This window comes from Cyanistes caeruleus, chromosome 3, assembly GCF_971803275.1.
Source record: "Cyanistes caeruleus chromosome 3, bCyaCae1.hap1.1, whole genome shotgun sequence".
Taxonomy (NCBI): domain Eukaryota; kingdom Metazoa; phylum Chordata; class Aves; order Passeriformes; family Paridae; genus Cyanistes; species Cyanistes caeruleus.
This window is the reverse complement of record NC_141703.1, coordinates 3,765,460-3,887,355: the sequence shown is the minus strand read 5'-3', so window position 1 is coordinate 3,887,355 and position 121,896 is coordinate 3,765,460. Positions and strand designations below refer to the sequence as shown.

At 44.0% G+C, this 121,896-nt stretch overlaps 2 protein-coding genes and 1 long non-coding RNA gene across 13 annotated transcripts in view; 1 reads left to right on the top strand and 2 right to left on the bottom strand.

The window, feature by feature from the left end:
- Positions 1-22,163: 22,163 nt before the first annotated feature.
- PCP4 (Purkinje cell protein 4) lies at positions 22,164-69,715 on the bottom strand. The gene is made up of 3 exons (XM_023926670.2): positions 69,579-69,715; positions 51,406-51,457; positions 22,164-22,966 (listed from the first exon to the last, which is right to left on the bottom strand). Exons 1-3 carry the CDS (start codon positions 69,585-69,587, stop codon positions 22,839-22,841), a joined length of 189 nt encoding a protein of 62 aa, XP_023782438.2. The 5' UTR covers positions 69,588-69,715; the 3' UTR covers positions 22,164-22,838.
- An 18,549-nt stretch (positions 69,716-88,264) lies between these two features.
- On the bottom strand, positions 88,265-116,636 carry IGSF5 (immunoglobulin superfamily member 5). 11 transcript variants are annotated; one of them, XM_086883986.1, is made up of 12 exons: positions 116,404-116,636; positions 115,955-116,261; positions 113,840-113,963; positions 110,645-110,750; positions 109,808-109,982; positions 108,194-108,514; positions 107,192-107,500; positions 102,442-102,570; positions 101,926-101,950; positions 98,463-98,575; positions 97,205-97,272; positions 88,265-89,295 (listed from the first exon to the last, which is right to left on the bottom strand). In XM_086883986.1, exons 5-12 carry the CDS (start codon positions 109,818-109,820, stop codon positions 89,227-89,229), a joined length of 1,047 nt encoding a protein of 348 aa, XP_086740112.1. In that variant the 5' UTR covers positions 109,821-109,982; positions 110,645-110,750; positions 113,840-113,963; positions 115,955-116,261; positions 116,404-116,636; the 3' UTR covers positions 88,265-89,226. The 11 variants fall into 11 exon arrangements, with proteins under 11 accessions (XP_086740112.1, XP_086740114.1, XP_086740113.1 ...); XM_086883988.1 differs by having other exon boundaries at positions 115,955-116,196; positions 116,404-116,516; XM_086883987.1 differs by having other exon boundaries at positions 115,955-116,196; positions 116,333-116,413.
- Positions 116,637-119,397: 2,761 nt separating this feature from the next.
- LOC147653885 (uncharacterized) overlaps positions 119,398-121,896 on the top strand; it is a 2,922-nt gene continuing 423 nt past the window's right edge. The window contains exons 1-2 of the long non-coding RNA XR_015285365.1: positions 119,398-120,228; positions 120,606-121,896. The exon at positions 120,606-121,896 is cut by the window's right edge and continues 423 nt beyond it. This is a non-coding gene — a long non-coding RNA (uncharacterized LOC147653885). The remainder of the gene's footprint in view (positions 120,229-120,605) is intronic.

The following is a 121,896-nucleotide window of genomic DNA, read 5'->3' as shown; positions in this document are numbered from 1 at the left end:
AGAGGAGAGGAGAGGAGAGGAGAGGAGAGGAGAGGAGAGGAGAGGAGAGGAGAGGAGAGGAGAGGAGAGGAGAGGAGAGGAGAGGAGAGGAGAGGAGAGAGGAGGATATTTCTCAGGACTGTTCTTGTCTCTCTGGCTGACAGTGACGTGCTCTTGGCCAGCCCTGTTTGACTGTTAAATCCATTTACCTTGGCTTTTCACATACAGAATGCTCCAAGTATTTTCCAGCTATGACCATAATGTGAGGTTCCAAAAGCCAGGTGGGATTTTGTCCTCCATGTGCAGGCATTTGCTGCTTCATCTCACCGTGACCCCGTGCAGAGAAGCTCAGGAATCTTTGTGGAACGCTTGGACAGCGTCCGTGAAATGAAATTAGAATCAGGAAATCTCCAAGCACACAATGAATAATTTTATGTTCATTTCAGCCTCTCAAAAGTGAATTCTGAATAAAATACAGGTAGTAGAAAAGAAAAATGTCCCTTTTCCTGTGAATAGGGCTGGGGGAGGGGGGACAGAGGGTGGTGGAGTCAAAACCTGTGTCATAACACATTTCATCATGGAAGAGCAAGAACCATTAATACTGCAGGGGGATCTAATTCTGGCCTTTCTCCACTTCAGATGGCTGCCTTTGCAACCCAGTTATTTTTGATGTGCTTTATAGTGTGCAGAAACTTTCTGATGGGTTCCTAACCAATGACCTTGCCTGAAAAGATCATTGATGGTATTTTAATGACTTTCAGATAACTTTTATAGAGCTGAGGTTTTCAACCAGCAGGGTAGGCTTGGGTCTATACCTAAATATATTCTGTCTGAAGAAGTGTCAATTTTAAAAAAGCAGTGAAGGATGCCAATTACATCTCAACATTCCCCAGAGTGCTGGAAAATATCAATACATATATACATTTGTTAAAAAAAAAAGTCAGAACAAAACAGCAACAAAGTATGTTACACTGGAGGAAAACTTGCAAGCTTGACTTATTTATAAAAATGGAAATATTTTCCGTACTTTTAGGAAAAGGTTGCTATTTATCCTTCTTTATTTTTGTTATGGTATTTACTACATGATTCCTACAGACATTATTTGCCTTATGGAGGTAATTTTTTATGCTGTCTGAATATATTCAGAACATTCAGTATATGAACACAGCCAGAATATCTTGTGAACTTATTCAGGATATATTCAGTAGGCTTTTACTGCACGACACCTTTATTCCAGTACTCTTCATTATCAAAATAACATTTTCACGTGCACAGAAAACATCCCAGGGTTTTCAGAAATTGGTCACATCAGAAGATTTCAGGTATAACTTAACTCTTCAAACAGCTGAGCCATCGCCTTAGAAGAAGATTTAAAGGACAAAGACAGAAATTTCTTTGACACATGCAGCCCAAATGCCTTCCAGAGGCAGAGACAAATCTGTATTTATGATGGCTTTCCAGCATTAAATGTCCTGCTGGGGTGGTGCAGTTGGCTGGCAGGGCAGGGCTGGGCTGGGGTGGGCTTTTCCTGCTCCAGGGATGCTGGATGGGCCAGTGGTGCCATCCTGCACTGGCTGCTCCCTGCTGGGGATGTTCCAGATGCCAGCACAGGGCTGGGGGCTGCGGTGGGGAACTCACTGAAGTCATGGAAATGCTGCTGCAGGCTGCTACAGCCACTTCCCTCAGGATTTTTATTTTTTTTTTTTCTTTTTCTTTAAATGCAAAAACATTTTAAAGGTTACCATCTCTGTGACATTTCCATGTCTCTGCTCTTGCTGCTGGTGGTGCAGCTGACAAATTGAAGCCAAAGTGTAATTTGAGTAACTGTTCTCTGCAGTTCCCTGTTTTCTTAGCTCCCTCTGAGAGCTGGGCCCTGTTCCTGGGGCTGCTCACAAGTGCTACAGAATGCTGAATGCTGAATTGGACCCCTCACAGCCCAGAGAGCAGCTGGAAAACAGCAAAAAGCAGCTCCTAAGAGAAGAGCAAATAAAAATCAGGGTGTTAGGCACAGCTTTTAAACCCATGTGATCACATGAGAGAATATCCAACGAGGCTGTTCCATGTTTTATGAAACCTTTAATAATTGTCATTACACTTTCAGGGGGCCTGTTCACAGCTGTTTTATCTCAAATTTAGCCTTCAAAGAAGCCATAATTTCTGCAAGAAAGCCTTCCCTAAACAGCTGCTGCAGAGAGAGGTCCCTGCCTTCCTTCCCTGTGTCCCATAAAACAGGAGCTCAGGCTGCAGGCCACTTCCCCAGCTGGTAAAACTGAGCACTTCTTGTCCAGCTGAGGACAATTTATTGATTTACACTACTAATAAAACCAGTCTCCTCCTTTTATTTTATTTTTTTTTCAGTGGGATCTGCCCACAAGTACGGAAATATTTTTGTATCTCTGTACAACACATACTCTTTTAAGTTACAGGCACCCTATGTGTGCACACACATTTAAATTTATGTGAGCTTGTAATATAAACAGCAAGTCTTCGGTTCAAATATTCAGATATTAGATAATGTATAACTTTATGCATAAACCTCTTTGAGGTAAAGTGTATGGGGAATATTTTTTGTTAGACCAAAGTCTGGATAAACCAGAGAGGTTTCAAGGCAGGTGAGATTTTTCAGGTCATTTTCAGGGCTCATGTACCCCCAAACTTGTCTTTCTTTTTTTTTTTTTTATGTTAGATAAGCTAAAAATAATTGTATTTGTACTCCCCAAGCCTTGTTTCACCTCATAGCCTTAACTCAGTTTATCCAGGGCTGAGCACAAATTGGTGTTTTCTACTGGACCTGAGACCTGAAACAGCCCCCATTTCCTCTCTTTTTTACTTTTCTGCGGTGTGTTTGGGTGGTTTGTCCTCTCACGACCCCAAAAGCTGCAATGCACAGCACAGCTCCTCTGTCTGGGGCCTGAGATCTGCTAATTTCTGTGGTGACTGAGGAGAGCAGGGTTAATTAAATCTGTCCATCAGGAGGTGAAAACTTCCCTTTTTTTGTTGCCAATGGGAAGATACACGAGTAATTGCCTGTTCCTCATCTCCTGTATTTGGGCTGCTGGCACAGAGCAGGGAGGAATTGTCCTCTGGGGCTCAGAGAGAGAAGGGGAGAAAAGGTGGGGAATTTTGGAATAACATCTGGGAACATCCTGGGAGGAATTCAACAGTTCTGCAAGATGAAGCTGAGAAGCTGAAGCCTTTTTTCCTTCTCTAAGAGCTGGCTAAAAGTAAACCAGATTCTGCTGCAATGAATTATTAAAGGAGTTCATTTAACATCATTGTGATTTGGCTGAAGTACAGACAGGGCCAAGTGGTTTCCCAAATCTTATTGGCTTCCCTAAGTGTCCTATTAGAGGACAAAAATGTGAGCTTGTCAGCAAAAATATCTGCTGGACAAAACAACACAGAGTAAAATGTTCTTTGGAGAAAGAAAATTGAATTGGAGCTCCTGGTGAACAAACAAACAAACAAAAATTTTTAAAATGGCAATTTCTTATTTTTAAGTGGCTTGATGAATAAAAATGTGCTCTGACAGTTGTGTCATACATCAGATTTGCCCTCTTCTTCCCTGGTCATTATTTCAATGAGTCTTATTTCACCATCTGACCCAAGATGTGCACGGCAGAATTCAGAGGAGCATTGAATGGTTTGGGTTGGGAGGGACCATAAAGATCTCCCAGTTCCACCCCCTGCCATGAGCAGGGACACCTTCCACTGGACCAGATTGCTTAGAGTCCCATCCAACCTGGCCTCCAAGGTTTCCAGGGATGGGGCATCCACCACCTCTCTGGGCATCCTGTCCCTGTGCCTCCTCCTCATAAAGAATTTCTTCTTTCTGTCTAATCTAAATCCACCCTGAGTTTGAAACGCTCACCCCTTGTCCATTTGCAACAGCTGAAATGCTGCTCTGATCCTTCTCAGTTCTCACAGCAGAATTTTTACTTTCTCCAGTTGTTCCTTCCTTGCAGTTCAATTTCTCACAGCCCTATTAGCTTTGTCAGCAGGGCTTTTAACTTCTGGCTTTTGCAACCACCAGTCCCAGATCACTGAGCAAAACCAGGGTATGCCCAAAACCTGTGAAGTTCAGTCTCCAAGGCAAAGCTCCTGTTAATTTAGGATGGCCAGAACTCCTTGGAATGGATCTCACATAAAAATGTGTGGGTAACTCACACTCCTAAGTGATTTAATAAATGGATAATGAGGCAGAAAGGCTTTAGGGCTCTTCTTTTCTCTCATTCCCTTTTTTTGTTCTTTAGTATATGACAGAAAATAATAACTATCTCTAAAACAATTAATTATAATGAAAAAAAAAACCTGTAAATACACATTACCAACTGAACTGTTTAATAAAGAAAATTTAAATACACAATCCCTGAAGACATTTCCAATATGTTTTGCATTGCTGCTACTACCAGGAAATAAGTAAAATATGCAGAGAACCACACTCAGTTTGTATTTGACTAAAGATTTAAAGAGCTCTGTCAAAAACTATTACCACAGACATTTGTTGAATTTTTGTTTCCTTCTGATTTCCAGTGGGACAGTCCAAATAATGTCTGTGGGAAACTGTCGCCTCTCTAACATGAATTGTTGTCTCCAGCCAGTCTAATCATGGAAAAGGCTCTGGATCTGTAGAAATCATGATGCTTTCTCCCAGCTGAGTGAGAACAGCTGCTGGAATTCTCCATTTTCATCTCTTTTCTTCCTCATTTTTCTTCATATTTTATTAGCATTTTGTACAGCACTGAGCAGTGGGATCTGTGGTGAGGGGTCTGTCCCTGTGCCCTGCTCAGGTGAGACCCCACCTGCAGAGCTGCCCCAGCCCTGGGCCCAGCCCAGGGAGCAGCTGGAGCTGCTGGAGAGAGCCCAGAGGAGGCTCCAGGATGAGCAGAGGGATGGAGCAGCTCTGCTGGCAGCAAAGGCTGGCCCAGCTGCCATTGTTCAGCCTGGCCAGGAGAAGCTTTGGGCTGAGCTCAGGGTGACCTTGCAGGGCCTGAAGGAGCCCCAGGAAAGCTGGAGAGAGACAATTGCCAAGGGCTGCAGGGCCAGGAGCCAGGGAATGGCTGCCAGGGGCAGAGGGCAGGGCTGGATCTTGGGATCTTGGGCAGGAATTGTTCCCTGGCAGGGTGGGCAGGGGCTGGGATGGAATTGCCAGAGCAGCTGGGGCTGCCCCTGGATCCCTGGCAGTGCCCAAGGCCAGGCTGGACATTGGGAGCAGCTGGGACAGTGGGAGGTGTCCCTGCCATGGCTGGGATGGAACAAGACCATCTTTAAGGTCCCTTCCAACCCAAACCATTCCATGATTCCATTCTCTTATGTTCCTTTCTAAAGCAGGATGGGCAGGCAGGATTTTTGGCATCCATAGGCAGGAAGATCCTTGTGCAGCACCACAGCTGTACATGGGATGATGGACACACTAAACCTTGCAAAGGTAGAAAAAAATTTATGATGCTTCTAATTTCCCTACTGATCCTGGTAGTTCCCTCAATCTCGTTAAGAATCCTTGTAAATTGGTTTCCTAAAGCATTTTGCAGCTAATGGGAGTCCTTGGTTATCACATGATTATTTCCTAAATGGAATAATAAAAAAAAAAATGCACATTAACATGAATATTCAAATGAAACTGCTAATCATTAAAGACCCATTTGTTCTACAAATAGAGCTGCAGTGACTTTTTGAATAAATTCCTCGAGAAAAGCAGTTTCCTATAGATGTGAGAGGCCAGAAATTATTTACTTACAGAAAAGGGGGAGGTATCTGTTGTTTTGAAAGAGAGCAACTAAATGGACCTAGGAGATTAATCTGTTTTTCTGCCTAGATTTTCATAATTGCTGGTTTTTGCCATTTTCAACAGGATAATCAAGTCCCTAGGTGAACTTGAATAAAATTCTGTGTTCTTTTGAGTTTGATGGACTGGTTATTTTTAGTCAGGTTTAGACGCTAGAAGCAAATTCAGGCTTTTTTAGAGTTTGCACAGATCCTTAAGGATTTTTATAACACTTCAGAAGCACAGGGAAAAGCATTCTACTGCACTTATGATGCTTTCAAAGTATTTTAAAATGCTTTCATGAAAAACTTGAGAAATTCCTGCCAAGAAACAAGAAAGATGCAGGAAAGACGGAGAGGGATTATTTACAAGGGATGGAGTGACAGGAATGACTTCAGACTGAAAGAGAGTTGGGTTAGGTGGGATATTGGTAAAAAAAATTGTTCCCTGTGAGGGTGGTGAGGCCCTGGCACAAAAAACTTGTGGCTGCCCCATCCCTGGAAGTGTCCAGGGCCAGGTTGGACAGGGCTTGGAACACCCTGGGGTAGTGGAAGCTGTCCCTGCCCACAGAATTGGATGATATTTAAGGTCTTTTCCAACCCAAGCCATTCCATGATTCCATACATCTGTATACACATATATGAGTATTTATATTCACATGTCCGTGTGTCCTGTAATACAAAAACCACTGTTAAAACAAGAAATAAGAAGAGGGGAGCCCAGGTCAGCGTCCTCAGACCAATTCAAAGCATTTTGGTCTGCAAAAATGATACATTTGGGTTGTACCCTTGCATATCCAACAGTGTTTGTGTGCAGCCGAAGGCTCTGGGCATTTGTAAAGCACAGCTCTCAGCTAATAAACATTGCACAGACCCCTGGCACACCCTGCAAATTCTCCTTCACATTTCCTCCTTCTTTTCCCCCTGATTGTGCTGAGGAAGTTTACACATGGATGCTGAAGCACTGAAACACGAGGTTTGCTCTTTCCTTCACCAAGGCAGGCTGGAAGTGTGCGCTCTCCTCTTTAGATGATGGCTTTTAAGGCTTGGAAAATGGCTATTGCAACCTCAGTGCACAACTGATGCACAGATGCAGAGCCTTGGAAAACATTTGCATTGACTATCATGATGCTTTCCTAATTAGATGCCTCTGAATACAGATCTATTTCCAGCATGGTTTTTACGTCGAGCTGCACAACAAATTCAGTTCAACTGGCAGTTTAGCTTATCCAAATGCCATCCACGGGAGATGGCTGAAATAAATTAAAGAGGCAGTAATGTGCTCGTAGCGTTAACATTAGCATCTCGTGGCCTTTAGCTAGCTCAGGCAATAAACAAGGCCGGGTTGTGAGAAGTTTCCTGTTTATGTGGACAGAAGGGTGGCTGAGGGCTGAGGGCCGCTTCTCACCAGGCCCTGCCGTCACTCCCCTCTCCTGGCAGGGCTCCCCAGAGCCTTCAGCACGCTCAGAGAGGGTCTCAGCCTCCAAGAGAGGGTTAAAGGTGGCAAATCAGTGGGTCCATGGGGATTTTGTGAGGTTTCAGGAGCTGGTGTAAGGTGCTGCAGCTGGATTGGGGCAACACCCAGCATCAGCGCGGGCTGGGGAGGACAAAATCAAAAATCAAAATCAAAGCAGCCCTGCCAGGAAGGACTTGGAGGTGCTGGGGGGTTAGAGGCCGCTCATGTCCCAGCCCAGAAAGCCCCATGTCCTGGGCTCATCCCAGTGTAACCAGCAAGTGAAGGGGGGATTGTGTTCCCGAGCCCCCTGAGGTGAGACCCCACCTGCAGAGCTGCCCCAGCCCTGGGACCAGCCCAGGGAGCAGCTGGAGCTGCTGGAGAGAGCCCAGAGGAGGCTCCAGGATGAGCAGAGGGATGGAGCAGCTCTGCTGGCAGCAAAGGCTGGCCCAGCTGCCATTGTTCAGCCTGGCCAGGAGAAGCTTTGGGCTGAGCTCAGGGTGGCCTTGCAGGGCCTGAAGGAGCCCCAGGAAAGCTGGAGAGAGACAATTGCCAAGGGCTGCAGGGCCAGGAGCCAGGGAATGGCTGCCAGGGGCAGAGGGCAGGGCTGGATCTTGGCATCTTGGGCAGGAATTGTTCCCTGGCAGGGTGGGCAGGGGCTGGGATGGAATTGCCAGAGCAGCTGGGGCTGCCCCTGGATCCCTGGCAGTGCCCAAGGCCAGGCTGGACATTGGGAGCTCCTGGGACAGTGGGAGGTGGCCCTGCCATGGCTGGGATGGAACAAGACCATCTTTAAGGTCCCTTCCAACCCAAACCATTCCATGATTCCCTCATTCCATAAAACAGAACAAAGGAAGGCAAAACGGGGTGTGGATGTCAAAGGAACCTTGCTAACAAGCTGATGGAAGGAGCAGCTGAACAGCTGGGAATGCAGCAGGTCCCCTCCCTGGGTGCTGCCTGCAGTGATGGAGCTTTGCTGACAGAAACCAGCCAGTGTGGATTGCAATTAAGGGATTTTCCTTCTGCTTGTCCTTCAGCAAACAGCTCGTGTGAAACAGCGGCTGCAAGGAGGGCGAGACAACCTCTGTCAGGATTTTTGGTGAAATTCAGAAGAGGCATCTATGTTTTCTCCTGTCACCCTACTCCTTCCACAGCTGATGGAAGGAAAAATTGCTTTTAAGTACCTGGAGATGCAGACATAAATTACAGCTGAATTAGGATTTTAATCACTGCCTTGGGCTGGTTTCCTGGAGTCTCAAACAGGCAGGGACATATGTGGCAGAAGAACACTTGCTAGATAGAAAGTTGTTTTTCTGGAAATCACCTGACATAAACATGATTTTGCTCAGTAAATAATGTCATGACTTTATCAATATGTGCCACGGAAAGGAAGGGACAGTGCAGAGCTGGCAGAAGGCAGAAAAGGGATGGAGGAACTCTTCTGGCAGGACAAAACGGTGCCAAAAGCTGAGCAGGGATGGGAATTGGATGAGGTGAGAAGGAGAAAAGGATAAAATCTCACCTTTATCAAAGTCCAAACTGTGTGGAATTGCTGTATCAAATGTGTGGAATTTTATATCAAATTGCCACTTTTTCTTTTTCCTCCCTGAGAAACATGGATTACCACAAGTATTTGAACTAAAGAGGTACTACAGCAAAGGAAAAGCTAAAAACTGAGTTATTAACATAGGTGAACCCTATGCTTCCCCAGGAATCGTGTACTGGAGCTGCAGACTGGGATAAAGAAGGAGAGCTGTTTTCTGCCGTGCTTGAAGCAGATTTCCTGCCCCAGGTTTAACTTCAGGTGAACAGGAATGAAGTTTGGCTCAGGCAGAAGGGAGCAGGGGCCAGGGGTGGTGGGTTTATGGCCCCTGGGGTCCCTGCCCTGCTGCTGAGCCTGGGGCTGGTGGGGCACTGGAACAGCCAGAGAGGAGCAGGGACCTGGGATGAGCCAGAGAGTGATGTGAGAGCTTCCCCCACCTCCCTCAAATCGTGGGATGGGTTGGGCTGGAAGGACCTTAAAGCTCACCCAGTGCCAGCCCTGCCATGGCAGGGACACCTCCCACTGTCCCAGGAGCTCCCAATGTCCAGCCTGGCCTTGGGCACTGCCAGGGATCCAGGGGCAGCCCCAGCTGCTCTGGGCACCCTGTGCCAGGGCCTGCCCACTCTTACAGAGAATTTCTTCCTAATATCCCATTAAACCTGCCCTCTTTCAGTCTAAAGCAATTTCCCTTCGTTCTGCCACTAAATGTCCTTGCAAAATGTTTCTCTCCACCTCCCAAATGTCTGAGCTGGCCACCACATGCTGCTTTGTTTCCCCCAAAATGAGGTCATTGCTTGAGATCAAATTCTAGGATGCTATCACAAAAATTTTACATATTGCCACCAAAGAATCGTCAGTATTTCCATTAATTTATATAAATATGCCTTCAGGCACCATGAAGACTGCAACTCCAAAGAGCAAACATTTTAATCATGTTCCAGAAGATTGCAGTTTGCTCAAGCACCTGCCAGCTTTATCCTGGCAGGCCAGGCTAGGATTGCTCTGGCATTTTACTGTGGCTTGCTGTTTGATGATCAATTTATCCCATAATTTTTTATTTTTATTTTTTTTCAGGCAATAAATACTCGCTGTATGTGGCAAAGCATCTGGAGCCACTTGTTAGTCCAGCACACAAGGGATGCAGAGCAGTCAGCACAACCACATTCTAATTTTGAAGCTAGAACTTATTTATTTATGTCAGCTGGTCAAGCTACATCCTTTCCTGTGCTGTGACTGTAAAAGTAACTTTGATCATTGCAATAACATTTAACATTATAATAAAATAACATTTGATCATGGCTTTTAGAAGCAGAAATGGCCCATCAGTGAGGCAAGCAGCAGCTCCAGAAAGGAGAAGGGGCTGTGCAGTTCCTGCAAATGGAGAGGTTTGCAAGGCAGGGCAGAGAGCAGCCCTGAGATTCAGCTCCAGCTAAAGCCACTGACAGCTCTTGGCTGCCCTGGAGGGGCTGATTGCCAGCCTGCAGAGCTTGGGAGAACAATCTAAAATCCACTTTGGTTGCCTGGAAATGTGGGAATGCAGCAGGCAACACCAGAGCTGTACCATCAAAAATACAGCAGGTGCTGTCCAGCTTTGATCTCATCTTTTCATTAGACAGCGACAAAAGGCTGTTTTCCAAGAATTTGCACACCCTAAAAAAAAAAAAAGAACCTTGGTAAGAAGTGCATTCCTTGCTGAGGAAGGTAACAAAGACTTGTTGAGGAGAGTGGAGCTTGGGTTGGTGTGGTCACTGCTGACTCGAGTTAAAACCACATCAAAACGTTCCCAGAGTTTGGTGCACAATTATTTCAGAGGGGAACAGGTTTGCAGAAATATTTCCAAGACTGAAGTTTGCAAACACAAACACTGTGGCACCATAAAACTGTCCTGGTGTGGCCTCATGTGCTGATGTGCAGCTGGCAGCACTAAAGTCAACTTTTGAAGAGATGCCTGAGCCTTCAAATGGAACAGGGAATTACTGAGTGCTTGTTTAGCTCAGGAACAGCAACCACGCTCTCTCCAAGACAGGAGTTGAACTTTTAAAGAAGACAGGACAGGAGGTTTCTGTCACGTTTCCCTCCCTGCCAGCAGATTGCTCCTGTCAGCCTTGACAAGGTGGAAACTTTGAGGCACAGAGGGCTCAGGAGGGCACAGAGAAAATGGGAATGTTCTGCAAATTACTCTTTAACGTTAATTTATATTTGCTAAGTTGTGACTCTTAAGCATCTTAAAGACAGTGAAGATGCAGATGGGCAAATGCAGTTTTTTTAATACTAAAAATTATGATAATCTTATAATTAGAACAATCTCATCTTGTACGTGCTGAGGTTTGACACAGAGCGTTAGCTGAAGGTTAAATTACAACAAAGTACAGCTGAAAAGTTCAGAAGAGTAAAACTTCTCCCAAAAAAAAATGCATACACTTCTTTAATTCACTGCCACACATTTGTTCTCCAGGAGCTGGATTCACATTTTGATTTCTGGGAGGGAAAGTTTCATTCCCAGTTCGAAGTAGTTTTTGAAGGAAGGAAAAAAGGTCACTTTGAAATCTGTTGACGTCTGCAAACGGGGGAAAACTCCTGATTGATTTATGTTTGTTTGTACCATGTGTGATGGGAACTGAAATATTAAGTAAAGGGTGTGGGGAGGGCATCAGGAATCCTGTATTAGAGAAGGTCAGGTTCTATTTTCAAACGTCTTAATTTTTTCAGGACTCCGGCTTTCTCTCACATTTAATAGTTATGGCATTTGCTGTGTAAATTCCTAACTCAAATATATCAGCAGAAAGATGACCTTGCCAGATTGCAGAAATATGCTAAATATTAAATCCCTTAAGGCTTAGGCTTCGCTCACACATGCAAAGAAGTTTCAAGAAATGATTATGAAATACAAATACGCATCACAGCTTCACTGAACTTACATAATATCTCAGACAAGAAAGTTAAGTTTTGATAACTGACTTTTAGATGCCACTGCCACGGGAAAATTCAGGAAAAAAAGATCATCTTGGGATGCTAAGGGAAACATACTCCACACTATTTTTCATCCAAGAAAGGCAGAAGCTCTCTTAGTTTCCCTAAAACTTGACCTGAATCAAAAAACCAAATCAAAATGCTTTTATCTCTCAGAATTCTTTAAATGTCCATGTGTTTGTGCCCACACAGGCAATATCTGGAGCTAAACACAACAATTGGATGCCCTGGCCAAAAACTCACCTCATACCTTCATATCTCAGAGCTGGCATCGTCTTTAATTGATTGATTGTCCAGAAAAAAAGAGCTGAAAATAACCTGTGCTTTGAGTGCCAGTTCAGTTAATGAGCTTAACTAGATAATCCTGCCAGGTCTGAAGTTAAATACCACAGCTAAGGAAAGGTATTACCCCTGTTTTCCTCCTCACTCTGACTTCACCAAGTGCACAGTTCCAAGATAAAAGACAAGGGGCACAGCCCAGTGTCCAGAAAAATAATCCCAACTACTTCAATTTTGTACAGGAAGAACAAAGATTTTTCCATCAACACCTCAACAAAGTTTTAAAAGTCAGCTTCTCATTTTTTAATAGGAGAAACTACCTGACTCTTGAAACAAGTAAGCAAAAAATAAAAATAAATAAATAGAAAAACCCACAAACAATGGGGAAAAAAAGAGAGAAAAAGAACTTTTAACCCCAGAGACTGCAATGTGCTCCTTATTTTAGCAATGCAGCTCTTACCAAGGTAAGCTAGCAGAGGTGCAGTGAGCTTTTCTAAAACTTCAGCTGCATCCAGACTCTCTCATGTTGCACTAAGAGGGAGAATAACAGAGTTATTCTGCTGAACAGGCTATTTAGAAAGAAATCTCTCTTAGATCAATTAACTTGGTTGACTGTACGTAGGCGAGAAACAGATTTCTCTGAAATATCTGGCCTTAGTTAATCAGAGGAGTGATCAGGCTGTGTCAGTGTCAGGCTGTGGCAATGAGCTCTTTTTCTTTCTTTTAGAGGAAGAAGGATCCTGTAAAAATTGTCAGTTTCTCAATTATGATTCCCAACTAATTTTTCACTGCAGAGTGAAAATCCCTAAATTGCCGTGAAGTCATAAATACCCTGGGTTATATAATCCAGCCTCACATCCTCATTAAAAGTGATGTCTTCAGCATCATTTACTAATTCCTCATTTTTTTTCCCCAACTTTGGTGAAAACTGCCTTGCAAGGATTGCACCTCCAACACCTGTCACTGAGGGATTTTTTGTTTGTCCTTTACTGTGACTTTCCAGTCTATTAACTCTTTACCTCTGGTATCACATGAGCATTTCTAACACAAACCCTGCTGCAGTGAATGTGGATGCTCGATATAAATCAGGAAGGAGCAGTGAATTGGATCTGGAAATGGGATAAACTCCTCTCCACCTCACCAAACTGAGGTGATTTTGCTGCAGAAGGCTGGACACTTCCAAGGGTTGGAAAAATCTCAGATTAAATCCTGAGAAGTGCCTATATAGTGGGTCAGCTTGGTTTTCTGTCAAAAAAGGGGAATTTCAGCACCAGGAAAAGGTCCTGTTCCTCCAGAGTTCCTCCAAACTCTCTCTGCAGGCAGTTCCTGCACAGCAGATAAGAGATGCTGATATGCAACCAGACAGAATTTGTTTGGCTTTGTTTCTGATTCCACAGACAAATCAAAAAACAATCAGATGTCACTGCAGCTATATTTACAGATGGATGGCTAATAAGTGGAAGCTGGTGCAAATTAAGTCAGATTTATTTCACTCTAGGTGAGAGCTTGTTAATAACAGTGAAAGGCACGAGGAAGAGAGGCTCTGCTAAATCTCCCTGCTTGGCAGAAGCCTCATCCATCACTTGCTGCAGTTGGATATGGCACATTTACACAGACTGTGAAAGATTTGCAAAAGCACCCAGGGGATTAAAGTGCACGAGTGCCAATGGCTTTAAATGGTACTTGCTTTTGCAAATTTCATCCCCTGAGACTTTAGTAAACTCAATAATGCACAAAAATACAGTCTGAAGTGCAATCCAGCTTTACATAAGCTGGGCAAGTCTTGCTTTTGTTTTAATTTGGCTGGTATTTTAAGGGGAAAACAAAAATGATTGGGTTTTTTGTTATTTTTTGGGGTTTTTTTAAGAAATTAGACTGGAAATTAGATTTTTAAACAATACTAAACTCCTAGGCACACAAATACAAAAGTTTCTAACAGCCAACAGACCTGATGGCTTTTTTCAGTGTGAATCAACAGGTTTTATGTCAGAGAAGAGGCAGGCAAAAGGAATTAAGTGGCTTTGACTAATCATCTCACCTAAAGAATATCGCTGCTGACAGAGCACAGGAAAAGGGAGTTACAGGAGGGAACAGAATAGCCTAAAGCACACAAACAAAAGTAACCTTTTAAAGTTGATTTGCATCAGAGGCTGTGGACCATTGTCTAAAAATACTAATGTTGACTCCAGCAACCTAATCGAGCCTTATGTGGTGTATCAGGAGAAAGCTTTTCAGCTGGGAATGCTTTGGCAGGAAAATTGAGAGTGAAATTCGGTTGCTAGGACAAAGAACAAGCAAGCCAAGTGCGTGCCTGCTCATGCCATGAGAGCTAAGGCATGCTCTGAAAGCCTGGAAGAGCTGAGAAACCAAACTTTCTGTGTACATGAGTCCTCCTTGGCCGTGTGGTTTTATATTCCTGAGCTGCAAGACATTTTTCAGTGGCGTTTTGCAAGTCCCAGATCCATCACCTGCATATTGTCAGCTCTTTCCAAGGCAGAGAGGGAGAAGGACACTCCAGAAGTGGCAAGGAGGGGATGTCTTCAAGGTTTCCTGATGAATGATCCCTTTGGATGAAGCAGAGGATCCACACACACAGAGGGTGACCTGTTTTGTATCAATATATTACAATGTCACTCAGGTCTGGCTGGGTGGGAAGATGACAAAGCTCACCAAAGCAGCCCAAGGGCTGTCCCCCTGTGCCTGCAGAGTCACAGAATCCCAGAATCAGCAAGGCTGGAAACGTTTCCAAGATTGAGTCCAACCTGTGACCCATCCCCACCCTGTAACCTGCCCTGAGTGCCACATCCTTGGACACCTCCAGGGATGGGGACTCCACTGCCACCCTGCACATCTGTCTCAATGTTTAACAGTCCCTTCAGTTGGAAGACCTGAATTTCAGAGGAAATTCCTCCTGATGCCCAGCCTGAACCTCCCCTGGCACATCCTGAAGCCCTCTGCCCTCCCCAGCAAGGGAGGCTGAGCTGCAGCTCTCGCTCGGCGTGATAAATTCTGAGGTGATAACTTCCAGGAGCAGGGAAGCAGCTCTAGGAGCTGTATCTCACCTTTATGGAGCACATCCTCCCTCGTGCTGCAGCCCTGCAGCGAGGTGGCACCTGAGGAAAATCAAAATCAAGGGCAGGAGCAAGGTTTATGTCATGCTGGTGCACCCAGGGAAGCAGCTGTGCACGCAAGCCCGAGCTCTGACTGCACTAGCACTGAAGGAAATGCTGTGCAGATGAAAAAGGGATGTTTATTATTTGGGGGTTTGTTTCCTCAAAGGAGAATAATCTGTTTCTGTGCAGGCAAAAAAAAAAAAATTTAAAAAAAAGAAAAAGAAAAAGTCATAGAGAGAATTTCCCCTCCTCGCTGGATACTTTCAGGATTTCCTTTATTCTTTTTACTTTTACTTTCTGCTTTGTTGCTAGTCCTTGAAGCTTTGGCAGCTCTAAACTAAAAATACTATTGAAAATTAGTCCTATTGACTACAAAGCATGCAGGATTACAATTTCAATGTGCAGAACAGAATCAAGATAATGGACTTTTAATTCAGATGACAGGCACTAAGTCATGTACATCTGTGAGAATGAAGCAATAGCAGGTAGCTCTCTGGTGCCAAGAAAACTTGTATTAATGGAAAGTGCTTCTATGAAAGGACCATTAACTTCTTCTGTATAAAAGTATGAAGAATATGATGTGTAATCCAAGCTTTCCCCTTGTGGGCATCCACACAGCAGTTCTGAAAAAGAGCAGAAATAGAGGAGCTAATCATCCATCTTTTTGCTATGCAGCAGATGTCAATAAACTGGAGTTTGTGTTCCATTCCACTAAAATCCCAATGTCCCAGGCAATAACCTGTCTTTCAATAAAGCCAGGGCTAATGTCCATTGAGATGTGAGCTAATGCTGAGTGGAAAATGACTTCTCTGTTTACCTACATCCAAATTGCATTTTATTCATTTTCGTTTACCAGATAAAACCAATTGATTGCCTCAGCTTATCCTTTGTAAAGAAAAGGCCTTTGTGAACAGGGGAACATTGATGGCACAACAATTCCAGCGGAATAAAATTGCTTTCCCCGCGAACAATGATTTTAATGTCTCCACAGATGATGTCTCCCCATCCACTTTTTAAGCCCTGGATGCAGGAGGTGGTTTGGGTGCTCTCCAGAGGCACCATATGTCAGGGGGAAGTCTAGAGGGCAAACTACAGGCTGACTGATCAAACACTGAGGCTTTTATTTTTAACTCTGCCAGAATTTGCACTGCACAGCTGTGATCCTCAGCTGCCTGTCAGCTGCCTTGCATAACCTGGGCACGCTGTGATACCTCAGCCCTGCTGCCCAGGTATCCCTGAAGACAGCACCACGTGGCCTGGTTTTACATAACTCCAGGGGAAATTTGGGAAGTTAAGTCTGGAATCCACCCCACCAAGCACGAGAGTGAGTGGGACACAATCACCTCCCATCCCTGCCACCCTTCCCTCTCCTCCCTCCCTTCCTGCCAGCGCTCTCTGCCCACACCCTGTGCCTCCCCTCGAAGTGCTGTTATTACACCTGTCCCCTTCACCTTCCCCAAAACCCTTTTCACTGCAGGAATCCCCTTCCCTGCTCCCAGGCTCTGCTGCCATCTCCCACTGCTCCATCCTCTACCCTTTGGGAGGGTGGTGGCTCCATTAGAGCTCAAGGCTTTAATGCTGATGCCTATTTTGGCCTTTTTTGCTGGTGTTTTGGCAATGAGATTTGCCTGTTCTCAGAATTTATCACCACTAGGGCAGGTACGTGCCCCCATCAGGCCCTAAAAGGCTCCACCTCAAGGTTTGCAGGACTGGTCTGAGTTTTGTCAAAACACCTGATAAATGAGAGACTTGACACAAACCTCAGAGTGCCTGAAGGGCTCTGCTACATCCCCACGAGATCTTAACTCAGACTGGACACTGCAATGGGATGGAAATTGGGATGTGCCCAGAAATGTCCCTGGTGCCAGAGGGGACAATTTGCTGCCACTACAGCTGGTTTTGGTCCCAGCAGGAGGAGGGTGACAGCCCTGCCCATGCCACACAGAGAAAAGGGTCAGCGTGGCTGGTGTGTGTGGTCTGAACTAAACGTGTTTTGGAGAGATCATGGCTTGGCTTGGAAGGGATCTTAAAGATCGTGTAATTCCAGCCCAGCCATGGCAGGGACACCTCCCACTGTCCCAGGCTGCTCCAAACCCATCCAGCCTTGCCTTGGCCACTGCCAGGGACCCAGGGGCAGCCAGAGCCTGCCCAGGGAACAATTTTTTCCTAATATCCAATCCAAAGCTGCTGTCTTTCACTTTGAAGCCATTCCCCCTTGTCCTGTCACCAGCTGTTCTTGTGATGCCTGTCCTCTGGAAACCTGACAATTTTCCCCTTGCTGTAGTAATTATTGTTTCTGTTATTAATCATTGCCATCATCTTCTGCAGGTTTTTTTCGTTCTTTTTTCAATAATTCACTCTATTAGGTACAGGCTTGGCTCCCAACAAGAAATTACAACAGCTCAAGGCGTAGAGGGATATAATTTTGCCAAGATCTGCAAACCAAGCACAGAAAGTCACTGTACTTTGTGTACTTGATGAGGCCAACAGATCATGTGCTCACACCCCCTCCCTTTGTCACATTAGTCCTCAAGATTTCTGCAGGAATATTCTTGCTGGAAACTACCACTGAATGTGAATAATAGTATCAGTTTGGCCTTTGTGGAAAGATCATTAAATCACAACACACTGAGAAGGGACAAGAGTCCTCAGGCTCATTTCAGAAGCTATTTTTAGCCTTGGATATGAAGACTTTTCTTATCAAATAATTAGTCATCAGCAGTAAAGGCAAGTTAACTTTTCAGAATAAAATAGGAAGTCATTGAAACCTTTTCTGAGTTTCCAAAAAAAGGTTGATTTAGAGATCACTGAAGCCTCTGCACCTGACTGTAATTATTTAGTAACAGAAAATGGGAAAGCACAGAAAAAAAAAGAATTGAAACTATTACAATCCCTGCCTTATTTGAAGGAAAAAGTGCTGCAGATAAAGACATTTACCCAGATTTCTGTGTTGTATTGTAGAGGTGCAGGGGGATCATAAATTTTTTTTAAAAAAAGATGTTTTACAGCCAGAGTAGTCTTTTGCAGGAAAAAAAAAAAAAAAAGTGAAATCCTGAGCAGCCATAGAGATCACAGAGCAGCTCCATATTCTTGGGAAATGATGTTCTGACTACAAAATAACGCTGTCACAAAATAAAAAAAAAAAAAGAATGCCAAAAGCTGTGTAAATTTGTGGTGAGGGGCTCGTCACTTGTAAAATAGTGGAGATAATGATGCTGCTGTGCCTGGCACTGGGTACATTTCATCTGGATGGCTGCATTCCATCCCAGGCACACAGATAAATTGGCAGAGTTCAAGGGAGAGTAACAAAAAAAGAATGAAAAGGGTTGAAAAGGAGACCTACAAGATAAGATTAGGGAAACTGGGTATAGCTGGACTGGAACAAATTAATCTAAATGGCAGGAGGGAGGATTTAGGTTTTAAGTATGAACCAACCTTTATAGCTTTAAGAAAAGTTCAGCCATGGAACAAGCTGCCAAGGAAGGTTTTAGCCTTACCATCACTAGAGATACTAAAAGGCAGGAGACCATCTGTCAGGGAGAGTTTAGGGATTTAAAAAAAAAAAAAACAGAAAAAAAAAATGCACTGCCTTAATTTAAGAATTGAGCTAAATAACCCATTCGTGACTAGACTTTAAGGGATTAGAAATGGCACAGCTTCTCTTTTGAGGGGAAGCTCCTGGATCTTTCCACTCTGAAGATTTTCTTGATCATATAAACCAATACAAGGGATTTCTGCTGTTTTCAGATTGAGAAGGATATTTGCATTTAAATGCTTCCAGGAGATAGATGTCTAAATATTAACTTCATCATATTGATAGTACACTCTGCTTTTTTCCCATCAGGCTTTGAGCACTTATCTAGGGCTAATATTGAATAAAGAATTACAGAACCATGGAATATCCTGAGTGGGAAGGGACCCACAGGGATCATCAAAGTCCAACTCCTGGCCCTGCACAGACATCCCAAAATCCCACCCTGTACCTGAGAGCGTTTTCCAAACACTCCTGGAGTTCTGGCAGCCTTGGGGATGTGATCACTACCCTGAGGAGCCCATATAACAAATTATCACCTTACTTCTTCTTCTCTGGGACCCTTTTCTCCCCAACCTCAGCTCCTCTAAGAGGCACTCAAGGCAGTCCTGTTGAAACTTCTGGAAAACCCAGGTGCCCCTGGGTTACCATTTCCCTCCTGTCATCTCCCCCAGCAGCAGGTTTGGGAAGCACAGCTGCCGTGGGGCCGGTGGTGATGTATCATGGCTGTGTTATATCATATTGTTTCTCTCTCAAGGCTCCTAGTGAAGCTGCTCTTGGGAAATCTCTGAATTCTGCTAAGTGACATTTTCCATCTAAGTAACATTTCTAAAACAAGTTGTTAATTTTCCCAGGAGCTGAGGCCAGTGGGAGCAATGGTTTGAACAAGGCAGGTGTTGTGCACCTGAGCTCCTCCACAGGCCATGGGTGAACCTCGTGCAGCCCTGGTGATTTATTTGCATTAATTTGTTAATTACTTAAGAGGGTCAGTTCAGATGGGATATTGGGCAGGAATTCCTCCCTGGCAGGGTGGGCAGGCCTTGACACAGAGTGCCCAGAGCAGCTGGGGCTGCCCCTGGATCCCTGGCAGTGCCCAAGGCCAGGTTGCACACTGGGGCTTGGAGCTCCTGGGACAGTGGATGTTCCCTTCCTATAGAAGAGAAGGTTAGAAAGAGATGATTTTTAAGAACCCATCCAACCCAACCCATTCCATGGCTCAATTCTATGATCCTGTGATTTTGCCAGGTTGCTCCAAACTCTGAGTTGTGGGAGCCTCTGCTCTGGGCATTAATCCAAGACTCATTTCTACTTTCTGTGAAACCTCCACTTCCCCACTTCCCCCACAGGTCTGGCTGTGGTTTACTTTTCTGTCTTTAACTTGATAGACTCCACATTCTTTGCTGTTTTCCTTGTGTGGGCACTCCTGTGCTTTTTGATGGCTTTTGGTTCCTCCTTTTGTTCTCCTCTGTGTTTACTTCCACAGGTTATTTTACAGCCCAGGCAACGATGTGAACTAAGGATTTCAAAGGCTCAGGCAATTGTTCTGATCACTCAGCTGTAGGTTTTTCTCCTCTGGGATAATCTGGCAGCAATTTGGAGCAGAGGCAGCATGGATGTGTCCAGGGAGGGTGTGGGTGTTGGTGGCAGGAGCCAGAACCCATTTCCTGCAAAATCTACTGCTCTGAATATTCTTCCATGTTACCTATGGGAACTTCATCAGCACAGATATCCCCCTAATTTAAATCTTTCTTTCCATTATTCACAGTTAGGCAGAGCTCAGTGAGTGTCTGGAAAAGGCTCACATTATCCCTGGAATATTTAATTGTCTTTCACCCATCCTGGTTTAATCCAACTCCTTTTCTCATCTCAGCCAAACCCAGATAGGTCTTTGAAAAGAGAGAGTTAGTGGTAAGAAAAGAAATTAACAGCTGTCACCTTGGATGTGGGCAAAGGATGAGTGAAGATCACGACTCAGGAGCAAGAAAGCTCTTGAAAGAGCATGAACTGAACCTGTGTGCAAACACATTTACATAAAAAGGAAATTGTCTGTTGGGGCAACTGCAATTATTCCAAATTTCATGCCAGATCACTGTTTCCTCGTTGTGTTTCACTGTACATTAGGGCTGTGTCTGTAAGATGCACTCTGAACTGCATGTTGAAGCAAAGCCCTGCTGCTGAAAGAGCTGTAATTCATTTACTAGCAGCCCCTGTTGCTGGGCTTCAATAATGCAATCGTTTTCTGTGTGTCCCAACCATATGATTATTCCTGTTGTGTAGGAAATTTAAGTCCAAGGAATGTCAGATCAAATATAAAAGCCTAGTGCTTACCCATAGTTTTTATTCAATTAAGTAGCCATTACAGAGCTCATGCTGTTTCAAATGACATAATGCAGAACACAAATGCAGTCTTTTATTACAAATGTATGTTCATCTAAACAAAATGGCACCAAAACAATCCAAAGCCATTACAATTTTTAGATTATTATGCTTAGGCTATTATTATATGGTGAGCAGTCGCTGTGAAAGACAAGTGGGGGAACTGGGGCCTCCACGAGCCACACTTCGAGCACAGCAGCGCTGTTATTTGAGATTTGTGAAGTTCTTAAATGCAGAGGAACAGTGCTGATAAAAAAAATAATGAAAGCACTGAGCTAGAGCTTGGAGGACGCTGGCTTTGCAGGTGATGAGTGGGAAAGTCATGCCTAGGACCTGACACAGACAGAAGTGGCACAGGCAGGATCTGGGCAGCTTTAGGTGTTTTGTTTCTAGAACAAAATGAGTTCTAGAACACTCTGTGATTTCCCAGCCAGTCTCAAACACCTCACCAATGTCTGCAGATGCTTTCTTCACTGCCCACAGGATTTCTCCTGCTCAGCATCCCTGAGGGCTCCCCGTAACCAGCACGGAGTCTGAGCTCTTGGCACCACCACTAAAATGATGCCCAGCATCACAAGTGCCTTAACCTGCAGGTGGTTTTTCCTTTTTCCTTGTAATTCCACAGCTCTGCACCTCTCCAGCAGTGCTGCCTGATGGGCTCCTGTGGGAAGGGCATGAGATCCCTCCTTTCCCTCTATTCCTGCCTCCTGCTCTGCCTTTCTGTTTAAAGGTGACTAATGATGCATTTGTCCCTTGCCTGGTGATCAAACACTCCTGTGGAAGGTGGGAGAGGAAGAAAAGAATCCCCCTGGGCAGAGCTGGGAATGCCACCTGGCTCTGTCCCCCCTGGAGGAGTGAAAGGCTGGCAAGGCTGTCACCACTCACTCCCCAATTTCAGACACGTCGCAGCTGCTTTTTGTTGATCCAAAGCTGGGCTAGCAGAGTGATAAAGGGGCTCAAAGCTGAACACACAACAGTGCAAATGGACACAGGAAACCTGTTATTTACTCCTTAAATACTGAAAACAATAAGGAAATGGAGATGGCACAGAAACTCTTGTTGCTTATGTAGACTGAAAAACAGCATCAAGAAATTAGAGTTTAGACGGTCAGTTTCTATTTTTACGGACAAAAATCAATCCCAAACTTCCAAAGGTATTTTGTGTCTGGTTTATTATTTTCTTTCCATAACAGTCAATGAGGTCCAAGATCTCTGAATGTTATCATGCAAAGAGGAAGGACAGGCACAATTTCCCCACTCAAACCACTTTATTGACACACTTTCAAGACAAAAATTAACTGCTCCCTGCTTCCTACACCCCTCATGCCAGCTTCTGTCTGCAACTTTCTTTTTGTTGTTGTTTTTACGTTCAGCTCATTACGAGTCATTTTATTTTCACATTTTGCTGGCAGCTGGAATTCTCCAAATGAGGGAAGCAGGGCTGGGATGCATCTATCTGATCCCTCAGCAAAAATCCCTGCGACATACGGTGCTGTTACGACTCTGAGCTTTAGGTGGAGAGGGAAACAGGCATCTGGGCTGGGTTCATTTGTAACGCTGCACTTGCTGGATTAATATGGAAAGACAGATGAAGGCAGACACTTTAATTACTTCACCCTAACTTTTTATTACAACATCAAGTAAAATGGTGAGTTACAGAGGGTAATGGGTGTGAAACATCTGGGATGAAGTCGCACACAAGCTCATGGGTTGTTATCTGCCAATGGGGTTTTAAATATTGATAATTTCTGTACATGCATCTTTGTGTTATTTCTGATCTTCTGGATAAATCATCTCAGGATTACTTTGTTTTGAGCTGTGAGGTAGCTACTAGGACTGGGACCCCGCTTTTTTCTTCTGGAATTTTCTGAACTGGGACTGTATTGCCACGGCCGCCCGCTCTGTCTCTGGCGCGTCCATGTCTATGTCAAACTCCTCCTGGACCTTCTTTTGCCCATCTGCTCAAAGGAAACAGAACAAAAACATCAACAGGTGTTTCAGACAGGGATAATCACTAAACAGCACAGGTGGAAAATTCTGCTTCTTTCTCTTTCTTCACTCATCCAGCATCTGGGCAAGTCCCCCCCAGCCCAGGGAGCCAACGGTGAGGGACACAGGGACTCTTCTGTACCACCTGGCAGGGAGAACTTAAAAGTCTTTTCCAACCTAAATTATTCTATGTTTACTCAATAAAAAAAGGACAGATTAAAATACTTTGAAGTAGAGGCATTAAGACCCTATTCTTATCACACTTCCAACACGAGAGGAAGAGATAATACTTCCTAAGGCTAATTTCCATCCTTTCCACTCATTTCCTGCCTCATCCCTTCCAACACACACAGCTCTTTCCCTTTGAATCATTTATGTCCAATCTCTCCACCACTGAGCTGCTTCCCTCACTTCTCTCCAGGCTCTGCTCTTGTCTTTCATCCTCGATCCTTGGCTCTTTGCCTTCCTTTATTCCCAGGCCTCAGCTTTCCCTTCAGCTGCATTTGGCCTCCACATGGACAACCCAGCTGACTCTGCTGAATTTTCCTTCACCCACCTACAAGTTAAAAGTGCAGCCCTGAGAAACTTCCTGCCCTGGTTGCAAAGATAACCCTAAAGTGTCTGGAGTGAGTCAGTGGGAGCACTAACCTCGTCACAGCAGCGAGTTTTTCACCACAGACTTGGTTGTTAAACTCATTTATGTCACTGCTGTGTGAACGTCACGCCAGGAGCCTGCAGGGAGCTCTACTTGGGGGAATTCACCCATTTTGAAGCACTTTGCTTTTAACTCTTGCCATTAATACCTCCAGGATGCTCATCCCCAAGTACCGTAAATGCAAATAAAGGCAACGCTTTCCAAGTATTATTAAAATGAAATTTATCCCCCATTGTCTCTGTCCTGCACAAAAAACAGGGATGCCATTCCATGATTTTTAGCATGAGTCCTGCAGTATTTCTTGCCTTTACTTCTCATTCTTACTCAGAACTCAGTTTTTGTGTCCACTTTAAACTGAGAAAATATTTGAAGGGAAGGTTATGCAATATTCCATATTGATTTTATTTTAACTACAACAACCAAATAAATGCAGCTATGCTAACCTAAGAGAAATGTTCGCTTAGTATTTTATTAGCAAACATTATTATTTAGTAAATATATTAGTAAATTATTGTTTAGTAAACAATGAGAGATGAAGAGAGATGAAAATGGAAGAAGGAAGAGAAAATCTGGATGAAAAGAACAGCTTGAGAGCTCACCAAGTTTTATTTTACAGGCTAATGAAAAGCTAAGCTATCAAAACAACGATTTTTGTGGAAGAAAATCAATCCATTAACTTTATGTCATTAAATCACAGAACCACGTCATTAAATCCAAGAATCTGCATGGTTTGTGTAACTATTGGAGCAATACAACCACCCTAATTACAGAAATACAATTACAGTTTATCTTCCGTGGGGAAAGGGACGTGAAGGTCACAAGTGACACAGCCAAGGGAAAACTGGAACTGATTTTCATTTGGTATTTATGGGTTAAAGGCTACCTAACAGTAAAAGTGGAGTCTATCCATAGATTTTAGCCTTTCAGTGTATTAATTACTGTCCTTTGGAAATGCCAGTTGGGAAAACCAGATGGGTGGATGAGTAGACACAATTGGGTTTGTATCTCTTGATGAAATCTGGTTTGTACAGCTCATTTCCTATTAGAGCCAAGTTTTAGCACTATCTTAACTTGCAACAGTGACTCAGCAATCTCGTGTTAAGACCTAAGAAAATGCAGCATTTAGTGTAATTTGTCTCTAGAATTTCCAGGACACTTAAATCTTTGATTGATGTGTATCCTCATCACTGCCTTAAAAATCAACTGTAACACAATAATTTACAATGTCTTAAGGTTTGACTTCCTTTTATTTTTTTCTGACCTGCTGTTGTTGACATCAAAACCAAAATTCCATATGCACTCTTCCTATATTTCTATTTTCCTATCACCACTGAGAAATGGTAGGACGAGAAATTTTCAGCCACAACTTAGACTTGTGATTAAGAAATTAGAAGTATTCAAAAGGGCCAAGATATTTATATGAATAATGAAAAAATTAATAATTGGCTGTAGGGATATATAATATAGTATTAGGGATATAGTAGGGAAATATAATGTGCGTAATACACATTATAAAGCAACATATGCATTATCTATATACAATGTAATCGACATACCTGTAAAAATTACCTTCTCCCTATGCTCATATTTCACTTTTTTATACATGTATGGTCCATCCACATTTGCATACACAGAGAATATATTAATAAATATATATTTGCACATACATAGAGAGTTTAAGTCCTCTGTTAAATCTGAAAAGACATGGATTGGGTATTTCCCAAATTTTGGGAGTGGATTTTCTTGGAGTTCTCCCCAAACCATTTTCTATTGATACCTGTCACAACACAGATACTTTAACAGATGGACTGTCTGGAGAGAAAATTCAGTGGGGTGCCAGCTGGGGTTTTGTCTAAGGGAATAAAATTTTAGCTTTTACCTTGAGCTGCTTTCCTAAAAGCAGCCTTGTGATTTTGCACACCCTGCAAATGACATGGTTTTAGTGGTTAGGAGCAGGAGTTCCAACTCCCTCGTGACAGGGGAGCTGGAACCAGGTGATCTTTAAGGTCCCTTCCAACCACACCATTCTATGATTCTACAAATTAAGAATTAACCAATTAATTAAAATGAAAACCCAGCCTGGGCTCAGGACCGGCACAGACTAGAAATCACCTCACTGCACTGATAAAAAGACTAAAAGCCTTTTTGCATCCTTCCTGCTCCATATCCACCCATGCCACGCTAACTTCTACCTGTCAGTAGCTGTTCACATATCTCAAGCGTGCAGGCTGTTGGATTTGAGTCCTCAAATCATTAAATTTCTGCACAGAGATGAAAGCAAGCCCGTAGAAACGCTCCTCTTTCATGCACCATCTCCCACTCCTGGTTCTCCTTTCACAAGGGATAATTATCTTGGAAATTGTGTGAAAACCCAGGAAATTCTCTCTCTCAGCAGGCCACAGCACAAGAAAGCACTGGCACAGGTTTTACTCTTGGACTTGATTTTTTCATTCCTACTGGTGAGGGCCAAGCATTCTGATAACAAACCATCTTCTTCCAAGCTACCTTTATGTGGCAATAAAGGTGGATCAGGATTCCCTCCCCACCCTCTTCCACACAAAACCTTCTGTTGGTATCTTCACTTTCTAAATTACATGATGATTCTTTCCACATGGATATCTGAGGATCACTGAGCTATACCCACCCCCATGAGAAAACCAGGGAAAACAAAACTGCTGTCAGCAGACTTAAACTCAGGAGCTTCTTGTGATTCTATGGGATTCAGAGATGGTTGATAAGCCCTGGCCTGCATTTTCTGCTTTTTGTGGGGGGATCTGCTTTCACCATAATAAATAAATGCCCCTAAACCCTCCCACTAAACACTGCTATTTCAAGGCTTTCCCTGAAAGATTTTCCCTGAAAGATTGCTAGACTCTCCTGAACACAGCCTGACAAACCAGGGCAGTCAGTGCATGTCCCTGCCAACAGGGGAGGTGAACAATCCCACGCCAGCACTTGCCGGCTACAACAAAAGATTGTTACCCAATGAATTTTCCAAAATCACGTGTTTAACCACGGACTGGCTCTGCTGCCAGCTGAGGCACATCTGCTCAGTGGTGGGACAAACTCCTTGGAACACAACATCAACTGCTTGCTGCCAAGGGGCAGCCCACACCCCAGCACTGCCACACTGCAGGGCTGAAGTCAGAGAACATTTCTAGGGTGCAGGTTTTCCCTCACCACAGGCAGCACTCATCCCAGCAGGAGAGCCTGAAGCAGCAACTAATGAGCTGCTTTCCAAGTCTCCCATCATCTTGTGCTGCTGCAACTGAAAAAAGATCTATGTATTCCCTTTCCAGATGAAACACTCAGCATTAGAATGCTGTCTCCATGATCTGCTACAGCGCCTCGTGATCCATGGCAAACACTGGATGGATAATGAAGCTGAAGGAAAACAATAAAATCTTACACATAAATCTACCCATCAAACTCTGAAGAAATATGGTGCAAATGTAATTATTCACAAGTTTGCCTCCAGCTATTTCTTTCATTTACTTTTCAACTATGAAGTAAAATGAATTCTGACAACGCTGGGAATAAGAAACATTGCTTATTCCATATGGGCTGAAAGTCTAAAGCAGTCTTGTGTGACATCTGAACACAGCCTAAACAGACCAGTCCTGCCCAAAACTGCTCAGGGAAGGGAAGAGATTGCTGGGGTGGAAAAGGGGACTCAGTCTTTAGTCTCAGAAATTCCCATCTTCCAGATGAAACAGAAATTGCTCGTCACATTCTGGAAAAACCATTCAGCATGAAAAATCACACGGGCTGAAGCCTCAGACTGGCATTTCACATCTCAGGTGCCATCCTCTGCCCCTGCTCACCCTGCTCACATCTAACAGGAGTTATGGGACCAGACCAAAGATGAAATACACTCATAAAAATACAGCGTTTGGGAAAGAAGATTCAATGGAGTGTGGGACAGAATCACAGTGCCCCGAAACAGGCCAGAAGCGCTATTTTGCCTCAGGCAGGATCATTACCTCCCACTGCTCCAAAGATTTTTCAAGCTGTGACAATCTTTATCCCAAGCTATTACACCAGCCTGTCCAATGAGGCAGAAAAGCCCCTAATTAAAGAGGACCAAAATGGGCAGGAATCACATGGATGTTGACATCCATGTGGAGCATTATCTTTATGCGATGGGAAGAGTCATTTTATCGGCCCAGACTCCACAGAGAAACCAGACAGCTGGAGAAAACATATGGATGCTCAGAGGTGTGGAGGCCACACCTCTCACACACACTCCTCACAAGCAATAGTTTCAAAAGCCAAGAGCTGATGTTGGCCATTCTTTCCTCTCTGTAACTCCTTGAAGGTAAGGAAGTAAGAGTCTCATTTTTAGGGGAGTTACAGAATCATGGAATGGCCTGGGTTGGAAGGGACCTTGGAGATCCTCCAGTGCCACCCCTGCCATGAGCAGGGACACCTTCCACTGCTCCAGGCTGCTCCAAGTCCCGATGTCCAACCTGGCCTTGGACACTTCCAGGGATGGGGCATCCAAAAAATTTCGGGGCAAGCTGTTAGAGTTCCTTACTAAGCGCACAGTAAAGGATTTCCTCTGATATCTGACCTAAACCTACTCTGTGTCAGTTGGAAGCCATTCCCTCTTGTACTTTGAAATTGTCTCCCTCTTCCCAGCTCCTTCAGGCCCTGCAAGGCCACCCTGAGCTCAGCCCAAAGCTTCTCCTGGCCAGGCTGAACAATGGCAGCTGTGCCAGCCTTTGCTGCCAGCAGAGCTGCTCCATCCCTCTGCTCATCCTGGAGCCTCCTCTGGGCTCTCTCCAGCAGCTCCAGCTGCTCCCTGGGCTGGTCCCAGGGCTGGGGGCAGCAGAACTCCCCCACCCTCCTGCCAGGGACTTGTGCAGAGCCACAAGGGCCCCCTGAGCCTCCTTTGCTCCAGGCTCAGCCCCTTTCCCAGCTCCCTCAGCCCCTCCTGGGGCTCCAGCCCCTTCCCAGCTCCGTTCCCTGCCCTGGACACACTCCAGCCCCTCCAGGGCTCTCCTGCACCAGCCACAACTGGAGCCAGCCCTGGAGGGGCCTCTCAGAGCCAGCACAGAGGGACAATCCCTGCCCTGCTCCTGCTGGACACACAATTCCTCACCCAGCCCAGGGGCCACCGGCTATATTGGCCACAAATACTCAGCTTTTTCATTAATAAGCACAGAATTTTTCTCTAATTCAATGAGGAACAACAATAATTTTCCTTCCTGCTCATTAGAAGTTCTGCAGGGTGAGATGCTCGTTTTGTGACAAGGACTCTATCCCTGAAGCTGTTCTTGTTTCGTCACTCCAAAAGGAACCCAGACATTCCAGGGCCACCTTCCCGAGTCCAGGGCTCCTTCTTCTTTTTGTCAGAACAGAGGCACTCGATGGTGGGGAAATATAGCTTTACACAAGGGGTTTTTGTCTTCGGGTTTTTAAAGGTGGAAGATGCTGGGGAAATGGGAAATCCACAAGAGAACCATCACTGAAATTGAAAAGCAACCCCTGGAGCTCAGCAGTCTCCTGAGACTTCAAAAGCTCCATGTGGAAAAAATAAAGGTTATCATTAATGATAAGACTAAATGTAACAGCTATTTTTATCTTAACTACACCAACTGGCCCCAGAATATCACTCAAAGCAAGCCAGAAATAATTAATATCATTTGATTCAGCTGTAAATTACAATTTGGTATAAAGAACATGACCTTATTAGGCAACCAGAATCTTTTATTTTTCAAATTGACCTTTACTTTCAGAATATGGTGTTGCTATCTTGAACTCGAAAAATTAGTTTTGCTGCAGAAAATAATGGTTGTTCTTCTATAATTTTAAAAATGTTATTTCAGCATGAGGCTTTTGAAATGTCTGATTAATCTTTTTTTTTTTTTCCTAGTTGTAATAATGATCGAGAACAGGAATATTATTTCTGACATAAGATAAATGAAGTAGCACAAAAAATATGTACATTGGGGTAACATAATGGAACAGAAAAGAATAGCAATAAAATTCAGTTTACAAAACCAGCATTCTCAAGTAGACTGTAGCCAACTACAGATGAATTGATTTTGCTCAACAATTAATATAGAAACAAATATTGTTTTTCCTTAAATGCTAATATTAGTTAAGCAATCATTCCTCATCTTCAAAGTAATTAATGGATCACTGCCAACCTTTTAAAATGGTTTACAAACTCATAACTGATGCATAGGTAGGTACATAATTCATGGGAGGCATGCTGGGAATGAAACCAGAGGCCCTAATTCACATTCCCACATGGAGATCAAACTTTCTGGAAGTTTAACTGGGAACCCAGCAAACAAAACCAGCCATCTCAGCTCTATAATCTCATCTCTCACCAGCTAAAGCTGTCTGAGGGGTGCTGAACTGGCAAATTCAGTGGCAGCCTCTGGGAGCTGAAAGGAAATGGTGCTGGGGATCAACTGCTGGCACTGCCAGAGAATCACAGAATTCCCCGAGTTGGGAAGGACCCACAAGGAGCATCGAGCCCAGCTCCTGTCAGGTCCCTGTGTCCCTGCAGAACGATGCCCACCAGTGAGGATAACACACCCAGCCCCAACTCAGCCTCTCCTCCAGGTCAGGATGCCAAAATCCTCCTCACAAATTCAGCCCAGAGCTGTGGGAGTCTCGTTCTGCAGCTCCCCACGATGCCCAAGGCCCCAGCCAAGTTTCAAATGGGAACTGTTACAACACAGTTTTCATTTCCTCTGCCATTTCCAGTTCTCATTTCCCCAGTTAAACGCTGTGCCTTTAACCAGCTTTGCTGTGGAGGGAGCTGCATTTCAGCAGTGCATGAAGCAAGCTGCCCTCCTGACTCGCTCCTCGACTGCTTGATTAATATATGATCATTTATTTCCCTATTATGGTAGCATCCAGGCTCTCCCAGCCTGAGCTGGGAGCCCTAATGTGGTTACAAATGCAGAACAATAAATTCTTTCCCCTCCGCCACCCCTCAGTGCTCTGACCTTTGCAGAAGTGTCTTCAGCAATAACGTTTAAAATAACAACAGGAGAACTTCCTCAGGGCTACCTCGACACCAGCACATTATCCAAGGCCCCAACACAGCTCAGGCATCATCCTAAATATCTGAGGGCATGGCTGGGATTGTTCCAGCCAGACTCTGCCCATGGACTGTGGTGGCAGAGTGTGGGACCCCTGGGTTGGTGAAGGACAGTCTAGCCCTTTTGATTCAAGCCATGCTGCACCACTTTGCATCAAAACCATATAAAAGGCTCTAAACCCATCTTGTTTCCTAAGAGAGATGTTGCCCCCAGCACTTCCAAACACTTTTGTACTCCAGACTGCAAAAGAGCTGCTTCAAAATGAGTTGGCACTCGCTGTTAATTGTGGGGTGACTGACGGTACCTGAGAGCACTCGCCAGGAAAACCCAGAACAGGATTTCATCTTCCAGCACAGCACTGTCTCCCTGGGCTTTGCTTTCCAGGGATGCTCCCTCACCCCACCACCCCCCTGAAGAGCAGCTGGGGAAGAAGCTGGGAGAAGTGGCAGCGATCACAACATGCCACACAGGAATGGCACGAAAGGGGGATCAAATCCGTGCCTGCCAAAGTGACAGGAGCTGGCGAAGGTGGCACAGGTTACAGAGCAAAACCTGTCAGTCACAGAAAGGAGAGGAATCAATCAAAAGCACCGTGATACAGAGTCAGAAGATGGGTTTTTTCCACACACAAAGAAAAGAGAGACTTTGACCTGCTCATCTTCAAAGTGGAAAATAAGAAATAAAGGCATTTTCTTGGAGTCACTGGATACCAGCATATCTGTTAGCAACTAATGAGAGGCTATTTTAAGTTTACAGGGTAATTTTAATAAAAACTACTTTATGAGCACTTGGAAAGTCACACTGAGAAAACACTCTCCTCTTATAAAATCCATCACAGGTTTTAATTACAAATCACTTAATCCCACACTCAGAGGTGCACAGTGTAAGGTACAGGAACTGAGCTCTGCCATTCAATATCACATTCTCAGGCAAAGGAGATACTGCAGAGGAATTGTTCCCTGTGAGGATTGGGCAGGCCCTGGCAAAGGCTGCCCCTGGAAATGTCCAAGACCAGACTGGACAGGGCTTGGAGCCACCTGCATAGTGGATGTTCCCTTCCTATGGAATGAGATGATTTTTAAGAACCCTTCTGATCCAAACCATTCTATGATTCTATTTCAGTATTTTCTAAGCCTTGTAAATATGATCAGTAAGAAGCACTCACTTTACTGCACAGATTAAGTGCAGAAACAAACAACTTTAATAATGGCCAAATAGTGCAGCTTTTATTTGCACAAACGTGGGCATTGCTCCATGCTGGGCATGGCTCCATGATAATTAATTTAGCACAATCACACCACAAAAAAAGCCACTGCTTTAATATATGTAGCATGTTTTTTTAACATCTTGCACTATCTGCCAGTTTGGGGATGCTTGTGAGGTTAAAAAATGCCCAAGAAAGTATCTGGAGTCCTTTAGTGACAGCAAAGAACTGTCAGAGGCTGGGATGAACAAACTTGCTCTAAGACATTCCTTTAGGAGAGTGTTTGGCAAAAAAAAGTTTGTCACCCCTCCATGAATCCAAACTCAGCCCTTCAGGAGAACCCCAGAAATGTGATGGATATAAAATCCAGGCTTCTGGAGCAGCTCCAAGGTACTTCAGCCTGAGCAAAGACCAGGAAACTCTGATGGACATTGATTTACCATGAGACTTGGCCTGCCAGTGGGTCTCACATGCTCCTGCATCATTTGGCTTTGTTACTTCTGCTCCAGCATCCACAAGTTCAGCCAGAGTGCTGGATAGATTCAGTCTGACCAGAAATTTTACTGAATGTTCCAAAGAATGAAATTTTCTCACAAAAGGCACAGAATTTTAATATCTTTCACTCCTGAAAGAAGTCACTCAGCTGTAGTTTTCCACCGTAAAGCAAAGAAATCCTGTTGCAGGAGGGTTGGTTCTAGGAAATTTCCACTGTTTTCTTTTGCTTGGGCTGTTACCCGAACAGAATCATTAATTTGAGTTTACCATGTCTCCGCTGAACGCAAAAAGCCACATTCTCTGTTTATTTCCCCTGCAGGCTGGCTTGCTTAACTTTCTTAGGAAGAGAGGAGGGGCTCCTCAGGAGAATGTAGGGTAACACTGAAACAGCAGCATGGGGGAGATAAATTAAGATCCAGTGGCAATGTGGCTCTGAAAGATGATGAGAAGGAATTAAATGCTGGAGGGTACTGTCAGTGTGTTCCAGGCTGTCTTGCCCAAGAGCCACTTGGAAAGCCGTGTTACATGTTCTGCAGAAGCTCATTAAGCCAAATATTTCAAAACCAGATTCTAGGTAAAAGCTCTGGCCAATTCCTAAGGGGAAAAATATCCTTAATCTAACTTAGAATCATAGAATCATTTAGGTTGGAGAAGATCTTTGAGATCATCAAGTCCAGCTGTAAAGAAAGCCAAACTTGAAGGTGTTTAGAAATACACCAGTGGAGAAAAGCAAGGATTCCAAGGGTGCAATTCCAGTATTTTTTGGACAGCATGAATCTCATCCTTGAATCCTCTTGCCATAGTGGTTAGCTCTCTATTAGCTGTAAAGGCAGTTCAGGGGGACTGGTTCAGGTGTAGGTATTGTTCTTTAAATGAGTTACATTGCCTGAGCCTGAGTGGTGCCTGAACTACACACTGTAGAATTTCAGATGAACACACTTACCTGCTATTTCATGAGAAATCCTTTCTCACCAAATGAATTATTTAGCCCTTATGAAAAGTACTACACTGAAATTGCAGCAGCTAAGAAATCTTGTTTGCTGCAGGAAGGAGAAGAATAAAATAAAATAAAGGTAGGCACACCTTCTCACACAACTCCATCTGTGTGCTCTGCTCCCATGGGATGGAGGAGAGAACAGCTCACCTTCAATAGAGGGTCAGAATGAACATTTGTTCCCTCTGCTGAGATGGCCAGGGAAGCTGCCAGTCGTGGAGCTGATCTGGATCCTCTCACGCTCCCTCAGGAGCTGACTGAACAGTGTGCATACACTTTTCTTTTTATAGAAGTATCATTGAACAGACAAAAAAAAAACAAAACTGTATCAGCACCTCTCGCTCTCCTTTCAGTTTATTTCAGAGATAGTGAATTTTTATGTACACTGTGTGCCTTTATGTGTACATCAGTAAGACTCCTTCTCTACCTCTAATAAGGGATTACAGCTAACACCACGACAAGCAATATCAAATGCTTCATGTGAACAAGCAGCCAAATGACAGCTTCTGTGAGAACTGTAATTGAATTCACCAGCTACAGCAAACACCAAACCTCTGCTCTGCTACTTAGCTAAGAATGAGCCAGGTGGTGGCTGCTGCCATCCTGGAGGGTGGAGGTGCTCCAAGGAACCTTGCTGCTCCCAGCACGTGGCACAGGCAGCCAAAACAGCGCTGAGAATGCAGGAGAAATAAAATGTGGGCATCAGATGTGCTGGGTGGCCATCTGTAGAAGATAAGAACACTTTAAAAGGTATTGCCATCATTCCCATGGCTGATTCAAGCCAAGGAACACTGACATGAGACTGGGATCTGCATGCAGAGCTCAGAAAAACACAGTGACCACCTCCTAGTGCAGCTCCCCGACATGGTGCACGCTGCAGAGAATTTGGATTTCACAGCACAATTACACTCACACATTCCTTACATGGCAAAGCACACAAGTTCATCATTCCTTAATGGAAGAAATACAGCCTCACCACACATCCTTGCCTTTTTTTCTTTCCCCTCCCCTATTGTGGAAGCTGATGCTGAGGTGGACACGACTGCTGGCTCTGAGGCAGAACTGGAACACAGCTCTGCTCTTCCACTAATTTCCTGTCCCACAGTGATAGGACACATTATTGTCACATAGGACAGTTTACTGTTTAGCATAGGAAGTAAAAAATGGCAGTGAACAGGTCCTATAAAAGAGGGGGGAATGAATCCAGAAGGGCAAGGTGTCCTTCTGAGCAGCCTTTTCACTACCTAAAGGCGGTTACTGTACTGGGAGGCTAAAGCCTGGAATTCTAACAAGCCAGTACCAAAGCTCTGTGGAATTTCTTATCCCTGCCCTTAGCTTCTGTATTTATTGAGTGAGGACCAATGGTTGCAGGCTAATGTAATTTTCCAAGCCTTTCCAAAGCAGCGAAGATAATGAGCAAGGTTGGGCTCCAAAACCACTAGATGGTATTTCAAATCTTGCTTCTGCTTTTTTTTTTTTTTTTCCCCATCTCATAAAAAAACAGAATTCCCAACCTTCTAGGTCCTAGGCACTGACTCAGCAACATCCTCTTTTTAACTGGATGCTATTTCAGATAAAGGGTGGAGGGGTTGTTCTCCCCTAAGAGTGCAGTTCTGAGTTCTGACAAGCATCTGACAAGCTTCTGACTAAAGTGAGGATCATTAAGGCTGCCTTGCAGTGGGCTTATTCTCAGGTGTGTAGCAAGGAGGAGTATCCACCTTTTTATAGCCTGTGTATTGATTAATCACACCCACACACCTTTTTATTTTATATATCTTTTAATGTGCATAAAAGCAAGCATGTTTTTCCAATGAAGCGCTTGTGGAAGGAGAAAGCAGGTCCATATTCCGAGTTCTCTATCTACATCAGGAGGTTATGGAGCAGGGAAGTGAAAATGGTCTCATTATCCTGACAGATGGTGCACTTAACAAACCCACACAGAACGCTGAGGACACAAAGGAAGGTTGTACGTGCTGCAAGTGTGGTGCATTTCTGAGCTGCCAGAGAAGTGGTGTGTGAGGTACCACACTGGCCCTCCAGCCTTGCTGCTCTCCAATCCCCAGAGCTGGAACAAATCGCTTTTGGCATTCCCTGCCTCCCTCTCCAGAAGGGACTGTGCCCCTTTTTAATCCTCCCATCCTGCAACATCTCAAAGGAAGCTCAGAAAGTTTCCTCTGTAACATCAGTTTTCTTTTTCAGTCCAAAAACCATGTTAAGGCAAAACAAAACAAAAAGCAAGCTTTCTTAATATGAGCTGCCTAGAAGAAAAGGAGGGTTCTTATTCATCTCATCTTGGTTTTCACCTCACTAAGTTTTCACCTGGTGCCTTTTAACAACGGCTATTTAAAATCAGTTTTATCAGGAGGGGTGGCCATTGATTTAGCTAAGTGCTGCAATTGCAATTAGAAAGTTATTAAACCCTGTGCCAGATAGACTAATTGACATGAAAATCTAACTCAGGCTGGGGGATAAAGGTTTCTCCTGCTTCAGCATTACGTTTATTGCACACATAAAGCTATCTTAAAAGAACATTCAGGTTGCAAAGATGAACACAAGAAAGTTAATAAATGACAAAATGAATTGATACCATTAGGCAAAATTAACTGAACCACTGCGTGGACAACTTTAATTTTTGACATTGAAACTTTCACGGTCTTAGGAGCACAGTGTTTCCAAGATTTAAAGCAAAAAAAAAGTATTTTGATGCAACATATGGACCCCCACATGCCTCCTCCTCAGCACAGCTGCTTGGAACTGTTAAATCCAACACCAATTTTAATGGTGTAACTGGTAAGGGTGGGAGGCTGCTGTCCTGTTCCTGAATCAGCAGGAAAGGGAATGAACTTGACTATTTTTTTGGGTGGGATTCATAAAGCTGACAGGAAAGGAACAATGAGAAAATTCTGATGCCTTCAGATGTGGTGGCTGCTCCTCTTCCACCTCCTCCATCCCAGCTCAGGGCCACCCCAGCTCTCCCCCAGCCCCGATGGTCACCACAGTCCCCAGCAGACCTCAGCAATGCTGTGTCTTTATTCAGCTCCTCCTGCTCCCCAAAACTGCACCAGAACATTCCCTAACCTCAAAATTCCAGCCCCTTCCCACACCAGGAGACCCCTGCTCACCCCTCCAGTTCTCACATTCCAGGCCATATTCCTCCCTCCCAGTCCTGGTTTCCATCCCAAAAGCATCAAATCCTGCCTCATCCTCTGTGGCTGCAGCTTCCTGATGAGACCTACCAAACTCCTTTGTCATTCCATCCTTCCTGCTCCCTGCTCCAGCTTCAGGGACCCTCTGAGTCCAAGAAAGGAGGCACATTTTCTCCTAATCAATTGTGATGTTTTGGGAGCACAGAAAGGGCACGACCCTACCCTTGGCTTCAGCTTCTGACCAAAGCATTGCTGAATGTAGCAGCAATTAAGGAAAATTATGTTTTCCTTAAGCCTTTCAAAGACAGTGTTGGTTTAATTGCTTTAGTGTTTACTATTTGGCTCAGTGATGTTTTTATGGCAAAAAAAAAAATAATTAACTGCTTCACTGAACTCACACAAATGTAAGACTTGTCCTTCTAAACATTTATAACTTGGCCTCTGTAACAGATAGAAAAGTCACATCCCAGATGACAAATCTTACATTTCTGCTCAAAATGACAAAAGCTCAAAGCAGTCAGACAAAAGGCCACCAGAAATTGTTTTTAATTTCTTGATGTGCTAACATTTTGCTCAAGCCTCATTTTTGGAAACTACTGAAATGACTTTGCTGAACCCTTCCAAAGTAATTCTGCTTGAGGCAAGCAATCAAAATGACAAATTTCAGCCTGAGCAATTGGATTTTGGCAAGGTTGTGTACAACTGAAAAGAGAGCTTTTAACCAGCAGAGTTCAGCAGCTGTTAATCGGCCTTGCCACCAAGTCCAGATTGCAACAAACAAAGTAAGTGGATGTAATACCAATGAAGGAATGTAAACTAAATGAAATAAAAGCTATGGATAGCGGGAAAATCTTTAAAAGGGATCAAAACCAGAGGATGAATGTTACTGTGCTGGTGTTTTGAGAGTTGCCAATGATATCTTGAAGATTTAAGCATGGGAAAAAAATTGAGAACAGTTGAGTCACTTAAAACGATTACATGGAAGACAAAGATTAATCTAAGTAGTGCTTTATACATTCTATGTTGAGGATTTCTCTCACATTCATCTCTGCTACTCATTTAAAAATTCTCTAGAAAACATTTTCCCTTGTGTGAATTTAAGCCCTGACAGGAACTTTTTAAGGCCTGTCTGGATTTACAGACATGTCAGATTGTCAATGAAGCTGATCAGAAAGAGCATCTGAGCTGACACACACGGGTGGCCAACCTCAAATCATCTCTCCAGCCCGTGTCTTCTGATCTGGAGAGATCCATTCTTCGATTACAAGGACGTGGGCTTACAAGCATCTGGAAGGACTAAACCTTTCATGCATCTGTTCAGCTTCAGAGAACACGAGCTGGGTTGGTGTAAAGAAGGACTTAAATTGGGACTCACATTCCTCATTGCCTCCAAAGTGCTGGCATGTGCAGAATGCACAGGATATAGAAAACCCCAGTCCCTGTTCCACTAAATTGTTCCCACCTAATTGTCTTTACTGCTTGAATTTTAGATTTCAATGTAAACAGAACCAAAATTTTGTTCTTCTCCTCTTTTGCTCATGGAATCTTTTTCCTTTTCCTTTTCCTTTTCCTTTTCCTTTTCCTTTTCCCTTTCCTTTCCCCTCCCCTTCCCTTCCCTTCCCTTCCCTTCCCTTCCCTTCCCTTCCCTTCCCTTCCCTTCCCTTCCCTTCCCTTCCCTTCCCTTCCCTTCCCTTCCCTTCCCTTCCCTTCCCTTCCCTTCCCTTCCCTTCCCTTCCCTTCCCTTCCCTTCCCTTCCCTTCCCCTTTCCCTTTCCCTTTCCCTTTCCCTTTCCCTTTCCCTTTCCCTTTCCCTTTCCCTTTCCTTTCCTTCCTCCCTCCCTCCCTTCCTCCCTTCCTCTACATTAAATTTTCTTTATCACTTACAGATGTTTTTCTACTTCCAGGTAATTCCTCACCTGGCCCTTCCTTAAACCTAGTCTGGAAAATTTTTTGTGTGACTGAAATGAGAAACTTCAGGTGAGGGTCATTATAACCCCAAATTAGAGAATTAGTGAGGAACCTTCTTTTTGGCAAATGAATTTTCTTTACTAATGACCCAGACTGCAAATTTGCCTGGGAAAACAGGAGAGGAAATTTGCCAGTTAGAGGGAGAAGCAGCACTTGACCTGGCTGTGCTGAAGAGACACAAAATTCTCATGGGGAGGAGAAAGAATGAGAGGTGAGACAGAAGAAATGAGGGAGACAGAAAGAGAGGCAGACAGAGAAGACCCTACTTGTGAAAAAGATGAAAGGCAAAAATGACAAAAATAAGGAATAATTAACTTGACCCATCACAGCAGCCTGGCCTGCCTGGCAGGAAGGACCAGGAGTTTGGATTCATGCTGCAGCATCCCACTGCACCACGGGCTTCATCCCACTCCAACGGGCACATTCACTTGCTGCCTGTACCAGGGGGTCTCAGTGGCAGGAAAACATTTCCATACAAGCCAGTGACTGGCTAAAAGCTTCAATATTGTGAGTAAATGTCTCTTAGGCTTGCAAAAACCAGTAGAAACCACTGCCAGGAGACCTCTGGCCATGTGTACCAAGGATCTGAGTATTTTCTAGTGCTCACCTCAATCTGTGCAGCTTTTCCTGACTAGTAAAAATCAAAGCTTTCTTCTTTTTTTTTTAACCAAATCGATCAGATTTTCTCTTGAAACAACTCACTGCAGGGGGCAGAACACCCTGGGGGTTTTTTGAGCTGCCTGGACTGCAAGTCCACATTGCTTTTTGTTTTATTTTCCAGCATGCTGGCCAAGCTTATCAAGTGTTTTGTCACATTCAGACAGCATCACTTACAACAACAAAAGGCATCCCTGACACCAGCAAAGGATGCTGGCAGCTCTGGGCTGCATCACTCCCTATCTCAGCAATTACACTGAAATAAAATAAATTCAGCCTTTTGCTGCCAGGCCAGAACCCCCACAAATACACAGCAGAATAGAAGAAGCTGCTCTCTAACTCAGCTCAGGTTAATTGTTGGTTTCTATTCTACAAGTTCAGTCAGGAAATTCAGCCCCAAATATATTCCATAGTACTACAGAATCCTGCAGAAAACTACTTACAGCCACAGAAAATTACTGTGATGTCCAAAGAGTTGTAGGAGACTCAAACAAGGGTCAAATTTATGGTAATTATAAAACCTTTTCATGCCAAGTTTCAAGTAAATTTGGATATATTTATAGTTTGGAGAGGAAAACAGTAACTTCTTAGTGGTCTCACATAGTACCCACTCAAAAATAATTGCAGTTGAGGATGTAGTTATATTTATTTTCATTTAAACTTGAAACTTAGAACCAAAGTGAGTTGAAATTAAAAGCTCACATAAACAGTTATTTGGGGAGAAACTAAAAAGCACTGGTATCCCTTGATGCAGCTTTCCTCACTGGCTTTTCCTGTGTCCATCATATTCTACTGCAAGAAGAAAACTTAATAAAAGGAAAGGAATAAGTATTCTAATTCCAACTCAGTCTGGACTTCAGCCAGTCCACCATGTAATAGCAAAAATGCTAATGTTAGCTGCAGTAATCTTCTTAGGATGATGAATAGAGACCAAAAATCTACACTAACTCTGCTGCTTCTGAGAACAGCTTCTAGACTGTGTTGTTCCCCAGGTTTGCCCGTGGCATGGGGAGGAATGGGGGGGGAATTGCCAAAAATTACATTTTCTTTTTGATGTTCTTCCATAATGGAATGGTTCTGAGCTGAGGAACCTCTGGAGGATTCCATCTCATGACTTAGGTCTTTTGCTTTTTATTTCTCTGGTCTCTCCTGTGAAAACCATAAATACTTAAAGAATTGTGACACTTTTCTCTGGCACAGCTCTGGGAAAGCTTCAAAGAGGTCCATCAAGTGAAAGCAGACAACATCCACCAACCTTCCCACACCTGGTCCCGTTGGGCAAACAGCACAGGAATAAATACAATTGTTTATGGATCATTAATCTCCAAACTTCTTCCCACTGGGGTCTAGAAACCTGTTTCTTTCTCTTTAATTTGACAGAAGAAGGAATTTAAACCAAAGAAGTTTGTCTGAGATGAGACCAAGTGGTGCTGATGGAGAGAATGATTGACTGGCAAAACCAATGTCCTGCCCTCTGCTGACAGCATCCATCACCCTTTGACAGAAAAGGTCCAAACCTCCACATCTTCCATTTGTCTTCTTACCTTCTTAGCTAAAATAAGCCAGTAATGCTTTTCCCCCCAGTTTCTCCAATTTTTTGCCTGCCAGAGGCAAAGCTCTCACCAGAAACACAGAGTTCTCACCAGAGACACGGAATTTTGTTGTGAACAGATACATTGGAAAGGTCACCAAGAACTTTCTGCCAGTGACAAATACAGCCGTCTGCTTAATGAATACAATCATTAGGTGAGACTGAAATACACATTTTCTGCCAGGAATTATTCTTCTGGCTGCTAGACCCAGAGGTGGCTGCTTCAGGACACCAACCAGCCTTGGGTCCAGCTCAGCTCTGTCTCAACATCCTTCCCTTGATGGGTTCTGTTCCCTGAGAGGTGAAAAGAAGGAGGCTGATCCTCACCTGTGCTGTATGAACCTGCATAAACCAGGATGGGGGTTTATGTGCTGCCATCATTCCTCAGGATGGGACCCAAATGCAAAGACTGGAGGTCTGGAATACACACAAATGTAACCACACCTTCCCTCAAAGACACCACACCTGATAACCTGCATTCAGCTCTGAAATCAAAGAGCAGAAGAATAAACAATCCTTCAGGCTTAATTCATCTCACCTCTCCCACCCTTCTGTTTGGTTCTGGATGTAGCCCAGAATATTCCTCATGGCACATCCCTGCTTCCTGTCAGAAACCCAGGTCAGAAATTCTCTGCAGTGTCTTTGGGCACCATAAACTAAATTTCAGGTGTCTATCAGTATGAGAGTTTTAACTTAGATTAGGAGCTGCACTGATAGTTACTGTTGGATTAGCACAGGCACATAATTAATTCCAAAATCCTGCAGTAACGTGTTGTGCTCCTGGCTATTAGCCTGGGTTTTAATTAGTTTGTGCTAATGAATATATTTGTACATGTCCATCTTTTATTGGCAGCTTTTAGAGGAGTGGTAAATTGGTCACTGTGGAGTGCCAGTGTTTCACTAAAACCTAAGGAATAATTAATGCTTTCTCCACCTAGAGTCAACCAGCAGTCTCAGGGGGTTTTAGGTATAAATTAGAATGAAAGATGAGATACTCAAAATACAGTTAGAGAACTCATTCATCAACAGTGATTAAATAATGTCACTGAGACCCTGGAGAAGTGCTGAGAGCTGATTTCCAGCTCTGGAATACCCACACCATCTCCCAGGAGCTGCCAGAGCACCCTGCCCTATTTTTTTTTTTCCACTGTGACTTTCAAAATGCCTTTTCCATATCGGGTGCTATCCAACTTTCTTCTGTTCTTGGAAATTCCTCCTTGGAAAATATGTATTTTTCTCAGTCCTTCCTATTCATAACCACTGTGGGCTGGGGGAAAAATGAACCAACACTCTTTAGCCTAAGAGTGCTTGGTTAAAGCAAATGCCTCCATCAAATCCAGTATCCTGGCTAACAAAATCCTCAAGCCAGAAAATATTTGGATATTTTCATGTCCATATTTCCACAGAGAAAATGGCTGTGAGAGCTGGCATAAGGTGGTCAGGATAAGTCAAATCTGAATAAGAATGGAGTGGTGTGAGTTGGATTTAAGGTAAAGTTAAATGTCCAGGTACAAACCAGACACTCTGAAATACCCTTCTGAGCATCCACTTAACTCCAGAGATAGACAAAAAGCTCTTAGATGTATGATTTCTTTTATTACATTACTTTTATTATTTTGTAATGTTAGTATTACCCACAGATTCCTCAGCCTTGAGAGAGCTAAGCAGATTAGAAGCCTAAATCAAATTAAGATCTACAAACACCAGGCTCTCCAGAGGAGGTCATTCTGATGAACACAAAAAAATGTCACCAAAAAATAGATTTTTCACAGTTGAGAGCAAACAGAGGTCTCTCACCCAAAGAGGCAGACATGAAGAGGCACAAGAACCCAAGAGACGTGTGGGGCTGACTTTGAGACACCCCTCTCTTCCCCTGGACAAGCAAGCTAAACATTTTATATAAGATCCTGAAATACTCTCAGCATGGGGACTGAAGGTGAAGTGCTGTTCTGGCTCCTGATGCAATATCTACTTCCTTCCTGCTTGTTGTTCTGGCCACCAGTTCAGCAAAAGACCACATTTTCACCATGTCTGTAACACTCCTGCAGCTCTAAATTCTGGTGCCTGCTTGCACAAGGGAGCCTGATAACACCAAATTACAAACTAATTTTGGATCATCGAGCTAAGTGCCTGAAGACAGCTGTGTGCTACAAATTAAAATCTTCAAAACCTTCAGAAAAAAAATATGATTAATCATTTACCGATTGCTAACGGAGGAGCTCTTAAGTAGGAAAGTATTTTCATTCCATTACAAACCCAAGTCAGAAGAAAACAAAAGCCTGTGGTGTGAAGTAAAGCAGGTCTGTGTACAGTCATGTCTGTACAATCAAAAAGAAAAGTGATGTTTCCACAACAGTAAATCCTGGTAACCACTGTTGGGCATTGATTGTGTTCCTCTTTCATTTTTCACTTCGACTAAATTAAAAAAAACATGCTGCTCAGCTGTATGCACCTCTTGTAGCCCCTTAATCATCTGCTGTTAGTGTCAGGGAGAGAACGTGGAGAGATGAATCCCCAAGTTGTGCCAGTCAGCCCAGCTCCATGTAAATATTGTAAGATGTAAATATTCCAGCTCCCATACCCCACTGACTCCAATCCTGACACACCCCAAACCACCCTTGATGATGCAGGGCCAGATTCATTTCTGAGGTAACTTTAGAGGTGTTACCAAGATTATTGAGGGGCTGGCTTGAGCTGTGTCCTCCCTTTGGGTCAGCACCAGCACCAAAGCAGAACCACAGGCTCCTGCTCCAAAGGGAACACATTTTCCAGGCACTGCACATCTGGGGAAGCCAGCCAGTTACGTGCCAGTCACAGAAAGAAGGCTCCTTCTCCCTGGTGCACAGTCAGGCAGCTCCCTGGTAATTACAGACTGATTTCCAGAAGAAATATGGCACTTGTCAAAGGCATCATTTCAATTCTGTCTTTCCTCATTAACACTTGATGGGAACTCCAGTGTATTTATGACTCATCCAAAAGACAAAACCCACCGGTATCACCACAGCTTTATTTTCTTTTGCTTAATTTAATTTTGATTTCATTTCTAATCACTGACTTTTTTTCCCCCTCTAATGACCTTAGCTGACTTTCCAGTTTCTCAGAAAGGAACTGGGCTACCACCACCTTTCAGGTGCTCAAATACCCACTTGAATGAGGCACCTCACGATGATTTCCTTGGGCTTCTCCTAATCTCAATACTGCAGGAATGCTGCAGTTCTACTGACTTCTACCTCCTGCAAAGGAGCAGACTGTAAGGGACCATATAGAAATATATATATATAACTCCTATACATGTGTTCATCTCTAACATTTTTAGAAATGCAGCCGGATTTTTGGAGGCACTCGGTTTGAGAACATCGCATCCACGCAGGCACACAAGGTTCCCAAGCTGTGTGCAGGCACTGTGTGCAAAACAAAGATCCCATAAATTAATCAAGTTGTTCTCCTGGCAAGCTGGAAAGAAAGAGGTGGACCAGGGCAAGAATTGTTATTGTTATCTCTATTTTTAAATACTTGGAAGACTCTCAGTTACTATGGTGGTGAGGACCATATAAGTACCTAGACAGATTCACTGGTAGCACAAGTATTAAGTGTGAAGATTCCCCATGTCAAAGGTACCAGTTAATAGAAACTTTATATTTTGAAATAATTTCCCATTTTTTAAGTCCTTAAACAGCAGGTTTAAGCTGAAATTTTTATTCTATGTTTGTGCTGTTCTGCCCCATATTTTCTTTTCCTTGTGAGACTTCTGCATTAAAAAAAGAAAACAAGAAACCCAAAATATGCAAGCAAAAGCTGCAAAATTAACATTATATAGCAACCTACTGACAGACATCCTTCATGTGGCTAGTGCTATACTCTTTGTGTGGGAAGATGGACTTATTTGGGAGTCATGAGAGTGACTTATAAATGATACACAAAATGAAACTTGTGGGGAATTCCAGAGCAAGGGCACCAGCCAGACTACAAAAACACTGCTGTTAATTGATGAAACTTTTAATACCATCTTTTTTTTTTTTAAGATGCTTCTGCCTAAACTTTGAACAAATGAAAGCTCCTCATTACCAGATGAAGTGCAGCTGTAATGCACAGTGTCAAAGCCAACCTGACAGATAACAGAAAAATACAAACGGTATCTACTCTTTCAGAAGTGTAACTTCAGTTTAGATCAGACACATTGATTAAATTCCCCCAGAGGCTCCTCTCCATGAAAGCAGATGGTCACTGCACATGGACAGGCACACGTGGGTGTAGGTGAAGTTTCAGTGCAGAAGGTGCCCACATTATCTCAAACACACATAAAAATCATCACTTTGGAAGTTTTGTTGCTGGATAAACACCAAAAATTGTTGGTCAGAGAATTTTTGTGAACAATCCTTCACTGCCCTCATCACCCCAAATAAGTAAGCACACAGCATCCCTCTGGAGAGGACTCATGCTCATCCCTGGCCTCCAGAAATGGAAATTCACCTAGGAGAGGAAATAAAGTTCATGTATAATTCCCTTCTCTTCCTCTCAGCATCCTCTCCAGGGAAGATCTGTGAACAATCCCAGAGCCTTATTAAGGATCAATCTGCCTTTGACTGAGCCCTGCTGGCTGCCTGCAGGGATGGGCACATTCCTTGATAAACACATCAGGATGGACAAAGGAAGAGATCCAGGCCAGGAGAGGACCTGAGACATCTTTGATTTGATTCTGGGTGAACTTTATGTACAGCTGTCCCCAGGCAAATGCCTAAACCTAAACTCAGCAGTTTCCTGCAGCATTTTTGCCATGTCTTGAGATGGGATTCATCTAGAACTGTTCACTTGGGACTTTTTCTCCTCTCATCTGATCCACCCTCAGCTACAGATCACAGTGTTGAGCTCTCACAGGGTTTTTACACCTCTCTCTGAGCCTGAGTGATCTGTACATGACCGAACACAAGTTATGTAACCATGCTGAGGGTTCAGACACTTTTGGATTTAGGCTCTGTGAAGGTGTTATGGTATTTGGTGGTTGCAGACACGTCTGGGAATGTTGCTGAGGCACAGACTTTTTATTTTAAGAGATGTGGGATGAGGTACAACAAATCATTCTCATTTCACCTCCCAAATCCCCACTAAGACCAGCAAGACTGGATGAAACAGGGCAGAATTTGGCATTGCATACAGGCTGAAAGTAGAATAAGAGAGACTGCGTTACTGGGAGAGCATATCCCTTGAAGCACCACTTAAAAGGGATGAGAGAAATTTAGAACACCACAGTGAAAAGAGACAACAAGGCAAGCTAATTTCCCTGCCAGCTCTCAACCTCTCACCCAGGAAAACTCAATATTAATTACCTTCATCCAATACTCCCCATCCTAACTTCTGATTAGTGCTGTGGGAGTGAAATATCAGAGAGCAGCAGTTTGAAAGGGTTGGGTATTTTGTTTTTTTTACATTGATTCAGCAGTTGCTTGCAATACCAAAGATTCATCTCTTGCCACACAAGCAATGTTTTGTGGGAAAGAAAATGCATGAGCATTGCAATGCAGCAGTTCAGGCTCTGTCCCTTCCTTTGAACTAAAAGATGTGACCTCTAGGCCCAGGAAGATACAACAAACCCTGTTCCATGAGGTCCTTTGAATATTTATACAAATTACCCTCATGTCTTCCCCTCCCTCCTCAGAATTGTTTTTTCCACCACTAAGTTTATTTGTAGGGCTGTTCCCAAAAACAGCACATTTTTTACGCAGTCATTGGAGAATATTAGTGGAAAATTAATTTTGAGTTCTTAAAGAGATATTTATATTAGCCCATACTACAATAATGATCCTGGCCTCTAGCCAGGAACTGAAGCTCTATTAAGCTAAGCACTCTACATAAATAACTATGAAGGTTTTTATTCACTCTGTCGGATCTGGCAAGATTTTCTTTTTATTCCTGAGTGCATTGAGCAGAATTTCCCAAATTTCTTGAGTAGAGGGAGTGGGTGAATGGTCTGTTGATAACACTGCAAGATGCCTCTCCCTACACCAGAAAACCTTAATAGAGAGAGATCTCTACTCTCCCACGCCGAATTGCTTTGCAATTATTTACCCTTAATGTTTTCTAGAAGCATTCAGACTGAAGTGACTCCATTTTAGATGTAAAATACAATAATTTACTTTATTAACTCTACTGTATCTTCATCTTTTACATAGAGGCATCCCACAGATAGGATAAAACACAGAATATTTTTTCATGTATAATTTTCTAAATGCCCCAAAGCAGAGTTCATACAGTGACAAGTGTTTGGGAATGAGAAGAAACTGAAAATACAACTGACCATCTTGCTGTGATTGGATTAATCCACCATGACATCTCAGTTCATGTAAAACCTACTCATTTTCATTTCACTCAGCACCAGGAAGGCATTGAGTTCATCCCATGAAAACACTTACTTTGTTATCATAAATATTCATGCTACTGAATGATAAATCTCATCTTCCAAGAAAAATTATTAATACCAATTAATAATCACATGCTTTATGTACTTTGAGAAGAAAGGGTGAGATCTATTAATAGGAAAAAGAGTGATTCTAAATTTGAAAATAGAAATAATTGCTTCTGATGTAATTGTTTCCCTGGCAGTTGTGCTGGGCTATTAAAGAGTAGATTGCATGAGAGCAGCTTGCAAATTACACCACAAGAATAAAAACAACACAGGGCAATGTGAAACAGAACAAGAAGTGACAAGTGTTAACCTACAAAGGAACTTTGTGACATTGCCAAGGTCACAGAGAAGAATCACTTACTCACTTAGTCAGGGAGGAACATTCTGTTTTCATATTTGCATCTGCAAATATGATTGTCCCAACTAATCAAACTAGGTGAGCATAAAGGAAATTACAGCTTCTTATCCCACACTGAGCTGTGTGGGAATAGCAGTGCTGTCTTTCCTTTGGATTTTCTACCAGAGAGAACAACGTTATGTAACAGGTTTACAAGTTACGTTTGCAGTTTCCCAAATAAGCATCTCTTGGGTTTCAGGTAGACTGAGGTCCTTCAAGGTCCCAGTGAGGTTATGGGTTCAGTACTGGGCCCAGATTGTTTAATTTGCCTTGGATGAAGGGGCAGAAGCCTCCTCAGCAAGTCTGATGATGACACAGAGCTTGGAGGAGCAGTTATCTCCCCAAGGGCTGTGCAGCCCTTCAGAGGGACCTTGACAGGTTGGAGAGATGGGCAGAGAAGAACTGTCTGAAATTCAACCAGAGCAAAAACAGGGTCCTGCACGTGGGAATAAATAACCCCAGTCAGCAGCACAGGCTGGGGGTGGCCTGCTGGAGAAGGATGTGGGAGTCCTGAGGACTCAGGACACTGAGCTGTCCCTGACCCAGCTGAGTGTCCTGAGGGGTATTCCCAGCAGGTCAGGGCTGATGCTGCCCCTATGCCCAGCCCTGGAGGCACCTCTGGGCTGCTGTGTCCAGCCCTGGCTCCTCAGCACAGCAGGGACAGGAGCTCTTGGAGCTGAGGAAGGGCCTGGAGCATCTCCGTGCCCAGGAAAGGCTGAGGGAGCTGGGGCTGCTCAGCCTGGAGAGGAGCCCCAGCTGAGAGGGGCCTCAGCCCTGGCTGTGCCTGGCTGTCCCTGGCTGTCCCTGGGTGTCCCTGTCCATCCCTGGCTGTCCCTGTCCATCCCTGGCTGTCCCTGGGTGCAGGAGGGGCAGAGCAGGCCCAGGCTCTGCTCCAGGCCCAGCAATGGCACCAGAGCCATGGGCAGGGGCTGAGCCCAGCAATTCCCCCTGCACAGGAGGCACAACTTGTGCCCTGGGCAGTGCCCAGCCCTGAGCAGAGAGCAGAGAGGGGCTGGAGTCTCCTCCTGGGGATATTGCAGAGCCCTCTGGACACAGCCCTGTGCCCGCTGCTCTGGGAGAAGGGAGGTGGCACCAGATGTCCCCCTGTGGTCCCTTCCATCCTCCCCCATCCTGTGTGTGCAGCAGAGCAGTCCCTGCTGCTGAAGTGAGGTTTGCTAAGAGCTGCCACTGCTGCTGTGGGCGTAGGAACTAAACACAATTAAGGATAGACTGTTCCTGTCCAAGGAAGGTCAAACAAGAACATGCATTTGTGTCTACCCAAACCATCCCTGCTATAAAAGGAATCCCCAGAGACTGAATTTCCCTGAGTGCTGCACAGTGACAGCAAGGCCATACATGTCTTCAAAAAGGGACACTGCTGGCTGCCATGGTCATTATTTTATTTTCTTCAGTTTCGACCTAACCTAGAGGCAAGCCCAAAATTCATTTTCTACTGCAATGCATGAACAAAGCTCGACCCCACAGTGTCTCACGGTGTGAATCAAACCCTGAGAAAAGCCAAGCATCTTTATTTGTTGTCTGGGCCAGTTTTCAGCAGCTTTCCTGATCTGTAAACAAGAGCAAAGACAGCAACCAGACCAGTTTGCTTTTGCAAACATTGTCAGAGCATGACTTTTCTTTTTTTTCCCCTTTCTTTTTATAAGATGAAAGAGTTTTTTGTTTCTCCACCCTCCCTCCTTTTCAACAAGAGGGAAACAAGAAGGAAAGTTTCCTTTTGACAGGGAAACAAACACTTGGAGAAAAGGCTAATAACATTTAAGACATGGACATATTGCAGACTTCTGTCCAGAAAAACACAGAACAGAGGATTTATATTCTGTATGTAGGTTTACAGCACACCCCAATTTTCAGAGCAATAAATCACTGCTTCAGTTCTAACCACACAGAGCTAATAAGGACAAAGAGTTACATATTTCTGCTTCTTTGATTTAGCGTTCAATCTCAGGTTCAAAGTTTTGATTCTGCTTTATATTTATGCAAGCATGTGGGCTGGGGAGATCAGAGGACTCTATTCCATCTCCCCTGCTGCTCCTGTGTTTTATGTAGGTGACAGCTTTTCTGCTATAATTTCATTACAAAAAATAATTGGTATCTGTTTGCCCAAGATTAACTGCGCATCTGTCTGTGTATGCTACACATAAAATTATGCTACAACTAGAACCATATATATTTTTGAATTAATGATGCAGCCCTTGCTCACCCAAAATCCCCACTAAGAAAAAAAAAAATTGCTTTTAAAAAGGCTGCAGGATCAGTAAATCTAAGCTAAACTTGACAACAGGACAATTCTATTTGGAAAGAAATTTTTATTTGGGAAAGAAATTCAAAGCAAATGAGCTGAGTTCATAATGTGCTCAAACAGAAAAGAGAAGCACACTCCCCATGCTGCCCGAATGGCTGACATAATTTTGCTTGCTTTCCTTCCCTGTTAACTTGAAAATGCAAATTGCTTTGCTGTCAGGGTACATTTGTTCCCACTAATTCAAGACACTATAACAAGCCAAAATATTTATTTTGTTTTTTTTTTTTTTTTCTCCCCACTCCAATTTGTGTTTTATCATAGTGGGAGCATCATCTACAGATTTCATTTACTGAAACATTATGCAAACAGCCCTTATGGGAAAGTCACCTCCCTGTAATAGGAAAACTATCCATAAAGAAGGCTTTTAATGCTTTAGGATGTGTTGCTTCAAAGGGCCCAAAATTCTACTCTGACTAACACTTAAAAGACCAAAACACATATCCAAAATAACTGCTCAAATGACCCATTGGAAAAGCATTGGTATTTCAGAGAAGGGACTTGGATCTTCCCTGATTTTCAGGGGAAGGGATGGACACAAAACACGTGCTTTTAATTAAAACTGGATGAACAAACAGAAGCAGAGAGCACATTTTATAGTTCAGTCCTCTTTCTGACGCTGCCTCTTTTTCAGCTGGGTATATTAAAATATATATATTTTAATATTTTCCTTTGAGAAATGTTTCTGATGGTAACCAGCTTTTAACTAATCATCACTTGTATGTAAAGCATTTCTGCTCCTCTAAGAAAGAAAATGAGATTTCAGCTGATAAAACCACAAATAATTACTGTTTACCTGAAAATTCAGTTTTGCATTCTTCTGGGGAAAAAAAAAAAAAAGAAAATCACCATTTTTTAATTAGAATTGTTCATGCAGCTTAAAGGGCTGAAATTGGTCTCTGCCAGCCCCTAAGGTCTGAAAAAGCCCCACGAGTCTCTCCTTGGAGGAGTGGAGAGGAGTCCAGACTCACTCCAGTAATGAAATTAGGAGCCTCTTTGCCATCTGGTCCTTCCATGAGAGCTGCTCCATCCACAGCTTCTCTTTACCAAAACTCAAATGAGCTCTAAACAAGTGGATTTCAACTTTGGTATCTTAGTTCTGGGCCTAAAATTAGGTAGGATTAATCAGACTACAGAAACATGATGAGCAAATCCTTTGAAACTTTATTTCTCTTCACCTTCCTCATTCATGGAGCAGTTCATAATACCCCACCTTGTTTTTTTGTTGTCCTTTTCACACATATCTAATCTTGTTTTAGCCCCATTTGTGTCTGCTCTGACTTCTGTGAAGTCCTTTGGTTTACCACAGTACACACTCAGACTCTACTTTAGCAAAGGGTTTAAACATACAAATGAAAAGAAAACAAACCCACTGAAGCCCTTCCAGTTTCTCAAACACAATCAAAAGGTAAGTTATGACACCAAAGCCTTCACTACAGGCATCTCTCATTACAGTAAAAGGTATTTGGGCTCCATTTTACTCAGTATTCTTCATCCAGAAATAAAGGCAACCCTTACCATTCTCACCAGACGTCTTGTCCTTCCCATTCGCAGCCCCGGTTCCTTGTCTCTGTTAGAAGGGACAAAAAAAACACAAAACAAGAGGTTAGAACACACTTGAACATGCATTTTCCCCTTGGAATTCCTGGTAATTACAGCTTGATTTCTCCTCAGTACACTGGATAATCCATTCACCCTTGCGCTACGCTGTTTTAAGACACTGCCTGTGAACCAGGAATGCTTAGCTCCATTTCAGGGTTGGACTCTGTGATCCTGGAGTTCTTTTCCAACACAAACAACTCTGATTTAGGTCCAGCTGCATCACTCCATGTGCCCCTGGATGTAATTATCACAATGAGTGATACATATGTGTGTAATCAGGTTCCCTGCAGTATAAGGGTAGGAGCTACACTGCAGCATTTCATTTCTTCAGCTCCCTGCTGTGCCTCCCCTTCCATGACTCAGGAGGACTACAGGGAAGCCATGAGGTTTTGCAGGGACAAAATTACAAGGGTCAAAGCCCAGCCTGAAATCAATGTGGACACTGCTATAAAAAAGCCACAGTAACAATGTTCCTAGAAATACATTAGCAATGAAAGGAGGGCTAAGGAAAATCTCCAGACTTCATTTTGGCTAGAAGATTCATTTTCTGCTTTGGCCACAAGAGAAGATGGAACTTCCCACTTTAATTTACTTTGTCCAAAGAATAGCCTCCTGAATTTCCATGGAAAAAAACCTGATTTAGATCACTCTGCCAACTGACAGGTGGCAAACACCTGGTAGTGTAAATATTCCGATTGGCAGTGTACCAGAGTGGTTACAATAGTAGGGAACTTCCCAGCTTAGGAATGGTCACCCTATGAAAATTATTCTGCATCCCCAAGAGAAAGCATCTCAAGGTGGATTAAGGTATTTAAAGAGCATGCCAAAAGTAACAACACTTATGCAAAATTATTCATGCTTGTGTGTGTTACTGAAATGGAACTAAAGAAATCAGCCTCTAGGGTTGTACATGTAAAAATCTGGGAATATTAAACTTGGGGAATAAAACCTGCTGCACTCAGCCTTCAGAGGCAGCACATCCTCAAGCACCAAGGCAGTGAACAGGCACAGAAGCACTGCAAACCAAATGTTCTTTACCGACATCTGGACAGTCACGTGGATTCTCCCATGAAAATTCATACAGCCATAGTTATCTGAAGGCATTTTCTCTATAATTTCTGGTTAAAACCTTCTCTGTTTTGGTTTCTGTCTTTTGCCTTTCCAAGCAGTGGAATTTGGTGTTTCCATGATGTTTTTTGTATATAGACCGAGTCATGAGGTAAGTACAAAACCTTCATATGTGCTCTTAGCTCTGTCATGGAAAATGGAAACACTTTTTTTTCTCCCTTGAGCCTCAGAGCCAAGACAAAAACTTGGCCAATAACAGAGAAGGGGATTCTAAAGGGATAAAAACCTTTGACAAAAGCATAAGTTACCAACAACCAGAAATCAATACATCCACCCAATAACCAGTTTTGTTTTGTGCCTATATTTAAAGTCTGGTTAATAATTCCATGTTTCAGCGCTCTAAAGAAGATTTTAATGTTCATTTACAAAACACCTTATTTTTCTTATCAATAAAAAGTTACCTATATTCCTTTTCCTTCCCCTGTATATTTTTAAATGCTTTTTCAAGTTGTCTTATTTCCTGAGCATTTCAGCCTGTACTACTTAGACTTTATGAAAGCTTCTCTTTCCTCCCTAGGCTATACCTGTCAGGTTCAGTCTGCTTATGATGGAGTGCTGGAATATGGATTCACACATTTATTTCATGTCTCAAGATTTCCCCTTGGGGAGAGTACAATGTAGTCAAAGAAAAAGAATAAAAACTTGGGGTTGGTAAATTAAGGTTTTTCTATTCATGAGGTCACGGTATTTTTCTAGAAGTGTGAAATCAGCTGCAATATTCTGCAGCCATTTGTTTGATTGGTGACCATTTGACTAGCAAAGAAAGAAACCTGAAAGTCTGCCAAACCAGCTTCTAAGAGCTTTTCCTTTAGTTATAGACATATTTTGATCTATAAGCTCTGTGCTGTCTTCCAAGTGATTGCAATGGATTTGGAAGTGAGAATCAGCTTCTCATTGACAAGGCACTGAAACTCAGGAAAAAGCCAGATACAATGGGATCATCCTCCTGCAAAGCCTCTAGTCTTTTATTTCAGTACATTCAGTGGACCTGCTTTTCAAAACATTTTCAAGGTACTGGTATTATTAGCAGCTGGAGTTTCTTTCTTCTTTCATCATCTTTCATGATGCTACTGCAGGTTGCAGAACAAAGCTGGGCTTTTTAATGTGGTTCAGAGCAAAAGGGGACTAAACACGAGGAGGGGTTACTGGGGCTATTTTCAAGAAGCAATGGATAAAATGCTGGTATAGAAAATATTGTTCACAGATGAAACAGATGAAATTAAAATCACTGAAATACAAGAAAAGCAATATTAATTTCTGGGATCTGATAGGCTGAACAGCCCCAGCTCCCACAGCCTTTCCTCCCAAGAGAGGATTCCCATCCCCTGTAACTTGCAGCCAGCTCTCTTCATTCAGAGATTGCTTCTGGAATTCCACAGCATCTTTTAAGGAAAGCACCAGGACAGAAATATTGAATAAACTTTCCACCAGGCATCAGAAACATCAGAGCTAAACTGAACATGAGTGCAAACCTGTACCAATTGCACAGTAAAACATGATAAACAGTTTTGTTGCTATGTTGCGTAGGAGGAAACAGAGTTTATGACTGCTTCGGGCTATATTAATTTTTAACTCGGTGGTTTTACAAAACACCAAAGACACATAATTAAAAATGTCTCCAAAAATCAAAGTGACTCCCAATTTGTCAGCAGAGGAAGTTGAAAAGATTTCTGCCATATGCTCAAAATCCCAGTAAGAAAAGAACAGGTTTGCTTTCCTGTTAAACTCTCACAGCTATATGCAGAGGCCATTTAATGTGGTATGAAAATCTGTACTAAATTAGTCCCCAAGGCGAGCAAACGAAGGTCAAAAGTGAACTTGCAGCCACGAGAACATTTCAAGAAGAATGTTAAATTACTGCAGCAGCTTCTCGACTCATTCTTCTAGCCCCTCTTGCACCCCCAAGCCTAATTTCTGCCTTTAATCTTACATTCTGTTCTTGTCTTAAAACAGCCTGACCTTTTCAGAGATGCTTTTAATTAGCACCTCAGTGTTAGGGATTGCAGCCCAGTGTTGATTAGAGAATTTTTGGGGGCAGAAGGGTTGTTTGTTTTATGGTGAGCCACAGAAAGTCCAAGATCAGGGACATGAAACTGCCAGAATGTTCTGACAAATGGGCTCTTCCAGATAATAACATCATGCTGATGCTTCACCTCAGTGCAGGGTCAACAAGGTACAGAGGGCTGTATCCCAGAAAAGCAGTGGCTGCAGATTTTCAACAGGATGTCTTTCTACATAAAAGAGTGGAAAAAAACATTCAAGACTGGAATTAGAAGAATAGAAACAAGTGGAAAGTTTCAGTGAAGTTGACAGCAGAAAAAATCAGCATAGACTGACAGGGGTGACACATATGAAATGTTATTTAGGATGTTCTGTATTGGTAAAGAGAACAGCTGGGAAATTTGTGCATATCCTGAGCTTTTCCTAAGCTTTGTTTTGTTACCCTAAGGTGTGACAAAAGGAAATACATGTTAGTACTAAGCAACACAAAAAAGCTGTGACTTTGCCAGCACTGTGCCAAGCAAGCCTTCCCTCTGCATCACCACCCATTCCCTGTACAAAGATTTCTCTTTAAGAAACATAAATGGAGTCCAACTAAACTATTTCACAAGGACTTTATTTTTTTATAGTATTCTGCATTAATTAAAAAAAAAAAACAAGCTCAGCTGTTTCAGCCTTAATGTGAAAAAAGTACTGAAAAAATACATTTCAAAGGTTTATGAAGTTTATGATCTTTCTGCAAATAAAAATGTCACTGAAAATTTCTGCTTAGGAACTTGTGATGTTTTTCAAGCAAGGAAAGCTTCCCAATCACAGGAGAATGATCAGGACATACATCAGAACCTAATTGAAAATCCAGAATTTAAGCAGGGGCAAGAAGCAAGCAACAATGACCTGAAATGAGGGGCTAGACTCAGCAGAATTTGGGATTTTAATATGATTATTTAGGTCAAGTTCTTTACTGGAGATTTCTGTGTCACTGCCTCTTTCTAACATCATGTACTGACCTAAAACCATGGCACGCAGCATTTCACACCTTGAAGTGTAAAAAAACATTACTCTTAGCCACAACACAGTAATAATTTGGTTTAGAAATAGATAAAATAAATCACAATGCTTAAACTAAAAATGAAGAGCAGGAAAAATTATATTGCTGTGACAAATGGATTTTGGTTGCTAAAGCTACAAGGGATCCCTGACCTCTAAGTAACAGGACTGGAATTTTAGTACTAGTGTATCTCTTGGAATTATGTATCAGAAAACATGGAAATGAACAGCTGGGAGAGATAAAGTGCACTGCTGAAGAGCCAGGCACAACTTCTAGCATTTCACTCATTTCCTTCTAATTATTTCTTCTCCAAACTGGTCTGCAGCACAGGCAGATGGCAAATCCCAAACCAACTGTGTGACGTCCAGGTTCACTCACATCAGTCACCTAAAGAACATCTGCAGGCAGAGCTGAAGAACCCCCGACAGGAGCTGGGATAAAGCAATAAAAATTGCACAAGACACTACACAAATAAACCTTCCTCACTCGTCTGCTTGCACCTCCTTTCCAAGTTCCTCCACTCCTCCGCGCATTTTTATAGATGTGCTACTGAATATTTATGAAATGAAAGTGTCCTTCAAAGGCCACATTTAAAGGAATTGCAGCAGGTACACAACACCTAGCCGAGATTTTGTCAGAATGATGGATAAATCTGATAATGTGTCTGTTACTTCTGTCTTACACGTCATGGTGAGAAATCGCAGACCGCATTTCCTGCGCCGTCTGACAGAAAGAAAAATTATTTATCAACTTATACTTCCTCACCTATGTATCCCCTCCTCCCTGCACGCTCCTCTACTCCAAGGCAGCTTTCCACAGCCAGTTTTCTCTCTGCTTTGCTTTGCCAGGGCAGCACAATGTTGCCAGAGCAAGAGCACCAGAATCCATCTTTCCATACTGGCTGTCAAAGCTAAATGATCCCTGGCACTTTGACAATTCCTGTAATTATCCTCATGGGTCAGGCAGTTTTCTACTTGACTGGGCTCCTGATTGTCCCTAATTTTATTAAGGCTTTCTTATAGCTATTTTAATAAATTAAAGCTATGCAGGTGGGCTGAGATGAGCTGATGGGATTCAAACTGCAGTAGCTACAAGCTGACAAAGGGACAGTGGTTTTTTGTGACTTTTTTAGTCACTGAAGAGACATGGTTATGGACATGAATGCACACTGTCATCCTGGAAAGCACAGAAGTATCTGTCCAAAAAGTCTCTGATAACTACAAATGGTGTTGTTTGCAGTGTAGCCATTTCCCATGTGGAACACACATTTTTATTTACATGGCTACACAAAATGCCCATTGAGTGCTTAATCACATGGTTGCTCATAGGCTTAAGGCATTTGTTTCAGTTTAGGAGGAGTGATTTGTTCATTATTGTCCAGACAGAACTTCTGGCTTGAGGTAAATCCTCAGAACAGGCACTTCTGAGTGTACACAGAGAGCAGGAGGTCCTTCAGTGCTGAGTACACTTAGAACCATGGAATGGTTTAGGTTAGAAGAAACCTTCAAGATCATCCAGTGCCACCCCTGTCATGGCAGGGACACCTCCCAATGTCCCAGCTGCTCCCAATGTCCAGCCTGGCCTTGGGCACTGCCAGGGATCCAGGGGCAGCCCCAGCTGCTCTGGCAATTCCATCCCAGCCCCTGCCCACCCTGCCAGGGAACAATTCCTGCCCAAGATGCCAAGATCCAGCCCTGCCCTCTGCCCCTGGCAGCCATTCCCTGGCTCCTGGCCCTGCAGCCCTTGGCAATTGTCTCTCTGCAGCTTTCCTGGGGCTCCTTCAGGCCCTGCAAGGCCACCCTGAGCTCAGCCCAAAGCTTCTCCTGGCCAGGCTGAACAATGGCAGCTGTGCCAGCCTTTGCTGCCAGCAGAGCTGCTCCATCCCTCTGCTCATCCTGGAGCCTCCTCTGGGCTCTCTCCAGCAGCTCCAGCTGCTCCCTGGGCTGGTCCCAGGGCTGGGGCAGCTCTGCAGGTGGGGTCTCACCTGAGCAGGGCTCAGGGACACAATCTCCTCCCTTGCCCTGCTGATTTTGCTGCTTTTGATTTTGATTTGTTGGGGGGAAAATTCATAAAATGTCACCAAAACCCAGGTGCCCCAGGGCTGGGGCAGCTCTCAGGATAAATTTGGAGGCGTCTGATGAAAATGGGCTGAGGGAATCTCTGTCTGGGATAGAGGAACCTACTTACAGTGCTGATTTTAAATATTCTAAGAGCACAGAAAAGAACTTTAGCTGTGCCCCACTTTTGCCGATGCTGGGCTGTAATTTATAAATCAGCACAGTGAGAACCTGCTGATTTTGTATTCAGATTCCATATAATGTTCTAAACGGAATATTTACACCAACACCAAATGTAATCAACGTAATTAGCACAAACAGTAGCTTGTTTAATATTTAGGTTATTAGCATATTTTGAATTAAAACATTATTTCTCCAAAGACATTGTAATCACAATTTTTTATTTTTTTTTTTCAGAGGCAGAGGCAGGGATTAATGGAATCTTTGAAGTTAATTTTGAAAGCAGCTGCAAGAATGTATTTCCCAAATCCTGTTAATTACCATGCCAGCCATGAGAAGTAATCCCTTTTTTTTTTTTCCTGCAGGAAATGGAAGATTTGATCCAGCATGATTTATTTACAGGGCTCTCAGACATGGACAAGGAGTTGTCTTCAACCCAGCAGAATTACTTTTATGAGTAGAACTGGAACCTCAGTGTGGTACTGTGGAATTTCTCTAAATTGCATGTTGGGTTTTGTTTAGCAAAGGGCAAGGAGAGTAAAATCAACTACAAAAAAACCCTTCTCACACCACTTGCCAAGAAGTGACCTCAGTTCTCATCTGGATGTGGGTGATACAGCCCAAATCCCAATTCCATGGAGGTCTCCTCTCTATCCATTTCCAAGGTGGCCCAAGAGGAATATTTCAATTACATAAAAACTGATTAAGCTAGATGGCATAAATAAAAACTGACTGTGCTTCTAAAGGTGGTTTCTTCTGTTTTTTCTCCTATTATTTCTTATCTATTGGTAGCATCAGACCTGGCATTACAGCTCCAAAAAGGGCATTTTTGGGCAGGAAACCTGCCTTAAGAACTCCTACTTCCCATTAGAGACCAATCCAGCCACACCTTCCCATCCCCAAGGCCTCATTTCTTTGGAAACAATTGTTTGCAAGGTCACACAGAAAATAGGAGCACTAAAATTATTCAAGTTAAAAATAACCCTTCAGCAGAGCTGTGTTGAAAACAATCACTGAAATGATCCAGCTAAAAAAAGAAATACATATTTCAACTCTTTCTGTTGATCATTTCAGTCGTGTAGTTGATGTCTCTGATCCACAGTTATAGCAGAGCAGCCTCAATTATCAGCCTTGGTCCCCTGTGTGGGAAATACAGGCAGTGCACCTGATTAGGAAAAAGAGAACCTTGGGGATCTGGAAACAGAGTTTAGATACAGACAATATCCTGGATAGCCTTTCATATCAGCATCCTCAGACAGGAAGAGTGTCCTAAGCCAATTAAGGGGTCAGAGTCCCTGCCTAGGCATAATATAACTGAATACCGACAGTGGTTTTGTAGCAAAAAATTTACTTTATATTTTATTCTTCTGAGCCCTTCTGAAGTTTTGGGTAATGCAATTTGCTGAGCTCTAAACCCAGCTATAATTGAGTTAGAGGTTGTCTTCAAGGGATAGCTTGGATTATTCACAGCAAAAATCAGCGCTGACAAATTGCTTCATCTCTGATCGTATTGGCTATCATTATTAAAACAGGCTGCTTCCTCCCAGACTGCAAAAATTCTGGTGGTTGTTTTTTTTCTGTTGGCAGGTTTTTATTTCCAGTTGTACAATTAAAAAAAAATAAAAAAAATCTGTTCTTATTTCCCTGCTGTTTCCCTACATATTTCAGAGGTAAACAGGTATTAGCTCAGTCAGACTGCTCTAGTAAATGGGCCAGACAGGATTTTCCAAAAATATTCATTATGGCAGTTTCAAGCCACCATGCAAAGGAACTTTGTGCCTTCAGCCTCAGGCAAAGCCTTTGATTTTCAAGACAAGAGCAAGACAAAGTGGCAGGGAAGTTTCCACATCACTTACTCCACTGCTCCACCCAGCCTGGGCAGGCTGTCTGGTCACAGGGAGCGACCTGGAGCAGCCCCCCAGCCATCTGCTGGGATGACAGGAACCTCTCCAGGGTCATTCCAGCAGCAGGGAATCACTGGACTGCCAGTGTGCCGCAGCCCTGGCAGCACAGCTTGCCCAGGGGGATGACGCAAACCTGGCACTCCTGGCTCCGTGCCGCGGGCACATCTCTGCCAGGGCACCCAGGATGGGCTGCTGGAGCTGCCCTTGACATGGGGCATCGCTCAACAAAGGATTTGTCCAGTATTGTTCCAATCTGGATCAGGAATGACCCGCTGAGAGCTTTAGGGGAGCTGCTTTGTTAGGGGAGGATGTGGATCAGAGCAGAGCTCTTGGCACTGGGAGGAAAAACCACAGCCAAGGGATTAGAAACAAACAACCCTACCACAGTGAAAGGAAAACGGGCAGGGTGAGGCACAAGGTCACCCTGATGGCCAGGAACCAGGGACAGTGATCAAATAAGCTCATATGTAGCCAGCAGAAGATGTCAGGTCACTGCCTCTGTCCAAGAGATAGACAGAAAATTAAGGTTTCCACAAATCAGAAACTCTGAGGACCCTGCAGCTGCTCAGGGGAACTGTTGCTGTGATCCATTTCATTGCTAACAGCAGCAGAGAATACAAGGAAGCAATTTTCACAGAAAAGCTTTCAGAGTTCCCAGGTTCCCTGGCCCCAGCAGAGACATTCCAGGTTACCTGCCCTAAGATTCAATCTGTCCCTGTGAGGGTGGGGAGGCCCTGGCACTGGCTGGTCAGAGAATCTGAGGATGCCCCATCCCTGGAAGTGTCCAAGGTCAAGCAGAACACGGAATAGTGGAAGGTGTCCCTGCCCATGGAAGGGCTGGAACAAGAAGATCTTTAAGGTCCTTTCCAGCCCAAACCATTCTGTGACTCTCTGAACTGTGTTTTCCAACTCAATTTCAATGAAAACTTGCAAGTTTCTTCGTGGAGCCCTCTTTCATTTCCTCTGTCTTCAGCCTCATATTATGAACCAGGCTCCATTCTGCACTTTGTGCCTTGCATATGAAGCTAAAGAAAAAACATTACCCATCTAAACATTTACATCTCATTGACACCTGAACATGGCAAAACATCCTGGAATGCCATTAAAAATGGCCCTTAGGTGCTCCTACAAGAAAAGTTATGCATTTTGGTAATAGTCTCCTAAGCTTATCCCGTGACCAGAGAGAAAATAGGTTCCTTAGAAGTTCCATGTGGAAAGCAAATTTAGATCCAGCTGTGCTGCCTGACACACTGCAGTCAGACAAAAACATCTATTGAAGACTTATATAGCATGACTGCAAAAGCTATTGCTAGAATTCAGGTAATTTGCAATTTAGGTTCTCTGCAATCCATGATATTAAGGTAGAACCTTTGCTACCAACGTCCCCACACCTGCAGAACCATCCCGTAAGTCCAATTCCAGGACGGAAGCGCACAAAGCTTTTGATCCACGTAAGGAATACAAAGCAATGCTCTGAATAAAAGCCCTGTGAGAAAGAGAGGATCTCCTGATCTATCCTGAGAGGTTCATTCAGCTAGCTTTGGGTGTTAGTGCTCTCCAGTAGCTTATAAAATATGCTGAAGGAAAGAAGTGATAACTAGCCAAGTCTGACTGGCAAATTAAAATTGGCATCAAGCTGGCCTGCCTTAGGCATTTGGCTGCCCTGCTTAAACTGCAGCACATGTGTGCTGGCACATGCACTCTCAAGTGTGCCAAGCCAACAATATGTTTGCTCTCTTCCAGGGGTGTGTATCTGTCAGCTCTGACTGGAGCACTGATATGTGTGAAGCAGCCATGAAACCACATGGCTCATTTCCCCCCCCATGTCATATGCCTGCCCAGCCATCCTTCCTCCTCCTTCCTTCCCATCAACTTAATGCTTCTAATTTCTGGCAGTTTATCTTCTGCCTCCCTTAACCTCAACATTTTATAAGTACTCTTTTGGAATTCCAAGAAACAGATTTCCATGTCATTCAGATTTCTTCCTAGAACACAACAATAAAAAGTTCAAATAAAAGTCATTCTTCAGAGCATTTCCATTAGTGTTAAAATTATGTGCTTTAGAGTCAACATGTAGAGTATTCAGTATTTTAATACAAGAATAATTTAATGCTGGTTATTGCAAAGAGAAGCCTATTTCCTCCAAGGGAAAAGAGAAAGAAAGATCCCCAAGAAAAAAAAAAGAACCCCATTTCTTGCATCATTAAGGGTGGAGGATAAAAATTACTAAAATTCAAATGAAGAACATACTTCTGATTTTTATGAGGATTATTTTTCTGCCTCTGTACCTCTCACCTAAACTTGGACTTCAGCCTTTTAAAATGTATTTTCTTATTTATTGAGGCATTGGACTCCAATACTTACCTGGTCAAACCAATCTCACCATACTGCCTGGTGAGGCAAACATTTCATGAAAAAATGCCATGATGTCTGTGAAAACAATTCTCAAAAAATCACTGGTCTTCCTTTGTGCCCTTAGCATCACTAGGAAAAGGTCTAGTATCATCCAAATCCTCAAGAAATCACTTATGCCCTCAGATCTATCAACTTTTGCTTCATCTGCTGTTGCACACTTGCATTTTGGGGAAAAGGCTGTTGAGATCACAGCACCTGCTGGATACCAAAGCCAATTGTGCTGGTCACAGTGGACACATGGACAAATCATCCCCAGATATTAGCAATGGGTGCTGTCAGCTTCCTAACTCTCTGCCCAGGGATGTTGAAACTGTGCAGACCACAAGTCTTTTAAGACCTCTTCCATCCACCCCAATTCACTCCACAAGAACCTGTAAACTCTTATTAAGCTGATTTAGCAGGACATGGGTATGTCCCATTTCCAGGGTCAACTCTAGCTTGGGCATTTCTGAGCTGTGCTCCATCATTCCCGGAAAAGGGGCACCCAAAATCCCTGCAAATCCATCCATGCCAGTGGGTGCAGCCAGGCAGGATCCCCAAAGGGATCTTTTCCTTTCAGTTTTAGGAGACTCCTGTTGTACAGCAATCACTCATGACCTTCCACAGCCCTGCTCACTCCTTCCAAGTTTAAACCTTCATAACCTGACCACAATTCAGGTTTCTCTGGTTCTACTGCTGCAACTTTTGACTTCTGCTGGCACCATTCAGTAGCTGTGGCCCCACACCCCACCAAGAATCCAACTGCCAGCCAAGTAACACCAAGTAAGGCTGGTGACAAAGCAGCTCAGACCTTTCTGTCAGGCATCTGGACATGCAGATGCATTGTTAAAGATATTAAATACACACCTCTCCAAACTTTTGGGCAGAGCTAGAGTCTGTTTCCAAGATGTGATGCCCTCCTACCTGGTACCACCCTTCTCACCAGCTCCTTGTCTCAAGTCCAGGGATCTCTGAGGGCTCCAAGGTCAGACAGAAGAACACCAGATTTTGCAAGTTTTTTTTACTTTCTTCTTTTTCCTTTTGTTTCTTACTTTTATCTCTCACAAAAGATCTCTCTAACATCATTCTGTCTACTGTTACAGCACTCACAGTGTCAGCTACACCACTGGTTAGGGTCATATTTCATACACTCCAGACTAAGGTGATAATGCAAGAACATTCAGCATCTATAAAGTAATACTTTTCTCTTTAAGAGGAAAGACAGTTCAGCTGTAACTAATATTCAAGTCATGTAGACAGACAATTTTCATTTCTTCTCTGACTGAACTTGTGCTTCTCCCTTCAAATTCTATGTTAGTGCATAAATAAGGCTTTATCCCTCTTGGAATGAATTGATGAGATGAGGCAGCACCAGCCAGAGAGCTGCTCTGTGTGACACTTTCCCAATTTACCTCTAACTACACTTAGTGTGGTCTCTGAGGAAGCAGACATAGAGAGTGGGGATAAACTGTGACCCCACATTTTGTCATTTCACAACCGATTTCCTTTGCAGCTGCTTGCTATTTATTTTCCTATAAGATAAATGTATATAATGTCTTCCACCTCTTTTTATAAGAGAACTAGAGGTTGGTTTTTTGAATTAAAATTAGAGGACAAAGTTAAAAAGGGATTATTTATTATTTGACTTAGTTTATAGGTATCTACCATATTTTTTTAAATTTATTTAAAAACCCCATATCCAAACAAGTGATGAAACAGAGGAGCTTTCCTTAGAAAGAGGGGGAATGCATGTTTTTAATCTTCGTGAGAAGATCCTGTGCCTTGCAGAGAACACAGTAAATGGCTCAGGGAATTTAAGGCTCTATTGCAAGTGAGAGGCTGAAGGAAGGCATTGCTTTTCCCTGCTGCTTTCTCCCTCCTCTTCAGCCAAGGGGGTGTCTCAGGATTGACATACCCAGTGTTTAGCCCACTCTGTTACAAGCTCTTCCATAGCAGAGTTAGAGGCAAACATTTTCCAAGCCATCCCTACAAAAAACTGAGACAGACAAGAGCAAATGGCAGATTGGAAATCAAATGTTTTATTCAAATTAAAAAAAAAAACAAAACAACAATAAAATAACCCCAGAAACCTTTAATGGAAATGCCACCGCTGTTCCTGCTGAAGTTAACTGCTATTTTACACATTTCATCACTAGCATGATCTAGATAATGTAATAACTGTTGGATGACGACTCCTATAAGGTTGCCAATTCATTACAAATTTAGGGATATCAGACTAGAAATTAATATTCCTTTGCAGCCTGAAATGATATTGCATTGTCAAGTCCTGCAGCATGAAGGTTGGAGTAAGTTATTCTTTCACAAGGAAACATGATATTGAAGCACACAATTAAAGCTAAATGTCCTTTTTTAGAGTGTGTTGCCTGAATCTGTTGGCATTCTATACATGGCAAGAAAACCCGTGAGCTTCTGCCAGTGTCATCAAATTAAGATCAATTTCCAACATCACTTCTAAGTGCTATTTTAGAAGATGCTTGATCCCACTGAAACCACACTGATGGAAAGAGTAGGCAAAGTGACAGATGTAAAACTTATTGTTCTCCCTTCTTCCTCCTCTTTTGAGCTGCAATTTACCACTCAGCTAATAAATAGATGTGAGTTAAAATTAAAAACTGATGTTCATGTGCTTATCGATCCCACCCCCATCCTGTAACAGCTGCAGAATTTCCTCCTCCACTCTGCCATGTTCTTGCTGGGGTTTTCAGAGCTGCACAGTTTTTGTACCTACTCTGGGTATAATGAGTCAAATAATTAATAACTGGGGCTACGGCAAAATCTGAAAAATGCAACCAGTAGGTCCCCCCCTAAGGTGAGGGATTGGCTCAGACACTTGCCAGGACTGGAAACACCAGAGCAGAGAACAGGAGCTCCTCTAAACAAATATGGTATGTTCTTTCCTTACAAACAACAGTTCTTTGATTTAGTGCCATCAGGATTATGGTTGTGTAATCCTCACTTGTGTTTATATGGTTCCAAGATACTAAATACCATTTAAATGGAATGGTTTTAAGGGAATTCAGGAGAACAACCAAGGAAAGAACCCCAGTTTTACCATTTAACCACCCAAAGCAGACAGTTTCAGCCACAAACCTCCACTTACACCTCGTGTTTCACACAATCCCTGTCCTTCTCCAACAGCCTCCTGCTGAACACACCTGTCCAGAGGGATAGGGACATGTTTCAGGTTCCCCCTCAACTCTGAGGGAAAAGGACACTCTCTCCAAGTCTGCCTGCTGTGGGACATGCCCAAACCATGGGCTATCACTTGTTTGGACAGCAGAGGCTGCCTTGCTGATGGGTGTCACCTCCAGCACTGGTGAAGCTCCTTTTTCAGAAGAACATCTTTGAGCCCAGGTTATCCCGTGGCAGCCTGAATCTTTGCAGAGTTGGCTGCTTGGATGCCTCCCAGTGAGGGTGGTCTGAGCTCCAAAGCAAAGGTTCAGCTCTTCAGGCTGCAGAGCAGAGCTGTCTGCATAAGCACACCCACCAGGACAGCTCAGCCCCCAGGAATGCCCTGCACCTCCCAGCTACAGGACACACAAACACCCTCCATGATCCTTCTGAAGGTGGGCACAGCACAGCAGTGGCCACAGGACTCCAAAGCCAGCCTAAGGCAAAGGGAAAGAGCTTGTTTGTAGCTCAAAGCAGCAAGATTTGGTGTTCTTTGCTTTCAAAGCCTGACCAAAATCTCTGCATTTACGCAGAGATCAAGTCCCCAGCTCTTCATCTTCCCAACTGAGCGAGTCAGATCCTGAACAGCTCTCTGAATTTCATGTGCCTGGTTGCTTGACACCTGTTTCCAGAGGCAAGCCAGAATATTCTTGCTGCTGTCTGGTAACTAGGCTGATTCTCAAATATAAAAAGCTGCTGGCTCAAAGTACACCCCACTCAAGGGGTGCACATCAGCACCCTGGCAATCAGCGCAGCACTTCACTCACGTTGCACAAGGCTCTTCCAATGCACGTTCTTCAATCACAGGTGCCTCAGGCAATCACAAAAAGATCTCCCAAATGACTCTCCTAAAATCAGACACCTAAATAACATGTATTAAAGCTGAGCTTGTCCCCTACACCAGCAACACCGCTCTGACCCTTTAAAATCAAAAGGGAATAAATGCCTCCAAGGCAATCTCTGCTGGAGACTCCTCATCTCAGCCACTGCAACAGCACCCAGGGCTGTAAGACCACATTGCTTAAGTGCTGTCCTCTGTCCTTCCTAAGCCCAGACCTCATTCCTGATGACAACCACGAACATTCCACACAGAAGGCAAGAGTGAACATCATAAAAACATCTGTGTGATCGAATGCTTCTTGTGAAGCCTCATGGCAGGGGAATACCACAACCTAACATCATCTGCAACGTGTCAGGATAGTAAATGACTGCTCAGATGACAGGATTCCCTGTGGTGAATCGAGCTTATGCCAGATGTGAGTCTAGAGCTCACTGGTACAACTGCTGACTGTGAATAAAGATTTGGCATTGCTCTGTGGGCCCATTACCCAAGACCTCTTCCCCCAGCTCAGCCTGACTGGAGATCTTTAATGGAAACCAGGTTTCATCTCATGGCTGCTCATTGACAGCAGCTGATATTTTTCAGCACAGCTCTCCTCTCCACATTCATTATAAACAACAGAGAACAGCCACAGACCTACAGAAAAGGCTCCCCAGTTATTTGAGGACAGACTTTGAGACCTAAAAATGCATTTCAATGTACACTGACATTACCAAGGAATTCCCATACAGCTAAGAGACCTGTCTGCCACTCAAGAGGGCAGCAGGAAGCATAAATCACAAAGCCACTAGGTCAGCTCTTACACCTCACATTCCCACTGCCTACTTATGGGGCCAGACTTCTGCCCAGCAGAAGGAACTCATTAAACAAGTTTTCAAATACTGCAGAGAAAGAAGTGTAGTGTTCTGCCTGTAGAAAAGGTCCTTATCCTTCCTGAAAAAATATAAGCTAGCTGCTAGAAAATAGAAAAGTACTAGAGCCAGAGCAATGACTACTTAATTTTCAGCTTCTTCTATCAGAAGACTGGTGATCACAGAATGGTTTGGGTTAAAAGGGACCTTAATGATCATCTTATTCCACCCTTTGCCATGGGCAAGGACACCTCTCACTATGCCAGGCTGCTCAGAGCCACATCCAACCTCTTCTAGAACACTTCCAGAGATCCAGGGGCAGCCACAGTTCTCTGCACAACCTGTTGAAGTGCCTCACCACACTCATAAATCACTCTAATTACTGCCCATAAACAAGAAAGTTAATTTTGCTTGAAGCAGTAAAATGAAAATTCATGCAAAGTCTCAGTAAATAACTCAGGGAGATTAAAGGTCTTCTCAAGAGATTTCTGTGACTGCATTTCCAGCACTGCTCAAATCCAAACAATTGGTAACATAAAGCAAAAAAACCCTTCCCACCCTCCCAACACTGTTGTACGTGGGATAATCTTTAGAGGGCTCTAATTGAGGCTCTTTTCAATCACCCCATCCACAGATTTTATTTTTTTTTTTAGCAGATTAAGCCAAAAATAAAAATATCTTTCAATTACAGCATTGCAAGCTAAAACCACTGAGACACCTCCCTCCCCCCCAACAGCAAAGAGCTATCTAAAAGCTTCCTTTCTAGTCTGGGTTTTTTTGACACATTTTTTAACAATTTTTTGCAGTGAGGTGGTTTGGGGTGGTGTAGTTGCTCTCCTCTGCCTTTTGGGGAAGAGCTGACAGCAAGGAACAGCAGGAAGGCTTTTCTTCACTGGAGCTGTGAGTGATTAACTCCCCAGTTTTGTCAGGGGAATGACAGCAGCGCTGAAGACACCGAGTGCAGTGCTCAGTGTCACAGGCACAGGACACAGCTCTGCGCCAGCAAAACATCTCCCAGCTCCAGGGGTTTGCCAGGAACACAGCTCTGTCAGGCACAAACAAATGCACTGTGGATAAAGAACCCCTGTGCTGGTAGCAGGGAGGATCTTTATCTTCACTAGGTCTTTTTAAATCCAAAAGGCAATCAGTCTTAATTCAAATTTTGAAAGGTAATTACTGAGCAAATACAACCCAGCACAAAGCTGTGACAAGAATGCCTTGTACAGTTGCAGCAGGCACAGCAGTTCCACCCAAATATTACTCCTCTCCATAAGATTTTCCCCCAAATTAAAAATTTAAAGAGTGGAATAATGCTGCTGCATCTCACAGCACACTTCAGCCAGCCTGGGCAGCAAAGTCACAGTGGCTGAAAAAAATAAAAAAAAAAAGCAACAAAAAGCCAAACCCACACTGCATAAACTCCATCCAGGTGATGGAAATACATCAGCAGCAAAGGAGAGGTCCTGAACAGATCGCTGTAGGCAGCAGCCATGAGGATTTCCTCTGCTCTCCCCACCTGGCATGACCTGAAAGCCAAAATGTGAGCCGCTCCTCACAAATCCCTGCACCACAGACCAGGCTTCTCCTGCTTTTCATCTCCGCTTTACACCTCGTGGAAAACCACAGCTGAGTGTAACACCTGCACAGCAAACAATCACAGCTTATCCGGTGTGGTGTCACTCTCAATTTTGCTTCTAAAAAAAGGAAAATCCCATTTGTTAATGGAGTAGCAGGTGTTTTGTAACAAACAGCCTCCAAAAATAGGTGCTGGGTAAGGCATAGTTACAGGTACCTCTGCTGATTCCCAAAGAATGAGCTGCGCTAGAAAATGTGGGATCTCTCAGCTGAACCTAACGAGTCATTCTGTCAATACCTTCAACTAAAAAAAAAAAATCTAGTTTGAACTTTTCCACTGCAGAGGAAAAAAAAAAAAAAAAAACCAAGAAAAAAGAAAGAGAAGGGCAAGCAAATAAACCCATAAGTGCAAAATTTCAAGGGTACAAGTGATCCTTACATGTTTGGCACTATTTACATTTTTTCCCCTAGACTGTAATCCTTCTCAGGACACTACTTACAAAGTTTACATCAGCACCCAACCACAAACAGGGAAGCTTTTTCCATGAGCTCTAGCAGGCAACTTTCCCACAACTTATTAAATCCTCCGTTTTATACGGGAAAGCGCCGGGTAGAGATGAGAAATTATCGGCGATTTTTAATTAGGAACGTCCACCGGCGTGCCTGGCCCTTCAAAGGGCAAACCCAGCACCTTGCCTTCTGCTCTGCAGGCACACACACACACACCTGAGGGGATGCGTTTATCAGGGATTGAGAGGAGATGCTGAGACCCCGCTCCCAGGACCTCCGGAGCGTCCCCGCCTTCCCAGCCCGGGACGCGCCTCTCCCCCCCCCGGCTGCCCGCAGAGAGGCGAAGGTGACATTGCCCCTGCGGGGGTCCCGTGGCCGGCGCCCCCCGCCCCGCTCCGCCCGGCTCACCTCGCTCATGTCGCGACAGTGACAGTGGCAGCGGCCCCGCCGGCGCTCAGCTCCCGCCGCCTCGCGACGCCCGTTAAGAAGCGGCGCCGCGCGCCCGGCCCGGCCCGCGCCAGCCAATCGGAGCGGCGCGCGCGCGGGCCCCACCCAATCCCCGCGCTCCCCTCATCCCGAGAGCGCGCGGCGCCCCCTGGCGGCTCTCGCGGCCCTCAACGGCCCTCACTGGCCCTCAACGGCCCTGACGGCCGGGAGCGCTTCCCGCGTCCTTCTCCTCATCATCCTCCTCCTCTATTTCCTTATCTTCCTCCTTTCCTTCCTCCTTTCCTTCCTCCTTTCCCTCCTCTTCCTCCTCCTCCCCTTTCCCCACTCACTTTCTCCGAGTGCCCGGCACCACGCGCGCCACTTTAGGGCGGCTTCGGGCATCCCCACGGGAAGGGTCCGGCTCTAGATGTGCTGGAGGCAGCCTGGGAATGGGGAATTATTGTGGCAGATCGGATGAATAAATTAAACTAGGAACATTTTTTTTTTATTTTTTTTTTTTTACTGTGAGGGTGGTGAGGCACTGGAACAGGTTGGCTGTGGGTGCCTCAAGCCTGGCAGTGTTCAAAGCCAGGTTGGAGCCCTGAGCAGCCTGGAGTGGTGGAAAGTGTTCCATGGCAGAGGAGTTGGGGAAAAAATGATCTTTAAGGTCCTTTCCTAATCCCTTAACATTCTGCGATCCTATAAACCAGGCAGAGAATCACTGCTCTGCTCACCCCTGGCTTTCCTCTCTGTCTCATCAGTCTTGCTGCCATTCCTTGTTAAAACATACAGCATTTCTTCCACAGATACATGGAAAACAGCACTTTCTATCATTTCTCTGGTTAATTAAAGCAAGACTTTGGGATGTGTGCTGCTGTGCTCCAGCATCTGTCTTTTGATGGAGCACAATCGCTATGTTTGGCACTACACAGATGCTCTGACTCACATATCTGTGAAGAAATATATGTTCAATTAGTTCCGGGAACGCACTTAACTCCCTCAAATTTTTTTCAAATCAATAAAAAAGTTAAAATATTATATTGGAGAGCCCAAGAAGCTTGACAAGCCCTCCCACTTCCAGGGGCTATCTTGCAGCAGCCTCTTCACCAACATCTGTTTTCAGGGACAGTATTAACAGAGACAGGGAAATAAATTTGATGAGAAACAATGTTTTCCTTGGAGGTGGAGAGGCAGGAGGGGCTGGGATCCTTCACCTGAGGATGAGGAGGCTCCCTGGGGAGTGGAACAAGGGGAGTGTATCCTGGGAATATTTTAGGGATGCTGGCCAAATATGCAGGGATGGGATCAAGAAAGCTGAAGCAGAATTGGAGCTGATTTTGGCAAGGGATGTGAAAAACAATAAGGGCTTCTACAAGTGTGTTGGCCAGAAAACGAGGAGGAAAGAAATTTACCCTCCTGGGAAGCAAAACAGGAAATCTGAGGTACTGAACACAACTTTTGCCTCTTTCATTATACCACTATTCCCAGGACTTCCACCTGCATCTGGCATTTTTTTAAATTGACATGAATTATCCCAGTTTTTGTTGTGAGTGACCTCAGCAAGCAACAAACATGGTAAGAGTTCATTGCATGAACAGCTTCAGGAGCTGCCCTGTGAGGAGCCAAAATAAAGATGATGAAGTTTGCCCCTGAAGAAGCTGTATTTCATGTGAGACCGTTTTCCAGTGAAGAGCAATTGTGGGTGTATTGCATTAGTATTCCTGTTCTGACAGGAGTGCCACTGGTCTGCCAGCTTATGGATACAAAGCACAATGCTAACATAAATTATTAATAGAGTATTGCTGATCAAAGGGCTCCCAATCACATGGGAAGAGATACAGACCGCTGAGAGGAAATCTGTTCAGGTCCCTTTGACTTTGAGGAATAACTTCAGTCTCACTCTTCACCATCAGAATAAATGTGTCAAATCCAAGCAGAAAATCTCCTGGTGATAAGTCAGGCTGTGTGCCCCAAGAAGCAGGTTAGCAGAGAAGGCTCTTTGCACTAGATGCTATAGGAGAACATAGAAAATTCTTATTTTCTTACCTGTTTGGAGGAGTTCACAGCTTCCAGGACAGGCACTGTGGAGGGCACGCTGAGCTGTATCTTGGAGGTGGCACTCAGGAAACAAAATACCAAGCCTGGTGTCTCTTCTAGGGGAACAATGCTGATGGTGGTGACAGTGCTGTCCATGCAGTGACTCTACTCTGAGGACAGCTTGCACATTTTGTGATATGCAGTTACAGTATGAGATGCATTATCTGCCCTCAGACAGGTTCCTGAGTGAGCACAGAACTCCCCTCTCCCAGAAAAAGCCTTGGACCTGCAGAGATGGAGCTGTTTTCTCTCTCCTTCTAAATCTTGTTCCCTGCCTCCCAGCTTTGCATGTCATACCCTGCAGAAAATTTCCATAGCCAGGCAAAGCAATCCAGATATGAACTTTGGGCTGAAATGCTCTGTGCCTCTCATACTTCTCTCTCTGCTGAACTTAATTGTTCTTCAATTAACAAACACAGACACACAGATGCCTCCAAATCTTGGGTCTAACCATCTTAAATGGACAAATCCTGAGTTCTGGAAATGCAGCAGCAACTTGAGCTTTCCAAAATGTTCTTACAATAAAGGTAACTCTGGTAGTTGTTTTATTTATACCCTGTCATTTATGCTGTCTGATGGCTCCACATTTTAGTTTTGAGGTACCCCTTTCCCTGTCAGCCTTTGTAACCCATGGCAATCCCTCAGTTGAAAGGTGTCCCAAAGTTCTGCTTTTACTTAAATGCACAGCTAAGTAGTAGCACTTCTAAGTAGAGAAAATATTCTATGCAATCTATTTTCAAGAGCCATTATATTCTGAAAAATGACTATTAAAATACCACCTTCTTATTCATCAAGTCTGCACTCAGTGTGTGTTCAATCTTGTCTGCTGGCATATGACTGCAATTTTACTGCCTTTTACTCCCACTTACCTGAGAGATACAGCAGAGAGAAGAGAATCTGAGCTGGGTGTTGGAACAGAAAGGCTCTCAGGCTTCCAAGAAGCTTCACCTGCTTAAGGGGACTGAAGATGACTCTTCTGTGCCAGACTGAACAATCCATAATTGGAGAAGCGTGTGCTAAAGTCATGGAGTGATTTCAGTAAGATCATCTTGTTCCAAATCCCTGACATGGACAGAGAATCTTCCATTAAATCAGCTTGCTCAGAGCCCCATAGAGCTTTCAATTCCAGAGATGGGGAGTCCACAGCCTCTTGGGCAACTTGTGCCCAGACCTCACCACCCTCACAGGAAAGAATTTCTTCCCAATATCCCATCCATCCCTGCCCTCTGCCAGTTTGAATTCATTCCCCCTTCTCCTGTCACTACATGTGAAAAATCCATCTCCAGCTCTCTCAGAGCCCCTTTAGGCCCTGGAAAGGGGGTCTACAGTCTTTTCTTCAGGCTGAACAGCCCCAGCTTTCTCAGCCTTTCCTCACAGGACAGGTGCCCCTCTGGTGCTGTACTTGTATAAGGGGAGAGCTAATTGTGTGCTCAGTCTTTGTCACTGACAGCAACACACGACTGCAAAGTCTTGCTTTGTTTTCAATCCCACCACTGAAGGTGTCTGCAGAGTGAAGTGGTTTGATCAGAAGCACAGAATTGCTCTGGAAGAGACAGAATCCCAGGATCCTGAGGCTGGAAAAGCCCTCGCAGCCCATGGAGTCCCAGCTGTGGCCGATGCCCACCTTGTCCCCAGCCCAGAGCCCTGAGTGCCACCTCCAGGTGACACCTGCAGGGATGGGCACTGCAAAGCTCCCTGGGCAGCCCCTGCCAAGGCCTGAGCTCCCTTTCCATGGGCAAATTCCTGCTGCTGTCCACCCTGAGCCTCCCCTGGCCCAGCCTGAGGCCGTTCCCTCTTATCCTGTCACTTGTCACCTGACCCTCACCAGGCTCCAAACTCCTTTCAGGAGGCACCACAGAGGTCTGGGGAAGGTATCTCCTCAGGCTGCTGTATTTTTTAGTCAAAATTTGATTAAAATCAAATCCAAAAAGATCAAAAAGAAAACACGGCTCTGCCTTGAACAGCATTCCACATTCCATCAGAGCAGAACTGCTCTGTTTGGTAGAATATATTTGAATTTTGACTGTGACTGCAAAAACTGAAGTTTCCCAGCACCTGAAATGGGTACAGTGAACTGAAACCTCTGCCTCTTGCTGGCTTTATACTCTATGCATTTTTAAAGAGAAGGAACAATTTCACACAAACTTTCTACAAAAGAAAAAAGTCCATGTTGAAGCTGAAATCAAAGATGTTGATTTCAAATGGAAAGCTTTTGTTTCAGAAAGATGTGTGCCTTTGAATCCTAGAAAACAGGAGAGGATCTGAACACAACCTTAATCACAGAGAATATGCTGTGATTATAGGCTTTGGTAGCAATAGATTTAACAAGCATAGCCTCAGATGCTGGATGATGGATGACTGGTCATCTCAGACATATCAGCTAATTTACCCAAGAAAAAATCTAAAGAGACAGTTTCCACAGCTGAACTCCCATTAGTGTGCCTTCTTACCTTTTAATTAAGGAGCTAATGGCTGTGGGTAGTTAATCAACAAAATACCTTTAAAGATCTAGGCCTGAGGGTCCTTGTTACAACCTAACCTTTGTTCCCATGCAAGAGGAATGAGTCAATGGCTCCAACAAAATCTTATCGCTGTCGTTGTCACAAAGATATCAAATATAATTTGAAAAATTGAGTCTTTTCTCAGGAGAGTTACAAGACATGACTTACTGTATAGTGTGAGTCATCTTCCATCTGAAAAAAATACAGCCCAAAACCAATCACCCAAATATATGTGTCAATTCTTCTGCTGGGCCAAAGAGTTTTGATGGATTTAGTTTGGAGCTGTGTCCTTAACTTGGGTGTAAAGAAAGCCACTCTCAGTTTAAGCCAAAGTCCCTAAACTTTTGAAAGGCTGAAGAATGTTCTGGGGTTTGAGTCCTTGACTGGCTCAGCTCTGCAGAAGCCAGGGGATGTGAAGATGTGGAGCATTCAGATGTTACCTGGCGCTTACCTGTGGCAGTTCCCTTCTTAATTAGAAGGTAAAAAGACATCATAATTACCACTTAACAATTTTCAATCTCTGTACAGGCAAAGGGATTAGCGTGATTTAGAAGATCCACAATTATAACTTGTGATGTGGAGAGATAAGGAAGTTTAAAGTATATTCATTCCCTTACTTTACTTCAGTGAGTTTGGGGAGGTGAAGGGCAAATTCTCTTCCCTAAATCCTTGTTCAGATAATGGATTTCGAAGGCTCCCAGCCTCAAAAGGGCTGAAGTAACATCCCTGTCAGTATCAACCTCTGGGAGGAGCTCAGGGATCCCATCCTTTTCTCCTACCCCAGCTGCAGAGAGCTGGTTTGGCCAAAAATGAGGCCCCATCCACCTTGCACCACCCAGCAGTACTGCTGGAATGGGGGAGCTGCTGGATTATTATTTTTCTTGGTCTCTGTAACAGCAAAAAGCTGAGGTTCAGAAGAGCTTATCTCCTATTTGTCTTTCATCTTTTAGACAGAGCAGAGCCCCCAAAGCAACCTCTGATCTTTGTGTCATAGCAGTTCCAAATTTTGCCAGATATTTTACAGGAAAAAAAATAATCAAGTTGAGCCATCCAAACCCTTTCTTTCCACTTACTCCAGAAACCTTTTTACTGCTGTGTTGACAGTAATTATACATAACATATTCCAGTAAAAGGAAGCTAAAGTCTCCAGGTCAAGTGATGCATAGTTAGTGACTGTCAAAAGAGGAAACAAGTGTGAACTCACTTCATCTCTGCTCTTCCCTCATGCAAATGCACGTTGGGATTCCTCACTTCCTCAGAGGATACAAAAATGCCTCTGCTGTGCAGGATGGGCAGGGATAGGGCATGGAACACAACAGAGCAGTTTGCTGGAGAGGAAAAACCCTTATCAATGTGAGGACTCACACGTAAGAAGGTCATTGAACAGCAGGAGTTGTCACTATTGCTAAATCCCTTCTTTAAAATATATTTATGGACTGATAAGTGAGTTTTGCAGTTCTCAACCTCAGCTTCTGGGGCCTTTTTTCCCTTGCATGCTTGGTTTTTTAACAGAACCAGTTAGGATTAATGTTACATACAGTGTTGGCTGGAGGTAGGAAGCATGAAACGGGCTTGATATTTTGAGATGCCCTATCTAGGTTTATTTTCTACATTCAGTTTATTCACAAAGTGGAATCTCTTCCACTTAGCAAGGTTAAGATATTTACTCACCATTCAGAAATTGAGCCAGTTAAGGGAAAGGTGAGCTCAGCACTTTTTAATTTCTGAGCTGTGAAGTGCAACAACAGACTGAGACACATTGGGCTGCCTTGTAGAAATACCCATTTAGCAATGGGCATAATCAGAGACCCAAAACCAGGCACTTTAGCACAGCCTGTTCTGTCCCACTGAGTTAAATCTCTCCTTTTAGCAATGGTTGGTTTGCTGAGAGGAGTGTGAGGCAAGGAAAGGAAAGGAGACATAAAGTATGCTACCAAAAAAAAAGATCCTGTTCGGCATCTAAGGACCTAAGATGAAGAATAGATGCAACTAATTTGGCAGAATCTTTTTTAATGATAGTCTTTGTGTTTTTTTAATGTTAAAAATGATAAAATGGAGGTGGAAATAAAAGCAACTCCCTGCTGACTGATGGAAAAGAATGACCCCTCACTTTTAACAGAAATAAATGTTTAGCTCCCTTTTCTTTGTCTTTCTTCTACAATGTCTGTGTTACCAATAATAACACCTCATTTAGCTATTTCCTATGGGCTTTGGTGACATTTCAGTTTAATGGTTGATGACTTTTCTGAGGCCCTTGCCCACCTTCTATCCTTGCTAGAAAGTGCTTTCTCCGAGCCAGTCTCTTTATTTGAGGTATTATTAAATGAAGGTTCTTGCAAAGGTCAGCACAACTCTAAAATAGATTCACGTTCACAAAAGAGAAGTGGTTCTCTGTCCTGGCTCACCGTGGTGCCATTTTATTCGCTTTTCCATGGTGGTATTTCCAAAGCACCATCAGAAGGTGAGCTTGGAAGGTCTGGGCTCTCGGGGATCTTTCTGCAGACCATGAAAAGAAAGTTTCCCCTGGGGTAATTTCAGGACATGACTGACCATCCTGATTTGTGCCCTGCCAGGGCATCTCCCACTCCCTCCCCCTCCCTCTCCTTTAACTTTCTACTCAGGTGAGGGAAAGAAAAGATCCCAAACCTATTTTTTGGGCATTGTGGCTACACCCCTAAGGGCTGACACAGAAACCTTTCTCCTAAAAGATGAAAATCTTCTATGGATGGCACTGGAGGAGGGTGGGAACAAGGCCAAGCTGTGGGATCCCCCAACTCCAACCTCCCAGGCTGCATGTCTGGCACTGTGCTGCTCCTACAGCTTTTTTCTACTGATATTACCTCTTTAAAATGCAAGTGAGGTCACGTGGAGCTTGTTTAACACTTGCTGCTGCACAGAAATTAAAAATAGCTGCACTTTGTTACCTGCAAAACACAGTGAGGTTTAATGCATTCTTGGGTAGCTGGTTTGTCCCTGAAGCACAAAGAGATCCAACATTTCCACCAGGATTTGGCCAGAACAAAAGTCCAGTCAGTGCTCCCTCAAATGACCAGAAATGAAATAATTTTGACTCAATTAGAAGCAGTTCAGGCCCTACAATGTCCTTGGCAGTGTGATGGAGCATTGGCTATGAGCCTAATGGACAAACCAGCTCTGATTTCAGCAATGAAAAACAGTAGTAGTCCTGGATTTACATTTCTTTTTTCATGCATTTTATTTGAATGAATAATAAGTAGGTTCATTTATATAAATTACTCGAAGGAGTTTGTGAAGGTCAGAGGAATCTAATCCCAGGTTCTCTTAAATATTTAGTTTATCTTCTCTTTGTATTTAAAGTTTCAGAAGCTGAAACTTTAATGACATTATGCAACTGTAAACAGATGAGTTCACCTGATATTGAAGAAGGCAAGGGTGTTAAATAACATAGCTCTTACCCAGGAAAGACCAAAAACCTGCTGGCTTATTTTACAGAGTACATTGCCATTTTGCTGAGCATGTATCTGCCTTGTTTCGTGTTTCAGAGCAATTAAATGGAATTCAAAACAATTCATAGAATCAAAGAATAATTTAGGTCAAAAAGGGATTTCTGGAGGTCATCAGGTTCCTCAGCTGAGTGCAAACAAGGAAACATGGTTCAAACACAATAAAAATTTCTGGACACAGTGTGCAAGAGACTCTGACCTAAACCTGGATTTTTTTTGTTTGTGTGTGTGCATTAATTTTGTCAATAACACATTGTGATGGTGTTGGGTGGCATTAGGCATGTGACTGCATTTTTATACAAATTCAGATGAGTAAAGATGGCTTTTGTATGAACTCAGTGTAGTTCCAGCCTCTAGCAGGAGATTTCAGCAGCCCTAACACACACTCACAGGGTTCCTGCTGCCATCTGGTCAGGAGTTATTCCTTGGCTGGAGAATTTTGGAGCTGCCTTGAATCACACCCAAATTTTTGGGAGGCAGAAAACCTTCACATCCAGGGCCTGAGGGCATGGTCCTGCCCTGTGCTGGACCTGTCTTACCCTGGAGCAAGGAAAACTCTGCCAGTCCTGTTCTAGCCAGTATGGGTGACACAGGATCTTAAATGACATCTGAGGCTTTATTCCTAATGGGATTTTCTGTTGTTGTTTGCTCTGGAGAGCTCATCTTGATGAGCACTGATCAGGGCAAAGACCGAGAAGTAGATGAATGCCCACTGTATACACATCCTCACTAATACCTCATTAAGCAGGATGGTTAATTACACTCTCAGGGCTGCATTTATAAACAATTTGCTTCTTATCTGCTTAGACCACATTTAAATCCAGGATGAAAAAGCAGTGACAAGTACTGTCACTAACCTGTGACAGGTTTCCCACTGTCACTAACTGTGTTTTCAGTGGGAAAAGGCTCATGATTAGTGTAAAACTGGGGGATTTGGCTCTCAGGAGAGCTGTGGGCAGAACAGGCCAGTATCTGGTCTCAGTCTTATTCAGAGTAGTGTCTCTCAAGAAAAGAGTTTCAAATGAAAGCTTTGGTTTGCAACAGCAGAGCAGCCACGAGAGGCAGCTCCTTGTTGCTGCTGAAATGTCTTCCCCTCTCTGTCCATGTTCTCCTTCCTCCCTCACTGCTGCAGTGCTCTGGACTGGGACCAAAACTGTTGCCAGAATATGTTTCTTGCTGCTTTCTATTAATGTCAAGCAAAGAAATGTGCAAGTACATAAACACCCCAGCAAAAGCCCATTTCCATATTAGATGTTTATTCCCTCTGTTCCATTATACACATTTCTAATTTAAAGGAGGACGTGAGTGATGCCTGGAGAACAAAGGAACCACTGTGTCCTTTTGAAGTTTTGTGTTATAAATTATCTTTGCCATAAGGTAAATTAAAATTGTACTGTTCCAGGACCTGAAGGGAGCTTACAAGAAAGATGGAGGGAGATTATTTACATGGCCCTGGAGTGACAGGACAAGGCGAAATGGCTTCAAAGTGACAGAGAGCAGGTTTAGATTGGATATTAGGAAAAAATCTTTCCCTGTGAGGCTGGGCAGGCCCTGGCACAGGGTGCCCAGAGCAGCTGGGGCTGTCCCTGGATCCCTGGCAGTGCCCAAGGCCAGGCTGGACATTGGGAGCTCCTGGGACAGTGGGAGGTGGCCCTGCCATGGCACTGGATGGGCTTTAAGGTCCCTTCCAACCCAAACCATTCTGTAACTCTGTGTTTCCATTTGGAATCACCATGCCCTGCACACTGAAATGCCACTTCTAACCCAGGGGCTGGAATCATTAATTGGCTAATGAAATTGAAAGCATTATAATAGATTTATTACTTAAATTGCTGATTATGCCAATTGACCTTTTACTTAGATCTTAAGGCCTTCATAAAATATTCTTGCTCCCTGACAGGGATAAAAAAAAAAAACAAAAATAAAACCAACAACCCTGTGCTATGAAATCTGTTCATTTGACAGCTGTGGTTGAGAAGCAGAGAACAGCAAATGGAGCAAACTGAGTTCAGTGAACTCTTACCTATGGAGTCTCCAGCACGGCATCAAGTCAGGCAGAGTGGGCTGAACACTCAGCTCTCCGCACCCACAGCAGGAAAAACAGCCCTGGCCTGGCACTTCCCTGGAAATTGTTGCAATGACACAATTACAGGCTGTTTAGCTGATGTTTTTCATTGCCTTGGTTGCTGACCCACCAGTGTGGCTGAAGGCAGTGTGTCCCTGGGAGGCAAACACAGAGCATGAGAGGCGCTGTGCCCTGTCACTCGCTCGCCCACAGTGAATTTCCATCATTGAGCAGCTACAAGAGGGCACAAAGGACACAGGTTCTGCCTGGCAAATCTTGCTCTGTGGCAGAATTAACAAACACAAGCCAAGGAGTGATTTAAATGTTGTAATGTGAGTAACCATAGCTTGTGGCTCTTCTTACAGTTTCCATTTCAAAGCACCATCAGTGCCTTCATAATCCTCTGACATGAATTTTAACCACCCCTGCCCTACCGAAAGGGATTAGCAGCTGGAATCAAGTAAACCAAGGCTTTGTAACTTATTATCTGTAAGCTGCTGAGTGTAGCAGTACAGCAAAAGAAAGAACAGCTCCCTGTTTTGGTGGTTGGTCTTCCCAATATACATTAGAAAGTCTTCATTAATTATTTCTGATTGGGTTCATTGAAATAATTGGATCGCATCTGCAGTGCAGGGCAGAATTTGTCAGCAGCCTGGCCAGTGAAGGAAAAGGATATAGATTTCCTTCCTTATTTTTTCTGCAGTGCCATGTGGCTGCTCACAGAGCTTTACAGCCAGCCCAGGCACCTGCTCTGAGGCATTTGGGTTCCTGATTAAATGAGTAGAGCTCTGAGTGTCGACAACAAATTGAGGGCAGAGGGGAAGAAAAGAAGCATCTGCAAAGAAGGGTGAGAAAGAAAACTTTCTGGAGGGAAATAAAACATTAGTGGCAGTAGTGCTGCATAGTCCAGCAGTGGTTTTGTCGCATCAGGAAAGGAGTTGCAGTGAAAAGGTTTCTGAACACTGAAATTTCTTTGGGTGTCTGCTTAGGGGCAGCAGCATGGGGTGACAGGGCTGAGTGGCCTCTGCATGGATACACACAGGTGGCTCAGTGAACACACAGTGATGAAGGCAAAAGGCTCATTTCCCTCTTCCCTGTACGACCACAGTGTCCCCTGTTATGGGGCAGAGGGAGATTTGCCCCCTCCAAAAAAAATAAAAACAAAACAAGCCCAGCCTGTCCCTCTGGGTGAAGGATGTTCCCACCTGTGCCCTGCGAGTGATGCTGTGGCTGTTTGAGAAGGAGCCCCTGTGCCAGGGACACCAAGGACCACAAAGAGAATCCCACAGAACAGCACTGAGGCTGGAGAAAGCATCTAAGATCAGAGTCCAGCCTTTGCCTGAACTCTGTCATCTCAGCCTGACCACAGCACTGAGTGCCATGTCCAGTCATTTCCAGAACACCTCCAGGGATGGTGATTTCCCTTCCCTGGGCAGCCCATTTCAATGCTTGCCACCCTTTCCATGAAGAAACTCTTCCTGATGTCCAGCCTGAACCTCCCCTGGCACAACCTGAGGTCATTTCCTGGTGTCTGGGAGAAGGGACCAGCCCCAAATTGCTACAGCCTCCCAAATTGCTGACATCCTGTCAGGGAGTTGTAGAGGGTGATGCTGTGCCTCACTGCCTGGTGGAAGGATTTCACTTAAATCTGGAAGTAATTCTGTCCCAGAATGGATGGGGGCTACTCCTCATAATGTGCAACCAGTGGAAGCTACAGAAGGTGCCTTAACCACTTTGTGTTGTCTGTAAAAATAACTTTTAAATCTGTCCCCAAAACAACCTTTCTTACAACCTGAGGAATTCCTACATCCCTTTGCCAGGAAACAGCTCTTTCCTGCAGCTCACCAAGGGTCTGGCAGCAGCACACAGGGTCCAGCAGAGAAGCCCAGGTGAGCACCCAGGTCCAGAGGGACGGGCAGGTGCAAGGTGCAGGCAGCCCAGGAGGGGCTGGGCAGGGCACAGGGAATCCAGGCTCCCTGCCAGGGACTGAGCAGAAGCCCTGGCTGAGGATTCTCACTGCTCTCTCTCCCAGCTCAGCTGCTCTCACAGCACTGAGGGAAGGTTACACAGCATCACCTCCAACACTGGCAGCAAACCTTGGATGTGCAGGGTGGAATTCCCTGCAGAGGAGGATTACAGGGAAAGGTGGAATTCCCAGGGCCCTGAGAAGCTGCACTGAATGCTCTCAAAATTGCATTTACAGCAGCTAAGTCATTTCAGGAGGTCCCCCAAGACCTCAGCTCTCAGGTATCAGCTCAGAACAGTGGAAATGTGTGTGTGTACCACAGCCACCTTGCACCTCTCAATGTTCCATCCTCATTAGTACCTGCCTCTTGTAAACACATTTAATACACTCAGCTAAACTTTAAACGTAATGAAAAGAAGTAAAATATGAAAGCCTTGGAAAGAATACATTTATTTGTAACTCTGGATGGTCTTGTTGCATAAGAGAGGTAATTCAGTTTTAAAAATAGACTCAACCCCACTGAGATCAGCAAAGGTTTTGCATGAGCAAAGGGAACAGAATTTTGACTTGTTATTTAATACAAAGTTCTAAAATGTCTTCAAATCTGGTTGCACAACAGAATATAGAATGTCACAATTCTTTTCAGGATCTCTAGGGAAAGGCAATCATGGAATCATTGAACAGTTTGGAATGGACCTTAAAGATCACATCTTTCCACACCCTGCCATGGCAGGGACACCTCCCACTGTCCCAGCTGCTCCCAATGTCCAGCCTGGCCTTGGGCACTGCCAGGGATCCAGGGGCAGCCCCAGCTGCTCTGGCAATTCCATCCCAGCCCCTGCCCACCCTGCCAGGGAAGGGTAAACAATCAATAATTATTATTAGTAGCAAGCAGCATCACAGAATCCATGATGTAACCACCATGTATCATTTTAGGGAGAAGTGGTAGATTTTCTTTTAATCTGTCTTTTTAATTAATTCCATTTCATTTTAATTAAATTTTTTATTTCAATTTTAAATTAATCTTTTAACAGTTTCAACTGTTCTCCCAAGTTCTTTGCTGCCTTCCACCCAGCCCAGCAGTGTGAGCGCTCCTGGTGTGCAGCACTCCCAAATCAGTCACTCTGTGTTTGTCCCCTGCTCTGGCAATGGATAAAAGGAGTAGGGGAAGGTAAATGTTCCTGTGCCAGCTCAGATGCCTCTCCAGTGAATTTTGATGGCTTGGCACAGGCACTGCTTCCCTCTTTTAGTTTTCATTTTGCAAAGGGAGACGGGGAAGCAGTGATCAAATTTAAAGTGTTTTCTGAGCTCAGGCAGCATCAGAGGGCTTGGCTTGACTTTAAATCTTCATGAGGATGTTTTTAGAGGATCAAGGAATCAAACTTGTAAATTTGCAAGGTGAAGATCACCACAAAAATTGGGGCTCAATTTGCTGGCATTTTAACAGAACAGTCTCTGTTTCAGAATCTCAGATCACAAAATGGTTTGGGTTACAAAGGACCTTAAGGATCACCCCATTCCATCCCCTGCCATGGCAGGGACACCTTCCACTATCCCAGACTGCTCCAAGCCCCATCCAACCCGGCCTTGGGCACTTCCAGGGATCCAGGGGCAGCCACAGCTGCTCTGGGTACCCTGTGCCCATGTTTTGCATGGTCTGAACGTGTCTAACTGCTTTATACTGGAAAACATCACAACATAATGCTAATTTTCAAGCAGGAATTGTTTCCCCAGCACAATTCCCATGTGGATCAGCAGCTGTCAGGAAGATCAGGCTTCTCCATAGGTGCTGCAACACCCAAGAGGCAAACCCAAAGGGAGCAGTGTTCTTCAAGGGGCTGTCTGTCAATAGGGTGACACCTAAATGAAACCCTGTGGCATGGAATAATCCCAGCATCTGGCAGATTGTAGCCCCACGTGAATCCTTGCTCTGCTGGGAAAGGAAAATCCATCCTGGCAGCCTCTCTGAAGAGTTCCAGCTGTGGGGCAGCAGATCTGAGCCACGAGCCTCCCTCATCCTCACACTGTGAAATGGGTGTTGGTCTCAGTGGAGAGAGGCAGGCTGCAGGAAAGCACAGCCCAGGTAAGAGCTGAGCCCACAGTACCAGGATCTGATGGGAAGGGCACTGGGATTCAGGGAATCAGCAGCACAGATGATCTGATCCAAGCTCAGAGCAGTCTCTGGTCCCATTTGATGGGAAGCTAATGAGTGGGAGGCAGGGCTGAGATGCATCTGGTTGACTTCTCTAATAAAAAACCTCTCAGTATTGTTTTCCCTTGATTTTGGCATTATTCCCACAAAACAAAAACAAACAGAATTTTGCTGGAACATGATTTTTTTTAAAAAAAAAGCACTTGGTGTCAGCCTCATTTGAGGGAGTGATGATAGCACAGGAGAAAATAAACAATATATATAACATCTGTGTGACACGAGCTCTGCTATCAGAGCTAATGCCAAATGATGCTGGGAGCTCCCAAACATTGATTCTCTGAGCTGGAAAGGAGTTGCAATATTCCTTTGAGCCTGCAAATATGCATCACTTAAATAACTATCTGTGCCAATCTAACATAAATAATCCACAGGATTATTCCCATTATTTCCAGGATAACAACCTGCACCTCCTAAAGAACAGAGAGCAGGGTGAGGAATGGGTAAGAGAAAACAGAATTCTTCAGGGCAGAAATCTCACACAGAGCTCCAAACTGCAGCAATGTTGAACATTCCTGACAAATTCCACCTTCACAACAACGTGAAGAACTTTCTTGCTGGCTGAGGAGGTTTGGTGCAGACATATTAATGCAGACCTGGTTTGGCTTCCATTTCTTTCTCTTTTTTTTACCCACCAGTAGCTCAGGAAGGTCAGCTGAGGTGTGCACAGAGTCCTCCTGAAGTCCTGGAATATGGGATAATGGGAATCCACAGCCACCAGTGTGTGTTTCATTGGATTGACTGGTATTGCTGGAAATATCAGGCAAACGTTCAGGTATGCAAGCCCTTATTCAGGTTTGAAATAGAAGCAGCAATTTTCAGAGCTAAATACAAGCTGAGAACAAACGCTCAGATGTTAATTAGGTATGTATCAATTAGGCCTTTGTTTAAAGGAAATGTATTTGGGAGCTGCGGGGAAGAAAGGATGGGGAAGAGGGCGGAAAATGAGAGACAGAGAAAGTTCAAGTTAAATGAAGCTGCTTGTCACCTGGGGGGAGGAAGAGGCAGGTAGTTTATAGCCTGGGGAACAAGAGTCAATCGTGGTGAGTGGGAGGAGAGTAATCATAAAAGTCACATCTGCCGAGTGCATGCTCCTCCAGAGCGAGTGGCTCTGTGAATTTCAATGCTCAGCCTCATCTTTAGGAGGGGTTTTGGAGGCTGGTGGGAAGAAAAGCACTGAGATGCCAAAGGTGTTTGGGGAGCTGTGCTCTCCCCTTGGCAGCTGAGGCTGCTTGGGTTTTATTATAGCTTGAAAATACGAGCCCACTTTGGTCTATCCTGATTGCTTAATTTTACTTACACAGTTACCATGAGGCCACTGGATTAATTTTATGGCAGTGTTGGGAATGTGGGTGTGGGATTTAGAGAAACTCCCAGGGAGGGAGAGTTGGGGGTGGGCCTCATTTCCACACTTTAGATGGGGAAGATCTGTATGGGTGGAGAGTGAGGGATGAGAAAATGAGTTCTCTCTGACACTTGAAGGAGACCATATTCCAGTTTTCCATGACTTCCTGCTGGGGAATTTGGTAGGAAGCTGTGTTTTTCCTGCCTCGTGCAGGATCATTCTGAGGAAAGGGATGGTGAGCCCTGAAACCAAAGAGCTATTCTCATGTGTCACTGGGAGGCCCAAATCCTCAAAAATGCTGCATCTTAGGTTAGCAGCACCATACAGCGTACATTCTACCAAATAAATACTGAAAATAGAGGCTCTGCTCAATCAGATCAGTACGAAACCAAATGTTCAGTCAATATTGTGAGTACTCTTCAGTAAGAGTTCATCTGTTGATTCCACTCAGCCCACACAAACCTGAGGTGCATTTTGTTGAGACAAGAAGCCTCCCCACGAAGCCAAGTGTTATTTTTAAGTGGCTTTGTATTAAAGGTAGCCTGGATTTTCTGTGAAGTACAAAGTGAGACAAGTTTAGGAAACCTTACTACGGCATGAAATACTGTTTATCTTCAATGCATTCCTTCCCCATGTATACAAGCACGGAATTCAAATTAGAAAATTTTGTAAGGAAACATGGAAGGGTTTTATATTATCAAACTGTGCACAGTTTGTGAGCTGTAAAAAGCTGGATACTTCTAGATTACTAAAATGTCCCTCAAGTCATAATTATAAATCAATATGCATGCGTACAAAAGATTGGTGTCTCCATAAAGTGCCTGAAATTCAATATTTTTAGTCTACTGTGCCTTCTGAAAGTGCCTGCATATTTTATATTCCCTGTGAGCTGAAAATTGTCTCTGTATTTTATGTATTGTTATTTGTGGAGCTCTATTTGCAAACATAAGTAACAGCTAGTACTGGAGATGATATACAGGCTGTACAACATGCCCAAAGAAAACAAATCTGGAAGGAAATAAATGCCCCCAACCATAAATCCCAAGGACACAGTGGGAATTTTTTAACCTCGTGGCAACGCTGTTAGGAGAGTTCCACAGCTGTGTGGGATGCATTCTTTTAGCTGGAAAAGGGAAAAGCTGGGAGGGAAAGAGCTCCAGACTCTGGTTAATGTGCACATTTCCATGGCTGTGGTACCTGTGCAAAAAGCTTTATTTGTTTTGGTCGGTGAGAGGAGCAGCCAGGGGGATTTAACTCCTCCTGCTGCTGTGGGATGTTCAGGGGATCCTGCTGGTCCCTGAGGTGAGCATGGCACCGTGGAGAGCTTTTCCAGCTGCCAGGCAGGATGCACAGCTGGAGGGTGACCTGTGTGGGCTGGCCCTGATGTCTGACTGGGACAGCTTGGAGCTGGCAGCAGGGAAGGGGCTCCCACGTGGTTCCCAGGTTTGGGGCCTCACTTAGAATCCTAAAATGGTTTGGGTTGGAAGTGACCTTAAATCCCACCCAGAGCCAGCCCTGCCATGGCAGGGCCACCTCCCACTGTCCCAGGAGCTCCCAATGTCCAGCCTGGCCTTGGGCACTGCCAGGGATCCAGGGGCAGCCCCAGCTGCTCTGGCAATTCCATCCCAGCCCCTGCCCACCCTGCCAGGGAACAATTCCTGCCCAAGATCCCATCCAGCCCTGCCTCTGGCAGTTTGAAGCCATCATCCTTCGCTACAATTCCTGATGAAGCATCCCTTCCCAGATTCCTTGTAGCCCTTCTTCAGGTACTGGAAGGCTGCTGTGAAATCTCCAACCTTCTCAGACTGTTCATTCCTGAGGAATGCCAGGAAGTGCTTTGGCCCAGCCACAGCCTGCAAAACAATTTTGGGAGCACTGCTGGTGTCCTCCAAAGAGCCTCGAGCACCAGGAATCACAGCCTGGGAATCTCACTGGGGACTCCCCAGCACAGAAATATCTTTGTTGCTGGCACAGTCTCAAGTTTGTGTCCTCTGGCCCAAAGCATCAACAGAGCAATGTGTTTGATTAATGTGGAAGGAGTCAGATTAAGTGGAGAAAAGATTTTCTTCAGTTCTAGGTTGGCTGCTTTGCTATGACACCACATAATATCGAAGCTAAGCTTGAAAACAAGAGCCTGGAGATGAACAAAGGAGTACAGCTTGATCCCTTTGCAAAATATATCCCAATGAATCAACACTTTCTACTGGGAAACCACTGTCTCCATACAGTTTACAGATTATTGTAACTTTTCTGACAACCAGGAGGCCTTGTTAACAATGCACATGAACAGAAAGCCAAAACTCCCTGGGTTTTACCCCCTCAAGTCAGGCTGGTGTTACCCTGGGCCTTCCTCTCTCATGCAATGGACAATCCTTTAATAAAGTGAATTTTTCTTTGTCTTTAGGTTGTGTTCAGCTACAGAGGTAACAAGAGATGTCAGCAATAGGAATCCTTGTCTCAGAATAAGGTAGATGTATTTCAACATGAGTGTTTAATTCAAAATAAGGATATTTCCAAGGACAATTTCAATATGCCACAATGTAAATTGCTTATATTTTTGTCTGTGTAACATTTTAAGATTGATTTCAAAGCTCCTCCTTAGGCAAACAAGATGGAAAGGCAGTAGATGGTCAGAATTTGAAACAGCTTTGTGTACAAAGAGCACATGGCAGACCCCGCACTTGTTCTGGCTGAAAACGCCACCAGCAGCACAAAATCTGGCTCAAGTTAAGGAGGTACCAAATGCTAAACGTGCAAAACAACTTCTTCTTCCTGAGTTCAGGTTTCAGATTCCTCAGTTTTGCTGCACAGAGTGTCACTGGAAGGGGTGCTAAGCAGGGGCTTCATTCAAGAGCACCTGCGTCGGTTCGTACCGAAGATTAACATGAGACACACTGAATAATTCAGAATTCTTGGAGTGGGAAGAAAGAAAAGTACACTGAAAATAACTTGTTTTTCTGGAAGAAGTTTGCCTTTTTGTAAAAGAAAAAAAAAATAAAATAATAAGCTCCAACTTTTTTATTGTGAAATACAGAATTTCAGACAAAACATTTCATCAATTTTAGATATGGTCCATGTGCTGGATCTGCTCTGCTGAGAAGCTGCTTTGTTAAAGTGCATTTCCCATGGTCATTATCAACTCTATCCCTGAGGAAAAAACACTGTTCAAACTGAATTCCAGAAGCCACCATTGCTGTGACACAGCTCAGCCCACAAGTAGAACAGAGACGTAAAACATTCAAGCAACAACTCTTCAAAGTCAAGAGTTTCAAATCTACATTTTGCAGCTTAAGATATTTGAATTTCAATTTTTTTAAAAAAGGATTTTTTTGGCACATGGGTGATTGGGTTTTATTTTGAAATGGAATTTTAAGGCAAATACTTCTTATAAAATAATGTATTGAAATGGAGAAATGTCATTCCTGATCCAAAGATAGCTTTGCTAGAAATTTTGAAGCAGCCCTCATGAAAACTTCCCTTGATTTCATTACAGAATAGGAATGGAAAAATGTTGTTGATCTGAATGCTCAAGATGATAAAATGTGCATAAAATGTGTTTAAAAGCATAGATATTGTGCTAACAATTATTATTATTATTATTAACCAGTTTTTCTGAAATAATAAATATCTTCCATTTCCAGTCCTTGATTTTGCTGTAACATAACACTCCTGTCTGACAGGAGTTTTGCTGATTTCCTTGGGACCCAAAACACAGATTCTTCTTCCACAGTTCCATCAAACTCACAGTCCTGGCAATTAGGGCAGTCTATTTATGTCATTTGTGTCCATTATTTTGCTGCAATATCATGTGCTGCGCTGCAATTTTGATTCATTGCATGAGGAAAGAAAAAAAAACCAAAATAAAAATAACTTAGAACTAAAATTGAGAGAACTGGTTTTAACTTTTCTCCGTTGCATGAAGGCATCCAAATGTGTGAAAAAACAACTTCTTGGAGAAGCAGATCCTACACGAGTGTCACGTTCCTAATTTTCTTTGGGCTGATCAGATAATCCGTACGTCTTTGAGGTCGCACCTAGGGGAGAGCGAAAGCAGATACAGAACTAAAAGAGATCCCAGAAAAGCAGTCCCACAACGGGTCTCAGGAGGTTACCTGCCAACCCCTCACCTCTGAGCATTACAGCAAAATGAAATCCATCATCAGCAACCCACTCAAAATCCAAACACAAAGGAAAGCACGAGGAGCAGAACGGAACAAAAGCTTCACGTGCAACACGCTGCTGGCAGTTCTGGGAATTCATTATCTGATCTTATGCTGCCTGAGAACTTCTTGTGGCCTCTGCTGCCTGCGTGCTTTTAAGCAAAAGGTGTTTCTACTCTGGTTCTCCTAAAGGGAATACATGTTAAGCTGTAAAAAATCTGGACATTTGTTTTCCAAATCCATTCGAAATCACAGCACACCAGCATTTCACGGGGCTGGAAGATCACTCCCAGCATCTCGGTGTTTATCCAAGCCAGGCTTTTTTTAAACTTCCCAAGACTGCCAGGATTCCACTACCACTGTCTGCAGCCTGTTCTCAAACTGGTCCCAGTGGGATCAGAGCAGGACAAATGCTCAGCAGAGCCTTGGAAAGCTTTTCCTCATCTGAAACAAGTGCAGGTGCATCTCCAGTCCTAATTACTTCTGTGCTTTTACAAAGTATCATTGGAGAGGAAAAAATTGCTCTCAAATGCATCCAAGTAACATGAACTTTACATTTTTAAATGTAGTAGCAACATCTCCTCCCTGCAATTCCTCACCTGGTCTCAAGCCCTTGGAAATTAATGGAAATTTCACTGTTTTTCTCAGTGAAATGTTTTATCAAGGCAAATTTGGTTCTTTTAACTACTGACCAGTTTTCCTGAGGTTTGTTTCTGGAGCATTATTAATCATGCACAGCCTGTATTGCTCTGGTATTCTTCCAGTATTAAACATCTTCAATAATGCATTTGGTACATATACATTATTGAATAACACATGGAGGCAAATGTTAGATAACAAATGTGGACAACATGTCTCTGGTATTTAATGAGCCCCAGCACCACTGTGGGATAAATTTAACTATCCTAGAAGCATTTCACAAGACAGCTGCCTTCTGTTTTAAACACAACTCTCTTTTTCCACCCTCCCATCCCTTCTTGTTGCTAGAACATGCTGCTGTTCTCTAAATTTACCCTTCTTTACTGTTTATTTTTGCAGAGAGGAGAGGTACTTTAGGAAGTAACAGCATTGCCTGGCTCTGCTCAAGGACATTTTCCGAGCTCCCTCTGCTGCATTTAATTTCTTGCCCAAAGACCTCAGTGGTGCTGAGCAGAGAAGCTCTCTGCTACCTCTCCCACCAAAATAACAAATTTTCAAATAGAATGGGGAAAAAAAAAAGTCTGAAAAAATGCCAAAGGCCAAGTTTTATGTTTGTGGAAAGAAATATTCCCAGATATTGTGGTCTGTGCTACTGAGCCAGCAGCATAATGAGTAACCAGAAAGTTTGAGAGGGGACCCAAGAACACCCTGTCTCTAAAATTCACTGAAATAGGTCGTGTTTTGAATCCCATGTTTAGCAAAATACTGAAGTGAGAATATTTCAGAGAACTTGCTGCAGAAGAATATTCTAGTGCACCAGATTTGCTAAAGGGAAAAAAAGACATTACTCAGAAAGTTCATCCAGCAGTGCTGTGGGAAGAGGAAGTTTTGGGGTGATTTGGAGGTAATGCTACAGGAGATTTAGGGAGGAGATTGTGTCCCTGTGCCCTGCTCAGAGACCCCACCTGCAGAGCTGTCCCCAGCCCTGGGACCAGCCCAGGGAGCAGCTGGAGCTGCTGGAGAGAGCCCAGAGGAGGCTCCAGGATGAGCAGAGGGATGGAGCAGCTCTGCTGGCAGCAAAGGCTGGCCCAGCTGCCATTGTTCAGCCTGGCCAGGAGAAGCTTTGGGCTGAGCTCAGGGTGGCCTTGCAGGGCCTGAAGGAGCCCCAGGAAAGCTGGAGAGAGACAATTGCCAAGGGCTGCAGGGCCAGGAGCCAGGGAATGGCTGCCAGGGGCAGAGGGCAGGGCTGGATCTTGGGATGTTGGGCAGGAATTGTTCCCTGGCAGGGTGGGCAGGGGCTGGGATGGAATTGCCAGAGCAGCTGGGGCTGCCCCTGGATCCCTGGCAGTGCCCAAGGCCAGGCTGGACATTGGGAGCAGCTGGGACAGTGGGAGGTGTCCCTGCCATGGCTGGGGTGGCACTGGATGATCTTTAAGGTCCCTTCCCACCCAAAGCATTCTGAGATTCTCTGCTTTAGGTTTGTGAATGACTCTGAACAGCAGAGAGCTGGAAGATGAGCAGCAGCTGGATCCTGTGACAGCACTGGGGAAAGGGTAACCCCATCAAGCCTCTTTTTCTTTAAAAAAATCCCATCTCCAGGAATGATCCATCCCTGTCTGGCATGGCATTTCTCCTCACCACCAAAGCAGGAACTGAGCAGTTTTCTCTCAGGGTGGGGGTGACATCCATGAGGGTTCACCCTTGCCCTGCTGCATCTCTCAAAGTTATTTGCTTTAGAGTTACTTCTATTTCATGCTTACTGTGCTCTGGTATCAATTAATGAATAATTTAATGAATTTCAATCAACTCATGCTGTGTGCTGGCCCTGTTTCTGGGAAGAGTTCTCTGAAGCAGCAGAGCCTTCCTGAGGTGCACTTCACTGCAATGAAGGCTGCTGGTCACTGACCTAAAACTCATCTTCTGAATGCAATGGAAGATCTCATACAACACACTATAAATATCAATGCAGAGGAGCAGGACCACAACGATATAGGATCACTTCATATTTATACCCTGAGCTGCTGGAGCCCCTGCTTGGTTTAGATTTCAAAATTGTTTCCTCTTTAGATTAATCCAGTGCTCTACTGGTCCTGCCAGTCCTAGTCTGAGGAAAAATAGCTTCATAATTCATTACACCCTACAAATTGAAGGGAAAAACCTCATCTCCAGTGGCTTGCTGCACAGCAAAACATCACAGGAGAGAGTTTCTGAGGTAGAATCTCCATCAGGAAGGAGGCACTGACATCAGCATTTCTTTTACACAGTTTTAAATCTCTTTGTACTGTCAGCTTGGCATCCAGTTAACCATGGATATCTGACAGTCACATGCTTCAAAGCCTGCCTGTTGATTTATCATCTGCCTTGGGTGCCTTTTCACAGGGATTACTATAAAAGGATTATAATACTGGGAAAAGCTTCACATAGTTTGTTGGTTTGGGAAAACAGCTGCAGCACAGATCTTTTCATCTCTTCCAGCTCTTCAGCCAGACAAAAAGGGAGCTAGCAATACATGGATGAATCTGAAGGTAAACTGAGTGTGTATCAGCTGGTTTCAGGGTTGAATCCTTCCCTGGTGTTTTGAATACTGATGATCCTCTGTCAATGAGAGAAGGATTTCTGCTCTTGCAAGCATGTTTCAGTCAGTTCTGTACCCCATGTGATATCAGTGATGTGAATGGTGAGCACACATCTGGCCCTGGGAAACAGGAATCTGATCTCAACACCGAGGTGGGAGATGGCAGCTCCTCAGACTGTGATAAACTGAAGGCTTGGTATTACCCAGCCAAAAAAAAATCATATCTAACTGCATTAGAACAAACTGCTGACATTAATGGGGTAGGAGTGCTCCCAAATGTGTCTGCATGCATCACACACTGGGCTAACAAAAACAGAACAAAAAATCAGGGGGGCACAGATTTCTGGTTCTGAAGGTTATTTCTCCTCCTGCCCTTAATTTTCAATTTTGATTCTAAACTCACTTCATTTACAGGAAAACATCCACCCCATATATTCTGGATACCCTCAAAATAACTCAGATACACTCTTACTTCAAGTAACAGACCAGTTCCATCCTGTCAACTGTTTGGACACTCAGCACATTTCCCTGCCCATCAATACAGCCTGGAAACTGCCCTTGTTTCTTCATGGGTTAGTCCCACCCATATACCTTCACTCCTCCCCTTCTCCCACAGACATCTGGGGGAAAAACCTGTAAACTGCAACTGCCAATTCTCCATCTGTATTATCAATATTTATTCCTCTCTTAATCAAGATATGCTAACCAATGGATATCATAACATGACATATCTGCAGCCCATTTCATCAGTGGGAGGAAAATAGTTTGCTTTCATTGATTTATTTTTCTATTTATTGACCTTTTAATTCCATTTTGATAGCTTAATTTTTCTTTCCAACAACCTTCAGAGTCGGAGCAGTTCTACACAGGGCAATAAATGGAGCTGCAATTCATCATTCATTTCCTTGTCGGTATAAAACCACAACCACAACTAAATAATATTTCCAGTTTATAGAGTGTCATTTGGAGTAGTTAAGAAAAAAAAATAGATCCTTCCCCATTAAGGGAGCCATGACTCACTCTGGATTGGAAAGGAGGAATGAGGCTGTGGAAGCTTCCTGGAGCTGTGCTGAAGTCAGAGCAGGGATGAATCCGGCCCATTGGAAATGAGCATTTCACACCCTCATATGGAATGGGCTCCTGGTTTACCACAGAAATGTTTATGGCATATTAAATGAGCTAATTATGAAGCTCATTTAGGAGGTTGTACAATCCTGCAAGTTGCTCAGTCCTTGGAGCTCCTTCTGTGGGAACTTGGAAAACAGAGTTCCTTGGAGGTGGCTGGGCAGAGCTGGCCCTGTGGCCCTTGTTCAGGCACAACTGTCTGTGGGGCTGCCCCAAAATCTGCAAAATCCCAGGCAGGGGATCCCCCTCACTGCTCTTGGCTTTTGGAAGGAGCACTGTGGGTCAGGGAATGAGGAACTCTTCCCTGAGTGGGATGTTGGTCCCTAAAACCCATTTTAGCAGCTCAGCCCTGGTACTGGGAGCAAGGATCACACTCTCCCATCCCTGACAGGATGCAATTAAACACAAACCTGCACCTCTGCTCTCAGTTTGACCTTTTCTCAGTTAATATCACCACAATGAAGACCTTCCAGCACCTCTGACTGATGCTTCTGGCCTCCTCTTCCAGTGGCTGGTAATTTTTTCCTCAGCTCAATAATTTGCTTCGTTACTCATCATTTTTTAAACATCTCGCACACCTTTGATTTTCCTCCTTCGTTCTTTGCCAAACCTTTTGTTCAGGTTGTGAATTGATCAGTGCAATTTCTGGGCAGCATTTATCTTCTGTGGACATTTTGCATTACTTTCTGATTCAAAGAGTTTGAATGGCCAAAAGCTGAGCTCGATGTTTTTCTGTTGGCACCCCTTGTGACACACACCAGGGATTTCAGGTTTGTACCCAGCTGGGTCTATGGGTAACAAAACCTGATGAAGCAAAACCTGTGAAGTCTCCTTCAATCTCCCAAATTGTTTAAAATTGTAATTTTCTTACATATGGAAGGGAAGGGATCAAATTTGAAGCCATTACCCTCAGAGACATAGGAATAGATACGGTTTTACATCTTCAATCTGCAATTTTTCCATCAGTAGATGGACTTCCTGCTCCTCAGGGAGGCCTTGGATTTTCCTTCCTTCTTCATGACCTCTAAATAAGCACTGCAAGGACTTTTGCTCATTTTCCCTGATTATCCAGGGAGAGAGAAGTAATTTGCTGGAGTCCACCCCTTCCTGACCTCCTTCACTATGGAATAAATTCTCAGGATAATTTTTTCTTCCTCCTGTTTGTTTGGGGCTTTTTATCCCCTATTTCTCACTAAAAGGTGCTGGAGAAAGACGAAAAGTCTTTGGGAATGTTTCCAGTACTCAAGCAGGGAAAGCCAACTGAGAATCACAACTTTCTGCATTTAGAAGATGGCAGGAAGGCAGGTGGTTTCTGAACAAATTGATTCAGCACTAGCCAGCAAACAGCCATGAGTTAACATCTGATTTCTCCTACTTGACAAGAAATATAATGAAAGAGCACTTCAATAGTTGTTAGGCAATATATTGGCATCAGTGGTGATTGAACTTTAGTGGAATATATCCAGGAACACCTTTTGAGAGAAAACCTGCATTATGCAGCTAACAGGGAAGGTTATGAATGTAAAAGGAAAATGCTTTTTGTCTGGGAAATTTTTTACTCTGTATTTACTGCAAGGAAATTAAATAATGGACTGCAAATCCACAATTTAGGGTAAACCAGCAGCTTTTTATGAGCTCCTGCATACACAAGATGGGGCCATCACAACATACTGAGAAGCCCTGTTCAAACTGAGAAATAGTTTGTCTTCATCAAGCCATTTTTAGATTGCTAAATATTCCTCTAACATATGGAAAATAGTTATAAATAATTTTCACCTCTTGGTTCTCTCTGGGTGTTTTTCAAGAATGTGTGTGCAGCTATTGATGCAGGTAACAGAGTTTTTATATTGTCCAGGGACAACTGCTTTAAAATCATAAATATTTCAATTTTATGCTGTGTTCCTGTGATGGATTCAAAGTTCCCCTGACCACCTGAACTCCTAGGCCATGTAACCCAGGATTTCATGTGGAGGCTGCACCTTCCATGTCTCAGACTGAATGAGGACAGTGAACCCAGTCTCCTTATGGTCCCCACTCACAACATTATTGTTTCCACAGTGGATGGAGCTGCCTGAGAACACCCAAATTCGCTGCCTTTCAGATGTCACTAAATGCTCTAGTGCCACTGCAGTGCCCAACCAGTGCCCCTGAAGCATCAGTGAGCACCTGGGAAATGGCCCAAATGAATCCCAGAACCACCAAATCCCAGAGTCATCAAGGTTGGCAGAGACCTCCCGGATCATCCAGTCCCATCATCATCCCAACACCACCACCATCACCCCTAAACCATGTCCCCAGCTGCCACATCCAGATGCCTCCTGGAGTCAATATCCTGCCCTGAAATGTGTCCAGGGTGCTCAGCACAACCTTTCCTGGTTGTCAGAGCAGACACCACGTGTGTGGAAGCACAGCCAGTGCCCCATAATCCTGTTCACAAGCCTTCCAAACTCTGTCTGAAAGTGTTGCTGGGGGTAATAGATCCAACAATGATTCCTCCACTGTTCTGTGCAGACTTTTCAGCTTTGCTTTAAAAGCATTTTGTTTGACAAGTAATTCATGTCAACCATCATAACTGCCAGGCACAAATGCATCAGTGTCATTGCTGTTATTTTTTACTGGTATTATGTGATCATTGTTTTAATTGTTGATTGAGTGCTTCCTAAATTTCATTGTGTGCCAAAATAAGTTGACACACTCTGCTATGATTTATGTGCAGTGTCATCCCCAAGACAGATTTCTGCATTGTACATGTTGAAGCAGCTCCTCAGAAATAAATGAGTTATCACTGTGTGAGGAGTGAACTCAGTACCACATCACTGCCACTTTCTCGAGAGAATATTGGCAAAAACCATCCCGGAGGTGCTAAATGGATTTTACAGAAATATGGCATAAATTAAGATTCACATTTCTCTTGTGCTGAAAGCTGAGGCAGAGCAGCACCAGCCTTCAGAACGAGGCCACTGAGAATGGAACCAGTGGAGGAATAAACACTGAGCTCTTCTTTTTACATTTTATCCGCATGGAAAAGGGACAAAGCTCTGGGGGCACTGGGTGTTGAGTGTCTGCTTTCCCTCCCAGCTCTTACTGCTGAGATACCAAAGGTTTCAACATCAACGTAAAGTTCCTGATTGAAGCAACTTCTAGAATATTGGAAAACACAGTCAAGAAATTACCCAGAGAAAATATACATTTATTTACTCTCTCTACACTGGATTTTGTTTGCAAAGGAACCTCAAACCTCACCTTCACGGTGCCTCTATCTTATATCCACATCTCCTTCAAATCTGAAGGAAACCAGTCATGAATGTTGAAGGGACATTCCACTTACCCAATTACAGATGTAATTGACTTCTAATTGTCTACCTCCCCCCAGAATCTATGTTTGGCTCTAGCACAATACAGGAAAAGGAAAAAAGGTCGAGATATTCAAGATATCAGCATTACCTTTGGCACAGAAGTGATTTGCAAATTGTCATCAGGGCTAGCAAACTTTGAAAACATTGAGGGAAGTCCTGCAAAAAGAATATAAAAGATTACTGCTACTCAGTGTCCACCACGGCATGAATCACAATGGCTGAAGAGGATTTAATATTGTGAGCAAAACCCAAAACCAAGGCTAATTTTTTGGGCTAACACAGCCAGATTTTTGTATTGTGGGAGTTTGCAGGGGTGGCTTCTGTGAGGTGACACCAGGAGCTGCCCCCGATGTCAGACAGAGGCAGTTCCAGATGGCTCCAGCAGGGTCTGGCAGGTCAGGTTCCTGCCTGAGCTGTGACATGGGTGGCACCTTGGCCACAATGAATTCAAGGAAAGGTTAAAAAAACCCAGCACAGCAGGACCTGGGAAAGAGGAGTGAGAAAGTGTGAGGGAAAGAGTCCTGGAGACACCCAGGGCAGTGGAGAAGGTTGATGACCAGCCAAGGTCAACCCAGAACACAAACAAATACGAAAAAAGCTAGTCTAGGACTCTGTGGAATCAATTTGTCCAGATTAATTTAATTTTCCTTTTACTTTTTATAACTGCTGCATTTTATAATACTACATACTCTCAAAATCTTTCCCCTGTACTTATTTCTTCACCAGTTATTTGTCAGACAGAAAAGGATGCCTGCCTGGATTACAGACTCTGCACAATAATTTTATGCCATTAAGTGTTTGATTAAATGTTTTGAGAATAATGTGGTTATAAATGCAAGTGGAGGGTAACGATTTGGTGGAGATTTACATTTGCTTTTGAAGAGTCTTTGTGCTTAAAGACAAGAATTTATAATGCCTTAGTCATTTATCAGTAAAATAATTGTTCACTAACAGCCTTTATTCTTTTCTTCTTCTCTTTTTTTTATAGTAGTGGATTTTCTTTTGTTTTCACAGACCAACTGCAAAATATTGCCTAAATTGCTGCTTGTATGAAAACCCAGTCTTCCCACATCTGGCCCCAGAAGACAAATGGAAGAACAAAGACATTTTAAAAAGAAACAAACCCAGGACTAAATCTAAATTAAATTGCAAAAAGCACGGATGTTTCCTCAATATTTTTGGAAGATCATCCCCTAAAAAATCAAAAATGTTCTAGAGAGGTCCATGAAAAGCACAAGCTCACTAAATACTGTGAAACCTCATAATTTTAATTGCTTCACCTGTTGTCCAAAAGGCCCGTGCTGAGAAGCAATTTAACAACCTGTGATTCACCAGCTTGGACTCACCTGGGCTTTGTTCTGTGTTCCACAGTTCCTCTGGAATGTATCCCAGATTTTCACTGCCATTCCTCTGCCTGTTTACCAAATCACCATCTTTTTTCTTCTCAGCTGAAACTTTTCTAGAAAACAAAAAGGTGCCATTAGAAGTTTTTTGTGGTGGGAGAACTCTTGGGTAGCAGACTAGAGAGAAAAAAGTAAATGTCTCACATCCCAGAAAATAAGTGTAAAACATATTCCAAGCAATTAACCAGTACAAATCTTGTTCCATGGAAGTATTGCCCATGGAATTAATTCTGTTTGGAAAGTTTCCATCAGCTGCAATGTCAAAACCCATGAAATTAAGGCAACCTTCAAAAAGTGTGGACCCTGTGCCAGATCATAGGTTTTGTAGAAAATTAATTTTGATTTCTGATTCTGAATTGCAGGGTATTTAGGAGCCCAATAATGGAACACCAGCCAGGTCATTGATGACAGCTCATCATTTTGGTGCCCAGCTGCAAAGCCAAAGCGTGTCCTCTCACATCCCCATAGTCAGTGATTCATCTGTGCACTCTGAAGTTAATCTTTCACCCTGAAATTTACTTTACACATGAGAGAAATTCCCTGTGTCTCTCTGTTAACCAGAGAGAAATTCCCTGGTTAAAGTCACACATCTCTGAATTTGCAGAACAGTGCCCTCACAGCTGCACAGGGAGAGAATGGTGCTTTTTACCCAAAATTCTGATGCTTGGAGATGCTACTATTAATCTGCTGCTATCATGGACCCTTCTCCAGGATAGTCCCAGGCTCACCTCTGCCTAGGTTTGAGGTGTGGCCAACACAAATTGATTATGGAAAACCAGGCATTTTTAGTGGGAAGGGGTGGTAGTGACGTTTGTGGAAATGCTGTATGTGAAAAGCTGTAGTGAGGGTTGGGCTCTGCTGCCAGGGAACAGGGACAGGAGGAGAGCTCAGGCCTCAGGCTGGGCCAGGGGAGGCTCAGGGTGGGCAGCAGCAGGAATTTGCCCATGGAAAGGGAGCTCAGGCCTTGGCAGGGGCTGCCCAGGGAGCTTTGCAGTGCCCATCCCTGGAGGTGTCACCTGGACGTGGCACTCAGGGCTCTGGGCTGGGGACAAGGTGGGCATCGGCCACAGCTGGGACTCCATGGGCTGGGAGGGCTTTTCCAGCACCAGGGATTCCACAATTCTGTAATTCTACTTCTTTTATATTTAGTAGGAATCACTTTGCAGGCCCACAGAGTTTCAGAGGGGTGTTACTAATGCACACACAAATCTGGTGAGTCAGCTGTCAGCTATGGGGCTTTTTTAGGAGATAAACAGGTTGGACACCACTAAGAGCCTTGCCATGGTTGCTAGAAGACAAAAGCAATTGTTTAGGGCTGCCACCCCCACATGTTACGTGACATTTTGCTGTCTCTTTTATCTAAGCCTTAGATCCCAACAAACTCAGTGGAGTTGCCAAATAAAAAGCAGCTACGTAAAAAAAAAAGAAAAACCAAAGGTGTGGGAGGAATAGGAAGATAGCCAGCCAAGTTAAAAATAAAGGTGGGAAATAAACCAGTGTATGTTTGGTCTCACTACTGCTTTGCTACCATAGAAATGCAGCTTCCAAAATCTGGACAAGCATCATTGTTTTTACTGCAGGGAAGTTCCCCCCAAGGGAAAAAATACTGAACAAAAAAATCTGATTGTTAATAATCCTTATGATTTCATGGTCATTGTTTGTCAAACCTTGAAGAACTGTCAACACTGAATCTCCTAGTCCAAACTGAGCCTCAGAGCCCAAACTCATCCCAGTTTTCTTAACTTTAAAGTATAAGCAAAGCTTGTGAACACAGTGAGACAACTCATCTTTAAAGTTAAAGTTAATAGTAACTTTGTAGTACTGAGAGCTAAAAACACACTTCTGCCATGAAGGTAGAATTGTTTCTGCCCAGCCCAGATGCAAAAACACAGAGGGAAAGGGAAGTTCTGCCCTATTCTGGACCTGTTCAGGTTGTCTGAAAGCAGCACTGCATATCCACAACAGCAAGGCAGGGGCTGGGAAGAACATGGACCTGACTGTTCCAGACCCCAGTGCTGGGCAGACCCTTCCCTGTACATTCAACTGGTTTTGCCTTAGTAGGGTTGATCCCTGTGGCAGTTTTTGGGATTCTGAACCAAGTCAGAACCCAAACAATCCCTGCTGATTTAGTCCTGCCCTATTTATATAGCTGCACTTGGAAAAATGATGAATTTAGCCCCACAAAGTAAGAAATCACATGGAAGTTTACACTTATGGTATGGCATAATAAGCATCATTACCTTGGGAGAAAAAAGAGGGTATCTAATTTCCTTATTTTGTTTCCTATCAATAAAGTGGCTCTACAACTGGAAATCTGTCAACAGACCTCCACAAACTTTCCCCACAAGGGGCTGCTAATGAAACTGGGAATTACTGACGTGCCAGGCAACGGGGTGGAACATTCTGCAAACTCATTAAGGGATGGGGAGTTAAAAGCCCCACAGGCGTAGGCAGAGAATGAATTTACAATGCTGCCTAAATATAAATAATATTATGAATAACCCCACTGCCATGGCTGCCACAGCTACACGGGTGCTGATAAAAAGAGCGGTGAGCCACCACATATTGATTTCTAAAGTTTTCCAGCTCAGTGCAATAATGGACCAACAGCTTTGTACTGAAACACATCTGACCATCACTGAATGAGGTGCTGATACCCATCCACGGGGCAGCTTTATTAATCTTTTATAGCATTATAGAATAGCTTGGGTTGGAAGAAACCTTAAATATCATCTTGTTCCAAGCCCCTGCCATGGGCACGGACACTTTTCACTACCCCAGGCTGCTCCGATGAGCACTCCCATGGAGAGTCACAACCTGTACCACTGCCTCGACACCCTCAGAGACAAGAACTTTCTTAATATCTAATCTAAACCTGCCCTCTGCACCCCTTTTTTAGCGGTTTAACCAGCCTTAAAGAGCCGGGCAGCCGCTGGAATTCGCCTGCCCCGCTGCCGGGCTCGCTGCCGGTCTGGCAGTGACATCCTGTGGCGGAGGAGGCAATCGCCCCGCGGGCTGTGCTCGCCAGCCATCCTCCCTGCCCTGCCTTCCCCGGGCCACCCGGGCCACAGCCGCCTCCGAGCCACCGCTCTGTCCTTCAGCTTTAGCACAGCGTCCGCTCGCGGTGTCACCCTGCTCCAGCCAGCCAGCCAGGCGGCGCTTTGGGGTTTTGGTGGGGTTTGCACCGTGCTGGGATCCGAGTCCATAGCCTGCTTTCATCCCTAGGGTCGGTGCCCTTCCCTGGATGCTGTCCCCGTCCCTCTGCTGTCCCCACAAGCTCACGCAGCCCGGCAGCAGCGGCACTTCTGGGATGAGGGATGCCAGGACAAGGACACTTCTCTTGCCACCCTGCAGCAGCCTCAGAGTCCAGCGAACACAAAAAGTTTTCCCACATCATCTGACTTACCTTATTTCATTTTGGTAAGTGGATCCTGAGAATGAAGAAAAAGAAAGAAAAAAGTGTTTTAAATGCAGGAAATTAAATTTTAAAACTTCTGTAAGTTCTCTAAGAGCATGCCCCTGAGTTCCAGCTACCACAGGAGCATCTCTCTGTGCAAAATCGGGCAGCCCTGTAGAGCAGCTTACATGGAAACTGGAATTAGGCACACAGCACTGAAAATATTCCTCAGTAAAGAACCTTTAATTGTCTTTAAAAAAATTGTCTTTAAAAGTGAATGTACTCCCAAAAAACATGGCCCCTAGGAGTCAATGTGAAGGGATGACACTGATTAGAATAAATTTATGAGAGAAACATGATGGTGAAATTAAGGAGGATCTTAACCAGGTCACACTTAAGAGCAGGATCTGCCTGCTCAGTCTTCTGCTTACAGGTCTTTGTGCAGCATCAGAGCTGACACAAGTAGATTCATGTCAAATCAAAAACACTTTTTAATGTATAGAGCAGCTGTGAAGATCCACTCACCTCTCCTCTTTAGGCAGCAGCGCACAGCAACCACAATAACAACGACCAGGAGAACAATACCAAGAAATGAAAGCACAACTGCAAGTACAATAACCCACGTGCTCCTGCTGTCTTCACTGTAATCATTTTCTGTTAAATTAAATGGAGAAACATTGGGCTATCAGAGGCTCAAAACATCCTTTTCATCATATTTAGCTTTTCTGTGAGATGCTATTAAGTGCTTGGTGAATATTTAACAAGGGGTCTGTGTTTTCCAAATGACAGGCTCTGTATTTATGGATGGCACCCAAAAATTTAAAATATTCCTGAATTCAGATCCTTTATTGCAGTTGTAACTTCTCCCACTGCTGCTTCTTTTCTGGCAAGTACAGGATTGCAACCTTCAAACTTAACTTTGTTTTCTAATTATGCTGGGCATCCCAGAGCTCTTTGCAGACATTTGGGGAGAGGTGTTAAGATTCAGTTTAGCTGTCCATACTGCAGCTATTGAGTGTCCTGCTTGGCTGCTCTTGTCAGTGGAGAGAAAATAAGTATTTTGGGTTACAATTAATTTGATCAAATGTGTACGTGTCCCTTTTAACAAGCTGATCTGCTTTGAAAAGAATGTCCATTTCTCCCCACAAACCACAGCAGGAGTCATAGGTGATTAGTACAGTTGGTGATCTCTAGCCTGGAAAAGTGATTTTCTAATCAATTCTGTCTTGGGATTTCTCTCAATGATTTCAACAAGTGTTTGATTTTGGGATGTGCTTGGTGGGACACCTGTTCCCCACTTAAAGAGCACCAAAGAGCAAAACCAGTGAAGAACACACAGCTCCTGACCCATCTTCTCTACAGCATTCTCTCTTCTAACTTACTCCTTCATCTTCGCTGTAATCTACAGGGTTAAATGAGGGGATTTAAGGATAATTCAATGTCTTGCTGAAATCAGTTGCTATGACCAAACAGGGCTCCCACGTGCACAGAATTTTAAAAATACCTTGCATTTAGAATTACAGAATCATGGAATGATTTGTGTTGGAAGGGACCTCAAAGATCACTCAGCTCCACCCCCTGCCATGGGCAGGGACACTTTCCTGTTATAGACACATATTATATTGTTGGCTTTTCACAAATATTGGAATGAATGTTATATGTATAAAGTTAGAAAACTTTGTTGTATTAGTGTGGTTCCTTCTATTTCTGTTGTTGATGAAGCTTAGAAATGGTAGTATAATATACATATGTGTTGAGCTATGGCATGGTATTGGAGCAGAAACTACTTTTGTTTGCATAACCCAGGGACTAGAGGAGATGGCTGGAGACCCCCCATTCTTAGATTATCTTGTCCAGATGAGGACAGGAGTAACCAGAGCTCTGGGGGAGGAATTTATTGCATTTCTATTATCATGGAATGTGAAATTCAGTGGAGCCAAGAAGATTGATTTATTGAGAAGGGGGAAAAAACTAAACAAAGAAACATCCAAAACTTAAGGAGAATGTTTGAATCATATATGAGAATTTATGAATATGTAGTAGGGTTCTGTTTTAATCTAATCCTTTGTTAGTAAGGTGTGCTCTCTTGGCTGAATGCAGAGACACCTGGCTTTATCTGTATACTTTATTTTTACCTCCTAATTGTCCTTCTATTAAAACTTTAAATTCTATTAAAAAAAAAAATGTGAACCTCGTTTTTGACATTCCACCATCCCAGGTCTATCCAAGCCCTGGCCTCAGACGCTTCCAGGGATGGGGAACATTTCTCAGGCAGCTGGATGTACAAGGGAAATGCCAGTTGTGCTTGTCACATCATCCTGCCCCTTGGTTTGACCAAATACTCCAGGAGCACCTCCAGTTTGGCTTCCCTTTGGAAAGCAGCCCCAAAATACTTTTGACAGCTGTTTAGAAACAATCTTCCAATCCAAATTACAGGTGTGAGATACATCCAGGTTTGGCAGAGTTTTGTCCCATGGGCTTATGATTCTTTTCCTCATTTGAGGTTCCAATTAACAGCTCCATGGCCACACTTGGCTGCCAGCCTCTGGGAAAGGTACCACAGGAATGAGGGTGTCTGGGAGCTGCTCAAGGTCAGGGCAATTTCCCTGGTGTGGGAACCAGGTTTACCTGTGGCAGGTAAACCCTTTCTATCTACAGATTTTCCTGAGTTTGTGTTTGGGGTTTGGAGGTTTCAGACTGAAAAGATACAGTACCAGAGCCTCCTACAAAGCTTGAACCTCTGCCAGGAATCTGCATTCTCCAAAGCTCAGATCATTATCATTAAGCAATTTGTTCCAGTCTTCTCTAATCCTAATATGCTCAACCAGCATGTCTGGAATTTCTTCTAATAAGAAAAAAATCAAGCACTCAGTAACCTGAAAATTAGCAGCAAATCCTGTAGGCTGCCATCAATTAATGATAAACTTATTCTTAATATTTTTATCTAGAAGTACTGCAACAGATAACTACATTTTAGTACATTTTGTTCCATAGAGATGCCACAGGGATTTCAAGATGACTAAAATATGCATGACATCTATTTAGCTAGAGGGGAAAACTTAACCCCAGTCAGAAGGGAAGAGCTAAACACAACACCTGCACTGGCCCACTCCTGCAGGCTGGCTGCCACACCAAGGTATTTGTCAGGGTCAGGTTATGTGCCAAGAATTTCTGGAGCTGAAGCCAGAAGGACAGGGTACAACACAAACACTCCCAGTGCTTCAGCATTTTTGTGTCTCTGCAGTTTTGGAGGATGCAGAAAGAAAGCGGAGCTGGGTATGAACGAGCAGCTCCTTTTGAGTCCATTAAGAAATCCAAGCCAAGTTCCATGAAGTGTTTAATGTGGACAGAGCTACTTCCTCATTCCACAGGGCCCATCCTCTGAGGCCATCCTGACCTCTGGCTCCTCCCAAAGTTGTCCAAATATTGACTTTGACAAAGTGTCTGCAGAAAATGGGATTTTCCCAGGCAGGTGCTGGTGGCCAGTGAGCAATGAGAGACTGGAAAAACCTGCATGTGGCTTCTGGGGCACTTTGGAGCTTTCTGGCTGAGTTCAAAAGCACAGGACATCCAGGCTCATGGGAGACTCTCCGTCCTCAACTTCTGCAGGTCAAAAGCCACAGGAATTCAAGATCAAAGCCAAAGACAGCTTGGACCCAGCTAAGGAACTCCAGCATGGATCCCATTCCAAGTAACAGCTCCGTGAATGCATCCCCTGGGATAACTCTGTAGGAGTTCCCAAATTTCAGTCAAACACCACTGTAAGAAGAGTGAATGACATAAAAATGCATTACTTTGTATGGAAACACTGACCCAGAGGAGCAGGAAGGTGGGACATTCCCTCACCAGGGGCTGGTGGCTGGAGAAGGCTCAGATTTTCAATTATTCTTGTATTGCTTGAGAGGAACAAGGGGGAATTTGATTCCCCAAGCTTTAAAGTGAAGGGGAAAACTGATATTTTGGTAGTTTTGGAAAGGATTTCTTACATGTTTGAAGCTGGTTGTGTTCTTCCCCAACAGCCAGCTAAGGATAAGCCCATACATGAAAACTGGGACAAGCTCTTAGATTTTGAGTGTGATGTATACATTATATACCTTCCTGTGTCATAAATGCCATGCTTTTATTTCATTCTGATCATTTAAGGACTTCAGATTCTCCTATTCTGTCAAATTTTGAGTGCCTGCTGCTGCTGCACAATGGGATTTCCAAAGAGAAATGAATGATGGCCCTATACAATTGCTAATTATACACTAATAGTGTTTCATGACATCTGTTTTTCTCCTCTTCTGATTTGCAGTTAGTAGCTATGGAAACATCACAAATGAGTGGGCAGGGGAATTTATTAATTTCCTCAGGATAGACCTATTTTGCTTAGTCAGTAATTAAGATCAATGTGACTACAAAAGGCCATATTAGGGATGGGAAAATGACCTTTTCCAACTACATTACCAAGGAAGCACTTCTGAAAAAGGCCTGCTAATAATGATTCATACTGAAAACAAAGGGCACAGCTACTCAATCTTCTCAGTTGTTTATGTGTCAAAATGTCTGTACCAAACCCTCATCGATATCCTGCAAGGATGTTTTGTATGTGCCTTCTTCACCCATTGCAGAAAGAGCATCAGTTCATCAAGAGAAGCTGTCAGCAGGATTACAACCTTAGCAAAAATATTTAGAGTTATCAAAGGCCTTGCTAACTACTCTGGAGAGACTTGCACAACATCCAGGCTTGGATTAAAGCAACTTTGAATTGCCTTAAGTAAAAGCCAGTAAAAAGCAACCTAATGCACTGCCCAAAAAATTCCATATATGTTAGTACAGAATATATTTTGGGTTATGTGCAGAAACTGGGAGGGGCATTGGATATTATGGAGAACAATTTCACATGAGGGTTTGGCTTTGTAAGAAATTAAGTTAATATGGCAGGCATGCTCTGGTCAAGGATATTTAAGATCCAAATTCCTTGGGTGTTTTCTTGGTCAAGGAGCAAAGGCTGGTTTAGCTAGCAGCAAATTCACAGGAGTCAGAGGCAGATATTTGTCAGAGGCTTTGTCTTGCTCAGTCCTACCTTGGGCTTCATGGTTCATTAGACTGGTGAAAGCACATTTAACCCTACCTGTACATCATGCTGTGACTCCTGGCTTTGATTTCCACACCCCAGAGGATTTCATTTGCAAATAAAAAGACTTTTTAAAGCAAAATGAACCAGAACAAAACACAGAGCTCTGAGTACAGGCGGTACAGTACAGGAAAAGCACAGCAAACATTCACTTACCCGTGGCAGAGTTGTCAAAAATAAGAGTTACAGTTGCATTCTGAGGGCTGGGGAGTGCTTCTATGTCAGCTAAACAAGTCAAAAGCTCCGTGTCCGTCGGAGTCAGAGTTAGGGTGCTCAGGGCATTGTGGAGGCCGTGAGATCCTGGGCTTTGCTGGGTGACATAGCTCGACTTATCAATCAAAGAGTCATTTGTCATCCAGGTAATGTCTGGAGCCGGGGCCCATCCTAAGGCTTCGCAAACAATCTCAACTGTTTGGTTCTCTCTCACTGTTAAGGTGCTATTTTTGATGAGTAAAGATCCATTAACTGTGGGAGTGAAAAGATGTTTTTGTTCCTTCAGAATGTTTCGCTGCATTGCTTTCCTGCTGGTAGTTTAAAACCTTATCTCGCTACCCAGAAATAGCTATGCCTTGAAATATGAAGTGGAAAACAATTATTAATACAGATATACCATATGCATGATGGAAACATATGGTATTTCAACTACACGGGCCCATTACCCAGAATGTCTAAAGCACAAGTCTCAACTTTCAGTACCTTTCCAATAAAAAGCAGAAAATTTCACTTTTTAGCCATCTTGACACATATCCAGCTGGAGGACAACATAACAAAACAACAATGTTTTTCTGTAAGTTTTAAATATGCTCAGGTCATAGAAGAAAAGGTTTGCAGAGAGGTGATGAGATGTCATCAGTGCACTGAGCCCCTCCTTGACAAATGGATAGTGCCTGGTGGCGAGATCCTGCTTTCCTGGCTGCAGGCTGATAAAGAATAAGAGATGGAACACGAAAAACAGGGGCAGTTTTAACCTTTGTTTCTGGCACTCTGCATATGACTCTGAAACCCACTGGGACAGTAAAATTAGGATGAGGAGGGCAGGAAGCAAAGGATGGTAAATGAGAGCACACACTCCTTCCCAGGGATAACTTGAGCAATTCCTCAGAGGATTCCCTGAAGCGCAGCACAATAAAACAGCTTTTTGCTGGTGACTATACACACCTTGCACAGAGAGAAAGGCAAAGTTGTTCTCGCTGGGTTTCTGGATGCTGCACTCAATCCTGCCAGAGTCACTCAGCTGGGTGTTGAGGATGATCAGCTCCGAGGTAAACTCATCCCCAGTGGTGTAGTTGTGGGAGGTGAAGCGCTCTGTGGTTTCAACAGAGCCCTGGGAGCTGATGACAGTGAGGACAGGACTGCCCTGGGAGAGCCAGATGAGCACTTTCCATCCTGCAGACACCGTGCAGTTGAAGCGGGCCTCTGAGCCAGCCAGGACTGTGGCATTCTCAGGGCCTTTTGTGATGGAGTAACAAAAGCCCAGACCTGCGAGGGAACCAAAATCAGTCCATAAATACATATAAAACACCAAAAGAGGTGGTTGGATAGTGTAAAACATCTTTACCAGTTCATAGAGGGAGGTGTGCAATCTAATCTTTCATATCCTGCATAGATTAAGTGGTTTACTTTTAAAATGCCTTTTAAAATTATTTCATCTTTCCTTCTCACACCCCAAAATCACCTGTTTCTCTTTACTAGATCACTGAACAAAAATCACAGAAAAAAAATCCACTTTTAAATATGAAAACACATGAGTTGCCTAGACTTCAAATCATTAAAGGCGTTTGTAACCAGTCCCTTTTCCACATCTGGGATTACCACCGATTTTTGCAGCCCTATCATTTATCCTTCAGCGCTCCTTCCCCTATTCCTCAATCATTCATCACATACATTGTGATGTATTTCTTCTAAAGCCTTCCTCAGGCTTTCTGTTAAGCAGAGCTGCTGTAACTCATCAGTTTTTAACTCCTTGAAAGGTAGTGTGAGTTTTGGCAAATATTTTTCGGAGCTGAAAGCTCCTACCAAAGTCATTTTGTTTTCCTTTCCTCCTCATAGACCCAGGGCCTCCCATTCCCAACTCCAGCAATTGCACAGGGCCTCACCCAGGAATATTTTGAGTCTGAGCATGGACATTTCACTCCCTGCAGACCCAACAATCCTGCCAGGGGGATCTGCCTCACCAGGGGGACACTCCTGCTGAGGGAGCACCAGGACTGCCAGTGGAGCCCCAATGGTTCCAGCTCTGCATGAAGACAGCAATTAGACACTGCAGTCCATGGCAGACTAATTAAAACCCCGTGCCCGCAAATTTGGCCTGAGAATAAGTGTTCAATTATGTTCCAGGAGAAAAAAAGATGAATGATGAAATGGTCATCACTGCCTTGCTAATAGTATTCAGGACAATGGAGTAATTTTTAAGGGTTTTGTTCACATCAGGTTTTTTAGGTAGTTTATTCATTAATGGATTAGCTATAAATTATTGAAAAAAAACCTCACATTTTTCTTCCAGTCAGCAGCTGATGTGAGAAGGACATGCTGTATTTTTCACACAACAGGAGTGTTTTGTGGTTGTATAAACGCAACCAGAGCCCAACCTCAGTGATGACATTTCAACCAGTGCCTCAATGACCTGCACCCAGGATGCAGAGTCTGGAATCTCACTGCTCCATTGTCCTGACCCCTCTCCAGCTCCCAGCCCACACTGAACCACTGTATATCCAACCAGGTTGGTGCCAGGAATTGTTCTTTAATATAAATAGCTCCTCTCTTTCCTCCCACCTGCTGCAAGCATTTACAGACTTCTTTGTTTTGCAGGATTGTGCAGACCTCGCTCTCCCTGGTTCTGTGTATGGCTGACTCTCAGTCCTCTCATGTTTACAAAAACCTTCACAAAAATTTTCCACCTCCCTGGGTTATGTTACGTCTGCCACGCACCTCAGTCTGCAAGGTATGTCTGTGGGTGAGCAACAAAACGTTAAATGAAAAGCAAACTTTACCTACTCTGATAATTAAAAAAAGCCAGATAAGATAAAGTAAATCATATTTCTGTTCAAATTAAAATTTACCTGCTCTGCCCCTCTTAATGCAAACTGTTCTCTGTGCACTTGGAATTTATTTCCATGCCTGTGCAAACACTACTTTTTCAAGGAGATGTGGTATGCCAGGACTCTGAATAAATGATTGCAACTTTCAGGACAATGCTTGCTGTTAATTAATCTTTGAAATGTATCCCTGAACAGGAATAATCAGTGATCATTATCTAAAAATAATTGGCTATGTTGTTTTTGCTTTCTTCAGACATTCAGGGCAGTATAGGCAGGTAGATATGAGTTAGTCATTTATCTATGACAATTATTTTTTATCAGTCCATAGGTAAGGTAGGATCTACATCTTCTTTTACCAACCAAGTGTGCTGGAGCAATAAATGGTCTTTCCCTGATTGCTGCCCATAGGGAACAGATCCCTGAGCCCTGCATGGGGATCCTTTGGGAGGCAGAAGGACTGAGGAGTGGGACATAACCTCTCCTCCATTTAGATCCCAGCGCCAGCACAACCAATAGAAGAGTTTCATCAGCTTTTTCTTCCTGTTACCTGAAAGGTTTTGGTGATTTTTACCTTTGCCTCTTTATCTTCTTGCTTTTATTGTTTGTTCTGCACGTGGAGTCCTGAACCAACAGCATGTTCCATTGTCCAGCCCGTGCACAAACACTGATAAAGTCACCTGTGTGAGGTCACAGAGGACATTCATGGCACAAATGAGATCTAAACCCAGCTACCAATGCCTTAAGCCAGTGCTGGAAGTCCTTTTACTGGACCTTGCCTAATGCACCGGGGAGAAAAATGTTAGTGCTGCTTTCATTTGCATCCTGCTTCCAAAATACCTTGCAGATGGTTGCTTTTAAACAAATTAAGGCCTCAGGCTAGATTTTCATTGCATTTTACAGGAATTACATGTTCAGCTCTTAGCAGCTGTTTTAACATCTGCTTCCCCACACACCAGCAGGGAGACATCCCACCCAGGCAAACACCATCCCTGCAGCAGGGAAGTGTTGGGCTGGCTCCATGGTCACCCCTTGGCTTTTGAAACACAGACCAGAGTGAGAACACCTTCTCTGAGACACATCACTAAATGTTTACAGAGCAGTCACCAGGGGTGAAAATTTGCTTAAGTGCTTCTGGTGTCCCAGCTGCTCGCAGAGCACAAACCAACTCCTTTATGAGCTGGTGTTCTCCCTCCTCTGCCACACAGATCCACTGCCACACCACTGCAAGTTGTGAAGAAATGAAGATGCAGCTTGTGCAGGATGATGCCTGCACTGAGGGAACCTCATTTTTCAAAGAACCGGCCTCACCCTTCATCAACAATGTTTTTTCTTCCACGCTTGAATAAACTCCAAAGGACCACTCTTCCACACCACAATTTTCAACAACAAGGCCTTTGAGATGTGGCTACCTTCTCTTCCTTGCCTCCTGTCCTCTGCTGGCTCTGTCTTTGCTCTTTTGTAAGTGACCTATTTGGATGCAGTGCAGGGAAGGACAGGATGGGCTTATCCTTTTGCCATAATGATTCGTCCTTTTTTTTTCAGCCTCATTATCGTATTTCAAAATAATCTCCCCCTCTATGCCCATGTTGCCCTTCCACAAACACTGCTTTTCATCCTTCAGTTTTTGCATCTAATATCTGTCTTCCTCCCTTCCCTCTCTGCTCATTCTTCTTGAATTTCTACATCTTTTTCCTTCCAGTCTCTTTGAAATTCCTTTTACTCTTCGCTCTTTCTTCAGTCTCCTGCTCACCCCACCTTGCCTTCTACCTCCCCCTCCTCACCACTGCCCCAGTCACAGCTCTGCTATGAACTGCTAAATACATAACAATAAATAGATAGATAAATAAATAAACAGCTCAAGTTTGTTTCAAAACCCAACAGCCTTGCAGCTGAGCTTTTGAAAACCGAAGTAGGTTAGAGCTTGTCAAAGCCTGAAGCGAGGGACTGGCTTGTTCACTTATGTTAACAAGAATTTTTAAATGCTTACAGGATGTTTCTGTCAAGTAATACCAGACTCCTGATGCTCAGCAACACTTATTTCCTCCCACCTGCACACAAACCTCTCCACAGCCCCCAGGCGTGTCTTCCTCTCTCCTCTCACTCACTGTTTGACAGCAGTACCCAAAAAGAAGAGATGCAGGGGCTCCCTGAGCCAAAAAAATTGCTTCTGCACTGATGGATCTACCCTTTATGATATTTGTTTCTAGGTTTTTTCAGCTTATTCATAATTTGATATCCCCCACACCCAGTGACCATGAGCTTTACTATTCAATTACATGCTCTGGGAAAAGAACAGGCTTTGGTTAGCCTTAAATCTTCTGATACTTTTAGTCGTTGCCACAAATTCTTTTTGTTATGAGAAACTGCAAATAATCATTTCACCATTCACTTCCATATAATTAATGATTTTAACACGTTTTTACTATTTATTCTTTTTCACAAGCAGGAGAATATCCCAGTCTAATGAAGCCCTCTCATCTTTCCCTCCAAGCCAAGCTGAAATTTGGATACCCCATCCCTGGAAGTGTTCAGGGCTGGATGGAACATTGAGGAACCTGGCCCAGTGAAAGGTGTCCCTGCCCACAGCAGGGAAGTTGGAACTGGAAGATTTTTAAGGTCCTTTCCAACCCAAACCCTCCTATGATTCTTTGATTACCTACCTTTGAACAGCTCTGTCACACTTTGTAGCTTTCTCAAACCAAACCTGTTCTATTTGTAATGGAAGGGTTAACAAAACAGACAATATCCAAAATGAAACTTTTCTGTGGATTTACATCATGCCAGCTTTCATTTTATCCACCTTGCTGAAGACATTAAATGGTGAAATCTTCTCTCTCTCTCTGTCAGCAATTTACTCTCTTTCCAAGACATCTATTCTTTTCCCCACTAGACACTGCATTTAAGGGATGTTTTGCACTGAATGCTTTCTCTGCCTTTATTACTTACTCATCTGGCAGCATGACATTTTCTGGCAAATCTTCCTAGTCTCTTTCTGGATTTGGCTGCCCTAAGTAATTCTGCACTGCTTGCAAAGTCTGCCACCTCACGGTTCCCTCCTCTTCACCAGGTTGTTTAAGAGCTTCTTGAATACCACACATCCCTGTGCAGCTCCACTGCTCAGGAAACTCAGTGTTCATTCCTGCATTGTGCTTCCTTTCACTATTAATCCATGACAATACCTTTCCCCTCCATCCCACTGCAGCTTGTTCCTGTCAGTGCCCATTAAAACTCCAGCTATTCTATAATTTTAAAAAATAATCAGCCTTGTCTCCATTACCCAGCTAGTCACTTAATATTCACTTTTCCTCTAAAGCTTTGCCACCAAGATGCTTTTAATCTGAATTGACTTTGAGACTCAGGCATGTGAATTGGTGGTAAACCAGCTACAAGACAATTTGCATTTACTTCTGGAAGTAAAAACCAGCTGCTGATATTGAGTTTTCTCCAGATGCACCCTCAAAAGCAGTCCCAAACAGGAGGAAGAGAGAAACAAGGAAAGGGAGAAACTGGAAAGGAAAGAGGATGGCCTCCTCACCTCCTCCCCACCCCACACACTGCTCAGTCCTTCACACTACAGCACTCTTTTAATCACCAGATCATTCAGGCTTCAAATGCAAACATCTCCCTTCCAAACAGTTCAAATAATCCCACTCTGTGACTGGCTGCTCAGTCTGAACTCATCAGCAAAGGCCATTTCCAGCACATTAAGTTGAGCTCCCTTTTTTGTCCATGGTGGTTCATCTCACGGGTTATGAACGTGTCCTACCTGGCAGCACGGCAGTCAGGATGAGGGGGAGTAAAATGGATTTCTGGAAGCTCTCCATTGGAGCATTCTCTCCTGGTCCCTCAGGCAGGAAGCCACCACTGGTCACTGCATGCTTGAGAAGAAGCTGAAGGACGGAATTTATCATGAATTCATATATAAATCATTATTTATTTATTGTCAGTGGGAATGAGCCGCTGCTTTGGGTCCTGTGACAAGGGTGACTTTGTGTGACCTGTATCACTAACAAGGGGAAAAGATTAAGTGAGGGAGGGTTTGGAAGCAGAGCAGAATCTTTCCTCAAATAACTGTTTCAAAAGACACAGAGGAACACTTTTCAGCAGAGAAACCTCCTCCTGCAGATCTCACACTCCTCAGTCCCTCCTGGCTGTCACAACACTCCTGCTTCAGCACTGACAGGGCCAGGGCAGCTCCAGCTACATCATTGAAGTTACACCTGAGCAACTGGGGAAAAAATAATTCTCTGAGCTGCGGCACTTGTGAGGATGAGAAACATCAAATCTCCTCTCAGCTCCGCAGACTGAGCCCTCAGAAAGGCTAATAGTGCAAAAAGGTCCCCAGAGTTATTCCTCAGAACATGAGAATGTCTCCCATACCCCACAACGAACCAGCAGCAGCTCTCCACTGCGATCAGAAATAATACACAGAGCCTGGGTGTGAGACACCTTGCTTCTGTATTTTCTGCTTTTTCAGTGTTTGTGATTCACTTGTGAGATATTATCCTCCTCCCCCTCAAAATATGTGGGAGAGGCTTTGACTATGCTTGGTTTACAAATTCCTCATCTGGGCCACTGAAGCTTGCCTTTGTGAAAGGGACCCGGGCCAGAGAATGTATTTTTGTGGCCAGACCAAATTTCTTGTCAGGAGAGTGTTTCTGACTCCAGGGGTGTTCTTTGTGGCAGCACTTTGCAGTGCATAAAAATGGAGTGTCACCACAGAGACACCCTGGGTTTCTTGGGTGCTTCAGCTGCAGAACAGGAGGTATCAGAGCTTCGTTCCCTGACTGGAATCTGGCAGGCTTAGCTGGTGTTTTCATCCACATTTTCCCATTTTTCAAGCTTTCAGTTTACCTTGGGAACCCGCAGGACAGCCCTGTCAACTTATCAACATTTTAAACCAAACCTGTGGGCTGATTTCTTCACCTGCTAATGAAACTAGTGAACCTGCTAGCCCAAACCACAAAAGCTGGTTTGGGTTTTCCTAGTGTATTTTGAAAGGTTTTGGGTTTTTTACCTCCACATTTTATGTGCAGAGGAGTCCCCAGCAGGCAGGTGGGGAGGGAGGGTCACTGTGCACAGCCTGGAGGGATTTCTCCTTGCTCTGTCACAGCTCTCACACACAAGCCAGCCAGGGCTACAGGAGCTGGTATCATCTGCCACACCAAGCGAAACAGCCCGAGTAAAGCACCAGGAAACAAATCCAAAACACAGGGCTGGGTCCGTTTCCAGGAAGCTGTGACACAAGCAGGATTTCCAGCCAGAACAGCAGCCAAATCACCCCCACTGACAAATCCAACTGAACCAAAGCAGTCCGAGCTGGGCAAAGTTTTACACAGTGAAGAATGAACTGGTGAGAATTTTATGCCAAATCCAGGAAAAAAAATCAGTAAACAGCTCGGGGTGAAGTAGAGCAAGACAGGGAGGGATCTATACTATTTTGTTTTACTTTGTTTGAAAATGGACTTTTAAAGGGCTGGGAAAGATTAGCCGATCCCCAGATGAAACAGGATATTTTGGCTGACGATGAATTAAATGCCTGGGTTTGTTTTGGGCTGCTTTTCCCCTCCTCTGCCGGTGCATGGGGTGTCGGTGCTGCTCTGAGCCTGCTCCCTCCCTCATCCACGACACAGGCAGGGCATAACAACAATAATATCGCCCATGGGGAATGGCAGCTGGACCCGGAGAGGGGCTTCGGGCACCCCACGAGGGACACCGACCTCAAATTCCAGGAAGCAGAATAGGAGATAGAGCCCCAGAACACTCCTGCCACCCCAGGGCAGGCTCCCTGCGGAGGCAGGAGCAGGGAAAAGCGCTAAATTACCTTTCAGCCCCTGGCTCCGTGAGCTGGGAAGCAAATCAAGGCCGCGGGGGGGTTTACCTTGGTCACATCCCGGTTCCCTCTGAGGACAGGTCCGGCTCACGCTGCCCTCACAGGAGGCTGGAGGCGATCCAAGCGAGGATCCCGGGCCAGCCCTCACCGGCCGTGCCAAGGAAGCGCCCCTCAGGTGTCGGGGACACTGTCGCTGAGGGCAGGGACGCTGTTCCGAGCCGCTCCTCGGCCGCAGGCCGTGCCTGGCACTGCCCCGTGACACGCAGGGATGGCCTGTGCTTCCCTCCGCCCTGTCAATGTTTAACCGGGCCGGAGGAAGTGAGGCAGGGCCGGGGACACCTCGGGCAAACCTCACCTCACCAGCCCGGCAGCCGCGGCCCTGAGCTCGTCCTGGGCACGGCCGGGAACACCCCGGGCAAACCTCGCCTCACAGCCCGGCAGCCGCGGCCCCGAGCTCGGCCCTGAGCTCGGCCGGGGACACCCCGGGCAAACCTCACCTCACAGCCCGGCAGCCGCGGCCCCGAGCTCGGCCTGGGCACGGCGGCAGGAGAGGGCTCCAGGCGGCAAGGTGGGCAGCCATGGTGCCTGGAACGGGTGTCCCTGTGACAGTGACACAGGTGAGAGTGACAGTCCCTGGAATGGGTGTCCCTGGCACAGTGACACAGGTGAGAGTGACAGTCCCTGGAATGGGTGTCCCTGGCACAGTGACACAGGTGAGTGCCATGGTGACTGGAACGGGTGTCCCTGTGACAGTGACACGGGTGTGATGGAGCCAATTTCCCCTGATTATAATGGCACAGATGTGTGCAGTGGTGCCCATTTCCCCTGTTATATAACATTTTCCCCTGTTACAATGGCACAGGTGTATGCCGTGGTGCCCATTTCCCCTGTTATATAACATTTTCCCCTGTTACAATGGCACAGGTGTGGGCAGTGGTGCCCATATCCCCTGTTATATAACATTTTCCCCTGTTACAATGGCACAGGTGTGTGCAGTGGTGCCTGGAATGGGTGTCCTCTATTACAATGACACAGGTGAGTGTGATGGTGCCAATTTCCCCTCTTACAATTACACAAGTGAGTGAACAGTGCCTGGCACTGATTTTCCCTGTTATAATGCCACAGATGAGTGTAAATGTGCCTGGCACTGATGTCCCCTTGTATAATGGTGTAGGTGAGTGTGATGAGGCTGGAGCACACTGTTAAAATGCCAGGCAGTGTGGCAGAAAGCTCCTGACCTGTGCCAGTCGTGCCCCTGCCAGTGGTCACTGTCACCCACAGCTGGGGGTGCTGAGGTCCAGCAGCAGCCCCTGACAGGGCGAGGGGCTGAGCCAGGGCCAGGGAGCATCCAGGGGCCCAGTTTGCAGCTGAAGGAGATGGGGCAGTTCTGGGGGAAAGGCTTTGTAAGAATTGTGGTGTAAAACTTTTCAGGTCAGTCTTTTGCAGGTAAAATCCAGGTGCCCATCCAAGGACAAGGGCAGGGATGGATCAGGCTGTGGCTTCACTAGGGAGCATCACAAGTTGGAAAAGACCTTTGGGATCATCAAGTACAACCTCTGACCAAACATCACCTTGTCAACCAGACCAGTGCTCAACTCAGAGCACTGAGTGCCACATCCAGTCTTTCATTAAATGCCTCCAGGGACTCCACCTCCCTGGGAGTGCTTTCCAATGTTTAATCATGCCTTCTGTGAAGAAATTCCTCCTGCTGGCCCCAGGAGACTGAGGGAATTGTGTGTGCTTCCCTCCTGCCTCGTGAGATGTTCTTACAGCCTTGGTCTTCCTCCAAGAGCTGCATCCTGCTTTTTATGCCATTGTTGGTCAGTGAATTGAACTGGTGTGACCCATCAGGAGATTTTTATGATGAGTCCATCTGCCAGAAAGCCTAAATCATAAAAAAAGTGATCTAAAACTTCCCTGAACTGTATTTCCTACTAAGCACAGTAACAGTAGCAAGTAGAAGTTAAGGCCAAAGTGACTCAAAATGGAAAGGTTCAGTTCAGCAAAGGGAAATGAATCATTCAGTTTGGGAAATCATGAGAAATTTCTGAAAATAAATTTTAAAAACTTAGCTTTATTGGAAAAAATATTGCTCTGACTTGTTAAAAGAAATAGCCATGAAAACTGCAGGAAATTTTTTTTTGGCCAGTTACAATTTTTGTTGCTATTTCCTTGACTTTAAAAACCTTAATTTTTTAAAGTCTAAAATCTCACACTCTTGTTCCACTGACTTAAATGACAGTATTCTTGAAATGCCTTCCATACAGGTGTGTCTGAATAAAGCTAGAGCAACAAAAGGGATAAATAACATTTAATGAGCACATTCCATCTCTGGCTGCCCAAGCAGGAGAAGTGCAGAAGGTTAAAATGAATTTTCAGCTTGAATTAATCAAGATAACGCTTCATAAAAACGCTTTGGAAAGGATAATTGCTGCTTTTAAAACTCTTACAAAGCTATCATTTGGCACTGCTGAGAAGAGATTGGCTCTGTCATCTCTCTAATTGCTCTTCAGGTAGGCTTAAGCTGCTCTGAGGTTCGTGCCCATCCCCTCAGTGTAGAGAGAACAAAATCCGTTGTGTGAGAAAAGACCAGCACGTGAATTGACATTTGATTAATTATCAATTGCTGCCCTTGTCGGCTCCTTCCTTCCTCTGGCTTTCCTAAGGACCCGTGGTGTTGGGATGGAGTGGAGATGTGGTGAAGTGTCTGAGTCCCCAGCGTGCATGCTCCAGGCTACCCATTCTCAAAAGACCAGGTCCTGAGCTTGCCAGCCTGGTTGAAATGGAAAAGCATCTTGGTCACTTTGTGAATCACCAGGCAGAGTCCTACCTCCCACTCCACTTCCCCTAGACACTTCTTTCCAATTTTTCCTTTTTCTTCTGCTGGTGAGTAGGAGGATTTTCATCCTTTTTCTTCCCCCCGCTCCACCAACCCTTCCAAACCCATTTCTGGATGGTGTGTACACTGTGAACTCCTAAGCAACCCCCATGGTTTTTGTTCTGGGGTGTGTGAGGCTGGAACATATGTCTGCACAGCTTGCTGTGCAATCCCACGCAAGGAGCTCCGAGGGAAATGGACTTGCTGGGATTCGCTGGGTGAAACCTTCTGTCATTGCCACTGGGGCCAAAAGTGGAATTTCTGCTTCCCCTGCAGGAGAATGGGACAAATTGTCACGATGGGAATGGCTTCAACCTGAAAGGGAGTTGGTTTGGATTGGATATTAGGAACAAATTGTTCCCTGGCAGGGTGGGCAGGCTCTGGCACAGCTGGGGCTGTCCCTGGATCCCTGGCAGTGCCCAAGGCCAGGCTGGACATTGGGGCTGGGAGCACCTGGGACAGTGGGAGGTGTCCCTGCCATGGTAGAGGAGATGGAACTGGATGAGCTTTAAGGTCCCTTCCAGCCCAAACCATTCTAAGATTCTGTGATAGAAAATTCCATCTGTAAAGTCACCAAGCCCTCCAGTTCCATGCTGTATTTTGGCTTTTTTAGCTTAGTCAATGAAAATCAGATTAGACTGTGTGAGTACTAAAATAACAGAGAACTTACTGATTAAAGCTGTTTGAGGTCAGTGCTAGAAACAGGAATAAGATTCTTCATTTCTTCATGAAAATGGGCTTGAAAGGTTTGACCATTGACCAACCTTGACAAGGATTTTGAGAAATGGCTGCCTATCAAGGAAATAAATGTTGTTTTCTCTCATGAAGAGCAAGGGGACTGAAACCTCTAGAAAAGACAAAGACAGGAGAAAAGCTGCCCTAATGGCTGAATTAGCTGTTTCCATCTTGCTCCCTACAGGATGCTTCTCTCCAGTAGCAAATCAGGCCAAAGAGATGCTAAGCCATAACTTTTCCAACTCTGCCTCTGGTTTTTTCCTCTTTCTAGGCTCTTCCTCCTTTCCTCTACTGTTCTCCAAAATATCTTGCTCTGCAAGGTGTTTCTTATTCAAAACAGATTTCATTACAGCTAACAGTGTTAGCTGTAGAAGTCTTAAGTGAGACAAACAGATCCTTCTCTGTCTCTTAATGAGTTTTTTATATCTTTTAATTAGTCTGTTAGTGTGGTCACATTTTTCCTTAATCAGAAGCTCAGAGGAAAAGCTCTGGAAATAACAGGGCTGGGCCATTTCCTCTTTGTTTTACCTTTATAAACACTGAGATGCATTTTCTCACATTGTCTCCTTCCTTATTTTTACTCCAGTGGAGTCTGAAGGGCTGGGCTGGACTCTCTGGTTTAGACTGCAAAAGCAGCTGAGACCAATCCCACCAGGTTGCTTCCCACTGGTCTGAGGAATTCTGCTTTATCTCTTTCCAAGGAAGTCAGGTAATCTTTGCCTTGATGTAAAGATTCAGGAAATTATGGTACCATGAATCTAGGCCAGGATAAATTCTCACAATCCTTGTAACACCAATTTAACTCATCTGATTTTTTTCTTTCATTTTTTTTCCTCTGCTGACTGTAATAAAGCCACAGCTCTGTGCAGAATTGCTGTGGGCCCTTAATGAGTAAAGCTTTGGACATAATCTTCTTCCAGACTTTCACACCCAGGAGGCCACAGGATTAAACACTTTTTTTTGGCACGAATATCCTTGTGCTGTTTTTATTTGGCCTGAATAAATCTGCACAACTGGAATGTTGTTGTCCAGTCCTGTTCTGCCAGCACTCCTTGTGAACCACATTCCATTCTTCCCCTTTGCCAGGTGCATTTCTCCTCTCCAGCACTGAAACCAGTGAGCTGTAGCTGGAAAAATGTCATCATTCAGGACAGGCAGATGAAGACATTCATCGTGGAGTTCAGGCAAGATGAAGTAAGAAAGTTTATCACATAATGACAGAAGATGCAGCTTTGGTGCTGTCAGAGGGAGTGTAAATCTGAGAAGGAAATTTTTTAATACATCAGTTCCCCTGGCAACATTTTCTTTAGCTTTGGAAATGCTTTGTCTCTGCTTCAAACAGCTTTAATTGCTCTGGTTATCCTTCAGTTTATTCTAAAGAACTTTTCAATGCGTGATAATCTGCCAAGAAAAGGGAAACATCATTCTCTACACTCATAATCATGATTGCATTTTTCATTATTGCTTAAGGTCATGCTTTTTAGACACTTTCTGAGGCTTATGTGGAAAACCAGGTTCTTCAAGGAGTTCAGGCAAAGTGCAGATTTATCCAGAGCTGCTTTCAAACTGGTGCTCAACACCTCTCTCTAGTGAGCAGAGTGAGGCCAGCTCTGGGCACATCAGGGGAACAAATTAACAGCTTTGTTCATTTAATGAAATTAACATGACATAGACACTCTGTCCAGGCTCCAAACTCCACAGGAATTCCCAGGACACTTACCACAGGACTATGGAATTAAACCCCCTTTGCAAAGGATCACTCAGAATTGTTGGGGTTGGAAGGGACCTCTGAAGTTCATCTTGTCCAACACCCCCCAAGCTTTTCTTGTTTTCCTAATGATTTTGCAAGGGCTGCCAGTTGTGAGGAATGTTCATACTCTCACCTCTGAAAATAGAATATTAATGAATTTTCCCCAAGCGACCCACAGGCATGATCCAGAGTGGCACTGGCGTGATGAGAGAGCCGATTGTCACCAGAACAGCAGGTGTGATATTGGGAGAGCTGTTTCCCTTCTGCATTTTCATGAAATACATCCCTGTGACTGACATCTTTCTTCTCCCTTTGGGCACTCACTTAAGATCACTGAGTAGAAATGGGATTTTTTTTGGAAATCGATGTCTCCTCTGCTCTGTGTTTGTGATAGCAGGGCTGTGGCTGAAAGCTGACCTTTTGCAGTAAGACACTGTAAAGCTCTGGCAGAGATGGTTTCAGATACTCAATTCCTCTTTGTGTGGCAGAATTGTTGCTGTATTTTGGCTTTCTCCTTTAGAGGAGCAGTGAATTTTATTTTGATATTCAGGCTGAGAGCGTTGGGGCTGTTCAGACCAGAGAAATCTCCAGGGGGACCTTATTGCACTTTTTCATTATCTGAAGGAG

Coding starts and splice junctions, on each gene's coding strand:
- IGSF5 (XM_023926651.2), bottom strand. CDS start 113,897: ATGGAGAGCTTCCAGAAATCCATTTTACTCCCCCTCATCCTGACTGCC. Junction 101,951..102,441: donor CTGCTGCCTAAAGAGGAGAG/GTGAGTGGATCT, acceptor CTTCATTCTCAG/GATCCACTTACCAAAATGAA. Junction 98,576..101,925: donor ACTTACCAAAATGAAATAAG/GTAAGTCAGATG, acceptor TTTGTTTTCTAG/AAAAGTTTCAGCTGAGAAGA.
- PCP4 (XM_023926670.2), bottom strand. Junction 22,967..51,405: donor CAAGACGTCTGGTGAGAATG/GTAAGGGTTGCC, acceptor TCCTTTGAGCAG/ATGGGCAAAAGAAGGTCCAG.